General features: G+C 41.4%; 4 protein-coding genes, 1 long non-coding RNA gene and 1 pseudogene across 8 annotated transcripts; 2 read left to right on the forward strand and 4 right to left on the reverse strand.

Moving 5' to 3' along the window:
• Nucleotides 1-25,776: 25,776 nt before the first annotated feature.
• On the reverse strand, nt 25,777-27,715 carry LOC140912058 (uncharacterized; annotated as a pseudogene).
• A 14,855-nt stretch (nt 27,716-42,570) lies between these two features.
• Nucleotides 42,571-68,773, reverse strand: CETN3 (centrin 3). 2 transcript variants are annotated; one of them, XR_012158952.1, is made up of 6 exons: nt 68,604-68,773; nt 62,312-62,447; nt 60,466-60,580; nt 56,872-57,063; nt 46,080-46,230; nt 42,571-42,918 (listed from the first exon to the last, which is right to left on the reverse strand). XR_012158952.1 is itself a non-coding variant. In XM_073344455.1 (5 exons), exons 1-5 carry the CDS (start codon nt 68,618-68,620, stop codon nt 42,875-42,877), a joined length of 504 nt encoding a protein of 167 aa, XP_073200556.1. In that variant the 5' UTR covers nt 68,621-68,770; the 3' UTR covers nt 42,571-42,874. The 2 variants fall into 2 exon arrangements, 1 of the variants encoding a protein (XP_073200556.1); XM_073344455.1 differs by lacking the exon at nt 46,080-46,230 and having other exon boundaries at nt 68,604-68,770.
• Nucleotides 68,774-69,089: 316 nt separating this feature from the next.
• On the forward strand, nt 69,090-80,122 carry LOC140911436 (uncharacterized). Of its 2 annotated transcripts, none has more exons than XR_012158954.1 (4): nt 69,090-69,454; nt 71,189-71,282; nt 78,893-78,968; nt 79,341-80,122. It is a non-coding gene; the product is annotated as an uncharacterized lncRNA (long non-coding RNA). The 2 variants fall into 2 exon arrangements; XR_012158953.1 differs by having other exon boundaries at nt 69,091-69,454; nt 78,893-78,974.
• Nucleotides 80,123-81,291: 1,169 nt separating this feature from the next.
• Nucleotides 81,292-91,175, reverse strand: MBLAC2 (metallo-beta-lactamase domain containing 2). The gene is made up of 2 exons (XM_073344456.1): nt 90,640-91,175; nt 81,292-84,013 (listed from the first exon to the last, which is right to left on the reverse strand). The coding sequence occupies exons 1-2, from the start codon at nt 91,100-91,102 to the stop codon at nt 83,628-83,630; spliced, it is 849 nt and encodes a 282-aa protein (XP_073200557.1). The 5' UTR covers nt 91,103-91,175; the 3' UTR covers nt 81,292-83,627.
• On the forward strand, nt 90,833-109,015 carry POLR3G (RNA polymerase III subunit G). Of its 2 annotated transcripts, none has more exons than XM_073344457.1 (7): nt 90,833-91,572; nt 92,485-92,614; nt 97,118-97,180; nt 99,583-99,633; nt 103,862-103,932; nt 105,630-105,761; nt 106,562-109,015. In XM_073344457.1, exons 1-7 carry the CDS (start codon nt 91,453-91,455, stop codon nt 106,646-106,648), a joined length of 654 nt encoding a protein of 217 aa, XP_073200558.1. In that variant the 5' UTR covers nt 90,833-91,452; the 3' UTR covers nt 106,649-109,015. The 2 variants fall into 2 exon arrangements, with proteins under 2 accessions (XP_073200558.1, XP_073200559.1); XM_073344458.1 differs by having other exon boundaries at nt 103,865-103,932.
• Nucleotides 109,016-112,942: 3,927 nt separating this feature from the next.
• On the reverse strand, nt 112,943-120,279 carry LYSMD3 (LysM domain containing 3). The gene is made up of 3 exons (XM_073344459.1): nt 120,160-120,279; nt 119,603-119,873; nt 112,943-117,317 (listed from the first exon to the last, which is right to left on the reverse strand). The coding sequence occupies exons 1-3, from the start codon at nt 120,183-120,185 to the stop codon at nt 116,652-116,654; spliced, it is 963 nt and encodes a 320-aa protein (XP_073200560.1). The 5' UTR covers nt 120,186-120,279; the 3' UTR covers nt 112,943-116,651.
• Between the last annotated feature and the right edge of the window lie 20,738 nt (nt 120,280-141,017).

Here is a 141,017-nt window from a genome sequence, read left to right on the forward strand (position 1 = left end):
TAGTCACCTGCAGACATTCAGCGGGAGCTTTGTGCATTGCAATGGTCTCAAAACTGGGACTTAGCTACCTAACTCCTTTTATGCATCCAGGCCATGATGTCATCCATCCGTTCTCTCATTCAATTCCTTTTATTTGTTTATTTATTTGTTTGTTTTGTTTTACACCCAAAAGTTACGTGATAGCAAAATATTGTGAGAAGACACAAGTTCATACTATAATAGACCCTGCTTTTTAAACTTTCTTGAGACAATTCTTGATGAAGAGATGCAGAAAAAACTGAAGAAGTACACCTGAGTGTTAAATTTTAACTTAGAACTAAGATATTGAACATGATGGCCAAGATTTGTAAAAGAGTGGCTAGTGATTTTGGGTGCCCACTTACTGAAAATTGAACCCACTTTAGTGATGTTGGGTGCCCAGCTTGAAACACCATAAGTGGGGTCAATTTTCAGTAGGTGGGCACCCAAAGTCACTAGTCACTTTTAAAAAACTTTGGCTGATGTGTCTGCCTTCCGTGGGCTGAATATACAGCGGAGAAACTCTAAGCTTCTTGAGCTTCTTCTCCATTGTACATGGAATGCATAATGTTTGGAGGCACAATATATTCTGAGAGAGGCTTGATAACACTGCACCCATCAAATCATTTTAACTGTTTTCTTAAAAGCTTCAGAAATCATATTTGTGACTTAGTGTTAGCCACAAACTTAGAAATGATTGCCTTGTTTGAATATGTGTATGATACTTTCTATTTGTAATAATCACTAAAAATAAAAAAAGAGAATGGAAAAATCATGATAAAAAAGTTTAATCCATTCTACATTACTGGGCTGTTAGTTGTCTCATGAGACATAACCCAGTGACAACTGACATTTTGTCCTCTAACCCTACCTCAGTCTTCACACAGTTGTCAGTTTCCCTTGAGCCAGGCAGATCTAAGCTGTCAATTAATAGATAATGTAAGTTTACTTAGATGTCATGTAATGCTGTTATCCATGTGGAAACACATTAGATGTCCTAGTTCGCTCTCAAAGCTATGGTGCTTAGTAAAAATCTTCTCCCATGGGAAGCCTAGGCTTGACAAATGCCTGAGGATTAGTCAGAGTCAGCCAGCTCTTTGTGATGCAAAATGACACGATCATTGACTTTTTCAAAATAGAGAACGCAATCCCAGCTTTTTTAGATTATATAGACATGTTATAAATAATGATGTCTTGCTAAATCAGAAGCACTGTGCAAATCTGATATTTTACATAATATCTTAAATTTCATTACATTTAGGGGTGTTTATAAAAACAGTAGTCTTCCATTCAATATCATGCATTATACTTCTACTTTATATTGGATTTCTCACCATGTAATAAATGCTTTACACCATTCGCGCTTAAGAGATCCTGGTTATGGCATGGATGCAAGTTTACACAATACATGTTAATTATCATTTTACTGCATTGATTATTTGCATATTACTGGGGGTGTTAAAATTGTTTTTCAAGCAAAGTATGGCACCGTTAAATTAAAAAAATAAATTTTTAAATAGACCAAAACTCTATTAAAAATACTTATTTTTCCTCAATCCTAACATCTAAAACATAAGGGAAAAAATTGCCTCTAGGTATTGAAAGTTGTTGCCTTTATCACACTGTGCATCTGAATTCCCAAGGATGGTTGATTTAAGGAGGTTTGCACATTAAAAGTCTTTTCCATTGTTCCAATAAGAGGAAATCACAAGAAAGATTAATGCCCTCTGCATGGTGCCACCGAATTAAAATATCTTTCAAATGTCTTCACTCCAGGAACACTCCACTATCCAAGCCTGTACTTAGTAAAGCTTTTCTCAGTGTAAAGAGACCTGAGCTGGCTATTAATAACTTTGGCTTTCCTAAACAAATAATAAGTGCTATCATATCAATCCCTTGCACAAGAAATTAATTCAACTGTTCATTTAGCCAAAATGCATTGCTGTAGTTATAGTACAGATAGTGAAGCAATAGTCTACATGTAGGCATACCAGATAGGTTATCAAATATATAGTACACAGTCACATTCAAGTTACGCATAGCAAAAATATGGAGGTCCCCAAAGAAACATGAGAACGTAGCCAGGGATTCTGTGAATTATATGGTTCAGAAGATGGCCGATCCATTCATATGCAGGACATAGGATGCCAAGTGAAAATATACACCAAAGAGCACAAAACTATTGAAGAGAGAGATAATATAGGGTTTCATACTGTAGTGCTGTTGGGAAGTAAAAGACAATAAATCTCAGGAAACAAGCTTAGAAATGGAAGTGTCACCCCAGTGATAACTACAGCCTGGCTGGACCAATGTTATAACCTGGGTCCAATGTCCTAGTCACTATTGTTAGTAATTATTTGTATTATGGGCATACCTAGAGGCCCCAGCCAAGATCAGATTCCCTTTGTCCTAGGCATTCTCTGAGAACAGAGTAAGATACAGTCCCTAACCCAAGGAGCTCACACTCAAAATAGACAAGACAAAGGGCTGGAGAAAAGTAGTGTCATCTCCACTGTACCTATGAGGAGCTGAGGCATAGGGTCAAGGGTAAAGTTTTCAAAATTAAGTGACTTAGAAGTATAAGTTCTATTGACTTTCACTGTTGAAAATGTTACCTTACTTGCAGAAGGACTCACAAGACGTCTGTTGCAGAAGCAGGAATTTAATCCAGGTCTCCTGAGTCCCAGTCCAGGGTCTTAATCACGGGACCATTCACCAGTAGCTCCTCATTTAAAGTCGCCCTCGTTAACATTGTTTCGTTATTAGGTTGCTGATCTATTAGAGAACATACTCGTTTAAAGTCGTGCAGTGTTCTGTTATAAGGTTGTTTGGCTTGCCCCACTGCACTCACCCGCCCGCCCACCCAGCGCTCCTGCCGAGGAGCAGGGTGGGGGTGCAGGGATTTGCCCCATTCTGCCCACCCAGCATTCCAGCTGAGAGGCAGGCAAGCCCCCGACCCTGCTCCCCAGCAGGAACACTGGGTGGGCGGAACAGGGCAAGTCCCCACGTCCTGACCCCACTCCCGGGCTGGAACACTGGGCGGGCAGAGCGGAACAAACCGCCCCGCCTCAACAAGCTTCACAATCATCATTGTTGAGTACAGTATTAAATTGTTTGTTTAAAATTATTTAAAACTTATACTGCATATGTATATAATGTCTTTTGTCTGGCAAAAAAAATTTCCCCAGATCCCTAACCCTCCTATTTACATTAATTCTTATGGGGAAATTGGATTCGCTCTGCATCATTTTCCTTAAAGTAACATTTTTCAGGAACATAACTACAACGTTAAGTGAGGAGTTACTGTACCACAGAAGAAAACGAATGTTAATACATGCGCATATAATTATTGAAACAATATCCCTCTTTTATTCTTTGTCTTTTTTCTTTTGAATAATTAAATTGTTTTTAACAAAAAATACAGATGGGCCCCAATGTGATATGGTGAAATGTATAGATGGCTAAATACAGTCCTGCCTATTTTATTATTTCTCAAATGGAAAAGGAACCTTTAAGAAAATACTTATTATTTTTACAAGCTCCATTAAATGAGATATTAACCAATGCTATTTTAATTTAAAACATATTACAAGCATGCAGAGAAAACAATGGATAAATCAGCTAAAAGCATTACATGTGCAATTACATTCGGTGGATAAATGCTAATTACAAATGTTAAAAAAAAGTACAAACATGGCACTATTCCACAGCTATGGGCCATGTAAGTGAAGACCTTTGTCTTGCAATTATCTTCACTCTTTGACTAACAAGACAGAGGGGTGTGAAGGGCTGAAATCATGCAGCTATTCTATTCTATGCAGGTTCTGAGCACCTTCCATTAATGGTTTAAGTGATATGACTAATATCTATCATGTATCTTGCGTTCTCATTTCAACTAGCTCTCAGCAGTAAGAAAATATCTTAAATAATCTGACCACCCATTGGAGTATTTTGTTATGCATCAAACCTAAGAGGACTGAAAATCAGGCAGAACTAGATCTAGGGACTTTGCAGCATAAATTATTATTGTGTGAGGTAGAATTAAAACCTCAAATTCTATGCAGTGGATCTTAAACTATGGGCCATGGGCCAAGACTTATCCTTTCTAGTGATCCACAGAATGAAACATTTGAGAAGCAGCTACAGGAGAACTGGAGAGGTTGGTGGGAGAAATGGTCTGTATTTGGATCAAGAGGTTACCATAGTAACTGGTTCTTTGAGAATTACTCATATGGATGTCATAGTCAGGAGAGGTACACAGCTGGTGTGGGAGTCTAGGAGCTTACTGTAAACAAAGTATATTAGAGCCATTTGCCTCCCCACCCCCGGCCCCAATCATTAAAAAGGAAACTGGCTCTAAATATCCTTCAGCTCCTTCTACAAACTCTAGAATCCTTAACATACCACTCTGAAAACATGGGAAAAGTGGAACTATCTCCTACATGCCGCAGAAAGGGAAACATTTCCATTACCTAATGGATGATACCATAGCTTTCAGAGCTGCAGCTCTGTTAAGGGGAGGAAGGAGGTGGCACAGGAAGTGCAGGGTAGAGTGGCAGTTCACAATGTCATCATGCTTACAAAGGGCAGAGGCAAACGGAGCAGCTTGGAGTCTTGGGGAGCGAATCCTGGGTCAGCCCTCAGCACCAGCCTCCAACTGCTAGTGGCTCTACTCCCTGTGATGTCTAATGCTGCAGGCAGTGCTCACATTCTGCATTTACGCTCAGGGGCTACAAGCAGGACTCTAGCTGTGCAGGTGCACAAGGGTCCAATGCACCATCTACCTGCTTTGTGCATCTGTTCCTGAGCAGTCAGGATCCAAACCTTAAGCAATAATGATTGCCAGGGAGAACATCATACCTAACTGGCTAGAGGAGTTAAAGACTGGAGTTAACTACCAGAGAATGCCTGACCCAGAGGTCTTTATTGCTGTTACTGTACAAATAGCAAAAATATGAAATTGTAGAAAAAAATAAGTAATTGCCATTTTGATGTGTTGAAAAATAATTTGAACTGAGCCTTGACAGAGATACAATGTTTTGTTTACAATACTGATCATTGCCCATCTGTTAACAACCAGTGTAACGATCAATACAGAAACAGCACTTTTTTCTCAACATTCCAGTAGATTTAGAATTATTGTAGTATTTTATTCCAGCAAACTGTCAAACTGGAATTTAGAGAAAAATATTGCTTTTGTATGTCTTGCCTAAAAGCACTGACCACACAGCTTTGCAGGCTGTTTAATAATTCTATCTTTACGTAAGACATTGTTGTGCCTGGATTGAGTCCAAGTTACCTTTCATGATGACAGTGATATCTAACTGCCCGTTCTATGCATATTTGTCTTGCTCCTGCCTCAGTCCTCAATGTGAATTGAAATACGCTGCCCTTAGGAATTATAAAGGTGATTTGCCTGTTTCAGTACTCCTGCACATTAGTTGCTTCTCATGGGTGGTTTGTCTAATGGGAGAACAATGAAGCTGGCCCTCATGGCTCAACAACTGGAAAACTGCCATCCTCAGACTTAGACAATCTTGGTCCTACCTCCTACTTGCCTCAGACCACAAGACTGAATCTTTGCCTTCCTATTAGATTGAGTAAAACAAAACTTCTCATACCTGAAAATGTATTTTGGTGGATAACCATACTATATATTTGTCATCGACACCGTCATTCTGCACGCAACAAATACTCAGTGTTTTTCAAATTTTGACTATTCATTGAAATGTATCTTTTGCTTTTCTACTAAAACCCCAAACAATTTAATCAAATTTCAGCAAATTTGGAAAAAAGTCTTTTTTTTTTTACAAAAATTCCCTCTGTTTAACTATTTTTTAAACAGTTCTAATTCTCACCCCTAAAGGTGGTCACTCTAGAATATAGTTAATACATTTTGATGGAGAAGCTTATGCTGTTACTGACTGTGATGTATATGTTCTGGCACCTTTCCCTAAGATTTATTCTTTACAAAAACAGGAAAGTAGAAGGATGGGTGGGAATGTGACCTGGTGCCGGAAGGAAACATTTCACTGAAATCTGCACTTTGAACACCAGAATTCCCCGTGAAGATAAACAGTAGGTGCTACATGGTGGAAAAACTTTGCTACGATCTCTGCAAACTTCAGTAGAGATGACAATGATGGCTCTTCAGGAGAGGCAAAGTGTATTGCACATCTTTGAGACACAATCCTCTGCTATCATAGAATCATAGACTTTAAGGTCAGAAGGGACCATTATGATCGTCTAGTCTGACCTCCTGCACAACGCAGGCCACAGAATCTCACCCACCCACTCCTGTAACAAACCTCTAACCTATGTCTGAGCTATTGAGGTCCTCGAGGTGCAGAGGATCCTCCAGCAAGTGACCCATGCCCCACGCTGCAGAGGAAGGCAAAAAAACCCCAGGGCCTCTGCCAATCTGCCCTGGAGAAAAATTCCTTCCCGACCCCAAATATGGCGATCAGCTAAACCCTGAGCATGTGGGCAATATTTATACAATATTTCAGAGGATAATAGATGGAGAAACAACAGTTATAAAATGTACCTAAATTACTCTCTTTCAAAATGTTCTATGGCTATAGGAATTGTAAGATGATGACAGTGATTTATCTCAGGAGCAAATTCTTTAGTCCTAACCCCAAGCCAAATTTAATGCAAAATTGTAGATTCTCCACTGGACTAATGTTATATGAAAAAGTGTTGTTTTAAGATTCAGTGAAATATTCTGCTTCTCACCAAGTAGCTACATTCAGTTATTTAAAGACAGGAATCATTTCCAGGAGACTTGGGACTAAATCATCAAATGTTGTGAGATCAGTTGCACACACAACTGAGCGCACAAAAACTGTGTCTGCGTGTGCAAAGTCAGTAACTGAATACATAGATATCCATTTGCACAGGCAATTGCCTATTCATTCTTCATGTGCAAATTTGCATTTGTGAAAGCAGCGGATCCAAGCCAAACTTTTACAGGCATTAATTACAGCAACCTTTGAAAAATGTAGCCCTTAAAATGCACCTAGCTTTGTATTGTTTTTGTTACTTAATTGGGTCACACAAACAACCCACTGCTAACAACTAGGCAACGAATGCAAAGCTGTATTTTTTAATTAATAAAAACACTGAGGGAAGATCATTTATCTTTCAAACTGTATATTTATGAGATTCAGGAAATCAATCTAAATTATTCCTGCATGCACTAGAGCAACGCTTTGGATGATCAAATGCACAGTAAAAGCAAAATCCAATAGGCCACAGGAAATTGGATGTGGTAGGCAAAAGGTATAGTGGTGAACCAGCTAGCTCATTACTAGGCTTTGTTGCCACCCAGTTCAACATCCAGCTAGTAGAGGGCTCCATAAACTCAAAATAACAGGAAAAAGAGGTAATATCCAGAGGTGAGCATGCTCAGGAGGCAGCCAGAAACTGCATATGAGCAGGAACCTAGATGCAGGCACCTGCAAAGAGAGGACTGAATTGCAGGCAGCTGGGAGGTGGAACTGTAGGGCCAAAGAGATAGATTTGAACTGGAGAGCTTGGGAACTGGGACTTTATTCTTTTAAACCACTGTACTGGACTGCCCCGGGGCTGAGTTAGGAAATGTCATTTTAATCTCTGTCTTGTAACTTAAATCCACTGTGCTTAGGGTAATTGTGACTTTTATTTCTGGCAGCGCTAGTAAAATAATCCTCTTATTTGAAGTCTGTATTTTGGGAAATCCACCAAGGGCCTAAGTGCTTGGAGTGCCTACAGTGCTTGCCTATGAGCTTATGGTACACCCGGCATGCTACCAGACATCTAGGGGGATTGGTGTACCACAGCATTCACAGCAGTGCTCTGCAGTCAGTTACAGTATTTTGGTTCATATTAGTATCCAAATTTGGGTGCTCATCTAAACCTCTTACATCTGCAAATTGGAATGGACATTGTATGGGAATAGACACCGTCAATTAGACCTGGATTGAAAATCAAGCTGTACGGAGGGAATCAAACTTTTTTGTTAAAAATGTGTAACTGAAAATTTTCCAACCAGTTTGACTCTCATGAGATTTCTAGCAGTTCCTGCTTATGGTTGGAAACAACTTTTCTTGGGTTATTTTGTAATCTCCAGTTCCAAATGGAACCAGAAAATGTCAAATGATGGGATGGGTGGAGGGATTGTTTGTGTTTAAAGCTTTCCAGTCTTTCAAACCTCCAAGAGGTTTAGTTTGGGTTTTCGATGAAGATACAGGATAATGCTTCTTTTATTGTGGGCAGTATTGTTGTAGCCATATTGGTCCCAGACCTGAAGAAGAGCTCTGTGTAGCTTGAAAGCTTGTCTCTTTCACCAACAGACATTTGTCCAATAAAAGGTATTACCTCATCTACCTGGTCTCTCTAATGCTTCTTTTAGACAGTCCATCCTTAGTCCTGACAGAGGAAGAAGCCCAAAGCACCCATACATACAATTATTTCCTTACCAAAATGGTTATATTTTACATATGAAGAAAACCTAATAGTTTAAACCAGCTGGGGATTCTCCCAATGTGGGGGAGCTCTCATGGAGGCAATATGCCAGGCTATTGTGCCATCTGCTCACCCAGCTATAAGGTGGGCACCACCTCCTCCAACTGAGACAGGAGACTAACTCATTCTCACAAGAAACAACCTAGGTGCTGAAGCTGCCTGGCTCCAGGAGATGGATTCCCACACAGGATTCCCATCCAGGAGATGGATTCATCACAAGCACAGCTGGGCATCTCCCGGCAGCCTGCACTTAGGTGCCTATCTCTGTGAGAAGTGTGGGGCTTAGGACACACCTCTCTGGTCAGCATCTCCCATTGGCTAACTTAGGCAGCTCCCAGCCTATAGTGCTGGCTTTTGTGGAATGCACTGTAAGGCATCTCTCTCTCCTCATTTGTTGTATAGAGACCCTCAAGGCCCAACTCAGGCTTTGTGGATTGCAGTGTTTTTCCTGTGATTTTCTAGGCACCTAAAAGTTAGGTGTTGTGACACTCAGCATCATAGCACCTAAGTCCCTTTGTGATCTGTGCTTTAGCCTTGTTATGCCTCTGTTCTACATTTGTAGCATGCTGATAATAGTACTGCCCTACCTCAGAGGAATGTTGTGAGGATAAAAAATTCATAAATAGTGAGATGCTCAAACACAATGGTAATCACAGAAATGTAGGGCTGGAAGGGACCTTGAGAGGTCATCAAGTCCAGCCCCCTATGCTGAGGCAGGACAAAGGAAACCTAGACCATCCCTGACAGGTGTTTGTCTAACCTGTTCTTAAAAACTTCCAGTGATGGGGATTGCACAGCACCTTCCCGGAAGCCTACTCCAGAGCTTAATTACCCTTACAGTTAGAAAACTTTCCCTAATATCTAACCTAAATCTCCCTCGGCTGCAGATTAAGTCCACTACTTCTTGTCCTATCTTCAGGGACAAGGAGAACAACTGATAACCATCCTCTTTATAACAGCTCTTAATCTACTTGAAAATGGTTATCAAGTCTCCCCTTACTCACCTTTTCTCAAGACTAAACATGCCCATTTCTTTAAGCTTTCCTCATAGGTCAAATTTTCTAAACTTTTTAGCATTTTTGATGCTCTCCTCTGGACTATCTCCAATTTGTCCACATTTTCTTAAAGGGTGGTGCCCAGAATAGGGCACCATACTCCAGCTGAGGCCTCACCAGCACTGAGTAGAGTGAGACAATTAACTGCCTTGCCTTACATACCACATTCTTGTTAATATACCCCAGAATGATATTAGTGTTTTTTCACAACTGTATTACACTCTTGACTCATATTCAAGTTGTGATCCACTATAGCCCACAGATCCTTTTCAGGGGTACTACCACATAGCCAGTTATTCCCCATTTTGTAATTGTGCATTTGATTTTTCCTTCTAAGTGTAGTGTTTTATTTAATATCATCTTGTTGATTTCAGAACAGTTCTCGAATTTGCCACAGATGTTTTGAATTCTAATCCCACAATCCAAAGCACTTGCATCCCTTCCCAGTTTGGTGTCATCTGCAAATTTTATGAGCATACTCTCCACTCCATTAGCCAAGTCATTCATGAAAATATTAAATAGTAATAGACCCAGGACTGACCCCTACAGGACCCCACAGGATACATTCTCTCAGTTTGACATCAAATCATTGATAACTATGAGTACGGTCTTTCAACGAGCTGTACACCCACATTATAGTAATTTCAACTAGACCACATTTTCCTAGTTTGCTTATGACTATATCATGTGGGACTGTATCGAAAGCCTTACTGAAATCAATATATATCACTTCCACTTATTCCCATTAGCCACACGACCAGTAACCCCATCAAAGAAGGAAATTAGTTTGGTTTGGCATGATTAGTTTTTGACAAATCCATGCTGGCTATTCCTTGTAACCTTATTATCCTCTAAGTGGTTAGGAATTCATTGTTTAATCATTTGTTTCAATATCTTTCCAGATATCAAAGTTAGGCTAAATGGTCTATCATTTCCTATGTCCTCTTTGTTCCCCTTTTTAAACTTAGGTACTATGTTTGCCCTCCTTCAGTCCTATGGAACATGAGTTCTCAAAGATAATTGCTAACAGTTCAGCTAGGACTTAAGTACCTTAAGTATCCTAGGATGAATTTCATGAGACCCTGCTGACTTGAATACATCTAATTTATCTAAATGTTCTTTATCCCGTTCTGTCCCTATTTTAGCTTGTGTTCCTTCTCCCCTGGTGTTAATATTAATTGTGTTGAGTATGTGGTCACCATGAATCTTTTTAATGAAGACTGATGCAAAATGGACATTAAACACCTCACCCTTATTGATGTAATCAGTTATTAGCTCTCCTTCCCCACTCAGTAAAGGGCCTACACTTTTCTTCATTTTTCTCTTCCTCCTAATATATTTCAAGAACATCTTCTTATTCCCTTTTATATCCCTTGCTAGGTGTAACTCATTTTGACCCTTAGCCTTTCAGATTTTTCCCATACATGCTTGTGTTATTCTTTTATACTTTTCCTTAGCAATTGGTCCATATGACAACTTTTTGTAGGATTTGTTTTTGATTTTCAGGTATTAAAGAGCTCCTCATGGAGCCATAATGGTGTCTTACTATTCTTCTCTTTCCTTCCCATCAAAATAGTTTTCAGTTGTGTCTTTCATATTATCTCCTTGAGAAACTACCAGATCTCCTGATTTTCTTTTGTCCCTTAGTTTTTCTCCCCATGGGACCTTACCTACCAGTTCTGAGTCTGATAAAGTCTGTTATTTGTTCTGGAAATGCCTCATCCACCTCCTCTCATGATTTGGTGGTCCATATTAGACCCCCTAACATGACGTCAACTCTATTTTTACCCCTTTTATAGCCAGGGCCGGTCTACAACATTTTGGCACCTGAGGCAGGGAGCTCAAATGACGCCCCCATAACCCGCTCGCTTGAGCCAAAACTTTGAAACTCTGGGTCCTAGTGGCACCCTCCCACAGTCTGGCACCTGAGGTGGCCACCTCAGTTCACCTCATGGTATGGCCAGCCCTGTCCATAGTGCATTTTGATGTACTGCTGTTTGTATGTCAAAGCGCACTATGGAACTTCTTGTGCACTGTAGCAGGATCCACATGGACACTTAGTGTGTGGCAGACTAATGCACTATAGATTTACACCCCAGCTTGCCATCCACTAAGTCTCCACACAGACAAGCCCTATCTTAGTCTCTGCCTGAAACTGATTTTTTTAAAAGCATGAGTAAAAGTCCTTCAGCTGTTTTTGAGCTTCATGGAGGTAGGTGGGAAAAGTGTTCTAAAACCCAAACAAACCAAAAAAACAAACACTGAGAATTTGGTTTTAGACAAGGCTGCCGAGAACAAAAAATGCTTACGTCTGAGGCTTAGAATGGAGATAGCCCTGTTGTAAAGTGGTGTCTTTGATCAGATTACCGAAGATTTTTTTAAGTATATGCAAGATTTGTAGCAGAGACTACTAAAGCCACACCCCTTTTGTGACATCACTGCACAGTCTCTCTGAGGCTATGTCTACACTAGTCAAATTCAAACCTACAATTCACAACCTGCAATGCTCTGTTGATGGTGAAAATGGTGGAAGTGAAATTAGTGTAGAGAGGCCTCCAGAGCTTTTACCATTGTGTCACCCAGCCCTGCGCAGAGATGCTATTTTTGATTGACAAGAGAATTTTCATTTGATTTTCATTATGATGGCTGCATCTGCACAGTGGAATACATAGAAGAGTCTTTTTAGTAGAAGTTCCAGAAGTCAGTCAAAAGTGCAAAAATTCCAAAATCACAGGCTTAACTATTTCTACGTTCAAGATTCCTGTTCCAGAAATTAAGGCAGGTTGGTTGAGGGTTTTGCAGAATTCTGCTGAATGTGACTCATAGCAACTCCGTAGTAACCAGTCCTTCACTCTGCCTGAATACCCTGGTCAGGCCAGTTAGGATTAATCTACACTAGAAAAAAATGGATCAGCAATTGGCCATTGGTACTAGCAATGATAGAAATGCTAACATAAACGGGGCCCAGATACTTCTACTATTGGGTTGTCTAACCCTTCTCTGAAAATTTTCATTAAAAATGTTTTTTGTTAATTCTGTCGTGAAGATACATCCATCCCAATGAAATCTCCAGCCAAATACAAAAGTAGCAGCAAAGATTGGACATCCCCTTCTTTCACTCTATTCTCCTCAGTGCAGTATGGGAGAACATCAAAGCCTGGCTGCAGTCAATCAGCTGTTCATATCATTAACTACAGGCCACTTCTTTTTCTTCTGTTTTGTTTTTTTTTTAAAACCAAGGAAATTAAATTCCAAACATTCTGTTAATTCGCTACTAAAACTGCAACAACACCAAAGCTTTTTAACTCAGTGATGTTCCTCCACGCCTCATATTACAACAAATATAAGATAATGGCAATAGAGAAGTGTAGTTCTCCTTTCCTCCTTCCTCTTCTCACTACGGACCAGCAGGAATGAGGAGGGGGAGTCTAGCAATGGCAGCCCATGGCCTTGTACCAGCAAGGATCTTTCAGTCAGCAATGTAATTAACATGGATATAGTTGGGTTCAATAATCTATAACAATCTTTTTTTTTTCATATAAATCCTCCAAAAGCTGCCCTTGACTAGGAAGCAAAGAATCTTTGGCAAAACCACCACTCTTTTTTCCAGGGTGGATACCTCAGCCACAGTTCAAAGGATTTTTTTTTCAGTAGCTTTCTCCAATATGTAGTTTTGTAATGATGTAACTTGCATCACTGTAAATTACATAGCACGTGTCCGAATCAAATGCTCTTAAAATACTCTCAAAGAATGCTAAATATATTTTGTACATTCTTTTCTAACTCTATGTTACAAAGTAACTGATACACAACCCACAAAACATCTAAAAATACCTTTGCAGCCTAAGAGATGCCTACAATTTCATCTGCTCTGTGTAGTTGTGGACCACAAAAACCAATTTGAAAATCCAACTATGGTACCATTCAGGAAGTTCCAGATAGGAAACCACTTTCCACAGCTCAAACATTTGCCTTGTTTTCCACTAGCTACCAACATATCCAGGCTGCTAAGGGATAGAATCAGCCTAGAATAAATATTTATTTTTCTATGTGTCTTAATGCTATTTTTCTACCTTCATTAAATAAGATGTCATTCAAAAATGTGTATCCAGCTAAGTAAGAAATGAGGGGGTTGCTATTTGTTTGTTGCAGTATGTGGTTTAAACAAAGCTAATTCATCTCAACCTGTATACCATGTATCAAGAAATGTTAACATTTATTTTTAATTTGTGTTCTTCTATCACTTATTTGCTGCTTTTTTCTTCTCTGTGGTAGCAGAGACCATGTATTCATCTCTCTGAACTTGCCGAGTCTTGAATTTGTAGTGCAATATGGAGCAAAGACCCACAATGAAGGAGTGTCATAGGATGACTGGCCCCTATAAATGAAGCAGGTCCAGAGCATCTGTACTAGAACAGGTATTCTCAGTTGGCCAGTTAAGAGGACAGGGCAGCATATGGGAACTATAAAGGACATGAGAGACTCCTAAGAGAAGGAAAACTAGGTGGGATGTGGGAATCAGAAGATGGTCTCTGCAAGCTTTTCTTGAAAAAAGGTAGGCATTATTGAGCAGCCAGCAAAGAGACAAGCCTGGTGACCATCCTGAATCAAAACTAGTGGTGGGAGACTAAAAAGAGCTGAGGGCTTGGAAACCAGTAGAGAGGCTAGCCTACTGACCTGCTTGAGCCTGAGCTGGAGAGGGCTGAAGACTGAGAGAGGCAGAGGGATGTGCCTGCTGGCTCTCTGAACCACAGAGAGCTGGAAGTGTGGCATGGTGAGGATCACTAGGGCTCTACTTCATCTACTGTCTGGACTATGGTTCTGGTGTGGGACTTGTTTTATTATGGTTTGTGTATGGGACTTTCTTGGGTAATTAACCGTGTAAGGGATATATACATTCAGATATATACTATTTAGGTGACATCTAGGGACTCTAACAGTATGTCTCCACTAGAATAAAAGATCTACGGCCTAGCTGAGGCTGGCCCAGGTCACTGACCTGAGCTCATTGGGTCAGGCTATGGGGCTAAAAATAGCTGTATAGATGTTTGGGCCTAGGCTCCAGCCTGACCCTGAATGTCTACACAGCAATTTTACAGCCCCACAAGCCCAATCCTGAGTCAGCTGACCCTAGCCAGCCATGGCTGTCTAACTGCTCTGTTGATGTACCCTTAAGTGCAAACTAAAACAGGCACACCTATTTTGCTGCAGTCTGCCACAGGAAAACTCTCCAGGCAGAAGAGGGTACCTTATTACAGGGAAACCTAAAATATATTCCTGCAGACTTAAAATTATCTGGGGTTCATTCCTTTAACAGAAGTGGTTCTTTCTATGACCTCAGTTTCATGATCTTTTATTTCTGTTGTGAATGATCTTCTTTTAAAAAAAAAATAAGGTGATACAATCTGTGTGGAACATGGGTGACTTTGGGATTAAGATGAATGATGTCCCTCAAGACTAGGGACAGTTTACAAATGTGTATTGAGCCAAATTCAGAAAAACAAACTCAACTGGTACTCTACATCAGGGGCTCTTAAACTGGGGGTTGGGACCCCGTGGGGCGGGGGGGGACATGAGCTGTCAGCCTCCACCCCAGACCCTGCTTTTCCTCCAGCATTTATAATGGTGTTAAATATATTTAAAAGTGTTTTTAATTTATTAGGGGGGTCACTCTCAGAGGCTTGCTATGTGAAAGGGGCATAAGTACTGAAGTTTGAGAACCACTGCTCTACATGGAATATTGTTTAGGCAGGGTGAATGTAAGTTTCTATCATTTACATACTAAGAAGGCAGATGGATGAGGTTGTAGCAGGAAAAGTAACCAACATGAGAAGGTTGAAAGATAGTATTTCTTTATAGCATAATGCAACATTTGTGTAGAGCACCATAGTTAAGCCTGATACTTTATGTAGTAAGTAAAGATGTAGGCCCAGATCTTCACAGGTAACTACTGATTGATATCAATGAGAGTCAGGTGCCTAAATAGCTTGGAGGATCTGGGCCATAGTTCCTAGCCCAAAATGTTTACAAATAAAGCCTCCATCTTGCAATTACTTTTTGCAAATGATTCACTTAACACTCATGAATTGTCCTATTTATGATACCCCTGAATTTGATTTCCACTACTTAGCACTATTTCACTAGTGTGGCACCAGGGACAGTCTCACATTTTCTACATTAAGGTCACTAGTGACTGTAAATATGTTGGGAAAACAAATCCTTCTGTGTCACCAACATTTTGAACCTAGAAGTTTGCCCCCTTTTATTATATCTGGCAAATAGCAGAAGGGAAAAGTAGATGGTACAAACAAGCCTCAAATAGAAACTTCATTTTCAACAACTCTAATAAAACAAATTGGATGAGACCTTAACAACAGAAGTCGTCTTAGCTCTGTATGGCAATAAGGGGCAGATTTTTATTTTTTCAAGAGAAGCCTGAAGTCCATTCACAATGATGTGGGTGTATTTGCAGGCCTACACAATTTGTGCAATTGTGTGTGCAAATGGGACACTTGTAGATACAAATAGGTATATAGATACCTAACTATGCAAGAAAGCAATTGCATAACTGGTAGAGGTATAAAAATCCTATTGCACAACTATATAATTTTAGTACACTGTTGTAGGGGCTGGAGTTGCAAATACAGGACTGCAAAAGCACAAAACTTTATGTGCATAATTTGTACCCATTTTTCCCCAGATCTGGCTCTGGATATTCCATGACAGTAAATTTGCCCTACTGTGCTTGCCTGTCCCTGCATTGTTGTAAAGCATGCTTTGCAGCGGTTGGTTGGTTTTCCCCCTCCCCCAGCCATTGCATGTTTGTGGTCCAGTGTGAATACAGCTGTAAAGAGCTTTCAGATCTTTTGGTATGAAAAGAGCACTATAAATGTATTATTGTTAATAAACAGTCTAAGGTCTCAAATATGGTAGTAAATTACAAGCTACTAGTTGCTTTTACTCCTTTTTATACTGATCTGTATACCTAATGGTCTGAGACAGATTGTATTTATTTTTTACTCACTGTTTTAATTCCAAATTCTGCTAACTCTAACAAATAAATGCTACCCAGCATTTCTTCCTCTGCCTGTAGGGCATGAAAAGCTGCTTTCACAAGCTGCTGTCTTGCTGTTTGTGACAGATGTAGACTGCCTTGGCCTGGTAAATGAAAATTACAAGTCAACTTAATTTGCAACCCAGCCCATATGATTTAAACTTCCACTACCCTGATCTAGGGTGAAATCATAATTATACTACATAAACTTCTTGTTTACTTCTGAAGGGAGCTCATAACTGCTCATGCAAGTCCCTTGTTAAGAGAGCTGGCCTTTGTTCCTTTTAAAAGAGAATATCTGTTTTAATCTTTTTTGAAAAGTCTGTCTTGCCCTTTTCCTTGTGAACCTGTGCAAACTGATCACTAAGGTTGAGAGGAATATGCAGTTGGGTTCTTCAGACTAGGGAGGCTTAATGATCCTCTGTGGACCCTCCCCCAACACACACACACACATTTTTTATACAGATATATCAGTTACTTTTGAGGGTTGCACCCAGGAATGACACCCACACGAACTGATCCATGTCTGGGAGGAAGCGAATGTTATAATTTACTCTTTTTAAATATAAGTAAGGTAGAGGTACAGAAGTGAGAATGAAAAAATAATAAATGAATGGAGAACAAAATGCAAACATGATGGGGAAAGGAGTAAGAGTCCTATATTCTGAGCCCTGAAACCATATTTAAGGTCATATTGAATTATGGGTATGGAGGACGTCTCATGACAAGTGCCTCTAAACACTCTCTGTAAATCAACAGGTGTGACCACTTGTCCAGAAAGGTTTTGTTACATATCTTTTTCTCAACCTTGTTGCTGCCAGGTTCAAATGATGACACAAGCTCACTGTTTGTTTAACATAGCTAGGAAAAGGCTGTAACTTCATTAGATTATCTCTCAAGGAAATTTATCTAAGCTCACTATAGACACCACTAGCCATCAGCTCAACTATCCTCCTCTACCCCTTTATCTATCAACCAGCCATCCAGTCTGTTCTGGAGATTCAGGTTAAAAGATATCACGACTGATATCTGAACAATGGATGGCAGGGTCAGTCACACAAGATAACATTATGCGTAATGATCTGGCTACCAAACCTCTCAATTCTCAGTCGACCACTTTCCTGACCCTGTGCCCCATGGCAGGTGTGTCATCACCTCTCCAAATACACCTCAGCAGCAACTCCAACCATCTGGAAAATCTTTCGTGATTTCATTCCAGTTGTATTTCAAATGCTGGCTAAAGAGCAAAGCTGAATGATAATTGCATCTAGACTAATGCAGTGAACTCTCAGTTCACGTGTGAACAGGCCTTGAGTCTTGCTAGTATGCCTCCCCACACGTGTATTCTCAGACTTACAAACATTATTATCTAAATGTTAAAGTGCCAAGCAGTCATTTTCAAATGAGAGATGCATTTAAGGGCGATCAACACAATAATGCTGAGGCTTGAAAAATGTACAGGCCAAAATCTAAGTTCCTAGCCAGGCTGAACACTACTGCCCTGCTCTACAAAGATATTCTGACCACATTTTAAAGAAGTCAGACAGTTGTGTACTGACGTACACAGCATCTAGTGGTAATAAGAAACATTTCCTTGTCAATCAGATTCATGTTTATCACATTTTAAAACCTTTAGCTTACTCCACTTCTCTCACTTGTATTATACCACTTTTCCTCTTTCTAACTTCACTCCTCTTTTTCTCTTTTCTTCCTATCAGACATCACAGTGCATCTTTTTCCTTTGTTGCCTTCAGCCTCAATTTCCAATTATCCTTCTCTCCCACTGCTTCCAGGCTATCAGATCCGGGGACAAAGCTGATTCTGATAGCACCCCAAATGTGTTAGGCACTGTACAAAGTCATGGGCACTGCCCTGAAAAGCTTACACAGAGATTGCAACTACTGAGAGGATGATGCAACTACATGTGGTCTCATGACACCATATGCATTTAAAATAAAGAATTAAAATGTGATGTAACACAAATAACTGAAGAAATAAAGTAAACTTTTTGATTAAAATTACAATTCTTCCTGTTTTTCAATGTGATTTTAAATGATGTGGTGTAATAGTAACAATAAAAGCCCCGAAGAGCAGTTAGTTCCACAGCATGAGGTACTCTCTATGCAAAATTATAGAGTTAAAAGTATTCTGCTACTCCAGACACCTGATTGGTTGAATGTCCCTAAGTGCTTTATAATCATAAGAGTGCCTGTAAGTGCCCGTAAGTGCCCATATAAATATATAAGATAAAAATGTTCCAGGTAGACCTTGACACAATAAACCTTAACAGCTCTGTTATGGGATAATGTGTCAAGAATCCCTGTTTTAATAACTAATTGATTACATACTTACCCAATCTAGTGATCATTATGTGTTTGCTGGTAAGGACTATTGGGTAAATACATAATTAAAGGATTATTGAAATATTCACTCTAGGTAATTTTTTCAGCAACAACAAAGTACTAATTTAAGAATGCAAAGGCCATTCAGCTACAAAAGGCTACGCTTAAACAAAGCTTTAAGTCTCACTTAAAGAGACAAAGGCCAAAAATGTAAAGCTAAGGCTGAGATATCCAGGCTGACACGTTGGCTGTTCTGCAAAAAAAAAAGAAGAAGAAGAAGAAGAAACAAACCAACCACAGAGCGGGGGAAGGCACAACAGAGTGAATTAAGGCTAGAATGTCAGTCCAGATTTTTAACTTTAACTTTGAATTTCCTCACTTTTGTCAATTTAAGTGTGACCCTTATAGTTTATAAATGTATTAATTTGTACTTCATACAATAGGTAAACAAAACAGGTGAAAATTTATTCTATTAATCCACAATGGAGAAACAGACTAAATGTTTCAGTTATGCCACTTATAGTACACATAGAACAAGGCACCATAATCGGCCTCTATACATACTCTTCCATGGTGGGACTAATATAGTCACTTTACTTCAGCTTTGCACACTGATTCAGTGATAGAATAAAGTACTTCACAGATTAGCTTAGTCTGCAGCACTTAAAGGTCAGAATTTATTGTAATGTAAATCACAAAGCAATTTTATCTTGACAGAGATTACATACTGTTACAATATTTCTCACTGAATCTAGTGATGCGTTTGCTTTTTCTTTGCAACTGCTGTGCAAATTGGACTTTAGCCCAGAAAAGAAAAAGAGATGGCAGCCTGCTTGGTTTTTCAGCAACAGCTTAATTTCTCTTTGTTTTTTTCAGAACTCCAAAAAAAGTATTAAAAAATCCTTCCATAAATGCAAGCTAATCTGTCACAATATGAAAGTAGTTTATATAGGCATTAGACCGAACATTCACCAAGTTACTTTGTAGAATTACTGACACCTGACTCCTAGTGATCCAAGCCAAAAGATGCCATGTACACTATGCTGAGGTACCACGAGTTCATATTATTAAATACACATTTATTTTAAAAATGTGAATGTTTATATCCAGATCAAAATTGCCAATAGCAAGAAAATTTAGAGTTGAGGCTGCCACTTTATTCTTACTCGACCCCACATGACTTAAATATTGCCAGGATTTCAGAATAGTGTACCTCTTGCAAATTATTGTGCCATATTTTGCCCCAACATGTGTGGAGAACTCCTAGAGGTGCACATATTAACTTGCAACCACATTCTATTCAGGTTCTCATTTGGTACTCATCACTGTAGTATTTGAGCACTGTCTAGTAGTACATTAAGCAATGTGACTCATATCTGTCATGTTGTTTGTTCTCTTATCCTCTCTCCAAGGGGAGAAGTATGTGCAGAGGAGTGTCTTGTTTTAATAGGATCTTAGGTTTGGTTGGGGGTTCAGTACTCTGATGGGCAACAACCACATAAAAGTTAGTCATGGATGGAGGTGTCTGCACAAAGGCCATTATCAAGTATGAGAATGTACAGTCAGAGGGCTGACTCATAAACATGCCTTAAAGGATCCTGTTATGGAGAACCTGTAGGATAGTGTCCTTATGGCAGCCAGAATTAGAGTGAGCAATTTCAACCCCTGCATCCCTTCTTTGAAAGACTCTGCACAAACCATATAACAATGTAGTCTAATACATATAATGGGCACATAGGCATGACATCGTGGGCTATCAATAAAGCAGACATCTGACTATTCACCTGTTGAGAAGCAGACTTCATTGACTATACATTTCACAAAAAGTATTGCAAAATAAAAGGCCAGATTCTTTCCTGGAATAAATCTATTGAACTTATGCTAGCAGCGAATTGGCTCTGTGCTTCCAATTATACTATACCAATTTTTTCCCATGTTAATCTTTGGGACATGATTTTCGCATATATGTTACATAGGTGGTTAGATGTGTTCTGGTTTTACACCACCAAACCAGGGGTTCAATTTAATCATAACCCCACCAAAATGTTTTGCAAATGGAAGACAACTAGATTGGACAGCAGTTCCACATCCCTAATCAGAAGGCTATTTCCACAAAGATAAGTAAGGGTGTAGAGCAGAAGTACCCAGGGAAGATATTTGTTTACATAGTGGGGTACAGGACATATTAGAAGATGCAGTTGTGTAGCCCAACACTATATGTAGGATCATTATTTTTATAGGAGTTATAGTCTCAGTTTCTGGCAAATTACTGTGAAGACTATTACTCTTTCTCAATGTATCATCAGACATCTCTCTGAGATAGAAAAAAATGTGGGAAATTTTAAAGCTGTCACAGCTCCACTCTGAGATATTGATTTCTATCAAAATCCTTATTTTAAAAAAAATAAACAATTTTAATATTTGAGAAAGGTGTTAAACGAACAACCTGGTTCTTCAGAGACCAGATGCCATGCAAGCAGTGGAAAATGGGAATACTGAGTAACAATAGGGACATAATACTCTTTTTGTATACTGCATTGATTTAAATCACTGTTGGAATACTATGCCCAGTTTTGGGGACTATATTTTAAAAAAGATTATGGAAAATCTGGGGAGGGTTCAGAAAAGAGTTATAAGAATGTTTTTGGTCTGGAAAGCACAACTTATTATAATAAACTTAAGGAGCTCAACCTTATTTAGAATATTGAAGAGAAAGTTAAGAGGTGACTTGATCACTGTCTATACATACCTGCAGAGAGAGACGATATCTTATACTAGAGGGCTTTTTTATCTAGCAGGCAAAGGCAAAATAAGATCCAATGGCAGAAGGGAAATTTTAAACTGGAAATAAGATGCAAATGTTTAAGAGTTAGGGTAATTAACCATTGGAATGGATTACCAAGGGATATGGTACATTCTTCACAACTTGAAGTCTTTTGAAATCAGGGTTGGATGTCTTTCTTAAAGAGGTGGTCTGATTCAATGACAAGTTACTGGACTCAATTCAGGAATCACTGGATGAAATTCTATGGCCTGTATTATGCAGGTCAATCCTCCTCCTTCTTTTAAAATCTGAGTCTTCTGCACTCCATCCCATTTTTTGGCCTAAAACTAATCTCAAGAGACTATCTCTTGGCATGAAATTATAGTTCATTTTCAGTGCCAATTCATTCCTTCACATTTCTACAAAGAATACCAAATAAGGATGCCAATTCTTAAAGTATCAGTCTTCACTTCAGAGCTGGAGCAGAAAAATCATTATAGACCTACAATAGCTCATACAGTCTTCTCTTGTATTTTAATTAGGGATGGAATAACTAGTTTGGCTATGGGAAGAATCAGACTCTGTTCACCCAAATCTCCAACTATACCAAACCCTCACCTTTCTAGGGGCTAGACTGTGATATTCTTTATCATATTGAATTGTACTTTTCACATTGAGTCCTACTGGAGTGAGATACTACTCTTGAGGAGTAAAGTATTACTCACACTGAGTAAATATATCACAATCTGGCCTTCAGTTTGTAGAGAACTACTCTTCCTTTTCTTGACTCCTTTGTTATTTTCCACTCTGTCTTTTCAAGGCTAGCAGTGTGAGAGCAGGCCAGGAATTTCAATGAACTCCTCTTTGTGGGAGAAAACACAGAGTAAAGAAACAGAAGAGAGAAAAACTGGAAAACAAAATGGTGAGTTGAGAACCTTAGCAGAAGACAGTAGCATTTTCATGGATTTATGTACCACAAATATGGATTTACGTTGAGATTTGATAAGAAGTTATATTATGCGACCATTTGCATAGTTGTCTAATCACAGTAATTTCAGGACTCTGAACATAACTGGACTTTCCGAGCCCCATTTTCGTGTGTGGGGTTTGCACTTAGAATAAACAAATGTATCTACCAATCAGAAGTCAATGTGCTGGTGATATGTGTGTAAATCAGGCCTTTAATTTGGCAGTTAAGACAATGAACAAGATGCTGCATTCACAGATTCACTTTTCAAAATACAATCATACTTTACACTATTTTTTTAAAATTATGTTTCTGTTCAAGATGCAGTGCAACACATATGTATACCATTGGTACAACTGCCATACATTCTCCCCCCGGCTCCCAGCCAAGAGCGGGTCCAGCCATCCAGCTCTCTGGGGAGGCAGGGGGCAGCTGGGCTCTAGCTGTCCATCTTTCTTCTCAGTTTCACAGCTCCTGCCCTGAAATTGACAAGACAGCTAACAACAGCAGATATAAGCCTTAACTACACTGACATAAGCCTTACGCCTCTTGTGGAGGTGAAGTTATTATGTCAGTGTAGTAGAGCACTTGTGCATGTAGTTGGCGGAGTGTGTCCACAGTACCGAGGCAACTGTCGACTTCCGGAGCGTTGCACTGTGGGTGGCTATCCCACAGTTCCCGCAGTCTCCGCCACCCATTTGAATTCTGAGTAGAAATCCCAGAGCCTGATGGGGCTAAAACATTGTTATGGTTGGTTCTGGTTACATATCGTCAGGACCCCCTTCCCTTCCTCCCTCCGTGAAAGCAAGGGCAGACAATCATTTTGCACCTTTTTTCTTGAGTTACCTGTGCAGACGCCATACCACGGCAAGCATGGAGCCCGCTCATCTAACCGTCACTGTATGTCTCCTGGGTGCTGGCAGACGTGGTACTGCATTGCTACACAGCAACAGTTTATTGTCTTTTGGCAGCAGACAGTGCAGTATGACTGGTAGCCGTCATCGATGTAGTCCAGGGTGCTCTTTTAACCAATGTCGATGAGGTCAGGGGCGCCTGGGCAAACCTGGGAGTGACTCAGCCAGGTCATTTCCCTTTTAAGTTTCATCTCATGGCAGTTCAGTCCGACTGGCAGTGCACTGTCTTTTAATCTGCAGCCAGCAGAAGACGATGGCCAGCAGTCATACTGCACCGTCTTCTGCCAAGCACCCAGGAGATGACGATAGCTAGCGGTTGTACTGCACAGTCTGCTACCAGCAAGATGTATAAAGATATATGAAGTGAATCAAAACAAGAAATAGACCAGATTTGTTTTGTATTCATTTTCTCTTCCCTCCCTCCTTGAAATCAACGGGCCTGCTAAACCCAGTTTTGAGTTCTATCCTTGAGGGGGCCATTCTGTTTCTCACAAAGCCACCCCCTTAGTTGACTTTAATTCCCTGTAAGCCAACCCTGTAAGCCATGTTGTCGGTCGCCCCTCCCTCTGCCAGAGCAACAGCAAACAATCATTTCGCACCCTTTTCCCTGCATTGCCCAAGCAGGAGCAGACGCCATCGCACAGCAAGCATGGAGCCCGTTCAGCTCACCACAGTAGTTATGACCACTGTAAACACCTCATGCATTATCATGCAGTGTATGCAGAACCAGCACCTGAAAAACCAGGTGAGGAGGCGATGGCAGCGTGGTGATGAGGACATGAACACACTTTTCTCTAAAACCACATTCCCCCACAATTTGGAGATCATGGTGTTAATGGGGCAGGCTTGTGCCGTGGAATGCCAATTCTGGGCCCAGGAAACAAGCACAGAGTGGTGGGACCGCATAGTGTTGCAGGTCTGGGATGATTCCCAGTGGCTCCAAAACTTTTGCATGTGTAAGGGCCCTTTCATGGAACTTTGTGACTTGCTTTCCCCTGCCCCGAAGCACAAGAATACCAAGATGAGAGCAGCCCTCACAGTTCACAAGCAAGTGGCAATAGCCCTGTGGAAGCTTGCAACACCAGACAGCTACCGGTCAGTTGGTAATCAATTTGGAGTGGGCAAATCTACTGTGGGGGTTGCTGTGATGCAAGTAGCCAATGCAATCATTGAGCTGCTGCTATCAAAGGTAATGACTCTGGGAAATGTGCAGGTCATACTAAATGGCTTTGCTGCAATGGGATTCCCTAACTGTGGTGGGGCTATGGATGGAAAGCATATCCCTACCTTGGGACTGGACCACCAGGGCAGCCAGTACATAAACTGCAAGGGGTATTTTTCAATGGTGCTGCAAGCACTGGTGGATCACAAGGGACGTTTCACCAACATCAACGTGGGATGACCGGGAAAGGTTCATGACGCTTGCGTCTTCAGGAACTCTTGTCTGTTTAAATGGCTGCAGGAAGGGATTTACTTCCCAGACCAGAAAATAACTGTTGGGGATGTTGAAATGCCTATAGTTATCCTTGTGGACCCAGCCTACCCCTTAATGCCCTGGCTCATGAAGCCGTACACGGGCACCCTAGACGGTAGTCAGGAGCTGTTCAACTATAGGCTGAGCAAGTGCAGAATGGTGGTAGAGTGTGCATTTGGACGTTTAAAGGGTTGCTGGCGCAGTTTATTGACTCGCTCAGACTTCAGCAAAACCAATATTCCCATTGTTATTGCTACTTGTTGTGTGCTCCACAATCTCTGTGAGAGTAAGGGGGAGATGTTTATGGCGGGATGGGAGGTTGATGCAAATCGTCTGGCTGCTGAATACGCGCAGCCAGACACCAGGGCAGTTAGAAGAGCACAGCAGGAAGCAGTGCGCATCAGAGAAGCTTTGAAAACCAGTTTCATGACTGGCCAGGGTACTGTGTGATACTTCTGTTTGTTTCTCCTTGATGAAAACCCGTCCCCTTGTTTGACTTTAATTCCCTGTAAACCACCCGCCCTCCCGCCTTCGATCACAGCTTGCTTGCAAAGGAAATAAAGTCACTATCATTTAAAAAACATGTATTCTTTATTAATTGATTATAAAAATAGGGAGATAACTCACAAGGTAGCCCGTGTGGGATGTGGGAAGAGGGTAGGAGGGAAGAAAAGGCCACTTTAAAACCTGTTGAATGTCAGCCTTCTGTTGCTTGGGCTGTCCACTGGGGTGGAGTGGTTGGGTACCTGGAGCCTCCCACCCCGTGTTCTTGGGCGTCTGGGTGAGGAGGCTATGGAACTTGGGGAGGAGGGAGGGCGGTTAAACAGGGGCTGTAGCAGCAGTCTGTGATCCTGCTGCCATTCATAAACCTCCACCAGACACCGGAGCATGTCCGTTTGCTCCCGCAGTAGCCCCAACGTTTCTTCATGCCTCCTCTGATCTTCCTGCCACCACCTCTCCTCACGTTCATTGACCACCATCCTGTATTATGCTGTTGTGTCCCTCCACACAGCTCTGTCAGTGCCGGATGACTGCATGAGCTCAGAGAACATTTCATCGCGCGTGCGTTTTTTTCGCCGCCTTATCTGCGATAGCCTTTGGGACGGAGGAGGGAGGCTTGAAACATTTGCAGCTGCTGGAGGAAAAAAAGGGAGTGAAGTATTAAAAAGATACATTTTACAGAACAATGACTATACTCTTTCACGGTGAACAATACTATTCACATAGCTCATGTGATTTTGGTACAAGTTTGCATTTTGCATCTTATATTGAGTGCCTGCGGCTTTGGTGTTAGAGATCACACATGCAGGGCCGGGCAACAGAATTCAGCTTGCAGGCAGCCATGGTAAGCCATAGCCTTTCGTCTTCTGCAACCTTCATAACAGCAGTCCCCTCCTTTCCCATACCAAGCAAAGCCTGTTGAGTTGGCCATTTAGTGCTGCAGTTTTCCTGTTAACATGCAGCAGCAGAATCCAAACTAACCCCCTCCCCTCATCCAATTGCTTTTCCCCTCCCCCGCCCCCAGCCTGGCTGGTATCAGGGAAGATCCCTGCTAGCCAAACGCAAACATCTCAGCGCCAATGGCCACCCCTCCCACCACGTGGCTAATTGCGGGGAGGATTTCTTTTCAGCCACAGGCAAACAGCCCAGTAGGAACGGGCACCTCTGAAAGTCCCCTTAATCAAATTCCCCTATTTCAACCAGGTTACCATGAATGATATCACTCTCCTGAGGATGACACAGAGAGATAAAAAACGGATGTTGCTTGAATGCCAGCAAACACCGGGACCATACGCTGGCAGGCTTTGTCATGCAATGATACCAGATTGCTTGCTACTAGCATGGCATGGTAAAGTATCCTATCATGGAGGACGGAATAAGGCTGCTCTCCCCAGAAACCTTCTGCAAAGGCTTTTAGAGTACCTTCAGGAGAGCTTCATGGAGATGTCTCTGGAGGATTTCCGCTCCATCCCCAGACACGTTAACAGACTTTTCCAATACCTGTACTGGCCACAAATGCATCCCAAGTCCTCAGGGCTACTTAATCATTAAACACTTGCTTTTATAATGTGTATTATATTTAATAAAGGTACACTCACCAGAGGTCCCTTCTCTGGCTTCATTGGGTTGGGAGGGTATTTCAGTCAGGGTGATAAAAAGATACTGGCTGTCGGGGAGAACGGTGTGCTGGGTGCTCTCCCCAAGCTCGTCGTCGTTGTCCTCCTCATCTTCCCCGTCTGCAAAATCCTCAGCCATGGCAGAGAGTACCACATCATCAAAGTCCACGGACAGGGGTGGGGTAGTGGTGGCAGCCCACCCTAGAATTGCATGCAGCTCAGTGTAGAAGCAGCATGTCTGGGGCTCTGTCCTGGAGCATCCGTTTGATCTTTTGGTTTTCTGGTACGCTTGTCTGAGCTCCTTTAGTTTCACGCAACACTGTGTTGCGTCTCTGATGTAACCTCTGTCCCTCTTGGCCTCTGAGATTTTTTGAAACGTTTTGGCATTTCATCTTTTGGAACATAGTTCTGATAGCACAGATTCCTCTCCCCATACAGCGATCAGATTGAGTACCTCCCGTTCAGTCCATGCTGGAGCTCTTTTTCAATTCTGGGACTGCATGGTCACCTGTGCTGATGAGCTCGCCTGGCCAAACAGGAAATGAGATTCAAAAGTTCCCGGGGCTTTTCCTGTACACCTGGCCAGTGCATCTGCGTTCAGAGTGCTGTCCAGAGCGGTCACAATGGTGCACTGTGGGATAGCTCCCGGAGGCCAATACCTTAGAATTGCGTCCACACTAACCCTAATTCGAAACGGCGATGTTGATTTCAGTGCTAATCCCCTTGTTGGGGAGGAGTACAGAAATCGGTTTTAAGAGCCCTTTATGTTGAAAAAATGGCTTCATTGTGTGGATGGGTGCAGGGTTAATTTGGATTTAATGCTGCTAAAACCGACAAACTCGTAGTGTAGACCAGGCTTTAGAGCATTTGTGTGGAGACACACACAATCAACTGTATAAAAATGCTTTCTACAAAACCGACTTCTATAAATTCGACCTAATTTCGTAGTGTAGACAAGGCCTTACACTGGCGAGAGGAAGTCTGTAGTGTAGACACTGACATACTGCTTTATGTTGACCTAACTGTGTAGTGTAGATGAGCCCTGAAATTTCAATTTAGAGTCTAGTGGATTTTGTGGATTCCTTTACTGATTTTCCTCCTTTTAAATTAGTTTTTATTTTATGAGATAGGTAGACTTGGAAGGATTAGAGTTTTTTGGATAAATGTTGATAAATGTTGATTTTACTGTACACACACAAACAGGCAAAAAAAAATTCCATCGATGATAATCTAAATTTATAGACAGCGAAATTAAGAAAACTGCTGCTTGAGAATTTATTAGAATTTGATTTAAGGATATTTACTTTCTATGTTTTGACATGCAATGTTGACAAATTTGTGTTTTACGGGTGTAAAACTTTAATTTATTGAATCTCAATGTCGACTGTCATTAAATAATTATTGGCTGAACCTCCCATAATTTACCACAACATGAAAATTTAAATTAATAAAAATAAACATTTATACTATCTACTGAAATTGTTTTTAAAAAATGGAACTCTGCAAAGTGTAAAGAAAGGGTTTTAAAATGCAACTAAAGGAAAGAAGGATATATGTAGAATCCATCAAATACCACTGGACTGAGCCCCGGGTTCGAGAAAATCATATGTATTCACCACACTTACTTTTAATGAGCATGAAAAGGAAGTGCTAGTGAACAAGCAAAATCCAATATGTACAATTTCTGAAACTTTGTATTGTTTAAAAATGTGGAGGATATTACAATAATTCATAAAGGATTTTTGAACCCCATTAATATACTTTTCAGCAATGAAGTACTAGTGTAAAACACTGTCAAGCAGCAAAAATATTTTATATATAAAGAAGCAAGAGCGCACAATAATTATTTTCTTGTTCTCTCTAGTCTTGTCTTTACATAGTTGCTTGAGCAAACTTTAAAGCAGACCTGGCCATGCTTGAATTTAAGACATACTATTTATTTATGACTTTATGTATTTTAAAAAAGCAAAAACAAGCAAACAAAAAATACTTCTGCATGAGTTGCCACTACTCTCTTTGCATGCTCTCAGTTCTACCCAGAGATAATGTGTGTATTACAGTTGATTTAAATACGAGTATCCTGTGGTCCTTCTTGAGCAAAGATTCCTAATTTATTAGTTTTAACGTCATTGTCCTTGCATGTAAACTCCCACTTTCCAAAGAAAAATAGCACTAAATCAGTCATTTTTAAAAGCACGCATTAAAGACTGCAATCAAAGCAGGTTAACAGTACATTTAAGTAAATTCTATTTATAGATCAGCCAATGCAAATAATAAACTTTTCAATTATTACAGCAGAAATTTGATATAAATGTCAATCAAGATGTACATTTTTAGATGGTCATGTAGAAATCAGGCTTAAATAAGTGGCTGAAATCTTACTACTTTGTGATGAATTAAAATAAGATTGTGTACATTTTTGCAGTTACACATATATATTTAACTGTTATTGTTTATATTACCTTCACAGAAACTTAAATACGAACTATCCATGTTGTCATTTTCTCCTTTATCATATTTTTGATCCTTTTTTTGAATAGAGTTAGAAATATAACATTTTTGTTTGAATTTTCATGTGCATTCCAACGTCACTGATGATCTCAGTACAGCTGTATAAAGTTAATTATAAGACTGCCGCTGAAGAAGCAGCAGAGGGAACAGAAGACTACAATATTTATAAACAATGGCTATTTCATTTCCTGTTTTAGCGCCTGAGTAGCCTCTCTGCACTTGATCGGATGGATTTCTCTGTGGATACAGATGGAGATGCAATAGATTATAGAATTCTCCAAATCCCATAGAAGATTGTCATTTAAACTAAAACGGGTTTAAACCAACAGCACAAAGTTGTACCAGTGAGACTATATTGGTTAACATCACTCCTTTAGTTAAACCAGTGCAACTTTGTGTGTACAGCTGGGCTGTGTATCTGTACAGACCTGATCTTAGTTGAGGCCCTAGTTGAGGGAAAACTGTTACATTACGTATTCTAACTGTATATTGTGTTATGGTATCATTTTAAAAATTTGTTCGCAATCGCCATTTTGAATTCTGTAAAGTTGTTTGGGAGCCATGTTGGTCTCCCTTCTTGTTGGGCTTTTGGCACCCTTTTTCTGTAAAGTGGGAAAAGATCAGTCACATGATTCCACAATTCTGCCTGGAAACAAAAGAATATATAAGCTTCTCTCACAGGCTATTGGATGCTGTCCATCATGGTGGCAGCCTGTCTCCACATTGATCATCGTGAGCAGTCTCTGAGAGGCAACACATCAACTCACTCCTACTTACTTGAGATTGAGGGATTCTGGTCCAGCAGCTGATTTGATCCATGTTCCTCCTGTGTACATCACCATCACCAGGCACAGTAGAAGGTCCGGGTTGCCCATCGCACAACCTGAGCTGAGGCAATTGGGTCAGACACGACCCCCTCCATGACTGACGTCTCGTCCGTAAAGTACAGATTTCTTGACTGTTAATCCATAACATCTATAAGGGCTAGAGGGCCTGGGCTTCACGCCCTTGATTCCAAAACACCAAGTGTTCTTTACTTACCTGTACCTAATAAACTGTCTTTTCATTCACCTTTAATCTTGTCTTCCTGTTTCACTGAGACCATAGGTGACAGACCCTAAATCAGGGATAATCCGAACTTCCATCATTAGCAGGGATCCTTCAGTACCCCCCCCCCCCCTTTAATTCTGTTTTCTCCTAACATCAAGGGGCTACTGAAATGCAAAGAATAATTTAAAAAAAAAAACTTCCATTCTGTCTGCCAAATTTTACATATTTTTCTATTTTATTTAGAGCAGTCTTTTTTTAACACCAAACTACTTCGAAGTGAAAATTCTTATTATTTATTCCATGCAAAAAAAAAAAAAATCTGTTCAGGGAACATGTAGGTGGCATGGTTAAGGAATCAAAATGCCAAAAAGGATCAAAATGCCAAAGTTAAGATTGCATTTGCCTCATCGTATGGAGCCTTTGCCTCAGTTCATAGGCACCTACAGAGCATGCATATGGAGTGTAGCATTTCTAAACGAGTGCTTTGAGCTTACTAAAATAAAAACCAAAGAAACCTCCATACGAAATGTGGTGAATGGGTGCATGCAAAGGCACGCATGGGGCAAAAGGAGACAAGAGAAGAGACATAGATTTTGCAGAATTCTGAATACAAGGAATGAGATTTGGTGCTGTGCCTCTAAGGGCAAAGGCAGTTTTAATCAACCTTTGCACCTTCCCAGTCCTGGGCTGCATTCAGTGCTTAATTTGTGCCGGGGCTTGCCAGGACTGAGCCCCAGTACCTCCATGCTTGGCAGTTCGTAGCCCCAGAACCTCTGGGCTTGACACATCACTTATGAAAGTAAAAAAAAAAAAACTTGAGCCCCAGCACCTCTTTCATTACAAATTAACCCCATCTCAGACCTCAAGGACCTACTGTTCCCTTTCAGGAGGCCCAGCCAACTCCACCCCACTCCTTATCCTCCTTGCTGACAATCCTTAGGTCCATCCCACTTCCCAGTCCCTCGGTGCTGAGAACAGCCATAGTTTCAGCAGGTTGAGATCCCCGCCTCCAGAGCAGTACCTGAGAGCTGGCCACGCTCCCAGCCATGTGACGTGTGCGGTAGTTACTGGGCAGCCTCGCAAGTGCGCAGTTTACAGGGAACTTTGGTCCCAAGTGAAAAAAAACACAGCATATTAAATCTTTTCACTGGCAATGCAAACACCAGCTAAGTGGCAACCCTAGCTGCATTGCAGCCCCACCATAACTGAGACATCACTGTGGGATTTCTGCCCCCAATGCCTCCTCTATATCTGAGCTGGCAAGGGGGTCCTCAGAAATCAGCCGTATGGCTGGTGAGCCAGGGAGATTCTCCCACAGCCAGAATTTTGGCTTTTAGAGCCTCTCTGTGCTGCTCTGACCTCTTACCCAGTGTAAAAGGGCAGGAGCTGTGAGGACAATCTTGCCCAAGGATCTAAATTTGATGTGGAAGGTAGAGTACAAAGGGATCCCACAAATAATTCAGCCTCTAATTAATCCATCTTTTAACTGCTCAAGTTCACATGGCTTGACTTTATTAGATAGGTCTGTAACATAATGGTCAGTAAAAAGAAAAGGAGTACTTGTGGCACCTTAGAGACTAACAAATTTATTTGAGCATAAGCTTTCGTGAGCTACAGCTCACTTCAACGGCTGCATTCAGTGGAAAATACAGTGGGGAGATTTATATACGTAGAGAACATGAAACAATGGGTGTAACCATACACACTGTAACGAGAGTGATCACTTAAGGTGAGCTATTACCAGCAGGAGAGCAGGGGGACTGGGGGGGGGGATTTTGTAGTGATAATCAAGGTGGGCCATTTCCAGCAGTTCAGATCATAGAATATAAGGGTTGGAAGGGACCTCAGGAGGTCATCTAGTCCAACCCCCTGCTCAAAGCAGGACCAATCCCCAATTTTTGCCCCAGATCCCTAAATGGCCCCCTACAAGGATTGAACTCACAACCCTGGGTTTAGGAGGCCAATGCTCAAACCACTGAGCTATCTCTCCCCGAAAGAACATCTTGAGGAACAGTGGTGGGGAGGGGAATAAACATGGGGAAATAGTTTTACTTTGTGTAATGACCCATCCACTCCCAGTCACTACAAAAGGCCCCCCCCACACCCTTCTGCTGGTAATAGCTCACCTTAAGTGATCACTCTCATTACAGTGTGTATGGTAACACCCATTGTTTCATGTTCTCTGTGTATATAAATCTCCCCACTGTATTTTCCACTGAATGCATCGATGAAGTGAGCTGTAGCTCACGAAAGCTTATGCTCAAATAAATTTGTTAGTCTCTAAGGTGCCACAAGTACTCCTTTTCTTTTTGCGAATACAGACAAACACGGCTGCTACTCTGAAACCTGTCATAATAGTCAGTGATCTCACCATGCGGCTGATTTCTTGTAAAGAAAATGCACCTTTTCCTGGTGACATTCTTGCATGGGTTACAGTATTCTTGACATTTTGGAACGATTTTGTCTAGCAGTGTATAGTTTTCCTGGTGCTCCCACTGCAATGTATTGTAGATCTTCAGTGCTTCTGGGCCAGCTACGTGCAGCAGTGTGCAGAATTTCATCCTCTCAGATTTCTGTGCTGTACCACTTGCTTCCAGAGAAATGTGAAGTTTTCAAACCACCTCCTCCAGTTCTCTGGCAGGTTCCCTTCCATTATTTAATCAAGAATTTATTACTGTGTTTCATCATTTCATTTCACCAAATTATAAGAACAATCCTGTATTCCTTTCACACCCACAACTGAGATTAATGGGAGTTTGGGGCACACATGAAACACAGAATTGAGCCCTGCCACAAATTCATTCTTGATTGCTGTTTAATTTTGTCATAGTGGAAGTAGATAGAAAGGTTACCTCTTGGTCAAATCATGGCCTTGTAAAAATGACTTCAGTTCCATTTTTTCACCTGTTAAAATACATGTAAATAATAAATACATTTTAAAAAGTGCTTGGAAGGCTGCCATATGAAACATATCCACATTCCAAGCACTAGATGTTGGGATAAAATTTTCAAAAAAACCCCAAAGTGACTTAGAAGCCTAAGTCCCAGGGGTCACTTTTGAAAAGTGAGCATAGGCCCCTAATTTGTACCTCTAAATTTATACCTCTAATCTCTAAATACACAAGTACATTGGAAGAGATCCAGCTAAAAGGAGTTAATATTTGGTTCACTACAGCATTCATATTACATGGTCAGGTAATACAATAATTAATATTACATATTTTGGGAGAAAACTCTATTGACATACATGATTTAAACATGAATCTTTCAATTACCTTTTTAAATAATCTTAATTTTTACCCTGCCCAGGTTATCCACTGCAAATTTTAAACAGTCCAAGTACTTTATTTTAACATATTGAAATGTGTGAAATAAGAGGAATTGATCAAACCAATATTCTTTCTGAGGAAAGGCAAAATGTTCTCAGGGCTTACATATTTGTTGATAGCAATGGGAGCAACAGTGAAAAGGATCCGCTGTGAGCAAATAAGATTTAACTCATTATTTCTGAATGCTCAAAAGGGAATTAGGCATGTCACCAAAATAAGCAAAGACACAGCCTGTAAAGACTCTGCAAAGCATGCAATCTAAATGCAACACGACACAAGTGGGCAGTATAAAAAGACAAAAAGGCAGAAAGAAAGAATGGGAGAGGGAGCAGCAGTGTGACAATAACAGGATAACACGGATAACAGGATAACACAGAGGCATGTAAACATTTAATGTTTTTTGCTGTGCTTTTTGGCTAACTTTACCTCCCTCTAACTTTTCATAGTGGAAATAATTTTTTTGGATGGATTTGAATGAATGAGGGATGTACCATGGTAAAGAAGTTGGGGTGTGGGGTGGTATTCCACACATGAGGAACATTATGGAAGAAGGCACAGAGATATTTATGAGAGAAGGAGATGAAAGGTATATCGAGATTGGCATAACTGGCACAGCAGTCAGGTCATGACGATATATGAAAGGAGACTAGGTCAGAGAGATGAGCAAACGACTGAGTGATATAGGGCCTTAAAAGCAAGAAAAAGACATTTAAATTTGAGGCGCAGCACAATGGCAAGACAGTGAAATGACTTAAACAAGTGGGTGACATAGGCCATAAAGATGATTTTGGCAGCAGCATCTTGAATAGACTGGTCTCAGGAGGAGGAATTTGCTTACTTGAGACAGGAAATGATCAGGACAGGGGTAAGCCATTTGGCTGTCGAGACAAAGAAAAAGGGATAGTTGTTTCTCTTTTCTTCCCCCACATCTATGAATCAGTACATATTTTCTAAGGAATTATTATAAATCACAAACAATGAATCTTTGTTTTCCTTTTCTTTTTATTTCTATTTGACAGTAATGCTGCCAAGATGATTCAACATAGAAATGTGAGCTATCCGTGCATTTAGAATGTTTAGATTTTATTTGTGCAGTATAGAAGTCAGATCTTAGTTGGAAAATAACTATTCCATGGTTGGAACAGGCACATTAGGATTTAAGATGTGTGCAGACTTGGTTAGGGTTAAAAGATTCAGTTATAAAACTTCAGCCAGATATTTGATTTTGTTGTTATAACTTCAGATACCACTTTTTAAGTCATAACAATAGGTCCCCCTAGTGGATAAAGGAGATAGTAAATTTTGTTTTGCTTGAAAATTTCTTCTTGCCACTGTACCAGTCTTGATTATCAAGTCAAAGCCCTCTCTTTCCCACTTGCACAAATGAATGGAGGGAAATGTTTTATTAATACTTGCACAGCTCTTTGAAAGTGTAAAGCATTTTGTAAGTGATATGTACTTTTTATTGAACTGGCCTATTAAGCAATCATGTCATCACCCCAGTGCAGTATCTAAGACAGTGATGAAACTACCTAGTAAACACATAACATCAATTACCAAAAAATATTTATCAAAAGATAAAATAACTTTACTGGTGATTTGGTCCTGATTGGTGTGATAGATATGTAGGAAGGACAACATGTATTATGCTTCTGCAAAAATGAGTCAAGACTTCACAATTTAGTTTTGAATCGCACTTTTCAGAGTCATGATATTCAAGGCACTTCATGTAGTAATGAATTACACACTGGTAATGCAGTGACTGCATTTGGGAAATGTGGTGGCCACTATATATAGCTATAATTAGTTCACACACATTAGACATTAGAACCTGTTTTATTAGGTGAGGAAATCTTGACCAAGAGATTGGGAGTTATCTTCAGCTTTTCTAAAAGGGGCTATTTGACTTCCACCAGGATAGGTACCAAGAAAGTGATCTCAGTTTAGTGCCTCATCTCATGGACAGAATTTCTAATACTACTATTCCTCACCTTGTGCATGGACAGCATTCAATATGAATCCAAGCTCTGGAATAGAGCCTTATCCCACATCATTGTGGCCTACAGATGTGCCCTGTTTTCTCTGGTTTTTCAAACCTCCTGTAAACCAAATAAGGCTGAACTACATTAACTAGAAGTTTTTAACTAATTTGTGGGAATTTTCAAACCTAGCACCCACACATTTCTTCATTGCCTATATCCAACAGGTGTTTTGTTCCATACTTCTCCCATTCATTGATCTGGCAGCTTTTTATATGATTTCAACCTGTTTTGCTCCTTATATGCCTCAATAAACAGTAAAACAGTTTTAGCATTTTATCACCATGTTTCAAATAAAATTGTCACTACTTAGTCTATGATAACAAAGACACTTGGCACATCTACATTTTGGTTGTCATGGAGGGCCTCTTAAATAACCTTCTTTCTCAACTCTGTTTACCTTCCCTAACACAACCATAGAATATTAGGGTTGGAAGGGACCTCAGGAGGTCATCTAGTCCAACCCCCTGCTCAAAGCAGGACCAATCCCCAACTAAATCATCCCAGCCTGGGCTTTGTCAAGCCTGACCTTAAAAACTTCTAAGGAAGGAGATTCCACCACCTCCCTAGGTAATGCATTCAAGTGCTTCACTACCCTCCTAGTGAAAAAGTTTTTCCTAATATCCAACCTAAACCTCCCCCACTGCAACTTGAGACCATTAGTCCTTGTTCTGTCATCTGCTACCACTGAGAACAGTCTAGAACAATCAGAACATCCTTGAGCCTTGTGTTGCAGCAACCCTCCTTCCAGCAGAGGGCTAGAAATGACTTCTGTCAAGATCTGACAACACTACACCTAATCCAGAGAAAGCTGTGGAATGCAACATAAAGTGCTTGGAGTCCCTGCCTACCCAAGACTTACTCAAACTCAGATTGCTAAATGGTAATGCAGGCACTTTCTGCTCGTAGAACTCGTTTGGTCTTGTCACACAAACGTATAGAACTCAAGACCCTCTCAAAAACTAATTTTCTAAGTCCAATGCTGATATGACAACTGAACACTGAGATAATGACCTTTACCCATATGTCAGAACAAACACTTCTGGAAAACAGAACAGTCAATCTTATTTTGAACTGTTTTTCTAGCTACTAACAGGGAATTCATCACCCGTTAAGAGCAGTCCTTTCCCACTAAACCTATTCTCTAAATATTCCTATAAATAAAGCTTGTCTGTGAGGAATAAACAGTGGCAGAACTAACCTTCTGTCTACCAATAAGGCAGAGACTGCTGTACTGCTAGAATCACAGTAATTCTATGGCTTTCAGGATAATAGTTATGTTCTACCATCTTGGCTTTGAATTTCTTGCAAACAAGAACATGAGAGTAGAGATGTGTAAGTTAGGAAGTATCTATTTCTAGGCCATGGCCCTTGCACCCCTACAGCAAAAGTGGGGGAAGGAGAGAGAAGTAGAAACAGCACGTGGCATTCCAAATGGATGCATGTAAGATGGGTCTCCACTTACTGTTTGATATATGTTTGAGAATTATCACGTCCTTCAGCTGATTAATTGCCAATGTGATCAATTTGCTTTGCAACTGAGTTTCCCCACTGGTGACCTTTGGTGCTTTGGGTAAAAGAGTAAGACATTTTCTTATTCTTTAAGCATTTCTGAGGCTTCTAGTGCCTTCCTATTCATCTACACTAGTGTAGTGAAATTCCAATGGAATCTGTACAGATTTCCCCTTGGTATAACTTGGGGATGCTAGAAGAACTTGAAACATTGACCTTTTTTTTTTCTCTGGGGGATCATTTCTCTTTTGTTACTCAATGATGAAAACCTTCTCAACATCCCTGCAGACTTACTTCAATGGCAATTATCTCCCAGCAAGAGTGGTACAGAACACGACCTCTGGAAAAGTTTTGCTTGTGACAGCCACTAACTGATAGAACTCCTGCCCTAATGAACAAGTACAAAGGAAAAATGTAGCTCTTGCTTTAGATATGGCTGATTTTGGAGTAAGGGAAGTTGCATTTACCTATACAGCGGTCACCATTAAAAGTCTAATATATCAGGAGATACCGTGCTGTAGTACCGAATTACAAGGATTTCCCTATACTAAATAGAAATAAACACGGAGAATTATATAGGTTATATTCATACCAGAAGCTTCTGCACTTCACTCTTGCCAACTCTTGCGATTTTATCATGAGTCTCGTGATACTGGACATTTTTCTTGATGCCCCAGAAAACACAAGATGAGGGAAATGCCTGAAATCTGGAACTATGGGCTTTATGGCAGCCTTACCGTGCAGCAGATTCACCTTTTCCTCTTTGATTTCAGTACACAGAAACAACATAGGAAAATTTGGAGGCCTCTCTACAGTTACATGAAGGTAGGTGCTTTGACAAGCGTGTTGGGAAACTTTTGGGTCTTTCTTCTGTACCCCATATCTAGGGTCTCTTGTACCAAGGTCCTGGATGCTCTGGGGGAGCAGACATTTGGCAGAAGCTTTGACTTTGATAGTGCTAGACACGCGAGAGAGGCCCTGCTGGGCTCAACAGGGAGAACTTAGGTCTGTGCCAAAGTGGGCAATCCTGGCATTGATTCCCAGCACTGAAGCCCATTTCCACAAAGGGACTTAAGCACTAAGACACAGATTGTAAAAGATATTTAGGTGTTGTTGCACTCAGCATCATAACCCCTAACCGGTGTGGAGCCTCAATCTCGTTTTCAAAAGTGATTTAGGCACTTAGGAGTCTGGATTCTATCAACTGATGGGATTTAGACTGTGTCTACATTCCTTTTGAAAATGACATTGAGGCTCCTAAACCAGTTAGGTGGTGCAACACTGAGTGCAACAACACCTGTATACCTTTAAAAATCTGGGCCCTAAAGCCTGGATTTAGGTGTTACTGTGATCCACAAAATCCTCATTCAGTGGCCACCTAATCCTGTAGGTGCCTAAATTTACACTGTACAAGTTGCCTAGGTCCCTAAGATTCTGCCTCTAGGCATGCCCACTGCTGTCCCAGGCTGGTGCCTGGATGCTTATCACACCCCTAAACCCTGCCCCCAGGCATCATCCTCAAACCAGGTGAAACTGGGTAGGCCACTTTAGTAGGTGCATTCACAGCTAACTTAACTGCACATAAAACATCCTGGCGGGGAGGGAAGAAGTTTCCCAACTGTCACTGTGGTAAAGATTACTCAGCTGGGATGTGGGCAAATCCAGTTCAAGTTCCCGAGCCGATAAGGGATTTGATAAGCTCTCAGGTGTGTGCCCTAACCACTGGACTAACAGACCATGCTCCGTGGTCCAATACAAATTTAATAATTTATGCACAACTTCAAAAGGAGAGTTTGCAAGAGATCCACTTCAGAATCTCCCAAAGCCTAGAGGTTAGGGCTTATCCTCCACCCCTCAGGCCAGTTTTTGTGGAGTTAGGTGTGCACTGCCACTGTTCTTCCAAGAAATGGCTGGCTTAGGTGCCTAAGATGCCTCCCCTCCAGGAGAGGGTTCCAAGCTGTGGATTGCCCCCAGCCCCGAGAGGCAGGGTTTAGGACACACTTCTCTTTTTGGTACTGGCTAGGTGAGGTAGGTCTCCACCTAGCTTGCTGGCTTACGTGGATCCCATTCTCATATGCCTCTCTCTCCCCAGGCATTGCGTAGGGAACCTAGGTACCTAACTCAGGATTTACGAATGCCACTGAGTGGCTAGGTGCCTAAAAATCAGGCTTTAGAACTTCAAAGTCCCTTTGTGGATCCAGGCCTGCATGGTTTTTTTGACTTAAGCTTTTGCTTTGTAGGTTTATAATTTGAAACCTGATTAATGCCATGCTTACAAGAGTTTTTTAGGGTAACTGAAGAAGGGCTTAGAATTGCATCCTATTTCTTAGATGCTAGGTTTTACATTTGCAAGCATAACTGTGCAGAAATGCCAATGTGGTAGACTTTCAGGCAGATGTTACCATGATGCTGATCCATCTTTGATACTGTTCTGCCACGCTGACATGATTTGGACTTGCTAAGAGGTCTTTCTTCCTCTGTTGATATGAAGCAAAGGGGGGAAAAAAGAATGCTAGTGTATTGAAACACTAGGCCAACAGACAAGCAAGGACGAAGAGGTATCAGCCCCCCTAAAACAGAAACAATACAGCAAATGTGGAAGTGCTAAAAACCTTTGGCATTAGTGTCAGCTGAGAGCAATGGTAGTACTAGAGCACCAAGAAAAAACAGCAGAAAATGAACCAGCAACACCAAGGCACAGAGAAAAGTTTTAAAGTTGAGAAAGACCAGTAGGGAAGCATTTAAATGATGGCAGGTAACAAACACTTGTGGTGCTGGAATGAAAGCACCAAAACCAGGTCCTGAAATATTGAAACAAAACAGGTACCAAAGTGTCATGATATCACTGTATCATTTGTTCTTTTGCACTCCCCCATCTATCAGCATCAAGCTGTTATCTCTTCTCTTATTCTTAGATTGTAAACTCTTTGGAACAGGGAGCATCTTTTTGTACCGAGCACAATAGGGTCCAGGTCAATGACCAGAGCTCATAGGTGCAACAGTAATAAAAAACAACTACTAGGGGGTCGTACACTTTGTAGCTTCTGTATGCCATGCCCACTTCACACACTAGGGGCTCCTTGCCTCCCTCTAGTTGGCCCCATCACCGTAAGTCCCCTGTGTGTCACCCTCCCATCCTCCTCTATTTCAGGCACTCCACGCAACTTCCCTCACCCCATCCCTCATGCTTGGGATTCTGTGTATTCCCAATTTCCTCCTCTGCCACATGCCAGGGGCTCTATGTCCCCTTCCCCCATCCTCCGCCTCCATGCCAGTAGCTCCAGGTGGCTCCCCTTTCCCCCATATCAGGGTTCTGCGTGGGAGTACCCTGATTCTGATATCCCCATACCAGGGTCTCATTCTCTCTCCCAACCCAAAGCCTCTGTGTGCCCCCCATTCCAGCATCCACCAATCTTTCCCTCTGCCCCCAATTTGCCCTTCTCCCATATCAGGCTACCCTATTCTCTCCAAAGCCAGGAACTGTGTGTACTCCCATTCCCCCTTACCAGGGTTCTCTGTTCCCCCTCCCCCCCATACCAGGGGCTCTGTTCCCTCTCACTCCTTCCTCCCCTGCTTCCCATGCCAAGAACTGTCTCTCTCCCCTATTCCTCACTAATGCCCAGTACCTTTCTTCCTCCCTGCATGGAAGGGAAAGCAGGTGTCCAGGTGTCCAGCTTGAATGAACTACTAATAAAAATAAAGGGAAAGTAATTTCTTTTTTGACAAAGTAAGGGAAAGTGTTTCTGTGCTTGTTTCATTTTAATTAAGATGGTTAAAAGCAGCATTTTTCTTGTGCAGAGTAAAGTTTGAAAGCAAAGTCAATGATCAGTTGTAAACTTTAAAAAAACTATTAGTGTTTTGTTTGGTGTTACAAACATGTCAGAGTTATGAACAACCTCCATTGCTGAGGTATTCATAACTGAGGTTCTACTGTAAATCATTCAGGAGTGTCAGCATGTTAAACTCTATTGGGAGGATGGGCAGGGATGAGGGGTGTGATTATGCTGAAAGGTGTTCATTGGTGCCATCAACCAGGTGTTTGATCTATAGAAAATTGAAGAGGTGCTTCAAGTCCTGGCTCTGCTAAACATACCAGGGGCACCATGTGTCCCCCATTTTTCCCCTTTTGGTTTTCTGATTTTTCCCAAAATCCATAGGGTTCTGCCTAGATCCTAGAATGTTGCCTGAAATTTTGGAATCAACAGCAAAACACTGGCCTCTTACTAATTGTATCACCTTACAGTCAGAAGGAATAGAACTGATCATTCAGAATGCCTGAGCAAGTGAGCACAGGTCTTTTTTGGTAAGATAGCTGAAACTTTTTCCTCATCTATTGCTGAAAAAGCACTGCACTATGCTGAGGCACTGGAGAACACTTCAATCTACCTAAAATTGGTATCTATACAGAACAAAAAATGAACCAGTTTCCAGAGGCTAAGAATTCCAAAGATTAAACAAGCTTAAAATTCCAGTGGCTATTTTAGCAGGCACTTTGTAGGAAAAAATTTGTGCCTCCTTAAGAGCACTTTAGTTCCTTTTAAACAAAAACAGAAGAAAAAAAAAAAGACTTCAGAATTACTCACATTTTCTGATACGGTTTACCATCACACAGAAAACCAGGGTATGTGGGTGATGCAAAACTAGTAGAATTCATCTATGTAACTGTGAAGAATGCTTGCTCATTTAATAAGTCATGACACACAATGGAGGTGCAACTATAAATACCCAACAAAAGAATCCACTGTTACTTTTGAAAAATAAAGCATATTTAAGACTAACAATTTAAGTTACAGTACAATTCAGTTTTGGATTCAACAAAAAAAAAAACAACAACAAGACTTTCAAATACCAATAATAAAAGAACATTTTATTAAAAATGGAAGTTTGTTAAAACTTTATATATCAAAACTAAGGCCACAGCTACTGTTAAAGTAAACTTCAAAAGATTTTTAGAATATGATTTAATTTAGAAATCTCATACAAAGCTATTTTACAAATGAATACTCAAACATTTTAGAAACTTAACACTGCTTACTCTAAAAATTAATGTTACAAATTACTGAAGTATCAGTACATAAAACATGTTTATTTTGGTCCTTTGAGGAAAATAATTTTTTTGCATGGGTCCAGCTACAGAAATAAACAGAACCATAAGATGGCAATTAAAATGTTAACAGCCAATAATCCTCCTTTTGTTGTTGAGTTCATTTTCTTGTAACTTTAAACATCTCCGGTCATAATAGCAATGAACTCCTCCTGGTTGACTGTGGTAAGAGAGACAGAAGGTAATTAGACAAACACAGTAGAGGTCTATAATAATGACAGGAGAATATTTTATGTACATGTTGAACATTTTATTTTAAAGCTTCCCCTTTTGTATTCTTAGACACTGATCCAATGCACATTGAAGTTAATAAACGCAGGTCTGGATTTTTTGCTTCCAATTTATAACAAGCTAAGACTCTTCATTAAACAAAATGTATTCACAACACTGTTTTCACAATTTTTAAAAACATAAGCCAAAAGTTCAGTATTTAGGCATTACTAAAGAAGTCACTGAAGCCAGAAGCTCAGTGCACACCAATATTATCTTGCCATAGCAATAGTTCTATTTACCTATTATAAAAAGTAATTTTAAAAGAAACTATTAAAGAGAGACTGTAAAAGTCCAGTTTGGAATATTGTGCACAGTTCTGATCACTCTTATACAGAAACAGAGAAGTTATAAGGAAATGTTAAATGTATTCAACATTTCATCACCGGAAAAAATCTTTCATTGTGGGTGTGTTAGTGTCTCTCCATGGTTATGGCTGAATTTCAGTTTGCATTTAAAACAGGGATTCAACTGCTTTGTTAGCGTATTTTTCATATATATCTTCCCCAAAATTATAGTACTTACAATGAATTTACAAGTAAATTTGTTAATTAGTTTGAGTTAAAATTAAACTGGAGCCTTAAGAAATTTAGCTTCTGTTACAGTGTTTCCTTTGCCCCGAATCATTTTAATAATGGAACAACAACAACAACAAGTGACGGGTTGCCCCCCTTAGGACATCACCTGATGTGCTGAGATACTGCTGAGCCTGCCTGCTATGCCAGCCTGAGCACCCTTTTTACCTGTCTTGCTGAGCCAAGCTATTAAGCCTCCTCCAGCACACACACAGGCAGGGCCACACACAATTGCAGTACGAAACAGACACTGAGATCAGTTCTGGGAAGGCTCAGCTTAAGGGACTTGCCCTAGCACTGAGGTATCCACCTCCCTTGGAGTGCAGATGCAAAGTTATATTATGAAATCTGCCTCTAGCTGCCTCATTTCCAGGGCTCTCTGATGTGCAGTTCTTTGCTCATCAATTTCCATCTCTTATGCATTTTTTTTTGCTTTCTTCTACTTCCAATCCGTAGAGCGCCAACATTTGGTAACTTCACTTTAGTCATTTTGCTGCTTTTCTGCCTCTACTTCCCTTCCTGAAAATAACAAACCAGTAACCACTTTGTCTGTTCTCTAGTCACCCCACTTAAAATCACCACCAGTATTTCAGGGCAATAAGCTGTGCACACTATCCTGCCTACTAAGCACCACCTGATGTGCTGAGATACCACTGAGCCTGCCTGTTATGCTAGCCTGGGCACCCTTTTTACCTGTCTTGCTAAGCCAAGCTATTAAGCCTCCTCCAACACACACAGAGGCAGGGCCACACCCAACTGCAGAATGAAACAGACATGAATATCAGTTCTGGGAAGGATCAGCTGAAGGGATTTGACCCCAGAACTCAGGTGTCCACCTTCCTTGGAGTTCAGACCCAAAGGTATATTATGAAATCTGCCTCCTCCCTTAAATGTGGAGGAAGGTATGCACAGCCTCTTACCACCAACCACCCCCACGCCCATTGTGAATTGTACAAATGGGTTTATATTATAGACAAGAAATAATTTCATTAACTATAAAAAGTTAATTTTAAGTGAATATAAAAGAACAAAGCAGATTACTGAGCAAATAATACAAAAGCTAAGTTCAATATACTTAAGAAGCAGGTTAAAAACACAATTTCTTACCCTAAATATTATTTTAGGCAAGTTACAAAGTTTTTGTGATTTAGAGTTCCAGTTATATTTCTTTTCAGACTGGACTCCTGTCTCAGTCTGGACTCCCCTCCCTCCCCTGCAATCTCCTTGCCTTCCCTTCAGGTGTCTTTAGCAGTCTTTCTTCTTGGGCAGACAGGACACGGAGAGGAGGAGTCCTGTTTGCCTCCCTCTCCACCCTTAAATAAGACATAAGGTGGGAATCCTTTGTTTCCCAAACTTGACTCCCCTTCCCTTTCAGTGGAAAGTTACAAGAAGTGCCAGATAACATTTAGTATCAGGTGACAAGACCACCTGACCTAGTAGTGTCACAGTTACATCCGGGATTCCTCCCAGGAGGGAGAGAGTTTAGTATCTTCATGGTCTTGTTGTTCCTTCCTGATGGCCCATCAAATCTGATGGCCCGTCATCTGGTGGGTGTCTTCCCAATACACCCCCAGTTGTAATTGTTATAGTCCATATTCCTAATTTTAGATACAGAAATGATACATGCATACAAATTGGATAATCACATTTAGTAAATAATAACCTTTCAATGATATCTTACAAGACCCATCTTGCATAAAGTATATCTGTTATGCCATATCCACATTAGAAGCATACTTTCATAAAGAACATGGAGTGAAACGTCAAAACAACCATGTTTCAAACTTTCCATATGGTTAAAATTAATTGAAATCTTATACACAAGCTAAATTTGAAGAAATTAGGCTGTAACAAAGTGAAGTTATTACTGATTGTTGTATCCAATCATTATGGTTCTATAGGCTACATCAGTTCTCAAACTTCATTGCACCGTGACCCCCTCTGACAACAAAAATTACTACACGACCCCAGGAGTGGGGGACCGAAGACTGAGCCGCATTGCCCTGGGTAGGTAGGGAGGGAGGGGCCAAAGCTGAAGTCCAAGGGCTTCTGCCCTGGGCAGGGGGCATGTAACCTTAGCCCTGGGCGGTGGGGCTTGGGCTTGAGACTTGCTGGGGCCCAGGGCCAATACCAACCGTGGAGACCCCATTAAAATGGGGTCGTGACCCACAGTTTGAGAATCCCTGTGCTACATAAAGGTTCAGGCCTAGAGCTGAAGTAATTCTTGAAGAGCCATTTTGACATCAGAGGTAACTCCACCAATCACTATACTTCCACTGAAGCTAATCTGCACACAAATTGTTAAAGGCTGATATTACATATATTCAAATCTAATAAATATTGCATGGAAGCATTCTTTCTGGGTTTCTTGCTTAGTTTTTATGCAAAACTTGTTCTATTTGGAAGTTTTCAAAACCAAGAAAATTCCAAGACCAAAAAGGAAAAAACAATTTAAGTTAAGAGTTCATGTCATTACCTTAAGAGTGAAAGTTACAGAGATGTTGTACTTAATATCCCCAACTAAGCACTGCAAACTCCAGAGTTAAATTTACATGTAAATGAAAGCCAAACGTGTTAAGCAGTGGATATTCATATAGTTAAAGCACCCAAAAGATCTTCGTTCTAACCTGTCATGACAAGATAAAGGGAAAAATATCAATAAGTCTTTAACAATCACTTTAATATAATCTGTGAGCAAAACATTGAAATGTCTTACTCATAATCACATGCTACAGGACAGAGTTAAGGTTGAATGGATGACCTAACTGTGCATTTCCACAGATCAAAGTGTTTGGATTTCTTTTAAACCCTGTTATTCCCTCCCACCCTTAACTTACTGATATTTACTCTCCACATTAAATCCATTTTAATGTAGTTTTGTCTTAGAATGTAGTAGTAAATGATGACTGAACAGAGACTGGTCAAAATTATAACTAGGATTAAGGTTACAAAAAAATTTATATGCTGATTAAGTGTTCAAGTACTAAAGGATAATCCCACCAATTAGAAACTAGGAATAAATAGGCAACACAGACCAGAACATTTAATATTAAAAGATAAAGACATATGGAATACATTACTGGAGTAGATGTATACAATATATAGGGTATAAATGAGTACAAGATAAAGTTTGTTGGTTTCTAGAAAAGGTGGAGGCTGAAGGACATAGTGAAAAGCAAAAAGACAGGTTTAAGAAACCAAAAGAGAGGATGCATGCCAATCCACTTGGTCTCGATAACATCAACATATAGTCAGTTACAGTTCAATACTTGATGTATATCATGTAAAAATCAGCTGCTGTGTAATGCATGCAAGCACAGAAGCTTATTTTCCAAGCTATGTAGTAATGTATTAAATTTTTAGTAGTAAAACATGGATACATGTTTTTAAAATATGGATATGCTTCACTTTTACTAGTAGACATATGATAAACAAGTATCAATGTGCATCATGGCACACAGTATTTTGTCCTGCTGAAATTACAAACTGACTAAGAAATTTATAAGTTACATTTTTAATATTGGGGGGAGGGGAGAGAGAGAAGGGAGATGCTGCCACAAATTAAAGTAAGTAAACTGCACGAAAAAATTACTTAGAAACTGTATTAATGCCTTTTTCACTTCTCTAGGTAAGCATTGGGATAAGAGAGACATATCGTACCTGCATACATGTTATTGCTTTACATTGGGGTGGACAAACTTTTTGGCCTGAGGGCCACAATGGGGAATAGAAATTGTATGGTGGGCCATGAACGCTCACAAAATTGGGGTTGGGGTGCACGAGGAGTTTGGGGTGTACAAGGATGCTCTGGGTTGGGACCGAAGGGTTCGGCGGACAGGAGGGGGATCAGGGCTGTGGAAAGGGGTGCAGGCTCTGGGGTGGGGTTGGGGATGAGAGGTTGGGGGTGCCGGAGGGTGCTCCGGGCTGGGAGCGAGGGGTTTGGAGAGCAGGAGGGGAATCAGGGCTGGGGCAGGCGGTTGGGGTGTGTGGAGAGGCTCAGGGAATGCAGGCTCCAAGTGGTGCTTACCTCAAGCGGCTCCTGGAAGCAATGGCATGTCCCTTACCCAGCTCCTAGGCAGAGGCGCAGCCAGGCAGCTCTGAACACTGCCCATTCTGCAGGCACCCCCCTGCAGCTCCCACTGGAGTGTGTAGGAGCCGGAGCGGGGGCATGCTGCGGATTCCGGGAGCCGCGTGGTGTGGCCCCCGACCCAGTGCTCCGGCCGGCGTGGGGCAGCCCCCAACCCAGAGCCCTGGCCGCACCATGTGGCTCGGTCCCGCTCCGGCACACAGCGTCCTAGCTGGAGGAGGGCCGAGCCGTGTGGTGCGGCCCCCGACCCAGTGCCCCAGCTGGAGCGGGGCCAAACCGCATGGTGCGGCTCGCGGGCCAGATTTGGCTTGTGGGCTGTAGTTTGCACACCCCTTCTTTACATAGTTAGTTTTCGGATCCACAGTGGCTTTTTACCAAGTCACATGGAATGTACATTCAGGGATCAGAATTTGACTTTAATCGATCAATTTTGTTCTCAGAAAAAGACATTGGGTGTAGCCCTACACACCTAGCAAGTTACCAAAGTGGCCTGCAAATTCTGCCCACATTCCTAATATATAACAGAATAATCTGCATGTACTTCAGATGTCTAGCATAAACATTAAGAATTAGAAGATGAAAGGTGGTAATGTCAGAGACAGTAGTATTACTTATTTGTTTTCTGTCAGACCATATTGGTTCCAATCAGGATTAGACCCCACTGTGCTAAGCATTGTACAAAAACATAGGGACAGCATCAGTAACTATGTTCAGAAAGCTTTATTCACCATCTGTCATAGAAATTTAATTGCATCTTCCATCCACTATTGTGAAGGAGAAAGTCTACTTGTATGCCTTTAATAGTGCCCATCATTTGGAACCAGGTTGAAGGAGCTACAGGCAAGTATACACTACAAAATTAAGTTAACTTAAGTTACAACAATGTACAGCCACCTCAGTAATTAAATCACATTTGCGTGTCCACACTATGCTCCTTTTGTCAGTGGTGCATGTCCTCACTACCAGCGCCTGCATCGACGCAGAGAGCTGTGCACCATAGCTAGCTATCCCATTGTAAAACTTGCTATCTCCGAACACAGGGTGTTTTGGTAAGGGTGAGCAATGTCTCAGAGGTAAATGAGTTGCACAGGGGTAATGGGGAACATGGTTTCAATGTCTCATGATGCCCTTTTCTCCATCCCATAATTTTATCTGCATCCCATAATGTTCCATGCCTCTTTTCAAAAAGTCCCACAAACCCGCACATCCACTCTGTGTGAAAAGCATGGATCCTGCACAGCTCTGCACTATTGTGATGAGAGTAGTGAGCACAGGGCACCTGATCCTGCAGTAGTTGCAGAGCCAGAGGACCTGCAGGGACCATGATGATTCTTTAGAGGTTAGCTTGCTATGGGACATAAAAAGAAACAATTCAAGGTTGTTGTTGGCATTCACAGAGCAGCTGCAGATGGTGGGATGCCAGTTCTGGGCCTGAGATACAAGCACTGATTGGTGAGATTGCAGTGTTCTGCAGGTATAGGATGATGCACAAGGCCACATTCCTACATTTGTGTGCAGAGCTTGCCCCACCTCTCCAGCAAAGTGACACCAAAATAAGAGCTGCACTGACAGTGGAGAAGTGAGTGGCAATCACTGCATGGAAACTTGCAATGCCAGATTCCTGAATGATCAGTAGCAATCAATTTGGAGTTGGGAACTCCACAGTAGGGATTGCTGTGATGCAAGCATGCAGGGCCATTAACTGCGTCCTACTGTGAAGGACTGTGACTCTGAGCAATGTGCAGGACATAATGGATGGTTCTGCAGCAATGGGGTTCCAGAACTGCAGTGGGGCAATAGATGGCATGCATATCCCTATTTTGTGGCAATGTGGTCTGGTGCCAGAGTACATCAACATAAAGGGCTACTTTTCCATGGTACTGCAAGCGGTGGTAGATCACTGGTGACGTTTTACTGACATCCGTGTGGGATGGTCAGGGAAGGCACATGACACTTGCATCTTTAAGAATACGGGCCTGTTCAGAAAGCTGCAAGCAGGGACTTTTCTTTCCAGACCAGAGGATTACCATGCTGATCCTTAGAAACCCAGTCTACCCCTTTCTCCCGTGGCCCATGAAGCCATAAACCGACCACCTCGACAGTAGCAAGGAGCACTTCAATTACAGGCTCAGCTGAATGTGCCTTTGGCCATTTGAAAGGCTACTGGCACAGTCTACTCACGAGATTAGACCTCAGTGAAAAAAATATCCCAATGGTTATAGCTGCCTGCTGTGTGCTTCAAAATATCTGTGAAGCAAAGAAGGAAAAGTTTCCAGTGGGGTGAAGGTAGAAAGGCTGTCAGCTATAAGAAGAGCTCAACAGGGAGCTATATCACTCAGGGAGGCTTTGAAAGACCATTTCAATAGTGGGCCACAGTAATGCGTGTTGCTGTAGCGTGATCTGCCATTGTTTTCTGTACCCCAATATGAACCTTGTAATGAGTGCTGTGTGTGTGTAGTAATATCCTTGTCCACTCTGTCCGCCAAGGCGATCCTTCAAGACCTGTGCCGAGTATCTGAAACACCAGAGGTTTGCAGGCACTTTTGGAACATGCCATCCTACGTCCTCTTCCTTCTCCTTATCCGGCTGAGTTACTCTGCTGGCATGCATGGAGAGACTCTCAAGGCCACATTTCCAGCAGCAACGTGCAGAGGTTCTATTGTGAATATATTCACAAAATAAATGGAAACTTCATATAATGAACTCACTACCTTCAATCCACACAAGTTGCAAGCACTACATTCTCACTGCTTCTGGGGATTCACAAAGCACGGCAGGAGTCCCAGCCCTGGTGACTACAGACTGGGGATGGGATGCGTGTGGAGTTTGGACAATAAGGGGGAGGTAGCTCACAGCCATGCAAATAGGGCAGTTGAACAGAATACAGGCACCATTTTCCACAGGCAGTGTTGATTTCAGCAGAGATCTCTCACTCTGGAGGGTAACAGAGGCTGAAAGGGAACAGTTCTTGCACACTTCCAGCCACAGACTGGGGCCATATGTTGTTACCGTGTGTGTTGCAACAGTGCCTGCTGAAGTAACTGCTGAGTGGCATGGGAGAGTGTCCTACCGTGGCAGAAGAAATAAGGCAGCCCTCCCCAGAAACCTGCAGCAGAGGATTGCAGACGACTTTCAGGAAAGTTTCCTCTAGATCTCTATGGAAGATTCACCGGACATCCCGGTGCACATAAACTGTTCTGCAGGGCTCCCTCTGCCTAACTGTACATGGGAATGAGAAGCCAATAGCAACTCTACCTCTATTGGATATTTAACTCTCTTCTAGCATGATTTAAAAAAGTAAATGGATATATCACTGCAATATCAAAGCAAACTGCATACTTATCAGTGGTTCCTTCCCCTGCATCAGGCTTGCCTATGCTGGACTGCAGGGACTCGCTCGACTGCTTTAGAGTAAAAAAAAAAAAACAAAACAAAAAAAAAAAACCAGATCCTGGCTCGCTGAACCACTGGATCCCCAGATCCTGGCTCGCTGAACCACTGGATCCCCAGATCCTGGCTCGCTGAACCACTGGATCCCCAGATCCTGGCTCGCTGAACCACTGGATCCCCAGATCCTGGCTCGCTGAACCACTGGATCCCCAGATCGCTTGTCTCCCATATTCCTCCTCCTCACTGTTCACTCCAGGGACCTGTAACTCCAGCTCCTCCAAAGTATCCATGGGGCTCTTGGAGATGGTTGTGGGGTCTGGGGATTGCAGCTCTTTGTAAAAGCGGCATGTCTGCAGCTCTGCACCAAAGTGACTGTTAAGACTCCTTTGCCTTCTGGTATGCCTGCCGCAGCTTCTTGTGTTTCACACTGCACTGCTGCGAGCCCCTCTTGTAGCCCTAGCCCCCACAATCCCTGAGCAATCTGTTTGTAGATATCAATGTTTCTACAGCTGGATCAGAGCTGTGCCTGCACAGCCTCTTCTCCCCACAGATCCAGGAGATCCACCACTCCTGTGTATTCCAGGCAGGATCATGTCTCCAGCATGGTCAGCTAGGCAGTCGCTAAGTGAGCTCTCCACCCCGAGCAAACAGGAAATGGTATTTCAAAAATTCACAGGACTTTAGAGGGGACAGGTGTACACCTGTATACCTGGCCACCAGGCAGCAGAGTTCAAAATGACGACCAGAGTGGTCACCATAGAGCATTGTGGCACATCTCCTGGATGCCACTAAAGTCAACATAAATAACACAGTATCTACACTGACACTGTGTCGACCCAACTACGTCGACCAAAGTGTTATGCCTCTTGCGGTGGTGGAGTTAGGTTGGCATAGCGGGTGAGTTACACTGGCAGGAGCAACATTTTAGTGTAGGCGCTTATTAAGTTAGGTCAACGTAAGCTGTCTTGCACTGACCCAACTCTGTAGAGTAGATCAGGCCTTCATCTTCATTAAAACAGATTCAAACAGAAAAGGGGCTTATTTAGCTGATTTCTGCTTAGCTTTCTCTCTAATTTTTCAGTACATACAGATATACAATACGCCCACTTGCACGCCAGTCCCTATAACTTAATCAAGCTATTCCTCTTACAGGAAGCAAGAAAGATCCATTGTTATTTTTAATTTTAAATAATTGTAGTTGGTGCTCTGATATTATGGCAATGGAAGTCATAAATAAAGCAGAGAAATATAGGCTTTAGGCTACTATTGCGACATAACGCTTGCTACGTAAGCCACCTGAAATTAGTAGCACAGAACTAGAACATAAAAATGCCAATACATTGATATGTCCCAAAGGAGACAAGATGTCAGAGTACCTAGAACAGGTGTTTGCTTGGGTAAGACAATATTCCTTTATACTGCAAAAACCCTGTTTTTCTATTACTTGATTTTGGATTTTCCGCATCTTTACTAAAAATTAGGTTCTATCTAGCATTAATTGTGACTTTGCAATGAATACTGATAAGACTATGTTTTGAACATAAACATGGAAAATATAGCCATTTAATACTATATTTAGAGAATGAGTTTCTTTTAATTTACTAACTAAATCTCTTTGAATGTGTCAAAAGCACTTCGCACTGAGTCACCATAGCAAATGTTAAGTTTGTTTTTTAAACATTTTGTGTTATCCAACCCTAAAAGGTTCTATAAAGAAATTAAGACACATTTTCCCCTACATGTTCACAAAACTCCAAAAGAACTCACGTGATTGAGTTAAACCTTTTCTGAAACAATCATCAGGCTGAGGCTGCCAATCAAGGAGGTCTAGTCTCCCTTCACAGCCCAGCAACGTTTATCCTGAATTTGACCAAAAGGTCACTGCAGAATAATGTAAAGTTCTCCCACATGGGAAGTACACTGCCTCTTCAGGAGCTCTCAACATCTGAAAGCCCAGGTCAAAGACCAACTGAGTCTCAAATTGTGCTACTAGTGTACTGCTGTTCTAGTGCATTTTTATTATTTTGTAAATACGATACCCAGAATATATCTACAGAATCCTTCAGACAACAAGAATTAGCCCATACTGGTACAGCATTATATTTTTTGTGCCATATGCTTACCCCTCAAGCTACAACTCTGCCAACATAGGACATAAGCCACTGAAATGTGTGAAAAGTTACTGAAAAAACATGACCTGTGTTTTGCCGTATGTCACCACGTAATAGCTAGATTACAATTTTAAGTGCATAATCTGTTTTTCAAGAGGTGTTCACACAGTGGGACTCAAATAAGCCAGTTTTCCAGTACTTCACTCTTGACCCCCAGCAGAGTCCCAGCCTGGCACCCTCTGGCCTAGACAGGTTGTACATCAGTCATGATTTTTGGTGGCAGACCCTTAGATCAGGGTTGGGGAACTGCATCCAGCCCATTACTTAATTTCATCTGGCCTACGGCAAGTCTCCATGCCATGGGCTGGAAGCCCCGAGCCTTGGTGCCCCCATATGGGGCTGGAGCCATGAGCGCTGGCTCGCCCTGCTGTGGTGGGAGCTAGGGTTGCCAGGCCGTTAAAAGTGTGGTTGGCTTTGCGCAGCTTCCCAGAAGTGGCCAGCATGCCCAGCCCCTAGGTGCAGGGGTGATCAGGAAAGCTCTGCATGCTGTTCCAGCCCCCGACTCCACAGCTCACATTGGCCGGGGGAGGGGGAGAGAAGAGGGAGGCAGTGCAACGCTCAGAGCCGCCTGGCCACGTCTCCACCAAGGGGGCCAGACGTGGCGGCTGCTTCCAGGAGCAGTGCAGAGCCAGGGAACCCGCCTTAGCACCCCAAACTCCCTGCCCCAGGTTGGAACCCCCTCCTGCACCCAAATACCCTCCCAGACTCTGCACCCCAAACCCTGTGCCCCAGGTTGGAACTCCCTGCCAGAGCCCACACGCCCTCACGCACCCCAACACCCTACCCCAGCCCAGAGCCCCCTCCTGTACCTTAAACCCCTCATCCCACCCCAGAGCCCACACCCCTAGCCGGAACCCACACCAGCCCTTAGCCCACTCCTGCACTCCAAACCCCTTGGCCCCAGCCTGAACCTCAAGTGCTTCATCCCCGGCCCCACCCCACACCTCCAGCGGAGCCTGCACCCCCTCTGATACCCCAACCCCCTGCCCTATCCTGCACCCTGAACCCCTCATTTCTGGCCCCACCCTGGAGCCTGCATCCCCAGGTGGAGCCCTCACTCCTTCCCGCACTCCAACCCCCTGCCCTAGCCCAGTGAAAATGAGTGAGGGTGGGGGAGAGCGAGCAACTGAGGGAGGGAGTGGGGCTGGAGTAAGTGCGGGGCGGGGCCTCAGAGAAGGGACCTAACCTAACCTCATGGAAGGGGCAGGGCAGTGGACGGGGTAAGGATGTTCGGTTTTGTGCAATTAGAAAGTTGGCAACCCTAGGGGAAGCCCCAGACCTCCGCGCCACTCCGCGGGGCTGGAGCCGCAAGTGCTGGCTTGCCCCACTGCAGGGGGAAGCCCTGAGCCTCTGCACTCCACTTTCACCCCCTGGGGGCTGTGTGTGGCCCACGATTGATTTTTTTCTCTAAGTCAATGGCCCCTGATAGAAAAAAGGTTCCCCACCCCTGCAGTAGATCATCAAATAGCTAGGACTTAGCCTTCTTTTCAGTCTTACCAGCTTCTACCTCATTGCCCGATATCAAAGTGTGTCTGTGCAGCTCAGTCACTAGGGTAGCGGTTCTCAAACTGTGGGTTGAGACCCCAAAGGGGGGGTCGCAACCCCATTTTAATGGTGTCACCACAGCTGGCTTAGACTTGCTGGGGCCCAGGGCCAAAGCCCAAGCCCAAGGGCTTCAGCCCTGAGCAATGGGGCTAAAGTTACACACCCCTTTCCTGGGGCTGAAGCGGATGCAGAGGCAAACGTATGGAGAATTTTCTCCTTTACTTCTCTGCTGGAGCTTATGCTCAGCACATTACTATTAAACGTGTTTGTGCACTAGAAGCCACTGAGAGGCTACAGGAGACTGAATGCTGCTTGAAGCAGTATTAAGTTGTGATTTAGTGTAGTTAGAAGTCGTGGGTTTCATATGCTGTTCCACTCATGGTCCCAAAATACCACAGAAACCTGATCTCATGAAGCTCCAGCACAGAAGCTGTTAGAGAGGAGAGAATGATGCCCTGGAGCTGCACTTCAACTGCCATTTCTGCTCTCCAAGGACAGAACCAGTAGATTTGGGTAGCCTCTGCTAATGGACGGGAAAGGGGACAAACTAGCACTTGCCGTAAGTGGACCTTTGTTCTAGCACAAAACAATACCTTTTTTTTTTTTTTTTTTTTTTTTTTTTGAGAGTTGCAGTAAAGAAGACAAAGATTTTGTTATACAGCCCAGATGTTTGGAGCTAAACAGAACAATGATTCATAAAGATTAATTCTTAAAAAATAAAAATTTAAGTGCAAGAAACAGCATCAGTTTGCTTTAGAGAACTGGAAGAAACATAAAACCTTAGAGATAAACAATGTCATAGATAAATATTATGCTGTCAATCTCCCACATACATTCCTGTACTTGAATATCTAATGAGAAGAATGTATGGTTCTGTGGATAATAGGAAATGGAGACTTTCACTGCTTGGTCATTGTTTTGAATTCAGAAAGGTCAGCAGTGACCCAAAGTAGTTGCAACTCAGTAATCTTTGTGAAATAAATTGGTGGTCTCTATTCAATTCCTACTTACAAGGTGTCCACATAACAAAAGTTACCATCACAACTGACACCCTTGTTGGCAATGTCAGCAAAGAGGTCAAGGACTTAATATGCTTGCAGACTGAACTACTCTCTCAACCTTAGAAATCCTCTTTTCAAAAGAACATTGAGGTCAACTGTGAAGATGCAGGGGGAGGGAGGGGGAGAGGAAGAAAGAAGGAGGCTTGCACTTACAGCTGTGTGTGCTGTACCTATTCTGAGGATAATTTGAGGATTTCAGCCTACAGCCCTATTAACGTAGCAATTTTTGAATACCAAATTCACTTAAACTTGAAGGACCTCAAAGGATTTTTTTTTATTAGTCACCCTGTTTAAAGATGAAGATATTCCCAAAAGAAAGTATCTGATTAGAATACCAAGCATTCTAACTGATGATGAAAACTACCTACCATCATCATCATCACTTGTTTCCTAGCAGTGGTAGCCATGTGATATGTTCACATATGGCCTGTTTAGGCCTGAGATAGTTAACTAACAGTCCTTCACTAACTCCTTAGTTGCTAATAGATATAGCAATTAATACTATGAATGGTCTCTTCAGGGACATCCTTTGTGGTTTTCCTTTGGGATTTATCAATTTCACCATATTCAATAATTCAATTAAGTATTTCTTGATTTGTGTGGAAATGACTGCAGTGTAGTTCAATTCTAGAAATGGCATAATGAAGTGCCATGTTTGACTCAATTACTTTCAGCTTCAACTGTACCTTAACTAGACTCTAATATACCTTAGTTGTATTGGAGTTACCAGTAATCATATCCAAACAAGAAAGAACCCAAATTAACTTTCAGGTCCCAAGATGTGTTTGCCGAGTTAGAAATGATTAAATAAATAATACTAATCAATCTCTTATTTTGTCAATTGAGCAAATTTGTTCTGAAAGTCATTAAAAGGCAAACAAAGAATTTAACACTGACCATTTTACAGTCACTTCTCAGACCAGAACCACATTTTAAGTTAAGATTGGGACAAAAACAACAAGACAAATTAAAACAAGGCAAGATGAGTTTTGTTTTCTTCAGTTCAATACTTACTTTCTCCATCTCCATCTTTATCAAATTCTTCAATCATAGCCCGTAGTTCTTCATCAGACATGTTTTCACCTAGTTCTCTAGCAACACGGCGCAGGTTTCTCAAGCTTATTTTACCTGAGTCATCATCATCAAATAATTTGAATGCTTTGAGTATCTCTTCTTGTGGATCTCGGTCCAATATCCAGTCTGTCACTAATATAGGGAAAATAAGATGCCATTTATTTCAAATATGGCAATTTCACAGTGTCCCAGCTCTACTTTCTAAGTTCAGTTAGTCCTTTTTTCCTAAGCTTCTGGTTTCTAAAGTTATTTCACCTGTTCAGATTCCTCTTAGCTTTCAATCAGGCACTTTTAATTGACTATTAAAGTCTTAAACATTGGTATTTCTAGTTAGTTATAACAGGAACTGTGCAACAGCACAAAAACTAAGTTAAGATCTGTTGAATACCCCAGACTCATCTTTGTTTCATGTCTTCCATTCAGTTTTAGCATCAACACTAAATTTTAGGATTGGGCCAGAAAGGAAGGCAGTCTTCAAACACCATCTCCTGTGAAGACAAGATGTCTGATTTGGATGTTAAATGTTTGCTGTATTACAATCAAAGGCACCAGTTGGGGCACTGCATGGCTAGTGCAGCATTATTTCAAAGCAAAAAAAAAAAAAAAAAAAAAAAAAAGGATCAGTTTGGAAGAGGAAACTTAGCCAATAGTTTCAGAGGACAGCTAAGCCAAGTCTCTTCAGCATTGTGCACTTCAGATTTGACAACAACTGACATGGTACATTCTTAGAAAGGATGCTTCAGGGAACCACTCTGAATATGCCTCTCTTTCTACTTTTTCTAGCAAAAGTGGCTAATCATTGTCACTTCCCAATACCTACATTTTCAGGACATATTTTATAGACTAGAGCAGGGCTTTTCAAACGTCACTGCACCGTGACCCCCTTCCGACAATAAAAATTACTACATGACCCCAGAAGCGGGGACTGATGCTGGAGCCGCCCAAGCCCCACTGCCCCAGGTGGTGCTGGTGGGGCAAATCCCGAGCCCCACTGCTCCAGGTGGGGTGGCCTGTGACTGGAGCCCCACGGCCAAGGGCTTCAGCCCTGTGCCCCAGCATGTCTAAGTCAGCCTTGCTGAACCCATGAGAATGGGGTTGGGACCCACTTTGGGGTCCCGACCCACAGTTTGAGAACTTCTGGACTAGAGGAAGCCCCTGACCTAGAAGTATCAACAGTTCAGGAAAAATCCAGATATTAAGAAGATGCTCAGACACCAACACGAGGAGCATGGTATAAATACCTAGCTTAGATAGACAAGAATGATCCACAGTGATTTTCTTATTTATATGCTTATAAATATTCAGGGAGTGAAGAAGAGTTGTAAACTCAGGAAGACAATATAAATAGAAATATAAAAGTTGAAGGTGGAGAGTCATTGGACATATACTTTTTAATAGCATTTTACACTTTCACTCCTGCATTTTTCTAGTTCAGTTCAATTCAATATGCTTATGCCTCATTTATTTGTTTATCTTATTTCCTTCTATTTCCCTTGTATATCTGTTTGTGGCATGTCCAACTACAAGAGAGATTGAAAAGCAGTTTACCTCATTTGTGCTTTGATACGTAGACCTTTCCCACAGCACCAGTCTGTAGGAGGCTAAGTGTACACAGCCATAGTCTCTTTCAAACTGGTGCTCTGGGAAAAGCTCTACTATATAGGATGTATAGATGTGACTCTGTTGCTTCTAAATTTTGTGGAATCCTCTTGATACTGAGAGAGAAGCAGTTGGGCACTAAAAAGCATGGGTATTTAAAAGAGAGGTATGATACAAACTGCAACAAGAATAAAACAGTGAGGGTAATTAACCATTTGAACAAGTTACCACAGGTTAGGGCACTTCCATCACTGGAAATTTTTAAATGAAGATTTGATGTTTTTCTAAAAGATATGCTCTAGTTCAAACAGGAATAAAGTCAGGGAAGTCCTGTGTTATATACAAGGTCAGACCAGATGATCACAATGGTCCCTTATGGCTTTGTAATCTACGAAAAAAGCCCCAACCTCCCAGGGCATTGAAGAGGCTTTTACTATATAAAGCAAGACACTAATACAGGAAGGCTTAATCAATCTTGATTATTCTTTTTATCACATCCATTTGTCAGTCCTATAGCAGAGGAAAGCAAGACAAAATAATCTGTTGCATCAAAATATTTTGCTAGTAATTGCTTCACCCATTTCTGGAACCAAGAGAGAAAATATCTTCATGCTCTTTGTACCTGCTAAGTCTTGTATTACAGGACTTGCTATTTATAACTTTCAACAAGCCATTATAAAAATACTTCCCCGCTGCTAGGGCTTACAGAACCATTTAGAACTTGCTATTGTTTGTAGGTGGAATGAACTGTCTGGTTTTGTGAACTTGACAGGAAAAAGTTAGATCTAAGCTCACAAATTTATTGTGGCTCTGCTGCAAAATTTGAGATTATTGATTTAGCTTTAAAATAATTATGTATGTATAGAGGCATTACATTATTTGAATCATCTTAGTTGTCCTTTGACCATACCAAATTTAGATTTACTTATCCAAAGAGCACTCCAAAAAGCTAATTGAAACATATCCTAAAAGACGGAAGATTCAAAATACATGTAAATTTCAAAGAGGGTTCTTGACTTTATAAACCAAAACAAAATATATAATAGTTTATTCATTTTGTTTTTATGTGGTTCATTCCTATGTTTAAGCTAATAAACAACTTGTGGTATAGTAGTGAAGATTATTAAAGTGTATTTCTTCCCTTCTGATTTAGATCAAAGAAAACAAAATGTGGCTCAAGTAATTTTACTGTACTGTATATTCCTGTATCTCACATTCCTCCAGTCATTCCAGTTCGTTCAGCTGGATGAAGTATCCCATACCAGTAAAGGAGAAAGAGCCAAGTCATTTTCACCAGAGCTGAAACTGACTCAAAGTTTGGAGAGGAGTTCAGACAAGAGTATCACCTTCCTACTTTGTATGTGTTTCTGTCCAGCTGAGCTGCCTCATGGCCACTCAAAGCAGGAATAGGGACAGAAGAATAGAAATTGGTTGAACATAAGGGATAAGAGGGGAAAAACAGAAAGCATATACATAAGAAAAGAGAAATTCCATCTCACCAGAAGCAGCACCTGTCAATCAGACAAAAAGTACTTCCTCCAGAAAAATCACTTCTCATAGGTAGATACAGTATAAAGAGTAGGGAGGCCTGAATCAATTTAGCTAAGTTAAGAAAAATGCAAAAAGCCCCAAAACCATAGCAGAGAGAGGAGGGAGGGAGAGAGAAAGTATGCACCCGCACAATAAAGTGTTTTTTTAACATTTCCTTTTGGTAGATGGGGGAACCTAGGGTCAAAGTCTATTAAACTGAACATCTTCTGTTAAGATCTCTTTCCACCCGTCTCGAATCAACTGCAATGATAGCACTGAACACAAGAGTTACAAACTGACTGGTCAACTACACACCTCATTTGGAACTAAAAGTATGCAATCAAGCAGCAGCAGACAAAAAAAACCCCACAACCTTTCAATATGTACTTAAAATCATATACATACCAACTTCATTAAAATCTTCAAAGGTGATTTTGCCTGTTGCATCTCTATCATAATCTTTAAGTATTTTTAGCACATCAGCTTTTTTTACATCAAAACCCAAGGCTCTCATTGCCACCTTTTGGAATAAAACAGAAGTACAACAATATACCACCTTCAAAATATAAATCAGATAGCTTCTCTTTTTACCTAAGTTAGTACCTTATTATCCAAGATAAAATGTTGGTAACTGGAGAAAGGAACACTTTAATACATACAATCATGAATAAACCATCTTTGGTTACAAAGAGTTGTCTCAAAAGTAGAACAGCATTTATAAAAAGGCCACAAAGTGAAGTCAAGACATGTAAAATTTCATGCTTTCCAAGATTTTATAAGATGTGCCAAATACTTCTAGTGGGCAAGCAGATTTTTTCCTTAATTTACAAAAAACAACTCTTAATCCTTTTAAGAGGGAAATGTTACATAAAGCTATAAATTTTACAGAAGAACTGTGTTCTTTATTTCAACTGTGAACATTTGTAGTTACCCTTCTACAGCTAAATTAAGAACCTTGGCATTCACTCTAAATCACACTTGTCAAATCCATTCCCACTATATACATCCAAATTCCACTGCAGATAAGGTTATACAGGAAAGGGAGTTACTCTGTCTTATATGCCTCTATTCTCCAACTGTCTCATCCTCAGAACCACAGTGTAGGAGTCACATACTTAATCATACAGCTACTGAACCTTTTATACAATAATAATGACAGATGGGGATGCAACTATACTGGCCAAAGGTATAAAAACGTCCTCCCCGCCCCCCTCCCCCAAAAGTCCCCAGTTCTCCTCCACCTTCAGAAGACCTAAAGTAGCTGAGTTTTGAAACAAATGGTTGGAGGGAGTTAGCATGGCTCTACAGAGGTAAGACATTTATAGAACAGGAGTCACAAAATAAATAACCCTCTTTTCTTCCTTCTAGCATTGCCTTCACAAAGCCACTGTATGAGGCTAGCTATTTCCTCCCAGAGAAGCCTTACTAGTTACATAATGAGAGAAGCACTGCCCTCCAGAAAACATGATGCAGTATCAAGAGAATACTGATTCATACAGATGTGCACCAAGCTCCATGTATCAGCCCTATATATCTCCAGCAAGGGGGACTGGCTGGGAGGCTGCAACTCCAAGCCTCTCCTGGTTGAAGTGATGACCATCAGGATGGAGGCCTGCAGCAAAACGGGGAATAGAGAGAGATTCCAAAGACCCTTACATAAGTTTGAAACACCAAATTTGAGTCCCATGGGTCAACAGGTTCCCTGTTAAGAGGTACCAGTTAGTAAATCCTAGTTCCCTAGTCCACAGTTTAATAAATTTAATTTTCATCTTTTATGTAAAAAAGTTCCTCAAAATCAATGGATTTCCACAACACAGCCAAAGCTCTCAATGTATTGTGTGATTATGGAAATCAGGGTGCTTTTCAATAGCCTCTCCCACTTCCTGTTCTACTCAAACTGGAGAGCCCAGATCTGCAACTGTACTGCAACAGTCCCTGCTGAGGGGGAAATCTCAACTCTGCCACCCTTAGTGCTTCAGTTGTCAGTGAAAAGGTTGGAGCTCAGACCCCTGGTACCCAGAATGCAGATGTTACTATACCACTCATACGGGTGGGTTTTGTGCATGAATATTTGGGACTCCAATTCAAAACCCTGCCACTTTTGAAATATAACCACTCCTTCACCAATGCAGGAGTTCTTGGATGCTGAACACTCCTGAAAATAAGGCCAATTTATTTACGTGTCTAAATGTGGGCTGAGCTCTTTTAGAAATATAGCCGATCAAAAGTTAAGTGAAAAAACAAAAGTTACCTTTAATTCATGATAATCTATTGCTTTATCTTTGTCTGTGTCAAACAACTCAAAAGCATCTTTAATTTCTTGCTTCTGTTCTTCAGTCAATTCTCTTCTTTTCTTCCTTTTGGTTTTGTCTACTGCAAGATCATTCCTACAAGTTAAAAGAAAATAAGCTCATAATAATAATGATAATAGGATTTATCATCTTCAAAGCACTTTACAAATGTAAACAATACAACAACATATCTGGGAGGTAGGTAGATATTCTACCCATTTTGCACAAGAAGAAAAATGAGGAAGAAAGGTTCAGGTGACTTGCCCAAATCCAAAGAGGGACTCCGTGGCACAGCCAGGATTATTTATTTATACAGAGTTGTAATATAGTATATAAGACATACCTCTAGGCACGCTAACTTTAATTAAATACACACAGTATCAAAATCCACATATCTAATGATTTGCCTATACAGTTCCATATAAAACTTTTCCCACCAACACAATAATAATCATAATCACTCCACATCTGACCACCCCAAATCCCTCATTTCAACTCCTCCCCAAATGCCCAAGAGAAATAAACCAGGAAGGTTTCACTAAGTGTCTGGAGTACTGATAAATCTGGCAAACCAAGTGGGACGGTGAACTCCAGATCGGAATACCCCTCGTGGAAAATGCCCTGTCAGTAGCCCCTCCCATTTAAACCAGGAGTGCCTCACGTGATCATAAATGTGTTTTCACACAGCTGGAGGGGCAGTTTCTCAGGTAACAAGATCTCAAACCAATTCTTTTATTTATTTAGATTTATAAAAGATACCTACTCTACACTCTGGGTGCCCTTACAGCTATTAAAATTACAATATCATTAGTAAACAAAGTGCCATAAAACTTCACTTGTACAATGCTCCACAACAGCAAATAATGCTCCACAGAAATGCATAAATTTAGCAATTTACAGGTTAAAACTTTAAAATCCTAAAGTCTGCTGGAAAGGCAACAAGCAGATAGTGAAAATGGAGCATGTTTCATAAGCGCAAGCTGAAAAACTATATGCAGATCAAACCCATTCTGCATTAGCTTCAGCTTTGTAATGGTTTCAATAGCTAGTAGAGTGTATTACAGTAGTATAGTCTTGTGGTGACAAAAGCAGCCAACGTGGAAAAAAAAAAAAAAAAAAAAAAAAAAAAAAACTACGAGCCACAGTTACTTCCTAAATATCTGGGAGAAGGCCAGGAACTAAGATGCCTGAACTACAAATACATTACCAAAGGCAGCCCATTCGCTCAAATAAGGATGCAGACCAAAAAACCCCACAAAAAACGCTCTTTAAACTCTTCAGGTTGTAACCCCCAACTTTCCAATGTTACTTCAAACTTTCCTGTTTTCAGCCAGTTAGGTCTTGTTAAAGCTTCACCTCAAGAAGAAAATGGGTTATTTGTTCCACTATACTGGCATAAGGAAAGGGCATAAGGATACACAGAGGTGGATCTCATCAGCATAGCCCATCGCTACTCACCAATCCTTGTAGTCTCAAAGCCACGTGAAAAAAGGGATGACATTCTTATGTGCCCCTACAATACAAGCAATTTCTCAAAACTATCAGCTGAGATGTCTCACAAGAAAAGACTGGAGCCTATCCAGAGAGACTCCATCCCCACTCCCTCCAGCTAGGGTTCACAAACTGGTCAATATCTCATGGTCAATGGCATCAAAAGCAGCTGACAGCGTCTATATGATACAGTACCACTCGGACACCTCAAAACAGAAAGCCCAAATGGCGTTAAGCAATAGCTGAAAACAAGACAATGCACCTAACTGCTGCACCTAAAAGCTGCTAACAGAGTACTAAGGGACCTCAAGTAAAGTTGCTGAAGGATCATAACACTTTTAAGGTACCTTATGTAAAATCAAAGCATAGAGGCAGCATTTGGTCTAGGTGATAGGGCAGTGGCCTGACTATCAGAAAACCCAGATTCAAATCCTGCCTCTAACAAATCACTCTACCTTTGTGTGCATTTTTTCCTCCCACCTTTTGTCTGTCATTTCCCTCCAAAGCAGGGATGAGTGCTCTCTCTCTATGTACACGGTTGAACAGTGCCCAGCACAACGGGACCCCTATCTTAGCTGGAGCATCTAAGATCCCACTGCACTATAAATAATAATGCCAAAAAGATATCTTTAGACACAGTGCTGAGGACATCCTAGGAAAAAAAAAAATCAAGGCGGCCAAAGTCTCAAAGTAAATTAAGGTAGCTTCTAAGCATGACCAAAAACTCCAAAAACTTGCAAAAAAAAAAAAGCACCCCTTTTTCTGAACATACAAACACTCCTACAAACATCAGGAGACAGCCACTATATGATGAAAATCACAGAAAAGAAAAAACAGAAATAAAAGGATTCCTGAAACACACAAATGAACTGAAGTGGAGAGATGGAGTGGCAACTGAAATGATGCAGCCCATGAGGAAAGCTTATTTGCTAACTGTGGTCAAAAATGAAGTGATTGGAACATTTTGATGGGCTGCAAATGTAGGCTCAAAGAGCATACAACCTCTGGCCACTAGAGCTATCCTTAATGGCCAAAAACCTTCAAGCCCTGCTTATGCTAGAAAATTGTTCCTAAATATTTTCCACTGTTGCTACCTTCTGTTCAGTTCCCTAAGAGGTAGCAATGATGGGAGCACAAGTTTAGACAGCAGTGCAGACAGCTATCAGCGCTTTGCCTACATGACTTCTCCCCAAATCACTACCACATACAGAGCCGAGATGATGGTGCCAGTAACAATGGTTGGAAATTTTAGGAAATATATTTTATTGTAAACAAGGCCTTGCACTAGCAAGCTGAGGTCCAGGGGTGAGAATGCTAGTAGTTAGTATCTATAAATTCAAATTTCTAATAGAGTACTCTTTAGATAAACAACATGTACAAAAGATTTATTTAAAAAAAAAAACTTTAAAACTCACACATTAAGGCTTTTTCTGCTCCCCTGCACATTTTTAAAGAAAATATTTGCAAATATTGTGCAAGTACATCTCTCTTTCTCTTGGCATGTGAGACAAGATGAAGTTCTTGAGAAATATGAATACAATACATTGTATGGCATGCATGTAGGGAGTGAGAGCTGCGTGGATGTTGTGAACATGACAGTGGCTGGTGGCTATTGCTGAAGCATCAGTAGCATGGAACGAGAAGCATGTGCACACAAGATGTGCATAAAGGGTCAGATGGTGCATGTGCAAGGAGTGGTTGTTGTATGCTGGGGATGTGTGTGCTAGAGTAGTAAGGCTATTTGGATGATAAAGGATTATGGGAGTGTGTAGATAGATCCCTAGTGATTATCGTATAGTGCATTCACAAGAATATTTGTTAAAGGGAAGAGGTGTTGATTCAGGATAAGGGGTGCAGGTGTTTAGATATAGAGGATTGTTTGCTAAGGGGAACTGAGTGCAGTTCGAAGATATTGATGAATGACCCCAGGGAAATTTGCTTGGAGAGTATCTGTTTAGAGTGGGAATGTCAGGTTGTGCACGGGGATGTTTGCTTTGGCAGTCTTCAAGCTATAAGATATTGTTATTCTCTGTATATACACAAACTCACTGGGGTGTTATTGGAGACATGGATGTGCATTGAAGGTGTTTGTTCAGGATAAAGGTGTTAGCTTGCAGTAAGAGTGCTGGATTGCAGATGAGAGTATTCACTCAGGTTGTTGCTGCATGTGAGGTGTTTCTTTGCAGGGGGAGTTGGCTGTGAGGACTGGCTGGTGTTGGGATGCATGCGTGTGCATGCACTGGTGGTTGCTCAAGGAGGGCTACCGACATGATGCTAGAGCAGTGGTTCTCAAACTTTTGTACTACTGCCCCTTTCACATAGCAAGCCTCTGAGTGTGACCCCCCCCACGTTTAAAAATTAAGAACACTTATTAATATTTTTAACACCATTATAAATGCTGGATGCAAAGTGGGGTTTGGGTGGAGGCTGACAGCTCGTGACTCCCCATGTAATAACCTCACGGCCCCCTAAGGGGTCCTGACCCCCAGTTTGAGAACCCTTGTGCTAGAGGACTGTTACTGAATGAGTAGGTGGACAGTTGTCTGTGATGGGTGTTTACTGGGTATTTGTTTACTGCATACTCTTACATAAATTGCTTCTCTTCATCCCCTGGAAAAAGGGCAGAAAATTCTGATGGATGACAGAGTACCCTATCAGAAATTGCTTGCCTTCATCTTTCCTCACCCCATTTACTTCGTCAGTAACACCAGCCTAGACAACTCTTTGCTTCTCACACAAACATCTCCATGCTTTCTTCCATGGTGACCTTATACTCTCACCGAAACGCTAGACCTCTTCTATTATAATTATATATATATTACATGTATTGCAGTAATATCTAGGAGCCCATTACGCACCAGAATCCCATTGGGTTTGTGCTGTTGTATAATGCCAAGAAGTCCCTAACTCAAAGCATTTATACTTGGGACTCAGTCATCAGCAACCAGCCAGTGGCGTAGCTGTACCAGTGCAAACAAAGTGTATAAAAGAAAAACTAAGGCTTGCACCAGCTGAACCCACCTTGCACTCGTTATCACTAGCTGGTGAAGAGTTTATGTAGGGGACCACTCCAGCCATTGAAATTATGTGTATTCTAGCCTCTGTAATTTATGAAAGGGCTAAAACAACCCTTAGTTAGCTACAGAATGGGGACTTGGAAAAGTAGTTTAGATCCACCCTTCATAGATTCTACTCTTAGACCAAAAGGGACCACTGTGATCATTTAGTCTGACATCTTGTATTATCACAAGCCATAGAACTTTCACAAAGTAATTCTTAGATCCACACTTGATTTAAAGTTTGTCAGTGATGAAATATCCACCATGAATCTTGAGAAATTGTTCCAACTTCACCCACTTCTTCAGCTGTAGGGATGAAGTTCACATTTTAAAAAAATCTTAAATTAATTAGATACCTTTTAAGCTCTTTGGAGACAGTACTGTGTCTACCCAAGTGTTTGTTTAATGCTTAGCACAATGGAAATTTGATCCTGAAAAGGGCCTTAGTACAATACTGAAATGCAAATAATAAATTACTAGAGCCACCTTCCCCTCCCATTCTGGAGGTGCACCAAGTACATACTCAGTATATCTGACAAAAAGAAAAGGAGTACTTGTGGCATCTTAGAGACGAACCAATTTATTTGAGCATAAGCTTTCGATGAAGTGAGCTGTAGCTCACGAAAGCTTATGCACAGATAAGTTGGTTAGTCTCTAAGTTGCGACAAGTACTCCTTTTCTTTTTGCGGGTACAGACTAACACAGCTGCTACTCTGAAACTTGTCAGTATATCTGAAGATTGATGCACCTGGTTTTCAATGTATTAGTTTATACAGACAGAAAGCAGGATTTGGCCAGATATGTGCTTTACAAAGCTCTGGTCACATGTATACCATTATTTACTGTACTGATAGTATGCAGCAGGAAAGATGATACCTTAACACTAGATTCTGAAATCTTATTTATTTTTGATGCTCTAGCTGCTCTCACAAGCAAAACAAACTTATTGAAAGCTATTGCAAAGTTATGATTATTTAAAACTAAAGGTCTGTTTTAACAATGACATTTCTGAAATAAAACTGATCCAAAAAAACCCCTGAACTTTATGGGTCTCGCACATACACATGGCAACAGCCCTTACTAAAGAACAGTCAGTACAGATTAACCAAAGCGTTAAAGCCCCATCTGTCCAAGGGGTCCGCACTGAGCCTGTGGAAGGATCACCCAGAGCGGCTAAATACTTTAGCTAATCCTAATGACTATTGCTCGGTGAGGGCTCCCGTCACATGTAGACCGCGGGGACGGACACAGTCAGCGTGCAGGAGGGCTGTAGGTCACCGAGGGGCTGCTGCGATGCTCTGTGCCAGACGCTCCCCAGGGCCTCGCGCCTCCGCTCGGCATCCAGCAGGACACCGGGCCTTTTTGCTTCCTCGAAACGGGCAGGAGTCGTGCTAAGGGGAAGGGCCCTGACACAAGGGTAGGTTGCGGCAGGCAGCTACTGGCGGCAAAGCGAAGAGCTGGGATACATGGGCCCCAAGCTGCCTCCAAAGCCCCAGCGCTGGGCGGGGGCCCCGAGCCGCCCCAGCCACTGAGCAACGCCGGAGCTTCCTCCCCGCCCCCACCCTCTCTGCCCCGGCCCCAAGCCCGGGCCCGCCCTCTGGGGTAGTGGCCCTTGAAGGGAGCGGCCTCGGCAAGCACGCTCGGTCCCCGCGGGGTCACAGCCTAGGTTCAGACCCCGGCGCCTCGCTCCATCCATACCGACCTCAAGGCCAAACTCATGGTCGCGTCCCCAACCCCCGGACGGACCGGGCTGAGCCGCACTGGACTTCCCCTGCTGTCCCCGGCGCCGCCGCCGCCGCCGCCGCTCCAGCTTCCCCTTGGAAACGCGATACAATCCAGGCACCAATCGCCAGGCTTCTCGCTACCGCTAATTTAAGTGGTTGAGCAACAACTTCCTCCCATCCACCTCCCTGAATTACTCTCTTATTGGTTGAAATGCTTGCCAACCACAGGGGAGTCCCCGCCTTCTACGTAGTTTGGTTGACGTGTGCGGCCGCCGATTTTACCCAGAATACCTCATGGCTCAGGCTTTGCATTGGGGAAGCGGCGGTTAAATTTCAAAAGCGGCGGGAAGGTGGGTGAGAATGCTGGACGCGGCTTTGAGGCTCCTCCCTCCCGTTGGCGTCGGGCCACCCCTGCCCGGGGTTTGGGGCGGGCCAGCCTGTGACGCTCAGCAGCCTGCCGGGAGAGGCGGAGTCTTCTCAGTCAGGAGGGGGAACACTGAGGTGGGCAGGTCCTTGTGGAGCCCGGAAGGGAGCTGGGGCACGGCGCTCAGGACCGTGACTGGATGGGAGCCGGTTAGGCACCGTTTGAACTCCCCCCACCCCGTTGCCCCATCAGGGCTCGCACCGTCCCCGAGAGAAAGGCCCGGTGGCCGCGGGCAGAGATGGGCGCAGAACACTGCCCCAGCCACCGGAATCCGCTGCCGCTACTAGGAAAGAGTTGCATAGCCCATGGGCTCTCCCTGTCCTTTACTGGCTGGGGCCCGTGGAAGACAACTGCTAGTAAAAGTCCTGGGTTCAAACCCTGCTGAAGATCGATGTGGGTGAGCAGGTAATTAAAAATAGTATCGTAATGCTTATGTTTCATACAAGGGTTCGGAATTAAGGCTGCACAGCTAGCGTTAGTTATGCCATTTGCCAACTTTTGAGCACTTTCCAATTTATTTTTTGTAACAAGTATATATTTAAAATTACTAAATTTTTTTTTTGATGCACCTACCTTTGGAGATTCATGCCCCGTATGGGCCCTCCTCTTTCTAAGAAAGAGTACTTTTGCACAGAACAAGAAAATTTTTGTTCTTTGTCAACATGATGTATTGCTTATGACAAAAAGCAACATACATAGCACAGTAGTAGAGTAGTACCACTCTACTACTGAATGAAATTGAACATAAAGAACACATATTGACTCACCTTTGTCTACGGGAGTAGGGTGAGCCTATTTGCTAGCACACAATTTCTGGTTCCTTGGTTTGATCTCGGAGATTTTCAACTGCAGATCAGTGTATAGTAATCAAGTAAAAAAACAAAACAAAACCCATAAACCACACAGATTAGAGATGTAAGAGTTTAAGTGGTTAATGATTAAACTCCACCCAGGGTCCTGGCTGCCAGCCCTGCACCACCCTCCCTGCTGCCACCCAGCATCCTGGTGTGGCCTGGGATCTGTCCCGGCTTCCGACCTGCTGCCACCCGGTGTCCATCCTGGCTGCCTGCCCCAGCGGGGCTCTGCTGCTGCTGCACCTGGGCCTCTAGTGCTGCCTGGCATACCAGTGCACCAAGCATCCTGGCTACTGGCCTCGCTCCCAGTTTCCTCGCAACTGCCAGCCCCGTTGCCACCCGGGCCCCACGCTCTGCTGCCTGCCCTACCGGATCCATTATATGTCATATATTTTGTCAATTCAGATATATTACTTATTGGTGAAGATTATGGGATCCTAACTTGCGGGGATTTTAGAGAAACCAAGAAGCACAAGTGACCAGAGTCTTCATCTTGTAATGGCAGGAAATTGATCTTGTGATCTCTGGTTACTCTTCTTTTAGATGGTGAAAATACTCCAAAGGTCCTACCAATATATCTTTGTTTTCCTGCTCCAAATACAGTAAGCAGTCAATACTACGGATATAAGAATCACTGCAATTAGACATCTAACCCTGCGCTCCTGGCCCCTGTCCATGTCCCCCCTCCCGGAAATGGGTGGGGGTGGGCAGGGGTAAGGAGGGGGCTGGCTTTCAGCACCACCACTGTTAAAAAAATGTTCCTGTGTCACTGGTTCACAGTGAATCTACCACACATATATATTATCTTTGTCAAGTGCTTTTATTAACAACAAATACAGCCAGTCTTATGTGTAAAACTAAAACCCACTTTTTGGTTTAACTTTTTACATAATATCCATGAGACATCCAAAAACACAAAAAAACAGATTAGAATTTCAACTCTACTGCTGATTTTTTGTTAAGAAAAATTATCATGTTTACATGCTCTGGTTTCAGTCTTGTGCACAGCAGATTAACAGTAAGGCCAGCATTGAAAAACACACATTCTGCAGGCACAGATGTTCCTGGAATGCACAGGTAACTGTTTGCCAGTTTTCCAAGCCTTGGAAAACACTGTGCATTAGCCTTTCACCACTCCAATGGACTGCATTCCAATGAAGGACAAGGCTCCCCGAAGTAATTTTCCAGTTCATTTTCTATTGCATTCTCCTTTTTGGTGTAACCTTCACCTAAAAGCATCACTACAGCACTCTTGAGTTTCATGCATTTTTTTCGGCCCTGGCAGGATCATTGGCTTTCATCTGATGCTCCAGAGAGTGACGAACAGCAGCCTTGAAATCAGCAACTTTTCCATTTTCGACAGGAGCTTTGCTTCTGAGGTGAGTTTGGAGAAGACTGTTGCAAATTGGATACATATTTGAAATTGACACTGACTGTTCAGCAGACATGACAGGTGTAGTGCATTTTAAAGTGGAAAGTACTGGTAAGATATCCTCTATGAATTGCCAGTGCTCATCTTGCAGCTGAAGCGTTCAGGCATCAGATTGTTTTGTTGCCGAGCTATCTGAAAGCACAGCTGTTATAGTCCACCTTTGCTCACCGAGTCTTGAAAACATGTCATATACCGAATTTCAGTGAGTTTTACACAATTGGATCAGACAGTGTTGCTTAACCTGAAGCTGTGTTTGTTTTCTTTCGAGTGCTTTTGCAGTCACAGTGCTGTGGTGGAAACGTGCAACTAGTCTACTTGCAGCTTCAATAGCCGATCCACACTACTTGAAGAAAACCCATCATTAATGGCTAGCTGCAAAGTATGGGCAAAACAATTGACAGATTCCCATGCAACATATCTCGGAATAGTAACTTGTAGCGCATTTTGGCTTTGTATTGCCACCAGGAGTTGCCTCTGCATTTTCCTGTCTTTTCTCATACTGTCTTTGGCCATGACAGTGCTCTCTCTGGCAACTGTCACGCTGTCCTTTTCCACTGCAATGATTTCCCGGGAAAGCTCTTTGTCAGATTGCCTCTCTGTCCTCAGATACTGCCTCCACCTCTGCATTTTTTTTTATTTGTTTTGAGTGGGCACTGTGTAATGATGCCTGTGAACATTTCATCATGACTTTTCTGTTTTCTCTCCAGCTACTCCGTCACTGACAAAGTCCCTGACCTCAATGGTCTGGCCAGTACAGGTGCCGCAGTGACGGGGTATTAACAGAAAGACAGTTGTTGTTCATATTTTGGGGGTGGCTTTGACAGCATATTTTTAAATGCATTTCTGGTTTTACGTCCCTGAGATTCTTCTCAGCCTGGGGGGGGATCCTCAGAGATGGTAAGTGGTATGTGAATTGGGATTTTTATCCATTCGGTATGTGCTGTTTGGCTTTGTAGCTGTACCTTGGAGATTTGGGGGGAGGGGATATATGTTCCTGGTCTGCCTTCACAGTTTTCCTGTGCCTTGGAGGTGCTTATATAGCAGGGATGGGCAAACTTTTTGGCCCGAGGGCCACATCGAGATTGTGAAACTGTATGGAGGGCTGAATAGGGAAGTCTGTGCCTCTCCGAACAGCCTGGGCCCTGCCCCTATCTACCCCTTCCCACTTCCTGCCCCCCTCAGAACCCCAAACCCATCCAACCCCCCCTGCTCCTTGTCCCCTGACTGCCCCCTCCCAGTACCTCCTGCCCCTAACCGCAACCCAGGACCCCACCCCCATCCAACCCCCCTGCCCCCCATCCCCTGACTTCCCAGCCCCAAAACTCCGCCCCATCCAGCCCCCCCCCCCCCCGAGACCTCCTGCCCCTTACCCAACTGCTCCCTGCTCTCCCCGCCCCCTTACCATGCGGCTCAGAGCAGCAGGACTAGCTTATTGGAAAGCCTGGGAGGTGGGCGGGTGCAAGCTGTGCTGCCCATGCAGTGGCATGGCTGTGGGAGAGGGGGTGTCAAGGTTCCTCCCCCACTCTGAACTCTAGGGTACAGATGTGGGGACCTGCATGAAAAACCTCCTAAGCTTATCTTTACCAGCTTAGGTCAAAACTTCCCCAAGGTACAAAATATTCCACCCTTTGTCCTTGGATTGGCCGCTACCACCACCAAACTAATACTGGTTACTGGGGAAGAGCTGTTTTAACGCGTCTTTCCCCCCAAAATATTTCCCAAAACCTTGCACCCCACTTCCTGGACAAGGTTTGGTAAAAAGCCTCACCAATTTGCCTAGGTGACTACAGACCCAGACCCTTGGATTTTAAGAACAATGAACAATCCTCCGAACACTTGCACCCCCCCCTTTCCTGGGAAATGTTGGATAAAAAGCCTCACCAATTTGCATAGGTGACCACAGACCCAAACCCTTGGATCTGAGAACAATGAAAAAGCATTCAGTTTTCTTACCAGAAGACTTTTAATAAAAATAGTAGTAAATAGAAATAAAGAAATCCCCCCTGTAAAATCAGGATGGTAGATATCTTACAGGGTAATTAGATTCAAAAACATAGATAACCCCTCTAGGCGAAACCTTAAGTTACAAAAAAGATAGACAGAAATAGTTATTCTATTCAGCACAATTCTTTTCTCAGCCATTTAAAGAAATCATAATCTAACACATACCTAGCTAGATTACTTATTAAAAGTTCTAAGACTCCATTCCTGGTCTATCCCCGGCAGAAACCAGCATATAGACAGACACACAGACCCTTTGTTTCTCTCCCTCCTCCCAGCTTTTGAAAGTATCTTGTCTCCTCATTGGTCGTTTTGGTCAGGTGCCAGCGAGGTTACCTTTAGCTTCTTAACCCTTTACAGGTGAGAGGAGCTTTCCCCTGGCCAGGAGGGATTTCAAAGGGGTTTACCCTTCCCTTTATATTTATGACAGGGGGTACAGTGGGGGGAGGGGCCAGGGGCTAGACTCCCTGGCCGGGAGCTCAAGGGCCAGGCAGGACAGTCCCGTGGGCCGGATGTGGCCTGTGGGTCCTAGTTTGCCCAACTCTGATGTATAATATCAGAAGAGCGAGTGGGGTGAATCTAGGGGTGAGTTCTATAGTACTCCCTCCAGCATTTAGGCTGTCATTACCCTGAGGCGGGTGAGTAGGAGGCAAAGTGTGACCTTTTTTAAAAAGGCAAAGGACAGACCAGTGAGAGATGCTGTGAAGTTATTCACCATGATGATTCCTCCAGAAGTGCTCGAGGAGTGGAAGGAGGAGCTTCTGACTGCAAGCTTTCCCTGGAGAGGGGGGTGGGTGGCCATGCAGCTCTTCCTCATAATCTCTGAACAATTTTTCAGCCTTACCTTTTGCTTTATCTCCCCTACAGACATGTTGAATGTGCAGAGAAAAATGGATAGGGTTCTGCAATGATTGCCTGAAGCATTCACTGTTACCAGTCTGTTAGAATGAGCATTACAGGGCATTTGTAAGGGATCAGTACTCTGTCGCTTTTACAGGCATGCAATGTCTACCTCATGTAAAGTGAGAACACTAACCAAACTCTTTTTCTGTAACCACTGCCTCAGTAAACATTACACTTGTCACAAAAGAATGTTTTTCTTATTTGAATCCCCTTGGGGAGGGAGGGCATAAAAACTGCAACTGTTTGCTGCCAGCCACCATTTTGAGGTGGCAAATGGGGGAGGGGAAGATATCATTTACCAAGCAAAGGGAAGGGGAAGTAAAAATAGATACATAGGCATGTGCCTTCTAGAGTGTGGTCCTGAAAATGGTCACTAACTGGGCTTCATCATGAGATAGAGGCCAATTACTTGGCCAGAGTATCCACCATTTTGAAAAGGTGTGTGGAAGACCAAGGGACAAATAGATAGCATAGGCTGATAGAGGGAGCAAGGCAGGGAACCTGGGACTCAGAAAATCTTCTAGCTCACAACGCTCTAGAGTGGCTGCAGCCATAGGGCACCTCGAACGGAAGCTAGTACAACCCTATAACATAATACATTAAAATATAAATGTTAAATTATAAAAAAGACTTACATGCCAAGATTCCCTTCATAGGATCTGCCTACTCAGTCTTGGTCAGGGTCTCAACACAGTTCCAAGAAGCTGCTCAAGGCATATTGTGAGCTTTTGGGATATTTCCATAGCTATTGTGATAAAATGGAATCCAGGAGCCAATAGACAAAATCTGGCTGTGCTCCAGCTTATAAACAGGGGAAGGAACATCTGGTCAACTTGACCCCAGAACAGTGGAGGGCATGTAGGTAAACAGAGAGGCCAATAATGATCACTTGAAAAGTAGGGTAGGATAAGAATAGGAAGACTGTCAAAGCAGTTTTCAGCAGCATTGCCTACACATGAACAATAGACTGAATTAACTTGATTTGTAGCAAAGTTAATAACTTCAAAAGAGGACTCCAGAATTTGTGATAAATGCAGGGTCAGTGCACTATAATGAATTGCAGCTGTGTACACAAGTGTTTTCAAATCAGATTAACTCAATTTAGTCCTGTTTAAACTCCCCATGTAAACCAAGCCTCTCTTATTATGTGGCTGAAGAGTGCCTAGCATATGGGGCCTTGATTTTAGTTGGGTCCTCTAGCAAAAGCTCTGACAGTGGGGACTAAAATGGTCTTTGTCACTATAAAATTGTGAGACTTAGCAACACTAATCACCGTTGCTGACCTCAAAAGTTTAAAAATCATGAACCAGACTCCAAAAATCATGAATATAAAAAATGATTCTGGTCTATCGTCTGATTTCTGAACTCCTAAAATTGTTGCACATGCATTGAGGATGGGCAGGAGTCCAGAAATCAGACGACAGACCAGAATCATTTTTTATTAATCATTTTGCCTCCCTTTGGTAGGTAAATCCTGCTCCTATCCCATTTCTATTTTGTGGTCTGTCATATTGTTCCCCACTTTGCTTTTTTGACCTCAACTGCAGGCTTCCCTCCCTGCAGAGTATGGCCTTTTCTGTGCCCTCTCCTATTTTTTTTCCTCCTTTTCCTTACTCTCTACTACCTTGTTTAATATTTTCCCCCTTACTCATGCAATCTTACACACAGTATGGAAGCTAACCTCTAAACTACTGGAATAGCCCCGGCATGTTGTTGGCAGCCAATGAATAAGAGCAGCTTGAGGAACCATATATTCATTTTTCAGAACAAATCACTGAAAATGCTCTTGGATACCAGAGTGATAAGATGGTTTGAAAATAAAGAGATGCATTCTGTAGCTATTTAGCCAAATCTCAACATTTCTAACTTCATGTGTAGTTTCATTTTCATGTTATTTTGATGCATTCTTCAGAGGGATCTGCTTGCTCACTTTCAGCATGTTTTTAAATGTTACTATTCTGCTAGTTATCAAAGCGACAACACTGGGAAAAGATTTCCTAAAATAAAGGAGCATGATGGTAGAACTCTAAACTGTACATATGCAGGTAAACCACCAGATGGCATGCATCTGTCACTTATTTTTGAAATGACTGGTCAATCTTAATGAGTGAACAAATAGGCTTATAGCTAATGAACACTAAATGACTGTTTATATAGGAAGATAGGCAAGGAATAGCAGTGACAAGATACTATAATTTGGTTGTATTTTCTTTAAGGCTGTATTAACTGATTTACATAAAATATGAACTGACCAAACCATCACCATAACTTGAACCAAACATCAGTTGAAGTTCAAATAAGGTGTAGTTACTGTTTTCTAATTATTTTTCAGTTCTCCATGCTTCTGCACTTCCTGGTTCCATTTGGAAGTGAAATGCTGAAATACCACACAGGTTACTTGTTTTTGTATGATATTCAGTACAATTTTTCAGACATGAGAGATATTACTAAAATCACTGTAGTACTTAGGCATTAAGTACAATAATTAAAAAACATACAAAACTAGTCCTTAATTTAACTTGGGAAAATTGTTTTATTTTCCTTCACCCATAATTCCCTGCCTATACCCTTTCCTTCTCTCCTACATCTTGATTTTTCATTTCCTTTGATTGCAGCTATTTTTCAGTTCAAAGAGCAGTTGGACTAAGGTTTATTCTGATCTCTAGTAGTACATGTTCAGGACCCAGCACTGCCGATGCTTTATTTCATCCTTAGCAGTGATATTTCCTATTTTTCCAGCACAATTCTTTTGCAGAGGAAGAGATGTTCCCTGATGACAGCAGTGTTCGAGATAAAGAGAAGCTAAGATACCAGAAGTAACTGAAAAGATTACATTTTATTTGCCAATTAAAAAAATTAGAGAGACTCCATGGTCATTGACTGAGGACTGCTGCAACATAATACAGTTTCTGCTGTGAAGTTACAGAACACAAGATTTAGTTTGATATAACAAAACAATACAATTTGAATGTAGAACACTGCTCATACAAGCATCTAAAATTTCTGTACATAAAAATGTACAAACCCAGAAAGCAAATGAAAAAATTGATTTTGAAAAATATGGGGAAAAAATTGTGTTCCTGTTTTTAAGAGGTACTGTGCACCTGAAGCTCCTGACATTGGACCAAACCACTGACCACTGCTGTGAAGAGCTTTCCTCCTGCTTCACAAAAGAGATGAGATGAATGCACATAGGAAGGAAACTATATAGCAGATCAGATGACATTACCAACCCTGCCACTTGTGTGGGTTTGGTACACAATGAAGCTGAAGAAATGCTGAGAAATATTTGACACATCACCTGCGAAACAGGTGAAACTCTCTGGGATGAGGAATGGCAATAAAGAAAACTGTTCCTACTCCTAACGGTAATTGTCAATGAAAATCCTACTGAAAATTGTGACAATGTTCATGATTCTCAGAAAGCCAGCATTTGACTGAGGAAAATCTCCAATGCTTATGCAAAACCATTCAGAAAGTACTGGTAGCCATGTTTCAACTAGGTATGACTTTTGCTGACATCTTGGATGTCCTGCAATTCAACTTCAGACCAGGGCATGGCATGGACACAGCCCCAGTAATACTAAGGGATGAAGAGAGGCCAATCTCATAATACCTGACCTCTCCACAACTTTTGACTGTCAACTGCAAGGTATTGCTGACCACTTACAAGACATCGCTGAACCAGACATCACAGCAATAGCGCTCCAACCGTTCTTTTCCAACAGGCTTAGAGGAATGATGGGAAACTGTTCCTCTTCCAGAAAAGTCTTCACTTGTGGGCTCCCACAAGGAACTATCCTGTTCCCCCTCCTCTTCAGAATCCAGGAGACCACTTGGAGAGGTGCTGCGACACATTGGTTTCATTGCCAAAAATACACAAGACACCCAGCTTTATTTCTGATTGTTTAGAGATTCAACTGCTATCCCCACTAACATGACACACTGGCTCCATGACAAAGACAGCTTGCTCAAACTTGTCTACATGGGGAATTATTCCAGACTAGCTTCATGGGTGGACACACTTATTCCAAAATAAGCATTTCTTATTCCAAATTAGGTTAATTTACTGGATTTATGTAATTTGGAATAAGGCTCTCTTATTCTGGGATAAAAACCTCCACACATAGAATTAATCAGGAATAGTTAATCTGCTTTACATTCACACCCTCCTGCATTCTGGATTAATTTTCACATGTAGAGAAGCCCAAAGACTGAAATGTTGGTAGTTGAAAGAGGAAAATGTTTTCAAGACATTATAGGAGATGGAATGAGTTGAATTTTACCTCTAGAAATAAGAAACATAATGTGGAAATATGCCACTGAGGCTGAAAAAAACCCTTAATTCTTGGTGGAAGATGGTAAACTTCACATACAATGCTCAGTTGAACCAAGCAACTGCATATATGATGTCTGATGCCCAAACTGAATGGATATCTCCTATTGTATCACTTGGGTTAAATGTCAACACCAGTGTGATGCAACCAATAGACCATAAAACAAAATCAGACATGGAAAATCCTTGAACTTGAGGCTTGTATGGAAGAACAGGGAATTGGATATATTTGTAATAACAGTGCAATTCAGCCTTATGATATACATTTAAATAAAGACAGAGGAAAATGTCATTATCAGCTAGATCCTTTCTTCCAGGTGCAGACATCTTCATCTTTTATACTGACAGAGCAGAAGGACCTAAGATGAGTCAGAGGGATTTTGGTGTGAAAGCGTAACAGTAATTTTATAAATTATTTTCTTTGAGTGTCTGGGTGGGTGTGTTAATAAAGTTTGATGCCTGTTTCTGAATGAGCAGCTCTCCCCTGCCCACTGACCGCTTGGCCAGTGCTCACAGGATTTATGTTTAAATATTAAGTGTTAGTGTTAAGTAAATGTTTTCTTTTTAAATCTGTGAATGACGACTTTTTCATATGTGTATATAGAGGCCATGTATATTACACTGTATTAGGTACAGAATTAGACTAACACTAAGACTAAAAGCCTTTGAATGTGGGATCTTTATATGCATGTTACATTGAAACTACTGTATTCTCTATATTAGTGGTTCTCAAAGTTTTTTTTTTTTTTTTTTTTTTTTTTGCAGACAACCTGAAAATTGCTGAGGGTGTCAACAGCCCACTTACTCATCTTTCCAAATGTTGTTTGTACCGTTAGCTAACTATTGCAAACCGCTTTGGATAAAAGTGCTATATAAAAAAACCCTTTATTTTTGTTCTACAAATAAAAGCACATAACTTATTTTAATATCAGTAGTCTTACCTTTCTAATGTGATGGATGTGCCCTCTCTTCCCTGCCGTGGCAGCCCCCAAGCTGGGGCTGGGAAGGAGGGGAGGGGTCTCCCCTGCCACAGCAGTCACTAGGCTGGGAAGCCACTGTGCTGCCGCAGTAGCCCCTGAGCTGGGGCTGGGAAGGAGGGCCGTCTCTCCCTGGCAGCTGCAGTCCTGAAGATGGGGAAAGTCACCTCTTTCTCTGGCCACTGCAGCCCTGCACGTCCCAAATTCCCCCCACCCCCTCTTCTCACCCCAGTCCCCTCCCACCTATCCCCTATTCCCCACAAGGCCACCACCTCATCTTATATGTGAGTCTTCTCCAGGATACAGGCACCTAATTGGTGGAACCTCACCTGCGCGGCTCCACTAATTAGGTGGGTGGCCCTTCATTCTCTTGTGTGCGCCCAGGCACGCACCTTAGAGGGAATTAGCCGTGGACCACCTGAATGGAGCTCACGGACCACAGTTTGAGAACCTCTGCTCTATAGGTGTTAGGTATTTTATGCAGTCTGTCTTTTATTTTGCTGTACTGCTTTATTGTGTAATTGTTAAATATAACTCTATTGTGTTTTATTAAATCCTATGTATCTTTTCTTGCTTTATTAAACTTTTTTTTAAAAAAAATTTCTGTTAAAAGAATTTCTGCTTGCATCAATCCTTGAGCGGAAGGCTGTATCCGTGTCCTTTCAGGGGTTAGCAAGACTAGTTTGCTCTGGGGAGTCCTCTGCAGGTTGGACACAAGCCCCCTGGTAACACACTGGCAATTCCTTTCAGGCGGGCCACAACCTTGTTACCCTTTTGTTAAATTAGAAGCGCTATTGTAGGCTAATTTAATTGGCACCTAAAATTTAGAGTAACACATCCTCCACATCCTTTTGTTTGTGCAAAATTGTACTTCCTATTTTTTGGGGATGCTTCCTGCCAGCAGTCTTTCTAATAAAAGAAGGGAATTATATAATACAATGTTTATCTGTGTGGATTTTGCTGAAAGAAATGTAAGGTTTTTTTTTTGGTACAAACACATTACTAAAGAAAGGACCAAAATCAGGTCTTGCAGCATCTGTCCATCATGAGTAAGTTTACAGTGCAGTTTACATTATTAGGATAGAAATGTGATTACAAAATTTACATTTCTAATATCCTCTTCCATTTAAACAAAGATCTTAATTTTTCTGTTATTAAATAAAAATATTCCATTTAAAACATATAGAAAAAATATATTAAGGCACAGGAGCTAGTTATTCTATTCTACTCTGCACAGGTAAGGCCTCAGCTGGAGTACTGTGTTCTGTTTTAGGTGACACTTTACAAAAGATGTGGATAAATTGGAGAGAGTCCAGAGAAGAGCAACAAAAATGATAGTCAGTTTAGAAAACATGACTTATGAGAAAAGGTTAAAAATACTGGGCATGTTTAGTCTTGAGAAAACAGTACGTGTGTGACTTGATAACAGTCTTCAAACCGATTAAGGGCGGTTGTAAAGACAATGGGCCTGTCCATTGAAGGTAGGACAAAAAGTAATTGGCTTAATCTACAGCAAGGGAGACTTAGACAAACACCTTAGATATATACTTGGTCCTGCCACAGTGTGGTGGGCTGGACTGGGTGACTTCTTGCGATCCCTTCCAGCCCTATATTTCTATGATTCTAAGACATATGAAAATTATAACTGGACACTATTATAACACTTTTTTTATCAGTATCCATTGCAAAATAAGATGCAATACAGTTTCCTAGAAAACAGACAGCCAACATCAATAAAATTTTGATTGAAGACAGACCAAGTTTAATTTTTCCATAAAACCTCCACTATACTGAAAACAGCAAACTTAATTAACACAGACAGTGCTTCAGACTTTTTACAAACAATTCTAAACACCCCAAATTTTGCAATACTTAAACTTAACCGATTTTAAATATATTTAATCAAATAATGTGAAAGGGACAGTGTTAAACTCTTAAGATCAAAATCTGACAAAAAAAATATAGTCTGAGGGGGAAGGCCTCCAAATATTTTACAGAGAGGATATTACTTGCCTAACAAGTTATTTCTTATAATATAAAAATAGTTGCTATTTTAAGACCCACAACACTAGGATTTTCTGTGTATCTGGAGCAAGCAGTATACTATTAAACACCATTCCAAGACTGTGTTTATACTGGGTCAACTACTGATTTAGGCAAAACTTAGTGGAGGAAGAAATCTGACAATTACTGATATTATTGATAATTACTGCTCTTTGATGCTGGCAAAACACCCAGTGAAGTCAGAATTTAAGGACTCTGTAGTATGACATAGTTGATGCTGGAACACAAATTCTGTGTTTAAAACCGTACAAAACATCCTTTCTTGGCAGTTACTGAATCAAGGGGTCCACAACAGCTGCTGCAAGTCACCCAGACAATTCAATGTAAACCCAAGCTTCTTTGGTAGCTACAATATGCTTCTTCAGGCATTCTGAATTTTCTACTTCCCACAACAGTTCTCAAACTGCCAACCTGCCTGCTTTTCAGAATAATATTTAGACTGGAATGAGCATATGCAGATAAGAGCAAATGTCAGTCAACTGAAAAGAAGAGAGGCCATGATCTGAAGTTTGTTTTGTGGCCCTTCACTGAGTAACTTTCTTTTCAGGCCCATTTTTTTGCCTTTCATCTCTGGTATTAAAGAAAGTAGCAACTGGGTTAAATAGTTCTTCCTGAACTAACCTCAGAAATGAAGCTATCATTCCTTCACATAATCATATAAAGGAATTTAGATTTCTTACACAAACAAAAACCAGAACATATAATTGCTAACTTGTCCTGACTAGCCACGGTCTGGTGGATCTGTTCTGCCCACTTACAGTTTTGCTCCAGCATACATTAATTAGGCACTGTTAAAATCTAAATAAATGTGTCATGCCTTTATTAAACTCTATATGCAGTGCTGGTTTTGGTGAAGAATATATGAAGTAAATAGCCATGAGAGGAGAGATGATTTACATAAGATTTTCACTTCCATAACTTATGGGCAAGAGTGCTTATTAATTTGTGATTAGTTTCCATGGCAGACCATTCTTTCTCCCAAAATTTATGTTAGGTCAGAAAGGCCATAGATATTTTCTTCTGAATAGAGCCCAAAATATAGTTTGGTATGATCACATAAAACCATCTCTTCGCATAAAGTCAATTGCAAACAAAGAAGTAGGTTAATTTTTAAACTCCTCTTAAACATAGTGGATAAAAGAAATTTGCTAAACTGGAAAAACAAAATTTGAAAACTAAACACTGTCAAACTTCTTAGGAAGATAAAATATATATAAAAATAATCAGACAGTGTCCATTTAAAATAGTATCTATATTCTATTTAAATTGTTAAATAATTATGCACATATAAACTAACTTGTTTAACATCATTTAAAACAACAAACATGTCAATTTTAATGAAGAAATGATATATCTTAGCAATTTTCATGGATGCATTTAATCTATTTTAGGAACAGAGACTCAAATGCAATGCACTTCTTCAAAAAGCAACAATATGTACTGAAACACTTTATAAACAAATAGTAAACAGTTCAAGTTACATTCACTTTAAAAGTAATAAACTAAGTGTACTGGATGTTGAATTCAGTACTATAGGACAATGGAATGTTACAGCTATCTTTTCAAATATAGCACTAACCGCTAAATTACATTTCAGCCATTTTTAAAGTACACTTTAAACACAAATTGAGCCTTTAACCTAACACCACATAAAAAAAAAAAGTTAAGTTTCAGGCACGAATGTCAAACTTTTCATTTTGGCATATCATATGTATTCATTAGAATAATATCAAAAATAAAACAATATATTTCCAACCACAGTCTAACGGCATTCATAATCCAGGTGCAAACATGCCTTGAAAAACAGAAAGAAAAGATAATTCACATAGGTATAGCTTGTGTTAATTTTATAAAATAAAAATAAAATAAGCAAAAATAAAAATCTTTATGGATCATTCATTATCAGTCTGCCTTTTCTTTAATAACGCACTGCTTTTGTTTGCTTTTTATCAACACTAGCTCAGAAGCCATTTGGTTTTACAACAGCTGATATTAACAAAATGAACTGACACTAAGAAGTGACTCTAGAATTTGTCACACGAAGAGCTAAACTTGCAATGGACCTCATGGCACAGGTAGAAATTTTGTGACAAACTCCAGCTTTTGAAATGTAGTTGGAAGCTAAACGATACAGCCTTTCAGCTCCAAAGGTGTTAAAATGCCCTGGAAGTACCTTCTCCACAAGACCTCTGTCCACTAATTCTATAAGACGCTCACAAGTTGTGACATAATCACTTATCTTGCTGTAGGGAAGCCAGTCAATCATTGATCCATCATAAACAACATCTCCACTGAACAATATCTTCCGATCTCTGTCGTGTAAGCAAATACTTCCTCTTGAATGACCAGGCATATGCATGACAGTCAGTTGTCGGTCACCAAGGTTGATCACGTCCCCTACAGATTTAAATATATTAAAGGGATAATATATAAATATGCATTTATTATGCATTGTAAGCCAAAACCAAAGCGTATACAGCGGTCTATGCAATAAGCAAATTATATATCCTCTAAAAAGACCAAACATTGTAAAGTAAACGTGGAATGGGACTTAATTTTTAATCAGGTGATCTGAACTATAAAGAAATTTGGGCAGAAAGAAATACACATTCTAAAAATCTACTGATTTCCCAACTTCGGTTTTTCCTACATTTTTAATACCGAGCTTTTTATGGTCTATAAAAATTTATTGTTATTTAGCTCTCTCTCTGGACTCCAACACAGTTATTTTGAGATCTGCAGTGACAGAACAATGTAAATGATTAAAATGGAAGCAAGATTGGCTCCCAAATATACTACTTTTCAGAATACCAGTATTGACTAAGATATACGAAATTAAAGGAAAGTTGTAGTCATATTTTAGTTCATATTCAGAACAGATTTTTAAGAACTGTTTCACTATCACCACAGCTATGAATGTTTTTTTAGTGAAATAGCCATTGCATTGATAGTTTCAGCAGAAGCTCAGGTTGATGATGTAGAACTGGCTAGACAGTATAGCTAATTCAGCATTTGAAAGTTTATATTCTATTCATTTTTTAAAAAAATCTCTAACTTAAAAGAAGTGGTTAAAAGTAAGATTTACAACTTCAAAGCCTAGACTATGAGAGGAGGGACAGATAAGACTTATTTCACCAAGTACCTCCATACAAACTGCTGATTAAAGAGTGATATTAACTAATTCTAAAGGAAATTCCATCATCTTCCACAACCTAAAGGATGGCAATCATGATACAGGACCTTCGTAATGACTGTGGTGAAGTTAATTTAAAATAAGAAGGATTTTTAACACGCCATCATGCACTTGGTCAGAGGTTCTCAACTCTGGTCCACTGCTTGTTCAGGGAAAGCCCCTGGCGTGCCAGGCCAGTTTGTTTACCTGCCACGTCTGCAGGTTTGGCCGATCGCGGCTCCCACTGGCCGCGATTTGCCGCTCTAGGCCAATGGGGGCTGCAGGAAGGGCAGCCATCACATCCCTCAGCCCGCACCGCTTTCTGCAGCCCCCACTGGCCTGGAGCCGCGATCGGCTGAACCTGCGGACGCAGCAGGTAAACAAACTGGCCCGGCCTGCCAGGGGCTCTCTGTGAAGAAGCGGTGGACCAGAGTTGAGAACCTCTGCACTAGGTAGTCCAAAAACTAAGGAGAAATTACAAAACATCTAGTCCTAGTCAGAGAAGTGAATGGAAACCGAAGAACCAGTTCATACCAGTATTTTTACTTAAACTAGAAACAAATCTGAACCATAAATTTGTCCTACCTACTGAACCTGAACTTTAAAATAAATTATTTGGGTTTCTAGTTAAAATAAATGTTTCACTTTTTTTTAGGCTTACTATTTTAAAAACTATTGTGATCTTACTTTATAAAACAAGACAACAAAATAGTAAATAGGCATACTTCCACCGAGACTAAAATTTGATTTGTACTGGCTCAATCCAGTAATTGAACTGTTATTTTTGTTTGGTGGCTTGAACTGGAACCAAACCCAGACACACCGAATGCAAATGAACCCAAACATGAATCCAAACCAAAATAAATACTGGTTCAACTCTGGCTCTGATAACCAGCTAGCACAAGAGAAATCTAGTCAGCACTACAGAAGTTATAGGCTTGATTAGAGGCACATAACACCTCTGAAAGTCAGGCCCTAAAATGACAGCATTTTGCATCTGTGTTGTAGCTGTTTGGGTTACACTTATTACTAAGGCCCTACCAAATTCATGGTCCACTTTGGTAAATTTCAGTCATTACATTTTAAAAAGCATGAATTTCACTGTTTCAGATATTTAAATCTTAAAGTTTATGGTGTAATTATACTTTTAAATACATATTCATGATTTGTAAACATGTAAAGCCCTTAAATCAGCGTTTCTCAAACCGGGGGTCCTGACCCTAAAGGTGTCACAAAGCTCTTGTGTTTGTGTGGGGAGCATGGGCATTACCACCCTTTCTTCTTCACAGCTGGGCAAACAGAGAGCTGGCCAGGTACCCAGCTCTGATGGCAGCAAAGAAGTGAGGGTGGCATGGTGTTGCCACCCTTACTTCTGCGCTGTTGCTGGCAGTGGTGCTGCCTTCAGAGCCGGGCTCCTGGCCTGTAGTCGCCACGCTCTGGCAATTCATCTCTGAAGGCAGCACAAAAGTAAGGGTGGCAATACCGTGACACCTTTACAATAACCAGATTTTCTGGGGGAGACTAGATTTTCATGGCCGTGAATTTGGTAGGGCCCTACTTATCAGTGCTGCTATGCCAGGCCAAAGGTTTGATATCTCACCATTATCACAACATTAAAACTTGAAGCAGATTTGACTACCCTGTGCATAGCATAGGGAAACAGTATTGTCTCTACCTGAAAATTTGCTGCCAAGTTAGTTAGTTTCAAGTTATTTGGGGGGCTATTGGTGTTATCCTCAAAAGGGAGTTTGACTATGCATGGAAGGCCTAGATAATAGTTTAATAGCATGAACGCTGATGATTTTATATAAAAGATACAGAATGTCCAAAGTGGTGAACCAGATGGTAGTGGTGATGAGGAAGTTGGAGCTGTGAAGTGCTCCAATGGGCTTCCCAGACCCAAAGTAACATCATACTAGGAAAAAAAAAAATGAAAGAAGAGGGTAGAGAAATGGACAGCATGTAACAGCCCAAATTCAAAGAGGGGGAAAGCACTTGCAGAATTAAGGCACAATCATCAGAATGGCGTGAAGAAAATGAAGTACACCAGGAGTGTAGGAACAAAAAATGCAAGGATAAAACAAAGACAATTTAGGCTAAAAATTCAGTGAGATTTTAGACAGGATAAATAAATTAAAGTGGCATTAGTAGTCTGAGAGATTAGATATGACTAATGTAAATGGAGAAACTAAACTCAATTAATTGTTAGGGCTGATAAATTACATCGGTCACAAAATTCAGAGCTAAAGTTTCTAACAGAACGTTAACTCTGGCTTGTTGCATACCTTGTATATTATGGTATACAATTTGTTATCCAACATTGCTATTTTACACATACAAACATCAATAAAAAAATACCACAAATACATGGAAAATGGCTAAATTGATGCCGTTTCAGAAAAATCAGAGTTAAGGTTTCCAACTGCTGCAATGTTTTAAGTGCCCTGAGACTCTGTCAACATTTTCAGAGCTGATAAGACTCTTAATTTGCCTTACTCTACTCTCGTATCTGTATGAAGTGTAATAAACTTTGCAGAGTGCTTCTGATGTTTTTAGTTTTTTGTTTGTTTTTTTTTAAATCTGCAATTCAGCTCTTGCAAACAAACAAAAACAACTCTTCATAAGGTACAATATCAGCATGGAGGTTATCACAAACGGTTCTAGGGCCAAGAAGTTCAAATAATCCAAATACCGTGATACTGGTTTCTTAAAAAGAGAATGGTGCCTATTAAAACTAAAATGATTCAAATAGAGGGAGAAGAGAAGCGTTCACACTTTAACAACAAATTCAGACAAGATAAGGAAAAACAGTTGAAACTGAATAACATATATACTAAGTGGGATTTTAAATAGGTATAGAATAAGAAAAGGCTAGACAGTGTAGTCAACAGGTGATTACACAGCTAAAAGTTGACTTCCCCAACTTGTACCACTCACCACTTTCAAGAAATAAAGGTTTTGTATTGCTAGAGTGGAGGGGGCAGCACAACAATCCAACTAAACATAATTTATTACAATTTTGACTCTTCAAAAATTTTAAACTATTACTTCCAATATGGAGAAATCAATCCCCAGTTTTAATTATTTTCATATACACACTTGTTTTATAACAAGTTCTCTTATCAAACTATGCAGAGACATTACTCACGCAACATCTCTCCCTCTCTGCTATAAAGTTTTCAAAAGGAGGAAAACTAGTAATGTTCTCTAAGGTCAATAGGGATATTTTAACTCTACAAACAAATACATCATTTGCACCTAAATACATTGTGGGAAGGGGGGTATTTTTGTTTTATTAAATGAAACATACTGCCCTACTTCACCCAGTGGAAGAATCAAATATGTTTTATTGCTACAACTATTCCAGATTGGTCTATATAATCTTCTTTAACATTTTACCACAAATATGTTTTTAATACAGTATTAAAAAGGGGACAGATTACAGTCACCTGAGGAGAAGGCTGGATATTATTTTTTCCTTTACAGAAATCTTCATAGTTAAAATACAACAACATTGCATATCACAGTTCCTTTTATTATGTTCAAGAACAGTCTGGGAATTAAATCCAATTAGATCTCCAATCTGCTTAAATTTTTACAAAACTAGGCAATCTATTTCATTAGACATTTGCTATTAGCATTTTGAAAGAACTATCATATCACAGTAACTAAATACTACTTGCAGAAATGAAAAATAGTTATACTCAGTAGGCTGAAGTATGCAACTCAAAATCCCGCTCCCCCCCCCCGGTTTCAGATATTTACCAGCTCCTTGTTTTTATCTGGTGAGATTCCATTTTCTTTCAAAATGAAGGTTGCAGCCCAAACAAGCCTATCAGGAGTACAGTCCTAACTGACAATCATCTGTGATATAGTTTATAACATATTTGAAACCTTATTTTTCACTGCACATTCTCTACCAGTTTTATTTGCTGTTGGGGAAGGAAAAAAACTAAATTTGCTTCCTCTGAAATCAATGGGGGCAAAATATAGGTATACCTCTTATTCATTTTGTGAATACGACAGAGGGAGATTTCTCAGTATAAAATAATTAAGGAGGGGAAGTGGAGGCTTTGGAATCTCAACTCTTCCCCACTCTTATCTGTAAGACAGTTCCTTCCAATGCCCATCCAATGAAAAAAAACACAACTCCAAACATAAAAGCCAACACAGGTCAAAAGAGATTCTGAAAGAAAATTCACCATGAAATATTCATATTAACAACACATAATGTTGAATTATTACTTCCATCATGAAACTGTACATCAGAGTTAATCAATTATTTCTTGTCAAGGTCCAAATTTCTTGGTCAAGGTATAGTCAAGGTCCAGAGAAAATAATACAAAACCAGCAATGAAAATAAAAAGATTTTGCAATTTGTTCAAAAGCATCTGACAGTCCAGTTTTGTCCCCTGGGCTGTCTTTTGACTACCCCTGCTCTACATGATGGGAGAATGCATCATCACATCTCCAAATTATTGGTGACGGAGACAATTCTCGCCTTAGATCCAGATTCTGTTCACCCTCAGTGAAAAGTCTTCCTGTAACAGAAGAGACAAAAGGGAGGGGCGACACCATTCCTGGCAGTGTTGTCTGCTCCTGATTTGCCTGCTTCCCATTGGAGAGGAAAATACTTAGTCTGTTTTTATCTAGCTAGATCAAAGAGGAGCATTATAATTTTTTTCCTCTGTTCCCCAGAGGTCTTGCAGGAAAGTCAGAATTATAACAGACGTGGAAGAATAATTTTTGCCTTATTTAGTTGATAAAAATTATTTCCATTAGTAAACCAAAGACCTAATTCTCCACTACCCTGCACCCTGTGCAGTCATTCACATTAGTGAAAAGTGGGTATAAAACAATACCAAAAATCAGAATTCTCTCATACTTATATTGCTAGTAGCATTTTACACCTTCTTTGCAGAGGTATAGAAGACTGACAAAGCCAAGGCTGCAGATAATCAAGCCCTTTAGCTGAAACCTGAGGTACACTGATGCATAGGCACTATACAGACATGCACCATAAACATACATCCTGATGCATTATGTATGATTCACTTCATATAAATTGACTGATTACTACATGTAGTACAAACATATATGAATACACCACAGATACAGCATATCATATCCACTGATGCCCTTTATATAAAAAAATGTTTTATATTTGAGTGTCATACAATATACTAACACTATAAACGTGAGGTATATATTTAGATACATATAAACAGGATGCACTGTATATAAGCTGATATTTAATCTAGAAGCACTAAACACAGATGAACTGATGCAAGTATACAACAGATGTGAACACATGGATGTAAATAAAAGACACAAACGCAGCATATGCACACCTCCCACAAACAGTAGTGCATAGTCTTACACAGATGTACTTTCTTATCCCCCAAAAACATACAGAGTAAGGCACGCACATGCAGATGAACCTCCCCCCAACTCTCCAGGCATACAGATGCTGGGTATCCGTGTAGATGTACTATACAGATAGTGCATCACTGTGTGTTGTATCTAAACCCCGTTGCCTTACAGAGATGCACAACTCACCATCTTAGCCCCATTTCACTTACACACAGACACACACACACACGTAGGCGCTCCTGACCTACAGAAGTGCCCAGCCCAACCTCTACGTGTGTGCCAGCAAACGCACGCATACATGCCCAACAGAACACACACACACAACACACCCGCCTTACACAAACCCCTGTAAAGACCCCAGCGCAAGTGCCCCAAGGAGCTGTCTCGGCTTCCCTCGCTCCCACTCCTCGCACACACGCACATCCCGCCCCGCGGCTGAGCCGGCCGGGCGGCGCGGGGCGGCCCGCCTGTCCCTTACCCTCCTGCAGGACGTGGGTGGGCTGCACGGGCTGCACTCGGAACTGCCGGGCGCTCCAGCCCGGGCTGGGCGGCCGCACCACCTCGCTGTCCGACAGCCAGGTGACGGTCTCGTAGTTGTCCCCGCGGAGCAGCGCGCCCGCCTCGGCGCTGTGCACCGCCACCTCGTCGAACTGGTGCAGCCCGCCCGCGTGATCGAAGTGTACGTGGGTGGCCACGGCCAGCAGGGGCCTCCTGTCCCCGCCCTCCGCCTCCCCGGGCCCGCCGCCCGGCCGCAGCAGCCCGGCCGAGTGGAGGTAGTCGGGCAGGCTACGCAGCCCCAGGCCGGTGTCGATCACCACGTCGCGCTGCGAGCCCCGCACCAGCCAGATGTTGGCTCGGTTGCCGGACTCGTAGAACCGCTCCTGGATCCAGTAGATGCCGCCGCCCAGGGGCTTGTGGGCGAACCACTCCAGCGCCGACATGCCGGGCCGCACACAGCCCCGCACTGAGACTGAGGCCGCCGCTACCCACTGCGGGCTGCGGCAGCAGAGCCGGGGCGGGGCTGGCTGACACGTGTTCCCATCTTTTTTAAGTTCTCAGTTTTAAACCAGACTCAGTTTTGATTAGAAACGAAAAATGGAGTCTTGAGTCCAGTTTGATTTCCACACAGAAGTAACTTTTTTTCCAAGCTGGAGATCATAATTGATCTGAGTCATGCAATTGAAAAATACCTTTTTTTTAGTCTTTGACTTTTTTCCATCTTAATTTTGGCTTTATTTTTTGTGATACAACTAGAATCTAACAAAGGGTGTAATATTTCCAGTAACTCCAAATGGCTGGGTCAGGGAAAGGAAGAGGACGTGCTGCATTTACTTTCAACATCGAGGCAATTGGCTTTGCCAAAGGTGAAACGCTACCTGAAGTAGCATTCAAGCCCCGTCCACTGTTTCCTGTAAGTACAGAAGCATAATTTTAAGAGCATGTTGCATGTCTGTGTACTGTGTTTCATATTCATATTCAGGTAATGAGGTGAACTGTTAAACATGTGGAAAAATCCTAAACACTATCAGTCAGTTTTGAAAGTAACTAGTCCATGTAACCATGTGCTCCCAGTGAGGATTCAGGTGTTTTACACTGTTGTCTGATGATAGTATAAACAGTCTGAGTCTTGTTTATGCTACAACCTCACTGTTGCTATCATCAATGGAGCTGCACTGTGAGAGGCTTACAGATCCCATGTCTCTAATGTAGACAAGGCCACAGTGGGAAGAGACTTTTTTGTTCTTGACAGCAGATTTGTTAAATTGTATTAGACTGTCCATGAGGTAACTAGCATGATTTAAAAAAAAAAAAATCAGAACCCATTGTTTAGATTAATCATGTTTAGCACAGATCCAACTGTATTTTGGGAAGAGGTATTGCTGAAGTTGTTCTTTGACTTAAGATAGCAGCAAGAGGTTCAGAGCACGTTAAGTCAGCCTGAGGCACTGCATTTGGAGGGCTAGTGGGGTGGATGATGATTTTCACCTTGCTGCACTGATCTAAAGTCAGTTGAATTAGAATTTTATGTTTTTTAATAGTCAAGAAAATGTTTTAGATACTTGTTTTCTTTCTTTCTTTCCTGATAGAGATTTTCATGGATGGATACATTAAAAAGAAATAAATCCTTTTTACAATTTAACTGAAAAATATGCTTTATAAAGTTCTGAACATATTGTCAAAATACAATACAATACAATACATTTGCAAACTAGCATAATACAGAATCGCACCCCTCTATAACTAGCACATTTTTTCTGCAGCTTTTTGTGTTGCTGAATGTGTTGGATATTAGCATAATAATGCACCTTAATAATTTACACAGCCAACAGATTTTAAGCCAGTGCCTCTGAAAATGGGAGAGGAAGAGGATTATATGTTGGCCTTAAAGCAAGAATTTAGAGGAAGTATGAAAAAAATGCCTTATTTTATGCGAAATGAAGATGAAAATCAAGGTTTGTTCTGCATAAATGTAATTTTTAGAACAGCAAAATGTATTTGTGTGTGAAAAATGTAATAATTAGCACTTTATATGTTCAAGCTGTAGTACTGACACTGAATAGTGAAACTTTTGCACCTAGGAGAATTACAAGTAATGCCTACATTTGCTGTAACTAAAAAGTAGTATATGGGTTTGGGAGAAGTCTGTTCTTCTCAATTTGTTTTGTTTGTGTATTTGACAACTCTGTTTAGTCAGTCAGTTTCTTCCTTGCTGAAAATGCCTTTATAATCATTAATAGTGGAGCACAGAATTCTCTATATAAATATATTTTTAAAAAGCCCAGGTTCCAATAAGGACCCTTTAAACTGTAGCCAGATTATTTTAAAATATTATATACCAATTAAAAATAATCAGTTGAAGGTTACTCTATCACGGCCCAAATTAGTCAGTGCTCCATTGTAAACTTCACAACATCCCTGAAAGACAGGTAGGTATGATAAGTAGTTTTACTGATGGCAAAGCTGAGAAGGACAGAGGTGAAGAGATTTACCAATGCTTGAATCAGTGGTGGAGGTGGAATTAGAAATCAGGAATTCCTGACTGCCAGCCTTTTGCGTGTTTCACCTAGACCATAGTATCTGTCCCCCTTTTTTTAAACCTTTATAAAACTGCAATTTAATTTTGAAAATATTTGTTGTCTTTCTCAGTGTTGGCTGACATATTGTATTTGACAGCCAATACATATGTTTTACCTTTTCATTAGTTTGTTGATAAGCGTTGTTTAAATCAAAGCTTCCAAGTCTTTGAAAATTGCATTGGGGAAAACAAAGGACCCAAGTACCTCCCAGCTTCACTGCAGGAGTATCAAAAATCTAGCAATCACAGAAGGCTGTCATTATTCAGAGTGGATTTTTTCCCTATTCAACCTTTTTTGTCAATTCCACCATCTTCCTGTGAGCCTAGCCTGACTGCCAGGTATGGTAAATGATGTTGGTTGGGGACTGTAAGGAACACAGAAATTACCATACTCAATCAGATCGAAGGTCCATTTAGTTTAGTATCCTGTGTCTGATGGTGGCCAGCACCAGATAGACAAAGCTATAAGAATCCTGCAGTAGCAGATGATCTAATCTCTGTTTCTCCTTCCAGAAGTTAGACCCATCAGCACACCTGACCCTGATTATCAAATACACAGTCATTAAGTAGTCAACTGGTGAAAGAAGTATTTCACTCCTTTTTTGTTTTCTTGGATTAAAATGACCAAATGCTCTTATGAAATGCTTTAAAATGGCAAAGGTGGCAAAAGAAAGATGTGGGAGAGAATATTGCATCTTGGCAATATCACTCGTGGATAATATTTTGTAGTATGATTTTTATTTTTTATAATGTTAATATACATTTTAGGCTGTGGAATACATGATTTGATCTGTTGGATTCAGGAGCTTAATTTTAATTCTTGTTTATTTGGGATATGGTGGGAAATTATGTGTGGGTACTGGGGTAACATCCATCAACTGAACTGAGAAGATATTATTTAAACACAAGTGTATTCTGTTGCCTGCTACTTATCGTTACTATCAGTCATGCTGAAAAATATTGTCCATCCTGCTTTCTCCTGAATGAAAATGAATGATAACTTTTGAAACATTTTAATTAACTTGAAGATAGGTGCCTTTACAAACTATGAAGGCCTGGTCTACAGCTAAAACTTAGGTCAACCTAACTAGGTTGCTCAGAGATATGAAAAACAGTAGTTAAGCCAACCCAAACCCCATTGACCTACCTACTGCCTCTTGTGGGGGTGGATTACTACAATAATGGAAAATCCCCTTTCATCACTGTAGTAAGTGTCTATGCTACAGTGGCATAAGAGAAGCTGTGCTGCTGGGTTTGGATTTGCTGGGTACCTATGGTTGATTAAGATCAGTTACTGTTGCACACAGATTTTACTACATATGTTAGCCAGGGTGGATAAAAATCAATGATTTAAAAAAATAAAATTGGACTTTTTTGATAAAATGCTTTTTGAGGAAAAAACCTATACAAAGATACATTATAGCTCAAAGATATCTTATCATGGAATAGGGATTATAAATTCTAATTCTGTAGTATGAGACAATATATTCATGTAATGTTTAAGCAAAGTTTTGTAAATGAGCTCCAATAGTTCATGGATTAAGGACCCAATCTTATGGGTTCCACAGGCTTCTGTGTAGATTATTTAGGTTAATCTTTCTATCTACCCAATGGGACTCAGTGCTCAGTCTAGAAGATACCATCAGATATGCTTAGTTTTGCAGTTCTCAAACTGTGGATTTGTGTCTCCAGAGGTAACATGCTTGTTAACGGCAAAAATGTTTTAAAATAAATAAATAATATATAGAGGTGAGAAATAACAGACCTCAACTCTGTTGTCCCTCTGCAAATTTGTGTACACAGAGTCAATCCCTTACCTCTCTCTAAAAGTGCAAAGTTTCAAAAAGTTCAATGAACAGAAGATTGTTGGGGGCGGAATAGATCTGGACAAGGAGAAGAAGTCTGGAGATAAATGTGAGAAGCAAGGAACATATGCTTGTTTTGTTAAAATATTATATGTTTGCAGTTGAAGAAAAAAATCCAGAATACTTAACGTTGTTGTTTTAGTTAAATAAAACAATTTAAATGTCTGTCTGGTGATGTTCTCCTCCTAATACAGCATGGCAAGAAAATCCTCCAAATATTAATGATTAACCTGTTAAATTGGAGATAGTTCACCTCCCAATGACTTCATATATCTGCTTCAGTTACCTTTAGTAAATGAAAAAAACAAACAATCATTCATTTTCTGATATAGCTGTAAAAGTAATCTGAAAAGTTTTCAAAATAAATCACTGTTTAAAAATGTATAGTGTGTACCTTCTAAAAATGAAACCTACATCTATCTCTGAGTTGTAAAAAATATGTATTAAGGTTATAACAACCAACAAGAATGCACTTTTATGTAGAAAACCATGATTAAATCAAGTCTTCCTGACTAGTGTTTTAAATCAAATCTACCCTGATGTTAGCAGTTGCAATAACGTTCCTCCATAATGGGCTTCATCCTGAAATCAAAGCCACTGGTTTTTCCTCTCCTGACATTGACAGTTCATACAAAAAACACCCAACACCAGTTACTTTAGGTGCCCCTTGAGGCACCATCGTTTTAAACATAAGCTTTTGTTCCACTATATTCTTGGCTCTTGTGCTTACATTTGCCCTGGTAACAGACTGGAAGCCCAAGTGATGGGGAGTCATATATGTAATTGATTTAGAGTTGAATGTACTGTTACCTTTCCACCTCCCATCATCCTAATTTGTCTCATTATTTTACTCTGTGTCTTGTGTAAATCTTAGACTCTGAGCTCTCTGGGGTGGTTTGTTAGTACAGTGCCTAGTATACAGGGGCCTTCTTTTTTTTTTGGGAATCATTAGGCATTACTGCAGTAGAAATTAATTTTGTAATTTTATTTATTTTTTTTGTTTTGAGGCATTATGGTTTATAGTAATAAAGAAGGACTAACACTCAAGAATGCCTAAGTTCCAGTCTCAGTGTTTTTCTTTACTGAGGGATGACTTGTCTACATGGGAAGGTTTTTCATTATAATCTAAGGTGTGGATTTAAAATGATATAACTCTTCATGTAGACACTCTTTTTTTTTCCAATATGAGTGCATTTTTTCAGTTAAGTTTATGTTGCTTGGGAAAGGGATTAAGCCATACTGAAAAAAGCCACATACCAGATAAGACTTTGTCTACACTAGACAGGGGTCATAGTATAAATATACCAGCAAACCTTCTTAATGGAGGCACAATGTAGATATAGCTTATACTGGTTCCCTAAATAAAATAAGCTATACTGGCAAAAGGACTTTTTTTGCTCGTATAACTGTGTCGACAGTAGAGCTTTTGCCAACCTGTATACTAGATCAGTATAAACGGTAAAACTTTCCCATGTAGGCAAGGTCTAACTGACTAAATCCTCATCTACGCTGGGGCCTGGTCTATACAAGGAAAGTAGGTAAGTATTCAGTGAAAAATCCCCACACTTGAGTGATGCTGTTAAACTGACCTAACCCCCAGTGTAGACTGCGCTAGGTTGACGGGAGAATTCTCTCCTCGACTTAGCTACTGTCTCTCGGGAAGGTGGATTACCTACGCCAATGGGAGAACCTTCCCATCGGTGTAGGTAGTGTCTTCATGGATGTGCTACCAGGGTGCAGTTGTGCTGCTGTAGCGGTTTAAGTGTAGACAAGTCTTTATGCATGTTAGTAGTCCCATTGATTTCAAGGGAACTGCTCACAGTAGTACAGTTAAACATGTTCATCATCAGCACAATGGAAAGTGCATCTGTATAAAAGGAAGGTGTGTGTGTGTGTGTGTGTGTGTATGTATATTTGGGTCAAGGGAAGCATATAATACAGTGTTTGGATTGCCTTGGTTAATAGCATGTAAATGAAATAGAATTCAATAACTGCAGGTTTTTCTTGTTCTCTAGGAATTGAAAAATATAGTAAAAAGTACCTGCAGATGAAAAAAGAATCCATGGAATGGACCCCAGGTAATAATGTAAATTACAACAGTGAAATTCTGCATGGATCTTGAGTAATCTGCCAGTTTTCTTAAATGCCCAGTGTGACCAGAGTCCAAGGGAAGTCTACTGAGGTCATTCAATTAGGGTGAACTGCAAAGAATGGGGCAGGCAATCCCCAAAGGTGATGGATATTCCACTACTTAGATTTAACAAGCCAGCACAAAACAGCTTCTATAATACCTCACTGGTTACCCAGAAGCCAACAACACAGTTCCCTTGAAGTAATCCAGCCTTAGGCCTCCACCCAGACACGCAAGTCAAATATGACAAGGATTACTGAAAATCTTATTCATCATATAAAAAAGTTCTACCAATCCCAAAGGATCGGACACATTACCTCCCAGGTTAATGAATATTCCAGATCTTACCCAAATACATGCTTACAGCCAATTCTTATTAACTAACCTACAATTTATTTAAAAAGAAAAGAGAGAGGATTGGTTAAGAGATCAGTATACATAAAGACATGAGTCAATCTTAAGATTCAGATTCATAGCAGAGATGGTGAGCTTTGTAGATGCAAAGAGTTCTTTCAGAAATAGTTCATAGGTTATAGTCTAATGTTTATATTCAGGGTGGTCCAGTCAGGACTGGGATCTCAGTTCTTATGGCTCAGGCTTCCCCTGCATGAAGCCTCAGGCAGATCTGAGATAAAAAGGATTGGGACCCAAACATCTTTATACAGTTTCAGGCCTTCTTGTGACAGCTTGTAGTTCTTTGGCAAACAATAGACACTCATGTGGACTTTGAAGTGGACCCATTTCCTAAGCATTACCGGTAATTATTCACACAGATTAACGTAAGGCAATTGCCTGTTTTTCCACCATTCACAGATGATTTGCTATACGTTTCAAAGAGAGATGAATACAGTGATATCCTATGTTTACAGTTCATTTAAATGTTAAGATGGTCTTTTGATCTCTGAATTAACAGAATACAGCATAGACAGGGACTCTGATTATATTGTTGATCTCTACCAATATATATGTAAAAACACAAACATTATCCACCTATATGTTTTTAAAGGTTGAATTTGAGTCATTTATCTTGTAGGATTCTTAACGCTTTCTGGTCATGCCCCAACGCGAGATTGATGTCGAAGAGAGCTAATTAGAGCTCCTGCATAAACCTCAAGCATCTCCCAACCTTGACAAGGCATCAGCCACAAGATTCTGTTTCCTTTGATATGAATTATGTCCATATCAAACTCCTGCAACGGAGTAACCTAGAATTGGTTTCTTTTGCTTTGTGTAACCACACCAAGGGAGCATGATCACTGAACATGGTAAACATCTTGTTATACAAATAGGGTTTGAGTTGCTTTACTGCTCACACAGTTGCACAGCATAGCATAGTGTTGTTCAGTGGGTGTCAATTTTTCTCTTAGATATGCAATGGGATGCCTTTTACCCACTTCCCCATCCTGAATCAGCACAGCTCCCAGCCCCCTCTGTAAGCACAATTCTTCAAGGGTTTTTCTGTCAAGATCTTCATATGATCATGGCTCACTCTTTGTAACTGATTTTTAATTCTTAAACTCTCCAATATCAAAATTAATTTTTGACAAGCGTGTGGTTCTGATCCAGAAACCCAATTAACCTGTGGCAATGTGTATCCAAGACAGACTACGCCACAGTGACCAGAGTCCCAGGAGAGCCAACTGAGGTCACTCAATTAGGGTGAACTGCAAAGAATGGTCACGCGTCACACCCAGTTTCTCCATTTTAAAACAATGCCAGTCAAATGGCATTTGCAACCTTTCTAAATTGTGTATTCCTTGTGGAGGTGCAGACACATGTTTTACCACTGCAAACTTGACAAACCTGTATTTGAGCTGCCTGAAAAAATAAATCTGATTTTTTCCACCTTTGCTTGCAACTTAGTTTCTCAGACTTGCATCACATTTTCCCCAAAAAATTCAAGCTTGAGCTGAGGATTAACATGAGAAATTTAATCAATGAAAATTTGTGGTGTCAGTGATCTGAAGATTTGGGGTTTGGAATGGAAAGGCCACCTCAGCTTTATCTATATAGCTTCACTACTGCTAATTATTACATGTAAATTAAAGGTTATTAGGTTCACTTATGTCTGAACTTCGGTTGCTTCTTTGGGGAAGAAACTCTTTTTTGTTCTATGGGCCTGATTCTGTAAATCTTTATACTAGGGCTAAACTTCAAGTACACTTCAGGTACTGTGTTTACTTTAGTGGGACTAGTTGGATACCAAAAATTTGAGCCTGTTTCAGTATCAGGGTCTGTATTTGTACTGCACCAAGAACATTAGGACCCCAACCCTCCTTGGGTCCTTTGGGCACTAATGTAATACAAATAAATAATAGTTCCTATATATTAAAATTATTTCTTTTGCAGATTGGAGAAGGCTCCCAAGAGAGATGAAGCCAAGGAAAAAGACCAAAAAAGGTAGCTGTTGTAGTTTTAAGGAGCATTCAGTGCCTAGCAATTATATGTGAGAGAGACAATTGTTAGAGCTGGTTGAAAATAAAACAGTGGTAATAATTTTTGAAACATTTTGACTAGGATTTTTTTTTTAAACATTATTTGACTGGTCTGTTTATTGTTTTATAGGATGTTTTCAGAACTACCAAAAACTAAATTTTGATATTTTAAAGAAAATAATAGTGAACTTATTGGAGCTTATTGTTGCATCGGATGAAGTGAGCTGTAGCTCACGAAAGCTTATGCTCAAATAAATTGGTTAGTCTCTAAGGTGCCACAAGTACTCCTTTTCTTTTTGCGAATACAGACTAACACGGCTGTTACTCTGAAACCTGTTATTGGAGCTGGTGTATCTGCATTTCCTGCTTTGCATACCAATATGTCTTTGAATGCTGATGGGGTAGCACTGAGTTATTTAAAAAATACTTGTATTCTTTTGCTGTTGCATTCAGAAGTTTGCAAACATCTTTCACCGCTGTTTTCCCATACTCCATGATTTGTGTTCCTGCTTGTGATTTGGTTGGCTCTTCTGTTTGTTTTAGTTTTTGTGTGTGAATAAATGTAACTTCTGCTTTTCCCTATTTTTCCTTTTTCTATTTATTTTCAGCTCTCTTTGACAGAATTGTGAACCAGATCCTTCAACAGCAGTTAGAGCTGGTATTGGTTACTCTGAAAGAGAAAGCAGTTTAATTTTCACTACAAAATGTCATAAAATGTATTTATTTTTCAGTGTTCCCCGGCATGCATGACCATTATTCCAATTTTCTCTGGAGAACTATTGTTTTGTTGATGTGAAGCAACCCTTTGACTGATACCTAGATGTCTGTTACGTATAATTATTTACTTTCATTACCCCTTGTCCAAGTCTGTAGTGAGTCATCTTTCAGTTCAAGGATAAAATAGAACACAGAAAAGTGACTGTGCAGTAGTCATGGAGACTGGCTCATCTGGAAGCTTTGTTCCTTTTAAGAGCCTCACTGAGAAGCATGGTACTAAAAGTAGAGTGCAAGCATTCTCCTGGAAATTAAATTCTTATTGTCAGGATCGCCAAAGAAGAATAACCAGTATATAGCTGTTGTTCAAAAGTGTAATTAGTGCTGTATTTACACAGACTTTGAGCCAGTAATTGGCTCTCCCAGATCCTAAGAAAATCAGCTGCTGATTTGTCCCTTTGCTCGAGTGACATTAAATGATGACCATAAACATAGGCTCAAAGTCACTGCCTTTAAGATACATTTTTATTAATTTGATCTCACACCAAAAGTGACCATTTTTCTCTTTAATATCAACAACAAAAATCAACTGAACAGTTTAACTTCTGTGAACATAAGAAAGATACAGATTCCTTTACAAAATATATGTATATAAGCCTTTCAGAAAACATAGTCTGCAGAGGTTTGTAGAAAGGTGGCCATTACATCATTCTGGCATACTCTGAGAACAATAATCTGGATCAGTGGTTCTCAGACTTCAGCAGGACCCCCATTTTGATTTAAAAAGTTTTGTGGACCCACAAGCCAGCTTCTAACTTTCCATAGGGGTGCTCAGCCCCTGCTCTGCCCCAGGCCCTTCCCCCACTCCACTGCTTTCCCAAGGCCCCACCTCTTCCTGCCATTCCTCTACCCCGCCTCTTTCCTTCCCTGAGCGCACCCTGTCCCTGCTCCGCCTCCCAGCCCCTCCTGTACGCCACTGAACGGCTGTTCTGTGATGTGCAAGAGGCACTAGGAGGGAAGGGGAGGAGTTGATCAGCGAGGGTGGAGGCCCCCCCGGACATGACTCATGGATCTGCTGGAGTAAGGACACCTGTTTGAGCCTCACTGATCTAGATAACACATTATAATCAAGTCAAATGTGTGTGTTTTTAGAAGAGGGTGAGTTTTGGGTTTTCCCCTCTTAGCGCAAGTCAGTTTTTCTATCTTGGAATCCAACCCAACTTGCTTTGCCCATTCTAACTATATATGTTGCTGAGAGTGACTTTTACTTCTGGATAATGACATTGCCATGGTTAAAGGGCTAGTTGCACCTCTGTCCGTTTTCTGGTCTCTGAGTGCACCCCGTCATGTTTTAGGATTCATGCCTTTACCTCCCAGGGGTGGAATTCTGCAGTTCTGCCTCTCTGAGACCATGCCCTTCGCTACATCATGATGTATTTCAACCATGCGTACCCAGCAGGTGCAACTGTGTTTGGCGTCTTTGGTTCTGCCCTTTGAGAAACTGACCAGGTGTATGTAGTGACCAGTCGCCTTAGAACCAACATATTATTTATTTTAACAGAAAGAACAAAGCGTTTAGAGAAAAAGGATTGTAAGATAATAGTTTTACATGCCTAAAACCCTGCCGTCCTGTGATGGTGACCTAGGAAGGCCTAACTGCTTCAGACCACCCGTCCGCCCCCCGTCCTCCTCCCCGCCCAGCAAGTGTCTGTATATCGACCTGGTTCTCCTGAACAACTCTTCTCCCCCACCCACCTCCAAAAAAACAAAAAAAAAACCCCAACCCTCTCCTGAGAGTTTCTTTTTAAACTGCTATATATCTTCCGCTTCCCAGGCCTTTTCCTTAGTGGCATTGTTTTTTAACAACCCTCAAATGTTTTTGGAGAAGTGGCTTATCTTAAGCCATTCTGTTTCCTTCCTGTTTGCTTTCCTTATAGCTCTCTATAAAACTAAACCAGTATATTCAGAAACAAGCATCCTCACAATCAGGTCAACATACAGTTAATAAATTATTACATAGTAGCTCCACTTGCATCAAAGATGTACTGTGTTGGATTGTTAGACGTATGCTAAAAATATTTCCTCGTTGCCACAGCATCCCTATCTAGATAAAATATTCAAGTGAACATCAGCACTGTCAATGACAAATGCTTCCTGCATAGTAGAATCTATATCTTTCTGTCAGTCTTTAGTCTTTTCTCAAAAGCTAGTCCAGATAAAACACAATCAGGTTGTGTTCTAGTGTACCTGCACACAGCTTCCAACACTTTCTATAAGTTCCTATCCTCATTGTTCAATAAGTGAAGAGTAAGTCTTGTAATTCTAGAGAGGTTATGTTGCATTCTTCTTACAAGACAAAGAAGTTGAATCCCAACTACAAGTGCAAATCTCAGCTCCTTTTCTACTATGGCATTATGACTGCCATCTCTATAATTTTGCAGTTTATAGGTTATCACATAAAGAGGAATTAATGCTATAGCCCCATTTGAGAAATCCTTGTCTAGTGGGTAAAGTAGAGGACTTGGGATCTAAAGATCTGAGTTCTATTCTTGGCTTTTCCATTGACAACTTAGTACTTTTTGATAGTCAGATGGGACTTGACATTTTTGAAAATTAGGGCCTAAAGTGCTCGGTGTCTACTTTGTCATTCCAAAAATGGAGCTGCCTCTTGGGAGTCATTATTTTACAGTTATACTGTAGGCAAGACCCTTAAATAGCTTGGTTTTAAACAAAGTGCACGTACCTATGTAAAATTAAAAGTTCACTCCTTTGTGGGGTTTGGTTTTATTAACAAAGAATGAAAGAAAGTAAAGGTCATCTCAAGCCTTTTCTACAGGATTGCTTTTCTACAGGATTCTACAGGATGTCAAGGTTGCTTAGCCAACACCCTAGGTTATTTCTCCCTGAAGAGATAGATCTACTTCACTTACATCCATGTAATAAGCAACCTGGAGTCAGCAGAAGCAACCTAGCCCTTTCTCAGCTGGATCAACAGCTGTTAAGATGGCAGGATGTTTGAAAGTGAGGACTGCCAGCCTACTACAAACACCTACTATGATCTTGAAGCTACATATGCTGAACAAGAATTAAAATGATATTCCAGGGGTTTCTAATATATTTAAGAAGATGGAAAATGACAATAATACGTATTTTCTTCTGTACGTTCTTAACCAGCTTTGAATATATGTTTGAAAATTATTTGACTGAAGCTTAATATCACAATTTGGACAAATGCCTATTCAAAGTTGAGTTTCAGATCTGCCCGAATTAGGGAAAAGTGCAGCATTTACATAAATTGGGCTATTGCAATTCAGTGCAGGGTAAAGGATTTGCAACTGTAAAGCAAGGATATAGCACAGACATTACATTAATTTGCCATGACAGATGTTAACAGTGCTGTAATCTCTAACAGTGAGTAATGTGTATTTTCCATGTAGGAATTAAGAAGGTAAATTAAGTAACTTATTATTTTACTTCAGCAGGTGAAAAAACGAAAAAGGCAAAAGTTGCCACACCCACAAGTCATGTGGATGTGTTGAAAAAAATTGAGGTAAGACCTACTTGATGCAAAAGATGCAGTTTCTCTGTATAGCCTCCGTTGTGCAATACATGCTTACTCCCGGGGGAATTCTGCACCAAAAAATAAAAAATGCTGTGCACAGTATTTTAAAATTCTGCATGTTTTATTTGTCAAAATAATGCAATATAAACACTCTGGTTTCAATTATTTAGGCAATTTATTTAAACTACAATACCATGGATGGAGATTTGGCGTGGGGAGCATTGAAGAAAATCCCCAACCCCCCTTGCCTAATAGTAATGTAGCTAGGTTTGATCCTTTATTTCTAGTTATTAGTCAACAAATATATGCAGTCATATGCTCAGTGTTACATCATAGGCAACTAAAGAGCAAGTGAAGCTGGGGAATCAAACTCCAGAAAGGTCAGTAATAAACAGTTCATGGAGCACATTTTAATAGGAAATTTTTTCAGTCCATTTAGACCAGTTCTAATCACTAAAGCACCATAAGCATTTATAAGCCATATTGTCCTTTACACCAGTCTGGCAATGTAAAGGAGCCTTACAACTTTTACACTTCTTTTATACTCCTGGGGGAATTCACAGGACAATGGCAACAATTCACTAAGCAGGCAGGCTGCTACATTCTGCTCTGCCTGAGTAGAGAGAGTCTGTCCCATGCCTACCTCCTCAGAAACACCCCAAAGCCCTGCCCCTCCACACTGAGCATGGCGCAATAGCAAGCAAGAGGGACAGTGTGCCACTCTCACACTCATGACTGGCCAGATCCCGCCCTGCTCCCAGAGGTGATTTATGTCTCTAGTGGCTGCTCCAGGTGCCTGAACTGACCTGCCTGCACTGCTCTGGAGAGGTGTGGCTTCCCTTTGCTTCCCCATCGGAAGTCATTTTTCTGCAGGGAAGCAAAGAAATCTGCGAGGGACATGAATTGTGTGCATGTGCAGTGACACAGAATTCCCCCAGGAATAAAGCTGCAGAAAGAGAATTCAATAGCTGTTACATCTCAATCATCCTACATTGGGTGGGACTTCTCACATTTTAGCCATTTCTCTGGTCAGGTCTGGTCTTGTTTTGCCGTGCCTTGGTGACACATGACTGTATGGTGTCTGAAGACATGGGAAGGAGAGATCTATCAGTGATCCCAAAGGGAAGGAGAGATCTATCAGTGCCCTCTCAACCTACCAGTGTTGCAAATAAACCCATGTAGTGAGTTGAGAAGAGAGGGCGTGAGAAGGGGACATTTGGAGGCAATGGCTAGGCAAATTGGGAGGAAATTTTGATCATAATTTTAGACGTATGTGTTGCACACAATGGTATTAAGAGGTTGAGAGGCAGAGTTGCCCTGTGTGTCTTTGTCTGATTTAGTACGTACGCATATTGGAGCAGATGTTATGTGGTGTTCTTTGTCTTATAAAGCACCATGTGTGCCTGCACAAATAACTACCACTTTATCCTAAGATAACGGGGAAGAGAATTCAGCACTGTAGTACTACACCAAATGTGCTAAAAACATAATGGCTAGTATTCGATCTAATAAGTCCTAGGAAAATCCTGGCATTTTGGTAAGCAACATAATTGCCTGTTATTTTTACACCATTGTTTGGTTAGTTGCATTATTATTATTATTAGTTGCAAAACTAAACTCTGCATTTTGATAGCGTGGAGGATATGTTGTTGATAGACTCCTTAACATGTTCTAACTTGTGACAGGAGTTGGAAAAGAAAGGTGACGAAGAAAAATCTGATGAGGAAAAGGAGAAAGAAAAAGACAAAGAGGATGAAGAGGAAGAAGCAGCAGCAGCAAATGAACAAGAAGAATATGATGAAGAGGAACATGAAGAGGTACTGGTTCCTTTTCTAGCTCTAACAAAACAGACCCTATTTGTTAGAGGTAAATATGGTGACAGGAATGATGACTGAAACCACGTGTACCAACAAAGTTGTTAGCTGTTCTGCATTAGAGGAAAAGTTGGTATGAGAAAGGCACTATTACGTGGACTAGCTGCACATTATGCTGCTTAGTGCGGTGATTGATTTTAAGAGGTTCTGTTAGATATGTTAGTATCACCAAAATCTTGCAAAATCTTGTTTCAGCAGTTAGAAGTGAGTCCTGGCACTAAGAGTGGATGTCATTATTTATTTGTATCACTGATAAAGCGCAGCAAGTTTATAGTGATACTTTTACAAAGATCTAAGACAGTTTTTCATAACATGCTTTCAAACTATTTGTCTTAGTTCCCCAATGTTATGGTGGCTGTTGGCATCTGAAAACAACAGAAGATTTAAAAAAAAAGAAAAAAAAAAAAGATCCAGATTATATCTCAGGCTGCATTGGAGTGTGATCCAAATGGCTCATGACCTTAGGTAACTGTAGCTCCTCCAGCAAAGAAAGCGTTCAAGGCACCATGAGTGTGTCCATGTATAGACAATCAAACTTTAAACATCCCAAAATGTAGGTCTTTTCCTCTCTCATCAAACTAGGAAAGGAGGATGTATCCCTGTATATTCTTCTTTCAAAATCATACTGTATTCTCCTGATTAGGATTATGAGGCAATGTGCCTCTTTTAATAACAGTGCATTTAATTGTTTCATCTACATCAGTAACTTAAAGTATTTTGATCTATAATGTATTTTCATTTAGGAAAACGACTATATTGCTTCATATTTTGAAGATGGCGATGACTTTGGTGCTGGCAGTGATGACAATATGGATGAAGCAACCTATTAGTAATTTATATTAGATTGTGTCCTATCCTGGCCTTCTAAGACATCCACTAAACTATTTGGACCCAGTTGTAGGTGGGCTGAGCAACCGCAACTCTTGATGCAGCTACTTGAAGTTGGAGCGCTGAGTTCACCCTCAGATGAAAGGGCATTTTTTTCTGGTTTATTTAACTGAGTTGAAAAATGGGAGACCTAGCTGCCATATTACTGTTCTTCCCAAATGCTTTGAAGACAGATATTTATCACTGCAAGGTTCTCTAGAACTCTGTATCTGGGAGTTCTAGAGAACCTTGCAGTGATAAATATCTGTCTTCAAAGCATTTGGGAAGAACATATATGCCTTTGTATTGCTTCTGCTGCACTGGAAAAGAATATACATTTTGACTGAATTGTGCCTAAGCATTTGCACTTCTCTATGCATGGGAGGGATCAAATCCTGTTCCGGATGTGAAGTCATATTTCAGAGGATACTGAAGTAAGTAGCAAAACTTGTATTGACTTAAGCGAACCAGGATTTGGTCCTTTCTGAACACAAGCTGTTCTTACTTAGCTGCTGACATTTTAAAGGAATTTATATAATTTCTGTAATCAGGGGATTGAAATCTAACTGAACACTGAGCACTTTCTTGAACAAAGTAGCCTAAAAGTACTTTGGTACTGTGGACTAAAAAGTAAGGAGATAATTTTGAAGGCTCTTGCATTCTAATCAACAGACTTTCATAATTCAGCACTTTGACGAATAGGGAGCATCTTTCAAACCAGTGCTTGTTGGGTGTAAGGAGACTTAATAAATGAGATTAGATTGTGTTTTATGAATTCCTGTTTACTGGAAGTGAGGTCTGGGGCTAATTAGTAGTTTCATTTAGAGAGGGGTTGTGGCTGAGGTTTGAGCAAGGGAGTGGGAAACCAGGAAATCCTGATTTCTCGGTTTGGCTCTTCTCTGTGGCCTTGGACAAGTCCCTCAACATCTCTGCATCAGTTTCTCCAGCTGTTAAATGGGGAAAATACTACTTCCTACCTCATAGTACTGTTGTGAGAGTTGATGTTTATAAAAAAATACTAACTATATAAATGTGAAATATTGTTTTTATGTAATTTACTTCCCAGCACAGCCAAAAAATCAGACTGTAAAATAAAGGTACATATACTAAAAGAGTAATATGCTATGGTAAACTGTGAGGGTGGTGAAAACAATAACGTAAATGCTATAAATATTCTATATTTGTGGCTGAATATGTTGTGACTCTAATCTTTCTATTACAGTAATCCTAGGAGTTATTTATAACAATAGTTGGTAGGTACAACATTCAAATGTATCTCTAATATTTTTGTGTTTCTAAGCAATTTAAAATAGGTCTTATTTTTTTAAAAACTGTTTGTTTTGCTTAAATTCACTCAAAATGAATAGAAAGCACTGGATCCTAAAATCTCAGCATCATCTGAAATGTCACTGTTTCAATTATGGCCTTTGATGTCTTTTTGAAGTAGCCACAGGAGCTGTCTTCATAAAAGGAGAAGCATGTGGTTTTATAGAATAGGCTTTAAATTTCCTTTCTGCCAATCTTCAAGGAAACTTAAAGCTTATTCTTCTTATTGTTTTTTGTTTCCTTTATGCTGCTGTTTTTCTCTGAAGTATTCCCAGCTGGACTCATAACTACTCTCAAAGACAGAGATGCTGAGGATAAATTTAAAGCAAAATCAATAGAAACCATTTTAGCTGACTTGAGGATTGTGGGGGGCTTCAGATTTTTAAATTTAATTTAAAATTTAATAAAAATGAATGAAAAATTGAAAATAAACTTTTTCCTCTAGAATTATTAAGCTCAGAAATGTCACTAAAAGGCTCTAACCTATGCTTTTGTTGTTCCTCTGCACAAATTGGAACCTGTGTTAGTTGATCAGATTGGTCCTCTTTCTTTTCGCTCTTTAGCTGTTGAGAACTAAAAAATGTGTTCTCATCTAGTGAGAAACTGGTTATTTGGTTTTTTTTTAAATCTTATAAGCTTTTAAAGTTTGTTTCTTGATGGTTGGGGAACATGTTTGCCAAACAATACTTTACCTCAGTGCTAACTCTGAAACAATAGAGAGATAAAATCAACAAAAAACTATTTACATATACTAATGATTGTATAACTTGGGGCCTGGCTGTATTTTTTTTCCCTGTGTTAATTAAAATGCTCTGATAAACAAAATGTGAAGCAATTCCAAAGGATGAGAAAACTAAATGCAATACAGGGCACACTTTAAATGTATATTTTAACTTGATTATTTTTAAATGTTAAATTGCTATGTAGGAAGATACAGCAAAACAATGTAAAACAACTTATTTCTGTATTATTAAATACTATGCTATATTGCAACAGAAATTTACTCTGGTCACTAATTAGGACTTTGTGTTGAAGTTAATTTTTTTATAACTAATAATGAAGAGTTTAGGACTAAAGTTTGTGGGTTTTAAATTTTTTTATAGTATGGTGTGCACCCAAACTGCATTTATGCAAATAGGCTGCCTCTACATGGCCATGGCATGTCCAGTTATTTCTCTGCCCATCCTTGCATGTGGGCTCCTGCTCCAACTCAGGAAGAGAGAAGCTGAGCGGATGACATAATAAAGTCACCATTTTTTGAACACTCCAGAGGTTCTGCTTGCATCAGGCAGAGCAACGGGTAGCTGCAGCTGATCCTAATAAACTAGAGAAATACAACGTACATGGAGCTACTATAAGGTGGTGCATAACTAGTTGGAAAACTTCCTAGAGTATAATCATCAGTGGTTCACAGTCAAGCTGGAAGGGCATATTGAGTGGGGTCCCACAGGGATCATTTCTGGGATTGGTTCTGTTCAATATCTTCATCAGTGATTTAGGTAATGGCATAGAGAGTACACTTAAAGTTTGCAAATGATACCAAGCTGGGAGGGGTTGCAAGTGCAAGAATAGGATTAAAATTCAAAATGATCTTGAGAAATGGTCTGAAGTAAAGAGGATGAAATTCAATAAAGACAAATGCAAAATGCTCCTATTACCAAGGAACAATCAGTTACACACATACAAAATGGGAAATGACTGCCTGGGAAGGAGTTCTACACAAAGGGATCTCAGGGTCATAGTGGATCACAACCTGAATGAGAGTGAACAGTGTAACACTTGTAAAAAACGCAAACATCATTCTGGAACGTATTAACAGGAGTGTTGTAAGCAAGACACAAGAAGTAATTCTTCTGCTTTACTCTGCTGATTAGGCCTCAACTGGAGTAGTGTGTCCAGTTCTGGGTGCCACATTTCAGAAAAGTTGTGGACAACCTGGATAAAGTCCAGAGAAGAGGAACAAAAATGACCTATGAGGGAAGACTGAAAAAATTGGGTTTGTTTAGTCTGGAGAAGAGAAGACTGAGAGGGGACATAACAGTTTTCAAATATATAAAAGGTTGTTACAAAGAGGAAGGAGAAAAATTGTTCTCCTTAACCTTTGAGGATAGGACAAGAAGCAATGGTCTTAAATTGCAGCAAAGGTGGTTAAGGTTGGACATTAGGAAAAATTTCCTGTCAGGGTGGGTAAGTACTGGAACAAATTTCCCAGGGAGGTTGTGGAATCTCCACCATTGGAGTTTTTTTTAAGAGCAGGTGAGACAAACACCTGTCAGGGATGGTCTAGATCAGCAACCTTTGGCACACAACCTGCCAGGGAAATGTGCTGGCAGGCCAGGACAGTTTGTTTACCTGCAGAGTCTGCAGGTTTGGCTGATCGCAGCTCCCACTGGTCGCGGTTTGCCGTTCCAGGCCAGTGGGGGATGCGGGAATTAGCATGGGCCGAGGGATGTGCTCGTTTCTGCTTCCTGCAGCCCCCATTGGCCTGGAACGGCGAACCACGACCAGTGGGAGCTGCGATCGGCCGAACCTGCAGACGCTGCAGGTAAACAAACCGTCCTGGTCCGTCAGCAGATTTCCCTGATGCACCATATGCCAAAGGTTGCCAATCTCTGGTCTAGATAATACTCAGTCCTGCCATGAGTGCAGGGGTCTGGACTAGATGACCTCTTAAGATCCCTTCCAGTTCTATGATTCTATAAAGTAGACTTATAGAACCATTGTGCCAACAACTGCTTCCTTAGGTGAAATGTGAAAAAGGAAGGCAGGATTTTATCAAATGCAGTCAAAGATCACAGAATAAGGAAATAGTGAGATACAATGCAATCAGAAGAAAGAGTATACAAATATAAAGGGAGAGACAAACCACCTTATTTCATTGTCCAACGCGAGGCAGTAAGATTTAACGTGTTCAGAAATGACTTTCCACCAAAAAAATTATGGTTAGTCAAGACAAAGAGCAGGGCATGGTTTCAAGAGGCAGCAGCTGAGTTTCTTCAGCTGTCTTTTTTGATGTTTGGGACATCAATTCATATTTATCCAGATAGGTTCCCCCATCTCCATGGACAATTAAGACCAGAAGGGACCATTATGATTTAGTCTGATCTCCTCCATAGGCTATAGAACCTAATCCACTAATTACTAGATCAAGCCCGTAGACTTTAGCTGAACCCAGCTCAGGGTAAGTTGTCTTGTGCTTGGAGTTTACTGTACCAGGAGCAGAATAGGAGAAGAGTATTTGAGGGCCTGAATGTACAGGAATGGGGTCATCAGTAGAGGTCGCTGAGGTACTCTTCAACACCATTGTCTCTCTCACATCACCATGAACACTGAAGCTATTTCCTAACAATTCCAGACTCTGCCAGAAGCCAGGAATCATTCTAGTGTCAATCAACATGAAGACACACAGGAAATAGAACTTAAACTGCATTTATAAGTATGTCTCTAGAATGTGGAGAAAGATGAGGTGTAATGTTACAGACAAATATCTCCCATACACACACACACACACGGCCCAGATCTCAGTGACTTGGAGAATTTGCTTATGTAGTTTACTGAAAACAATATGGTTGTGTGGATCAAGGGTGTTGTGTTAGCCAATTTAAGTTTGAGGATACCCTCGTTACCATTTTTTGTCTGTAGTCAAGCCTTGAACCCAAGGCTGCCTTTCAGTGACAAGGCACCAATAACTTAGTGGTAGCTTTACCATCTGTACATTGTACCACATGTACTCAGGTGATTCTGGAGCTATTTATGGCTTTCCCTTTAGACAGACCTCCTTCCATTCCATCCCTGAACAACTGGTGGGGGGAGATGTTGCATTACCCCTCCATAGAGAAATGTGGCTGTTATGGCTATAGCAGCTACCATGGCTGGTAGTGAATACGGATAACCATGCAGCTAACCACTGCAGGCATGACCATACCTTAGCACAGCCCTTTAAGAATAAAGCTTGGTAAAGTTATATTGTTCTCTCTATTGAACAGGGTCTGCTACAAGAATTGAACTGAGCAGCATGCCTGTGAAAGTCTACCTCTTATAGGGAAAGATGAAGATGATAGAGTTGAACTATACTGTTCAGGGTCTGAATGAAACATGGAACTACTTTTAAGATAGCATTCCAAATTGGCACTGTCCCTTTAACTATATATAGTTAATATTCCCCCATGTTAGCACAGTGAACAAAACATTGTTTACTTGGGTTTGAGAAAACTTCTGACTCTGGAGAACAATTTTACAAAGTAAAATGGGATTTCAGCTGCAAATTCCTAGGACAGTGGCAGGCGAACCTAGTATGGTATACCATTGGAAACGTAGTTTTGCCAGCCTGTGAAAATGTTGGCATCTGAAAAATAGCTTCACTAATAACTGGGTTACTTTTCTTGGGCTTATTTTTTATAACTGCTTCACTCACCTCATGAAGCTAATGGTTTTTAGAACATCCAAACTAGGTCAAGGGTAGTCATTTATCTGAAATTGAGAGTCTACTCATAGGGCAGTGATTCTTAAACTTTTGTACTGGTGACCCCTTTCCAGTAGCAAGCCTCTGAGTGCAACCCCCCTTATATTTAAAAAGGGTTTTTAATTTATATTTAACACCATTATAAATGCTGGATGAAAAGCTGGGTTTGGGGTGGAGGCTGACACCTCGCAACCCACTATGTAATAACCTTGAGACACTCAGAGGGGTCTCGACCCCCAATTTGAGAAACCCTGCAATAGGAGGTGAATAACCATACTGTAATGTCATAATACATATTAGATGTAAATATTCTACTGAGCTCTACACAATATATAAACAGAGATATTCACCAGCCTAAGGAATTTAGTTTGAGGTTGTACATAGGTTAACCAATATCAGCCTGAGAGACAAGTGTGCAACTTCCTCAGGAAAGTAGATGCAGGGACAAGAACATACTGTCAAGTTCACATTTCGCTGCAGACAAAAATATTTTATTAGAATGCTCAGAGCTCTCCCAAAACTATGAAGCAAGTGAAAGGAACAAAAGGTTTAATAAGAGGCTTACATCTTCAGCACCGCATTATTTCACATCTAATTACATTTTGTCCTGTATAAAATACTTTGTTATACAAAGACCATTTGTGGTAGTGTACTCCAAAATATATCAGATTTAAATAAAGCATTTACATATGTGCCAAAGTGCAATATGCACTTAGATTAAAAATTGACTTCCTGAGCAAACAATGTTTTGTATTTAATCTAAAGCATGATTTTTCACTTGAATTCACTGTGTAATAAATTTTTTCCCCCAATTCCAACTTCCCTGTTAAAACAGCTTTGACAGGAGTCTGGCTTTACCACTTCACTTCTAACTATTAAGTGTGAATCTATATCACAAAGAGCAACCAGATAGTTATTCACTGCTACAGTTGATACTGCAGTATCTGCCATAGTAGTTTGGAAAACATAGTACAATTGCAACAGAACACCACCACCCACAGAGAAGCAAACTGAAATTAATGCAGGCAACTCCCTTTAATACTAACAGAAGTCCCATATTCAAGGGAAACCTGTGTCAAACTCTGATAAAATTAACTTTCTGGTCTTAAAAATGTTGTTATATAAGCCAACTGAATGTTGCTCAAAACAAGAAGTTTTTTCTTAAGTATTTTTTCAAAACCAACTTTAAAAGGTAAGGTTTATACCTCTGCTGCAGCACACTTTTTTTTTTTTTTTTTTTTTATAAAAGGAAGAACTCATTGACAATAAGCCACAAGTCTTCTCAGACCTTAACTCAAACTTGTGGGTTGTTTTATTTTATGTGAGATGTAAATAAACAAAGGCTCTCAGTATACAATGCCACAGAGCAACATAAGTAGCAACGTCTCTTTACTTGTATTTTAACAGTATAGAACCCTTTCAGATTCTAATTCAAGGTATGACCAAGTCTGACCCTTATAATTTATTACCAAAATTTTAATAATTTAGTATTTTCTTTTGGCTGCTCATGTGTGTATGCAATGAGTCACACTTACAGAAAATAACTAGTATGCAATGTATCTTTTGAAAATCCCAAACAAGCTGGTTTCATGTTGTTAATAATTCTTCTGGGCCTTTTATTGTGATGAAAGGACCAATCTCTGACACTATAAAGAATTAACATTTTGTAGTTCCAAAACTAATCATTGACACAGTAGACAAGAGGCTAGTTAAGGCAAGCAAAAAGAGCAAGCCTAAGTTTGTTCAGAGCACAGAATTGTATTCTATGCTTAAAGAGTTCCAGATCCTACATAGATATGATTTCTATTAAGGTACCTTAAAAGTAATGTTGAAATCCTAGATTAAAGCGATCTCAACTGTTTCTAAACTACAACTAGCTGTTTAATGTTTTGACCATAGAAGCAAAGCTGCTATTATGTTTGTAACAAGAGTTTTTGTAACTATTTCTAAAACAAATATTAAATAATTTCTACTTGTATAGCTAGTTTGGTCCTCTCTGGAAGAAATTTTGCATGATCAAATTCTTCTGAGAGCTGCCACTTTAACAATTCAAAATAGCCCCAAGTGTACTTCCACCTACCATCAAATTTTAGACCACTTGAGCCTTAAAATGCAATTTTTGTTTTCTCAAGTTTTATAATTTCTAAATAAAAATAGTCAGTGAACCACGTTTGCCTCATTTAACAAGAGGCTCTATTTGCCCTCCTTAAAATCTGTAAGACATCAGATTCCTCAAACATGAGAAAAAGTGTTTATAAGTACTGCATCTCTTAAAAATATGTCCATTTCTCAGAATCACTTATTTATACTGTACACTTGGTCAAGATGCTGTTTAAATACAAAACATTGAAGGGAAGTATTTTTCACTCAAGTCTCTTTTGCTCCCAAAGTCTATCCATTTATTCATATGGTGAAATAATTATGAGTGGAGGGTAACAGTGAGAACCTTGCTTCAGGGAGGAAATATGATGGGATTTAGTGTAAGTTTAAGCACTATCTTAATTCAATTTTTAATAAATCTCCATAAAGGAATACCTCTCCTTTCCTCTTTAAAGAAAAATTAGTAAGTTCAAAACTCATTTCCCTCTTCTCTACTGTAACTTTCTTAGGAAAAATTTAGGTGACTGCTAAATGCAGGGACCAGCCCTCTTCAGGGGAAGAAATTTAAGAGCACAAGAATGGCTGACAAGGATCATGGGTGCAGTAAGGCACTGCCAGTAGCTGCACCCTCACTGCAGGCCAAATTTCTCTGCTAGATGCCACAGGGTTTCCCTCTGAAGTGTTGTGGGAGTGAGTCAGAAAAGATTGGTGTGTCTGAAGCCCTCCTACAGACTACCATATTCGTCCACTCAAGACACCTGAAACCACCAGCTGTTTCAACTGAGGAAAACCAGCTTTTTGCACTGTAAGATGTAACTAGGAGAGTGACATTTCCTTAATAATACAAAAAAGGTAAGGAGTCATTGAAGGAAATGCTAAACCTCTTGGATTGTTTTGCCATACAAGTAGTTGAACAGAAAACGACATGTTATTTAGCCAATTTCTAGTTTCTTCAAATTTAAGCAGCTAATTATTACACAGGACAAAGACTTCTGTCTCAACAACTGGATTGTGTTTAGGCATCAGAGCATAGCCTACTTATACACAAAGTGACCTCAAGCAAGCTTCTGAAGTACATTTAAAAAGAGTGCTTATGAGTCTACTGACTGGAGCGCAGGCAGAAAACGAGACCCAGCCTGAACACTGGGCCTTACTTCAGTAAATTTGCTTATACTCAAAAAGGAGGAATTTAATGAACTGTTTGGTTGTGCACTGATGGTGAAAAGCTCACCACCTTCTATGAAATGTCTTTGCAATCTCACCACTTGATGTCTGTTACGTAAGGCAGTAGTCATAGTGCAAAAAAAAGGTTCAACATAAGCAGTGCTCTATCAGCCTACGAAACTGAATGTAGTATATCTTTCTAGTTAGTCCACAGTAGCTCTCAGCCCAACATATTCATTTTCCCTTCAGGAAGTCTCACACTGATCTAAGGAAAAAAGTGGTTTGAACTTTATATATGGAAAAGGTTTTATACACAGAATTTACACCAGCCATACACTAAATATGTATTGTGGTATATATTATGAAGCGGGAAGTAGATCTCTTCAGTTGATAGCAATACACTGGGATATTAAGATAGCCTCTCTAGCATGTGCCATTAAATATATTATAAATAAAGCATGAAACTATATTTATTTTAAATTAAACATGCTGAAGCAGATGCTTTCAGATAGCAAATTATAGTCAATTGTACTCATTTATCTCATGTTTGTCAGAACTGCACCTTAACAGCAATTGTTAATTAAAAACAAACCAAACCAAAACCAGGTTATATTTAAATAGAAAAAAGTGCAAAGCCTTTCAAAAAACACCTGTTTACATACATATTTATACCATGACAATCTCACATTAAACCTGGTAATGTCACCTGTTAACGTGCTTGACAGTTTAAATGACCCACAGAAGGATTATCTCCTATGTAAATGTGGCAGGTTCTCACAACTATTTAAATAAAGGAAGCAAAGCATCCTTGTACTTTAATACTGCCCCAAAAGAAGGAATGTATACATCAGTCATATCTATTCTTTGCACTCCAAATGCATTTTGCATTCTCTGTTTCTCTCTTCGTCTGAAAGTTATGTCATATGTCTATGAACAACAGTCTCCTGGGACTTTCCATTATAATGCTGAAGCTCTTCCTCACTCTCAACATTCATGATGTTGGCTGGATTTATTCCATTTTCAATTTGTTTTTGTTGCGATGGTGCTGTGACTAGTGAGTGGGCAGATTCCATTGTAGAATGGTGACTAACATCCACTTTCACTAAAACCTCATAATATAAGAGATAAAAAACTGGAGTTATTATACCAATCACCAACATTATCACCACTGCTGTCCACCATCCTATGCCCCAGTCTGCTCCATAATAGGGATCTTTCCGCTTTTTGGTTTTAGCATCAGGTTCAAAGCATATCTGCTGTGCAGATAAGGCAGAAACAACTTCATTAAGATTCTCTCTCTTTGTATCGTTACACTTTACTATTTGTTCTATATCGCGATCCACTTCTTTCAAGAAGTTGCCAACAGTCTCATTACAGGAAAATGAATCAGAAGTTGGTGATGTTTCTTGGAATTCTGGGGAAAACTGAGTAGAAGATAAGGATCTTGAAACTTGCTTGACTTTTGGAGAGCAATGAGTTTCAGTCAATAAACTGAACTTCTTCACTGGAATTTTGATAGATCTGAGTGCAAAAAAATCCTGGTCAGTGATAAGATTATTAATCCTCTTGATGTCTGCAACCTGAAGAACAATAAATAAATAAAGCAATGTAGTTTAAACATGAACAGGTTTAATAAACCTGAAGAAGAGTTCTAGCCACCCTCAGTGACAGTGTACACCCCCTAAAAGGGGAAATTCCACATTATAAATGGAACCCAATCAAAAATATTTTGATGCAAGACAGAGAATCAAAGTTCCAAATACAAACAAAATTTTTGAAACAGACAAGAACTGAAGTATAGACTGGAAGGCGGGAACTGTATTCTAATGCAAATAATCACTTTGACTCCCTCTGAACTTGGGGAAAAAAAGTCACTCAGCCTTATCTCATTAACTATTTATAAAAATGGAAATAATACTCCTCCCTTTCAAAGAAATGACGACCATTAGTTTATGAAGTGTTTTGCAAACAGACATACTATTACTGTAAAATGTGGTTTGGTTATTCTAGAACATCTAGGTAGATAGAAGTTCTCCTACTTTACAAAATCACCCTAATTCACCTAGTATAGTTCTTTCTTCTCTGCCTCTGTATTGCCAAGTGCAGCAATAGGCATAATTCAGGGCATTGTCTTCCTATGCCCCCTCTCTCTTTGAGAAAGGGCAGGGTTTCCTACAGATTTAAGAGCTCCGCTTATTAACTCTCACAAAAAATAGTCCAAGACAGCTACAAAAAAGTAAGCTTGTGAAGGGAGGGAGAGGAAATAAAATGGTTAAAGGGGTAGTTAAAAAAAATAGATTTCAGTTAAAACAAGTGTTCAGATACTTAACTTTTTTAAACTTTTCATCTTACAAGATGAAAGTTCCTCAGATTTGGTCTCTGCAGACAAGCTCTCTTCCCTCCCCACCAATCCCACACCCCCGAGAACAGGAGCAAAACATTTGAGAACAAATAAATAAGGCTTCTGTTTCACTCACTGAGTTTTTTTATAATTGCTTTACAGTCAAAATGGCTAGAGAGTTGAATGTTTACATTTTGCATGAAAAAAACACCCCTGAGCATTCTCTAGAAAATTGTTTTTTATTGACCAAGTTACGAGCTTTTGAAAGCTGCATGAGCAAATGTAGCTCAGATTTTGTGCAAGTTTCTCACTACTCTGGTCAAGAAGGCTATACTACCACACATGTACAGCTAGTTTAACTACAAAGTGGGAAATGTACTGAAGGTTCACCTTAGCTGAGGCAAGAGCTCTGCAGAAGCCCTTGGCTCAATACTAGTAGATTACGCAAGACTGCCAAGAAGCTAAACACTACTCATGCAAGTTAAAATCCTAAAACTGGAAATGTTGCAAAGTTGGCAGCACCCTAAGGCGCATGTAAGAAGAGTGTTCTCTTGGCCCTCCTAAGGTGCATAGGGAGGGAGGTTAGCGATGTCTGGCCAAATAGCACATGTAAATAACCTCACTAGGAGCTAATACCCATTATGGCTAGTCTTCAGAATTTCAGAGTCCTGGAGAGCAAGTTACTTATTTTCTCTTTTTCTTTCTAAAAAATTAAAGTACCATACGAAAACTTTTAGTGAGCACTGCTGTTATACTGTCAGGCATCCAAATCAAGAAACATCTCCATGCAGGCTGTTCTATTACAAGTCTGCCCACTTGTGGCTATGCACTGTCCTACAGACTTAAGATGCAGCTGCACATTGTCTCTCAGACACACCACACTTTTCCCCAAAATGCATAACATCCGGGAAATGCTTTCAAGAATAAAATCTGTAAAATGTGGTATGAAGATTTGGAATGAAAATGTGACGACAATACACGCCTTACAACATTAAGTCCTTTTGTTGTAGTCTTATGTGCTGTTGAAGAGTTATCATATATTAACCCAGAGGGAGCTACAGTTCAGAGATGTGCAGTGTCAGCATATTTTACACACAGTAAAGTTTTTAATCATTCTAGGTTCTATTTGGATGAAAAGTGCTACTCTACATACATTCAAGATTATAGCCAAGCCAATAGTTTAAAACATTAAAGCCTTTTTTCGTAAGGCATATACTAATATTTTGTAGCATTTCTTTAGTCATTCACTCCGAGTACCTTTTCCAGGTCCAAAGAGGAGCTCTGTATGGCTCAAAAGCTTGTCTCTCTCACCAACAGAAGTTGTCCGATCAAGATATTACCTCGCCCACCTTGTCAGCCTTCGCTTGGGTATTTCTTGCTTTCGGGGGGCTTAAATACTCATGCATCTTAGCATTCCTGTTGTGTAGTTTCTGTAGGGAACACTCTACACGTCCCGCTGGGCCTGAGCGGCTCGTGGGCAAAATGACGAACCGCGCTGGGAACCGCTCTGTACACCAGACTTACCGAGCAACAATACTGCAGCGCTATCGCGTTTAACGTCTCGCCTTCCTGGATGTCCTTCGTTAGTAGCACAATATCATCCAGACGGTCTCGCGAGGTGCTTCGTCGCACCTTCTCCCTCCCTCTTGGGCGCAGCTCGGACACCTCCCCGTCCTCCTCCTGCGCCTCGCCGTCCGCCTGGAGGCCGTTTCCAAACGGGTAGGCGCGGCTGCCGCCCGCGGCGGGCAGGGCTCCGGCCGGGGGCTGGCTCCTCCCGGCCATTCTCTCGGGACGCCTCTAACGACAACAGAGAAACACCTGCCACCCGGGGCAAAGCCTTCAACCGCGCCCAGCGCCCCTCGCCACCCGCTGCGCTGGTTCCCGGCGCCCAATCAGCAGCAGAGGCCTGCGCACGGCGCTGCACATGTGGCGTTACACTGGGGACGGGCGGAGGCTCTGCCGAGGCGAGCTGGTACCCGGTCCCCCCACCGCCGCCGATGCCAGGGGTCGCGGGGGCTCAGGGCGGCCGTGCCGGTCCCTCTCCGCGGGGAGAAGCAGGGCCAGGGCGAGGCAGCACCTACCTGCCGCTCCCCCAGGAACTCTTCATGGCAATGGCGGCGGGCGACCGCCGCTCACCGGTTCCTTCCGCGCGGGGCGGCCTGTGGCAGCCGCCACGTCCGCAAAGCGACCCCGCCCCCGGCCCCGCCCCCGCGCGCGCGTAAAGAAGCCTTCCGCGCATGCGCATTGAGTAAGGGACGCTGTAGAACTGGGGTGGACTGGGCCCTGGGCCGCGGGAGCTGTTCGCTGCGGCCCGCCCCCTATAGACACGGTGCGAGGGCCGTACACCGAGCGCAGCCGCCACCGGGGCCAGGGCTGTGGAACAGGCGTGTCCCCGGGGGCCGACCCGGCCGAGGGGGTGGGGTGCCTGGGTTCCCCGAGCCAAGCGCTGGGGCAGGGCGCCTGGCAGCGGTGCCCGCTCCGAGCGTCTAAAGATCACGAGACTGGCCCCAGGATCCCGGGGGTTTGCAAGGGACACCAGTCGGGGTGGGTGATTTTGGCCCCAAAGCAGACACGCTGCTTGGACCCGAGATCAAACTGCAGAGTTGTGCCCACGCTATAAAATGCTGCTGGGTGGGGCGGAGTCCCCAGCCTGAACCCGGCCCTGAACAATTCGAATGAGTTAACCTGGTGCCCCAGGTCTGCCCAGCTGGGAATTGTACAACGCCGGCCAGTGACGCTTTGGCCCTCACTGCTCTCCGACTCCTTCTGCAGTTCTAGTGCTTCTCCACATCCCCTTCCGGGTCTGAAATGGGAGGCAGATCCTGGGGCTCTTCTCCCCTTTCCCAGACCTGGATTGCAGGGGTGAAGATAGAGGGCATCGAGCCGACCAACCAGTTTATTACAGGTGAGAAAAGGGGAATAAAACCTCCCTGAGCTGTTGGATATATTTCAGGTTTCAGAGTAGCAGCCATGTTAGTCATAGAATCATAGAATATCAGGGTTGGAAGGGACCCCAGAAGGTCATCTAGTCCAACCCCCTGCTCAAAGCAGGACCAATTCCCAGTTAAATCATCCCAGCCAGGGCTTTGTCAAGCCTGACCTTAAAAACCTCTAAGGAAGGAGATTCTACCACCTCTCTAGGTAACGCATTCCAGTGTTTCACCACCCTCTTAGTGAAAAAGTTTTTCCTAATATCCAATCTAAACCTCCCCCACTGCAACTTGAGACCATTACTCCTCGTTCTGTCATCTGCTACCATTGAGAACAGTCTAGAGCCATCCTCTTTGGAACCCCCTTTCAGGTAGTTGAAAGCAGCTATCAAATCCCCCCTCATTCTTCTCTTCTGCAGGCTAAACAATCCCAGCTCCCTCAGCCTCTCCTCATAACTCATGTGTTCCAGTCCCCTAATCATTTTTGTTGCCCTTCGCTGGACTCTCTCCAATTTATCCACATCCTTCTTGAAGTGTGGGGCCCAAAACTGGACACAGTACTCCAGATGAGGCCTCACCAATGTCGAATAGAGGGGAACGATCACGTCCCTCGATCTGCTCGCTATGCCCCTACTTATACATCCCAAAATGCCATTGGCCTTCTTGGCAACAAGGGCACACTGCTGACTCATATCCAGCTTCTCGTCCACTGTCACCCCTAGGTCCTTTTCTGCAGAACTGCTGCCTAGCCATTCGGTCCCTAGTCTGTAGCTGTGCATTGGGTTCTTCCGTCCTAAGTGCAGGACCCTGCACTTATCCTTATTGAACCTCATCAGATTCCTTTTGGCCCAATCTTCCAATTGGTCTAGGTCCTTCTGTATCCTATCCCTCCCCTCCAGCGTATCTACCACTCCTCCCAGTTTAGTATCATCCGCAAATTTGCTGAGAGTGCAATCCACACCATCCTCCAGATCATTTATGAAGATATTGAATAAAACCGGCCCCAGGACCGACCCTTGGGGCACTCCACTTGATACTGGCTGCCAACTAGACATGGAGCCATTGATCACTAGTCTGTATCTGCAAAAAGAACAGGTGCACTTGTAGCACCTTAGAGACTAACAAATTTATTTGAGCATAAACGTCTGTGAGCTACAGCCCACTTCATTGGATGCATGCACTGGAAAATACAGTGGAGAGATTTATATACACAGAGAACATGAAACAATGGGTGTTACCATACACACTGTAACAAGAGTGATCAGGTAAGGTGAGCTATTACCAGCAGGAGAGCAGGGGGAGGACCTTGTGTAGTGATAATCAAGGTGGGTAATTTCCAGCAGTTGACAAGAACGTGCAAGGCACATGATGGCATATATCATATGTGTAGATGTGAACGAGCCTCTGATAGTGTGGCTGATGTGATTAGGCCCTATGATGGTGTCCTCTGAATAGATATATGTACACAGTTGGCAACGGACTTTGTTGCAAGGATAGGTTCCTGGGTTAGTGGTTCTGTTGTGTGGTGTGTGGTTGCTGGTGAGTATTTGCTTCAGGTTGGGGGGCTGTCTGTAAGCAAGGATTGGCCTGTCTCCCAAGATCTGTGAGAGTGATGGATTGTCCTTCAGGATAGGTTGTAGAGGTTTTAGTTGGGGGCTGAAGGTGATGGCTAGTGGAGTTCTGTTATTTTCTTTGTTGGGCCTGTCCTGTAGTAGGTAACTTCTGGAGCTACACTATCAGAGGCTCGTTCACCTGCACATCTACCAATGTGATATATGCCATCATGTGCCAGCAATGCCCCTCTGCCATGTACATTGGTCAAACTGGACAGTCTCTATGTAAAAGAATAAATGGACACAAATCAGACATCAAGAATTATAACATTCAAAAACCAGTTGGAGAACACATCAATGTCTTTGGTCACTTGATTACAGACCAATCTGTACCAATCTGTACCAATCAAATCTGGCAATTCTTCAAGAAAAAAACTTCAAAAACAGACTCCAATGAGAGACTGCTGAATTGGAATTAATTTGCAAACTGGATACAATTAACTTAGGCTTGAATAGAGACTGCGAGTGGATGGATCATTACACAAAGTAAGACTATTTCCCCGCGTTTCTTTCCTTCCCACCCCTACTGTTCCTCACACATTCTTGTCAACTGCTGGAAATGGCCCACCTTGATTATCACTACAAAAGGCTCCCCCACCCCCCGCTCTCCTGCTGGTAATAGCTCACCTTTCCTGATCACTCTCGTTACAGTGTGTATGGTAACACCCATTGTTTCATGTTCTCTGTGTATATAAATCTCCCCACTGTATTTTCCACTGTATGCATCTGATGAAGTGAGCCGTAGCTCATGAAAGCTTATGCTCAAATAAATTAGTTAGGAAATATTTCAGCTCCCTCTTCCTCTCTTGTAAAAATGGTGTCCGCTGCTCCCTTTGCCCTCTCGCTTACCCAAAAACTCATCTGCAGTATAAATCTTTCTGCTTTTAGTAAAAAATTCCATCGAGAGAAACAGTTACGAGTTTCTACCCAATTTTTTTTGGAGAGAGACAGCTCTGCCCAGGTCTTGCATTAGCTCTGGTTGGCTGCTTTTTCTAGGAAGCAGAAAAGTGGGGAAGGCTAGACTGACCACGTTCCTAAATGACACCAAGGTAGGAGCTTCTGGTCTAGATCACTGAAGTGCCGTCAGCAGGGGCCAAAATTGTGGTGTACAAATCACAACAGTTGGCAAGATTGGGGTTGGGCCAGACAGTGGAGGTACACGTTAAACCAATTGAATGTTGCCAACCACAAGTGTTCAAAAATTCTGAAGAAAGAATCATGAGATTTTAAAAAATAACACATTTTGGATAACAACAAAATAACTTTTGATTTGTCTTCTCATTTTGAGCCTTTAAGCCTAAGGTTCACATTTTCAAGCTTTTCTTTGTGACAAAGTCAGGAGGGCTAGAAATTTCCAAAGAAAGGTGAAATTCTTAAGTAGTCACATGACTTCAGGTGCAGGTTTTTAAGAAAAACATTTGAGTCTCATGATACAATTGCAAGAGTTGGCAACATGTGATCAGTGTTTTGAGTTTCAGAGTAACAGCCACGTTAGTCTGTATGCGCAAAAAGAAAAGGAGTACTTGTGGCACCTTAGAGACTAATAAACGAATAAATTGGTTAGTCTCTAAGGTGCCACAAGTACTCCTTTTCTTTTAGTGTTTTGAGTGTAACATAGGAGGTTAGACCCAGCTCAACAAGTGGCTTTGTCAGCGTTAGTCTGATGATACACAAAACAAAAATAATGTATTGCCTGTTACTATTCTTTCCTTGAACATGTCCACAAATTAGAGTTGCTGGCTTTTTGGAATTTGCCTTGCAGAATAAACTTCAATGCATAATACCATTGTGACACAACGTCATGACTGTTTGCTAGAGTTTTTAGAGAAAGCTGACGGTCCCAGTTATGGGTGGGAAAGGAGGTTTTGTAGGTGTCTGTTAGCAGAGTTCCTGTTAAAATGGTCATTCTGATTATTTTATTAGAACACTAATGATGTATTAGGTCATCTAGAACCTGGTATAGTGTCTTAATTTAAATATAAATAAAATACATTGCAATGTGGTAACATTGTAAAATAAGGTTGTGATGCAGTGTGAAATTTAAATCACAACAATGTAATGATGTTTTGACAATAGATTTTTCCTGGAAGCATTGCTTGAAGGATGTGAAATTGCCTCAGGAAAGTGGGGATGGCTCACACAAAATTCTGGATACTCTATAGTAATCATAATCCATTTAGAAACTCTTAAGGGAAATGATGCCAATGAGAAAATCAGAAGTTGCAAGCATCAAAGGAGATTTTCTATCCAGAGCAATTAAGGTGCAGTACCAAGGAAGAGAGATATCGTGTAAAAGAACATAAACATAATGGGCTGTATTCTCAGGTGCACTGAAGAAGTATATGATAGGAGTTAAATATGTGTTGGGCCCAAGGAAGGACACAGGCCGTGCAGGAGTGATTCTGCACCATTTTAAAGGAAGCATAGTGGCACGCTACAGAGCTCATCTACTAGCAGTGTTAATGGAAAATTGTGCATGTCCAGTACAAAATTGGGAGTGATCAAAATAAGCTAATTTATGGGCATCTTCATCTCAGCATTAGGTGTAACATAGCTCTAGCTACCCAGAGCCATCTTTAAACTACTATAAGCCCTTGTGCAACCAGGGGAATTTCTTAAATGAACTTAGGGAGCCTAACAATGTTATGTTTCCCCATAGTCCTTTTTCTTCCTTGCAAAGTGTATTTGGTAGCATCTTCCCAATACTTAGCCAAATCATTAGATTAGTTGTTTTAAGAGCTATTTCTTGTTATGGACCAGATCTCTAACTGGTGTAAGCTATCATAGCTCCGTTGAAGTCCTTCTGTGTATAAGCAGCTTTCATGCACCAGTTTCAATTGCTAGTCAGTTACCTAAAGGAACTTGTATCTGCCCCAATATGCTTTTCTGTAATACAAGCAACAGCAAATGGTGGGAAGATTAAATCTTCCTCCAACTACATTAATAGAGCATGTAGGAAGTTTTATGCAAGCTGACAATATTGGGTTAATTATCTACAAACCAAGATTTTCTTATGGTATCTCCAGATGACAGAAAATAGTAGTAACAAAGGAGTGGGAATTTCAGCTATTAAGAAGTGTCACTGGACTCTTGGCAAGGAATGTCTGAAACACCGACTCGTCTTTAAAAAGGAAGCTTTGAGCAATAGAAATGAAACAACTGTCATTGTCGGTAGCTGGGAAACTGGCAATTCAGACTCCATTCATGTTGCTGAAAGATTGTTTTATAAGATTGGTCAGAGTAGTGGGTGGACCTTGAGAGGACACACTTCATACTCAGTAACCCTACAGCTGAGTTTGATGATTATTCCAACATAAACTACTGATGGCATATTTTGTGTTGAAAATGGCACATTTTTCTTTAGTCTTTGGGTAGTGGGGCACAAGGAAGGTCAGGGCAGGGAATTCCACCATTTCTTTTATCTAGCAGTGCACCATCAGGGCGAAAAAGAACTGCCGAAGCAGCACTTTCCCTCAGAAAAAAAAAAGTATTGGAGTTTGCTTTGACCCCACTACACCCCTGTCTGTAACCATTTGTAACTAGTGACATTTTCCCATCAATATACAAAAGGATATATTCCCAACTTGATGAGCAGCTTGATGTGGTAGCTGCACAGCTACTATGAATGCTAATGGGAAAACCGCCTTTCTCCATCCCTCTGTAAGTTACTTTGCATATCCTAATAGCGCATACTCAACGAGCAAGAAGGTCAGTGTTAATCACTACATGGCATTCCAAGTGCAACTGCAACAGGCTCTCCACCCTTTCCTTTGGACATGTTGTGTCCAACGTTGCTTGAACGGAGAAGAAGCAAGGAAATATAGTCCCACTGGGAACAATAGAAGTATTTTAAGAAAGGATTCAAGAAGGAAAGGAGGTAAGGAATTGAGGTGGGGGAAAGCTGATACCTTTTCTGAGTCATCCTCAGTAAATAGAAAAGGAGTACTTGTGGCACCTTAGAGACTAACCAATTTATTTGAGCATAAGCTTTCGTGAGCTACAGCTCACTTCATCCAATGAAGCTCACGAAAGCTTACAATGAAGCTCACTGTAGCTCACGAAAGCTTATGCTCAAATAAATTGGTTAGTTTCTAAGGTGCCACAAGTACTCCTTTTCTTTCTGCGAATACTAACATGGCTGTTACTCTGAAACCTCAGTAAATAATCACGTTTTGTCTTTCTGACAATACATGCATGTTACTTTCCCCTACTATATTGTAAATTACTAGCATTTTATAGTTAAAGACATAGGCCAAGATTTCAAATTTGGTGCTTAAAGTTAGGCATCTAAATACATATTATAATCCCCTGAATGAAAGGGCATGTTAGAATACGGGTAATTAAGAGATTCACTCAGATATGTACACCCAGAGGCAATCTTACAGTGGTGCATCTCCCTCTGCTCCACACTTGGGATTACCATTTAAGGGAAAAAAGAAAAGGAGGTAATAGCTGGTAATAGCTCATCTTAAGTGATCACTCTCCTTACAGCATGTATGATAACACCCATTTTTTCATGTTCTGTGTGTATATAAATCTCCTCACTGTATTTTCCACTGAATGCATCCAATGAAGTGAGCTGTGTAGCTCACGAAAGCTTATGCTCAAATAAATTGGTTAGTCTCTAAGGTGCCACAAGTACTCCTTTTCTTTCTGCAAATACAAACTAACATGGCTGCTACTCTGAAACCTGTCATTTAAGGGAGCTGGAGGAAGCAGATGCAACTATGTGAAGTCCCTGGTAGGAGAGCTCCAGTGGAACCAAGCTGTCCAGCCAATGTCTTCTTACAGGACTTAAAGGGAGGAAGGCTGCAAAAACATAATACAGCTTGGGTCTGTAATACATTTCTGGGGGAGTCAGTGTGGCATAAGACAAGTCTTTCCTTTATTTTCCATTTCTTCCTGGGCTTGCTCAGCACATGCTCTCCCACCAGATCCCCAGACCTAAAGAGAGCTTTTGGCAGGATCTCAGGGAAGTGGAAAACACTGCCATACAGCTAGCTACCTCACCACCTCCCCCTTTTCTACATGGGAAGTGAAGATTTTTATACAGAAGGGAATTATTGGGTCCTAAAATGTTCCAGGGCTCCCCCTGCTGGCAGATTGCTGTGAGGGGACTCAACATCCCTGTGGTAGCATCTATAACAGGACAGCCTGCACAAGCCCACCTGCATCTGAAGGTCCTTCCCCCAGTCTTGTGGGAGGGACCACTGGACCTGGGAACCAACTGAATACGTGGGACAACTAATAAATAACAGGATTAGGAATCAGGTTCAAGACTGGGGATACCGAGCAGAGAACCCTGGAGAGTGCCCACTGCTCCTCAAAGCTGTCTAAGGAGCCAGCAGATGCCACCCAGAGGAACTCTGCCTGGATGCGTGAGACCAGGGAGGAGAGGAAATAGGCCCCACTGTTGCAGAGCACCTGCCTTATTGGAAATCCAGCCTTGTGGGTGGGACCACTGGACCCAGGAACAACTAAGGAATAACAGAGTCAGTAGTGAAGGTCACAGGTTCAAAACTAGGGATGCAGAGGGGGACACCGAGTAGAGAACCCCGGAGAGCGCCCACTGCTCCTCAAAGTTGTCTAAGGAGCCAGCGGACGCTGCCCAGAGGAACTCTGCCCATATGCGTGAGACCAGGGAGGAACGGAAATAGGCCCCACAGTCACAGAGTACCTGCCCTGTTACAGGACCGGGAGATCTTGGGCTAGTCTGCCCTATTTAATTAGCACCACCTTTGTGATAATTAGCTGCTTCCCAGCCTGAGGGGTGGATGGAATGAATGGGGTCAAGTGTTAGCCTGATGAACATCTGGGCTGTATTAAAAGGACTGAGTCTGAGAGAAGGGAAGAGGAACAACAGTAAGCTGGTTAGGTGCTATGGGAGGCGCCAGAGATAGTATTTGCAAGAAACAGGGAGGTCTCTGAAGGAATCATAGAATCATAGAATATCAGGGTTGGAAGGGACCCCAGAAGGTCATCTAGTCCAACCCCCTGCTCAAAGCAGGACCAATCCCATTTAAATCATCCCAGCCAGGGCTTTGTCAAGCCTGACCTTAAAAACCTCTAAGGAAGGAGATCCCACCACCTCTCTAGGTAACGCATTCCAGTGTTTCACCACCCTCTTAGTGAAAAAGTTTTTCCTAATATCCAATCTAAACCTCCCCCACTGCAACTTGAGACCATTACTCCTCGTTCTGTCATCTGCTACCATTGAGAACAGTCTAGAGCCATCCTCTTTGGAACCCCCTTTCAGGTAGTTGAAAGCAGCTATCAAATCCCCCCTCATTCTTCTCTTCTGCAGGCTAAACAATCCCAGCTCCCTCAGCCTCTCCTCATAACTCATGTGTTCCAGTCCCCTAATCATTTTTGTTGCCCTTCGCTGGACTCTCTCCAATTTATCCACATCCTTCTTGAAGTGTGGGGCCCAAAACTGGACACAGTACTCCAGATGAGGCCTCACCAATGTCGAATAGAGGGGAACGATCACGTCCCTCGATCTGCTCGCTATGCCCCTACTTATACATCCCAAAATGCCATTGGCCTTCCTGGCAACAAGGGCACACTGCTGACTCATATCCAGCTTCTCGTCCACTGTCACCCCTAGGTCCTTTTCCGCAGAACTGCTGCCTAGCCATTCGGTCCCTAGTCTGTAGCTGTGCATTGGGTTCTTCCGTCCTAAGTGCAGGACCCTGCACTTATCCTTATTGAACCTCATCAGATTCCTTTTGGCCCAATCCTCCAATTTGTCTAGGTCTTTCTGTATCCTATCCCTGCCCTCCAGCGTATCTACCACTCCTCCCAGTTTAGTATCATCCGCAAATTTGCTGAGAGTGCAAACCACACCATCCTCCAGATCATTTATGAAGATATTGAACAAAACCGGCCCCAGGACCGACCCTTGGGGTACTCCACTTGATACTGGCTGCCAACTAGATATGGAGCCATTGATCACTACCCGTTGAGCCCGACAATCTAGCCAGCTTTCTACCCACCTTGTAGTGCAGGAAGCTTCTGTAGTGTAGGAAGCTTCTGGAGTCTCCTGGGAAGGAAGGCAGTCAGACCTTGCTAATAAAGGGTTGTCAGGGAGAAAGCCCTAGGAGGCAGTGCTCAGCTAGAAGAGCAAAGAAGAACTATGAAGAGAACAGGAGTAGGGGCAAAGAGCAGGGAACTTCAGTGAGTCGTAGACTGTGAGAGGGGCTCTTGGGAAAGCAGCCTGGAAGTCAATGCTCTGTAACAGAGCAGGGAAGGAATTAAAGATAGCCCAGAAGGGGCTGAGAACCAATCCCAGAGGACAAGCTGATGTAGCTCACAAGGGGCAGAATAACTGTTTAGATGTTCTCTTTGGACTTTTGTTACACTGAAAGGGGACTAAATTTGGAAGGTGACCTGACTGGGACCTGGAAGCTGCGGTAAAATCAGCTTGACATATAGCAGTCCTGATTATAAGAACTCCTGCAACACCATGTCCTGGCTTGAGGGGTTCTGTGATGGTGAGTTCTGCCGTATTCCAGGATGATGCTCTGTATCTCGGGGGAACCCCCTGAACCCCCATATTCATCCTTATAATATGATTGTGTGGTATGCAATGCAAAGTTTGTCATGTTGGGTATCTTCGGAAGGTTCATGATGCACTGAGCATTGTTGTTATAGTAATGTTATAAGTTGTAATTTCATGTATATAGTTATGAGGCTGAAAATGTGTCCTCATGGCTTAAAACAAGCCCAAGCAAAACTCTCCAGGAGCGGAGGGGCAGTGCACACTTCATCAGGGCATGTATGGGCATGAGGCAACCAGCCAGCCTGGGGTGAGAAGCATCTAAGTTTGTAATGGCACGGAAAGTGTTAAGATCAGCTTAGAATGCGCTTTGCTTTTATTTCATTTGACCAAATCTGACTTCTTGTGCTTTGGCGTATAATCACTTAAAATCTGTCTTTTGTAGTTGTTAAATTTGTTTGTTTTATCCTACCTGAAGCAGTGCGTTTGTTCTGAAGCGTGTCAGAGACTCCTCTTGGGATAACAAGCCTGGTACGTATCAATTTCTTTGTTAAATTGATGAACTCAAATAAGCTTGCAGCGTCCAGCGGGTATAACTGGACACTGCAAGATGGAGGTTCCTAGGGTTGTGTCTGGGACCAGAGATATTGACTAGTGTCATTCGGTTGCACAATCCAACAGCGGCTGGCCAAAAGTGCTCACTCACGTAGCTGGGAGCAGCTTACATGCTAGAGGCTGTGCGTGAACAGCCTAGGAGTGTGGGTTCTCACAGCAGAGCAGGATAAAACTGGCTCCCAGAGTCAAGTATTGGAGTGACCTAGGAGATCACCGGTCCAGATAACACCAGGGGAACGTCACACAGGGCCCCTAGGCACACTGTTGGGGGTGCAGATTCTCTAGCATCCCATTGTGAGGGCTTAGACCAGGGATGGGTAATAATTTTAGCAGGGGGGCCACTCCACAAATTTTGGTAAATCATCATGGGCCGCACATTTCTACTGTATTAATGGAGCAGGTGCAGGGTCTGGGAGGGAGTTTGGGAGCAGGAGGGAGCACCAGACTGGTGCAGAGTGTTGGGGTGCAGGGGAGGGTGAACAGTGTGGGCGCAGGAAGGGAGTTTGGTGCAGGAGGGGGCTCTGGGCTGTGGCAGGGGATTGGGGTGGAGGGTCTGGGAGGGAGCTTGAGGGGGTTCTGACCTGGGGAGGAGGTTGAGGTGCGGGAGAGGGTGCGAGGTGCAGGCTCTGGCCAGGAGGCGCTTACCACAGGCATCTACCAGCCGGGGGCGCAGCAAGGCTCGGACAGGCTGCCTGCATGCCATGGCCCCACACCGCTCTTGGAAGCGGCTGTGGCCAGCTGCTGCTGGCATGTCTCTATGCTCCCCTTGTGGGGAGAGGGGCAGTGGGTCTCCGTGCCTGCAAGCACTACCCCTGCTTTTCCCATTGGCTGGTTTCCAGTCAATGGGAGCTGTGAGGACGGTGCTGGGGGCGGGGGCAGCCCACGGAGCTGCCTCCCTGCCCCCCCGGTCAGGGGTGTGCAGAGATGTGCCAGCAGCAGCTGGCTACAGCTGCTTCCAGGAGTGGCAAGGGGCCACGGCAGGCAAGCAGCCTGCCTAAGCACCCCCCTGCACCGTGGGACTCTTAGCGGCCCAGACTCAGAAATCGTGAGGGGGCAAAAGAGGCCAGACAGAAATGTTAGACGGGCCAGATGCAGCCCGTGGGCTGTATTTTGCCCACCCCTGGTATGGTTTCCACTGCTACTGTGGTGGCTGGAAGCTGTGGGGTCCCTGCCCCCCCATGTGAGGCTGTTGCCCATTGTTGGAACCCTGCATGGGGACCCTGAGGAGGCTGTTGCCCGTCGCTGGAATCCTACCGGTGTCCTGCTGGCTGCCAGCTCCGGTCCCGTGGCCCCAGGGGCTGAAGCAAAAAATGTCACGGAGGTCTCTAGAAGTCATGACTTCCGTGACATAAACGTAGTCTTAATTAAACACGCTGATGCTGTACACTGGTGTGCTCAAACTGGGGGTTGGGACCCCTCTGGGTCACGAGGTTATTACATGGTGGGGATTGCAAGCTGTCACTCTCCACCCCAAACCCCGCTTTGCATCCAGCATTTATAATGGTGTTAAATATATTTAAAAGGTTTTTTAATTTATAAGGGGGGGTCACACTCAGGGGCTAGCTATGAGAAAGGAGTCACCAGTAGAAAATTCTGAGAACCACTGTGCACACTGAAGACTAACACATTACTCTTAATCACATAAGAAGTACAGATTTATACAAAAATAAATTCTACATACATTTATACAAGAATAATTTTTACTCTAGAGCATTCTTTGGGCTTGGGTCAGTGACCTTTGGGCCTATCCCAAGTCCTCCTTTAGCGCTTGGCTTGTGTTCTCCTTAGATCAGTTTGCTTCCTTTGCCTTGGCCTATCTGACTCCTTCCTACCTCCTGTCTGAACTTTCTGTGTCTCACCCTGAGCTCCCTTGCATGGTTCTGTGAGTGAGTTTATATATCCTCCGCTTGGCTTCTTTGTTCTGTGTTTGGTAATTTTCCACTTTCCAAACTCCAGCACCCTGCAAACTGGGTTTTCTGGGCAGGAGCCAATTTTTATTCCAAACTGTTTCCACCTTATGGGTGGTTGCTGAGTTCTAACAACCCACCATTGTTCCCACACTGCCAGAGACATGATGCAGTCTTGCAATCTCATGGTAGATATCCACAAACAGATGGGAGCCTTCATGATGCAACAGTTTTCATAGTAATGTCCTCATATCAGCCTGAATTCATAAACTTCACAGACAGATACTTTGTGATGATTTGGGGATCTGTTATGCTTAGATAATCCTTGTGTAGCATCTCTCGGGTGTGTTGTGTGGAATTACAGAGAGGTTGGACTATAAAGTCACTTTCTCTTTCTGTCTCACTCTCTCACAGTTGAGCAATTATTGAGCCAGAGAGAACGAGGATGACTCTATAATCCAGTAGTTAGAGCATACACAAGGGAGGCAGGAGTCCCCGATTCTATCACTTTCATTATTTATCCATAGCAAAACAGCTTCAGGAAACACTGAGGCAGCTCACATCAAAATATCCCATATTAAAGTGGTTAGAGCATCTCTCCTGAGAGGTGGGAGGCCCTGGTTCAAACCCTTTCCTGATAGGAAGAAAGCGTAATTGAACCTGGGTCTTCTATATCCCAGGTGAGTGCTCTGGCTACTGGGCTAACCATTATTAGGTGCTGCTGGTGGCCGGATGTTAAATAGGACCAGACCTGGGAGGCAGTGAAGGAACTTTTATGCTGTAAGCTTACTCACTGACTGAGTTTAATGGCTGGCCACCAATATCTGCAACTGGAACAAACTGGCAATGAAGAAAAGGCCTTTGATTGCATTCCAGGGTGGGTAGAACTGCACCAATACAGGACCTGATCTTCTTGTGCAGTGCAACTAATTAGAGCCAACAGGAGGGCTCTTCTGCCACTCAATCATCTTGCTACTAGCATAGGAGGGAAAAGAGGGCATAGGCAAAGGAAGAGTGACATGCCTAGGATGCCCTTGCATTACATTCATGCCTGACTGCATTTTAAGCCCCTTGTGGTTGGTATCGCATAGGGTAAATTAGAGCAGCTATTTCATTGTTCTGTAAGAAAGGGGAGGGGAACTAGTCAGCACAGTTCAGCAGCAGGATCAGGGAAGAGCAGAGGTGAATTTTAAGCCACCTATTCACACACCCTGATTTGCATCCTGTGCAGTTTTGGCTCACTCCAGGATTTGGTCCAGTCTCCTGATAAATCCAAACATCTTAAATGTTACTGCCTTCACAGCCTGCTGCGTTGATGGTACCTTTGGACAAGGCAATGAGGGCACATTTACAATTTCTGTTAATTGCAAAAAGCAATAGACTTTTACATTAGCATTTTTCTGTCATGATGTTAGTAGTAATCATTTTATTAAATCTCTTGCTTATTCAATTTAATTTGCTTCACTGGTTTTTTTTGGAGGGTGGGGGAAGCAAAATTTACAAAAGAAAAATTCTGTGCTTCAGCCAATTAGAAACTGGAATATTTGCACCAGGTCAGATCTTTTAGGTGTTGGTTACATTTTCTTGCAGAACAAGCTAATTTTATATTTGCATTTATCTTTTGTATCAGTGGCTCTCCATAAATTAATAACAATTTCATTTAGCATAATTGTACTTTAACAAATATATAGCTATACACTCCAAAATCATTGCTCCATTAAAAATGTTTTAAGCATTTTTTAACAAGTTATAAAGTTTCCACTTTATATTTTATATCTAAATAACAGACATGGGATTCCAGTAAACATAATAGCTCCTTTTCATGAATTTTAAAGCAGATTCCTTCTTCCCCCATTCTTATACAACTTTTGTCTTTCTATTCTACTTGGCTTTTATACGGACATCAGAATGCTTCAGAAATCTTTACGTTCTCTTTCACGGAGTATTAGGCATGTTAATGCAAATATATTATGAATAATCACTTCATAAGGAGAAATAGTAATGCATCCCAACTCACATTAGTAAAGTGTCTACAAAGTACTAATATGCCTAGCATGACAAGATGAATCTAATGGGAAGAAACAAGGAATTTATTTTATTAGTTTCCCTCTAACCCTCAAGTAATAAATCTTAGAAGCTTTCAATATTGATTCAATGAAATGAATGGCTGAATCATTCTGGAGGGGCTCTGCCAAGTGGACAAATGCTTCCATGGTTACAGTGTGATATGCAGTGTGGTTACTGAGCTTTGTTGGTTTCCTCCCTCTGCCATTGAAGTAAAATAACAAACCGCAGGGAAGCACCACACATGGTGGGCATAAACTGGAGGCAGCTCTGAAAGATCAAGCTAGCTGGTCTTACACAGATTTTAAACAGTATATTTTCTCCTGATTTATGCAGTAACTATTCTAAATATGTAAAGGAAAGAATATGGAGGCATATGTCACTTTTTGTTGAAGAGAATATTTTGGTCATTTGTGCGAACAATCCCACACCCTGTTTTGATATTCCACAAATATAAAAGGCTGTAAGGGAACACTTTTTGTAATAGAGAAAACTACAAGATTCATCATGTTTTTTCTAGGGAATATTCTTAAGTTTATTTTTATATCAGGCAGTTTTCTTGCATCAGGATTGCCTGCAACTCCTCACCAAAAACGCCATTAATATATATTTCATTAATAACAAAAGACGTTTATAGAGTATCTTTTTACAGAGGTGTTGTAGGCTGTTTTACAGTAAAAGATGACTAAAGGGTTTGCCTTGGCACCCTGTGTAGTCAGTATTGTTCTTACCCTCATTTCACACTTGCGTGAGTTTCAAGAGCTGCATCAGCTGGTGAAGAATCCAGCCCACAGATCTTACACATTTTAAAAACAAGCTGACAAACAAATGTTTCCTTAGTTTATAAAGCTGCACTAGGGCCAGCATTACAAATAGAGGATGGAATCCTGAACTGCTTAGATGGATTTTAGTCAGGCCAGAACTATAACTGGAACCAAAGTGGACAGTGAGGAGGTGAGCGTATCCACATCCTCTTTTCATGCCATCCAGTCCAGGAGAGAACATACACCTTACTTCCTTAAGAGGTGGAGCAGCAGGAATGTGCCTTCTACAACCTTGAAAGCTCCAGAAAGTGTTATGCTTCCCTGAAGTACAATGCCTTGTAGATCTCTCACTGGGGATGTGTGTCCTCCGCCCCCGTCCCACATGACCATAACATTGGCTGCTTCCTTAAGGACCCATTTTAACACCAAATACCATGATTTGGCTCATGAATAGGATTTCAGTTTCACGATGTATAGTTACATTTGGAAGATGACATCCTGACCCCAATGGCAAAACTCCCATTGACTTCAAGGGAGGAAAAATAAACAAGAAATGAGTAGTAGCTCAGATTTTGGCCTGTAAACTTTAAGGGGAGAAATGAAGAGACTTAAAATATATAATTAACTTGTGTAGAAGATTAGAAACTGTTTAAAACTATATTTTAGTGCCGCTGAGTACCTTTTTCCCCCTGAAGGGCAAACAAAATACTTACGGATGACTGAAGGCAAACTACATAAAAGTTTGTATGGGGCTGATAGAGCTACTTAACACTTTTCTTAATTTGTCTGAAATATCTTCTGAGAAAACAGAAAGTAAAAGTGATGTATGTGGGAGAGAGTATACAAGACTTACACTTACATTATGTAAAGTAAAAAATTATATTGAAAATAAGATGCTTGGACACAGATTTGAACTGTATAAGAGTTTGCCTTCAGAAGAATACAATTCAGATATAAGTTTTCTGGAAAGCATTCATACTGGATTTGCTACCTAATGTCTGAAGTGCTTTGAGTGTCCCATGTCTGTTACCAAGGCTTACATGAGTTTTTTTCAGTAATTTAGTGGGCGTTTTATAAGAAAGCATTCTGAGTTGCCATCTAGTATCTACATTGTCAATGACATACTGCAAATTAAGAAATGGACACATTTGACTGGAAAAAACAAGGCTGCAAGTTTATTTAACAATAACCACACATGAGGGGAAGACAGGGAGTTCTTGCCAAGTTCTCATCTTGCTATTTCTCTGTGTGATCAGGAAAGCCAGTAGGCTCCCACTGTGGTTTGAACAGAGGCCATTAGGCCTCATTATAAGACCAAACCACCTCTGCAGAGATGGTAATCTTATTATGTGCCAATATAATGATACACTATGCCTCCAACAGCTTCAGCCTGGTAGATGGAACAACTGAATCCAAGTTTTAAACCGAGCTAGTAAAAAAAATGGAAACTAAATTTTGCAAAGAAATAAATATGTAGTTGTTTTTATTTCAAAGTATTAGAAACTGACATTTTTTTCAAGTCTTTTTGTGATTTTTTGTGTGTGTGAAATTTTTGTCAAGTGCATTGTGAGAATTTTTCATTTACCAATCAGCAGAAAATTGTTGATAACCATTTTCATAACATTTCAGTCGTGGTTTTGATAAACTATTATGAAGAGACAACATTTCCCCCAAACAAACAAAACATTTTGACAATGTCAACAACTTTCCATAAGAAATGCCATTTTTGATAAAAGGACATTTCTCTGTTTAACATGTCACATGAAAAGTTTCAACCAGTTCTAGCTATAGACCATGCTACTGCTAGAATGTGACAATCAATAGTAATGCTCATCCTGTAGTCTGAGCTGAGAGGCTAGTATGAGCAGACAAGTGAGGGCTTATGCAGAGAACTAGAGAATGACCACCTATGTTGAAGTTCTCACTTTATTAAGTTCCTCCTACAAGGTGTCCTCGTCCTCTCTGGGAACCAGAGGATTCCATGAGTTTAACTTATTGCCACAGCAACCAGGTAGATATAAAGCTGTACTCTGTAGATATTACTGTTCTCCCTGTGTGTGCACTGAAATCCTCTCATTTTGGAATGACTACAAAGACAATTAACTCTTTCCTTTGTACTCCTTCACACATATGTTTCTCCATCAGGAAAGCATCCAGCAAGTAAGACTGTTGAGATGAAAGAGATGCTAACCATTCCCTGGTACAAGATTTGGTCATTTTTGCCCTTTCCCATAGCATGACCTTAACTCAGTTCCATGAAGAATTCAGCAGTCTTGCCATTCTCTATGTATTTTTCTTACTAGTTCACCACTATTTCATTTGCAAAGAGTGAAGCTGAATGCAAGTTAAGTTGAACAAGTGGAACTTTATTAAACCCTGTGGGCTACTCTGTCTATGTGGCTGAGTTGCTTCCAGCCTAACTCTACCTGTTTCCTGTTCCCCTGGTGACTTGTCCCCTCAATAACAGCCCCTCCTGGGGCCATGGGCCTTCTGATTCCAGTTTCAATGATACATCTTCCCTATTTTACAAACATTTTAATATAAACATTAAAAACAAATAATTGATACCTAAATCCCTTTGGCCAGAGGTTGCTAGCAAATAGCTGAGTTGGAATCTCACCTTTACAACAGACTCAGTGGTTACATAGTCTTTGAGATAGTTTGGCCTCCTCAACAGGCAACCACACTGGGAGTGACTTATCTCTGTCTCCGTATAACCTGTCTCTGTGGAGTTTCCTTCCTCCCTGTGTGGTTGGCTTCTGGATGGTTATTTGTCTCTCTGTTCTGTGATGAGTTTTGTATAACTACAGGCTCTCTATCTTTGTGTCTGTTGGCTCATACATGCCTCTGGTTCCTTTGGATCACATGTCCCTCTTGCATAGTCACCCCATATGACCTGGATGCCACTGAACCCTTCATGGCTCTTTTAGTTCACTCCTTTTGGCATCTCTCTAATGACTGGATCTCCACAGGAGTGTGTGTCTCAAGGGCTGGTAGGTCCTTGGCTGACCTGTTGTACTCTATTGCCTTTTTTCTCTGGTTGTTGGCTGTCTTCTCTTGGCAGCGTCCCCATCCTTCTGGCTGTAGCAAGTCCCCTATCCCTGGTAACAGGATTTTTGTCCTTCATCCTACACTGGAGTGTTTCGGCATCCCTGTGATGGGGTATTCCTGTGTGCCAAAAAGGCAAATAAGGATCTCAACCTTAAAAAAGGCTTATAAGGGCCTTCTATAATAGTCTCTTAGCTGTTTTCACAGCTGATTGCACCTTACCATTACTCCGGGGTATGCTGGGGAGGAGATGTGATGGTCAAACACCAACTTGCATGCAATTTCTTTGAATTCTTCTGAGGCAAATTGGAGTCTGTTGTCAGTGAATACGGTGTTTGGAATACTGTGTTTCATAAAATGGCACTTCAGTTTGCCGCTCACCGTCTTGCTTCTTGTATCAGGCATGGCATTGATGTTCCAAAAATTTGAATAGTAGTCCACTCTAGTCAAGAACTGCTTTTCATTGAAGGTCAATATGTCCGCTCTCCCCTTTCCCCATGGTCAGGTGGGCAGCTCATGTGGTAAGAAAGTCTCTTTCTGCTGGTGGTAGTTGTATGCTGGGCAAGTGTAATACCCTTCTATCAAGGAGCAGAGTTGTGTATTCGTTCTCAGCCAGTAAACACACTCTCAAGCCTAAGACACTGTCGATGCCCACGTGTGAGCCATGTATTTTTTGCACGACATCCTTACATAATAAAGTGGGGACAACAGTCCTCAAAATATGCTGTCCTGAGCATTTGGCTCATCTTTACTGTGAAAATATGGTCCTGCTCCTACTAGTAATTGGCTTTTGTCTTATGGCCTCCCTCTTATTGCTCTCTTGACTGCCTGTTGTTGGATGTCCTTTTCTGTTACACTCTGAATCTATTAACATGCTGCACTCTCTCTGAGTTTCAACAGTGAAACTGATCAAAATCAGTTCTCTTCCCCCAACTCCTTGAGGCTGGGTAGATATCCCCTGTTCAGGGTGTCAGCTAACACTAGCAGTCATTCTGGACAGTATCTGATCTGTGTCTAGTAGGGCTTGAGGTGCATCAACATGAGCAGTAATATCTCTGGAGCATTAAAAAGTGGCTTTGCCATGATTGTCCCCAGGGCTCCAGGGACCGTTGTGAGGCTTGAGCTAGTGGTGAGTTTCAGAGAGATGCAGGCTTTTTGCCGTGTTCCCCAATAAGGTAAAATAACAGTTTTACTTTCCTGTTGTTTTTATCCTCCTGTATGGCCAGATCTGTGTACAGCTTGAACTCCTTATACCTCAGTATTAGATACTGAAATAAAAGCACATGATATAAAGAGGTGCAGAACACCTGTGGTTCCTATCGACTTTAATGGACTTAGTTGAAGCTCAGCACTTCTGAAAGTCAGGACACTTTATTTTGGCACCTAAATGGATGCCTAACTTTAAAGTATGCAACAGTGAAAAAACCCCAGCCTTATTGTTTATATAACTCAGAGACCTGCTTATAAGTAAAACGAAGAGTACAAAAGAGAAAATGTTCTCTTCTGACCCTTTTCTTAGACTTTCTGCATGGTCTTATATCACCTCTAGTCACTTTGTCCCATTGCCTTTCTGCTCTATCTCCCAACTCCGTCTTGTCCTCCCCCTCTTTTAAATGATGCCAGTAAAGGGAAAAGGCAAGATTTCAAAACAAACAAACTAGAGGCCATTGATGCAGTGGTGGCTGTTGCTTTCAGTACTGGTTGATCTGCAGCTGAGCCATTTTTAAACCTGCACAGTTTAGTACAATCAAAACAAAGAAAATCCAATCAAAGAATTGGGGGATCTACTTAATGTACCTTATTTAGTGCTTTTAATGAACAGAGAAAGTTAAGGCTGATCTGGAGGCATAGTTCTGTGCAATGCCAGATCTGTTGTAGATCCAGTTCCAGACCTGATTGTTTGTTCCTAAAGCTTGTAAGGGTTTGGAGTACTGTGCAGGCAGCATGCTGAGCCCTTAGGAGGGGCACCAAGTCCTTCATGTCACACAACAATAACCCTTCTGACTGCTTGAGGAGCAAGCTGACAGGCTCCAACAGGAGCTCTGGCCAGTCGTCTGCAACAAAGGACAGTGTTATGTTGACAGTATTATGGCTAAAGTGGAAAAATAACAGAAATTCTCAGAGCTCTGAAAAAAGATATAGAGGACTGCAGACCTTAGGAGTGGGGGGGAAAAAGTACAACCATTGTGGATCTGGATGTAGTTTTATTGGCCCTAAGGGTGGTGGGAGCAGTTGCAGCTCAGCGGCCTCTGGCAGCGGTCCCAGGGGTGGCTGGAGCAGCGACAGGGGGCAGTCCCAGGGGTGGCCTGAGCAGCTGCTGCTCGGCGGCCCCCGGCAGTTGGTGCCAATGGCCCCTCCCCCCTACTAGCCCTCCCAGGCACCCCCAAGCAGTGGCTCCCGCCCCCACCCCAGTAGTAGCACTCTCAGCAGTGGCTCCCCTGGGACCCACACAGAGCAGCGCCTTCCCCCCCGCCCCCCAGCTAAGATTTAGTCAGGGGTA

The sequence above is a fragment of the Lepidochelys kempii genome, chromosome 5 (assembly GCF_965140265.1).
Source record: "Lepidochelys kempii isolate rLepKem1 chromosome 5, rLepKem1.hap2, whole genome shotgun sequence".
Classification (NCBI taxonomy): domain Eukaryota; kingdom Metazoa; phylum Chordata; order Testudines; family Cheloniidae; genus Lepidochelys; species Lepidochelys kempii.

Excerpts from the sequence above, each read along its gene's own strand:
- LYSMD3 (XM_073344459.1), bottom strand. The coding sequence starts at position 120,185 with ATGAAGAGTTCCTGGGGGAGCGGCAG. Across the intron at positions 119,874-120,159 it reads AGTTCCTGGGGGAGCGGCAG|GCGTCCCGAGAGAATGGCCG; the intron begins GTAGGTGCTGCC and ends TTGTCGTTAGAG. Across the intron at positions 117,318-119,602 it reads CGCTGCAGTATTGTTGCTCG|GTTGCAGACATCAAGAGGAT; the intron begins GTAAGTCTGGTG and ends ATTGTTCTTCAG.
- CETN3 (XM_073344455.1), bottom strand. Across the intron at positions 60,581-62,311 it reads TAGATTATCATGAATTAAAG|GTGGCAATGAGAGCCTTGGG; the intron begins GTAACTTTTGTT and ends TTATTCCAAAAG. Across the intron at positions 42,919-56,871 it reads TAAAGATGGAGATGGAGAAA|TCAACCAGGAGGAGTTCATT; the intron begins GTAAGTATTGAA and ends CTCTTACCACAG.
- POLR3G (XM_073344457.1), top strand. The coding sequence starts at position 91,453 with ATGGCTGGGTCAGGGAAAGGAAGAGGACGTGCTGCATTTACTTTCAAC. Across the intron at positions 92,615-97,117 it reads AAATGAAGATGAAAATCAAG|GAATTGAAAAATATAGTAAA; the intron begins GTTTGTTCTGCA and ends CTTGTTCTCTAG. Across the intron at positions 97,181-99,582 it reads ATCCATGGAATGGACCCCAG|ATTGGAGAAGGCTCCCAAGA; the intron begins GTAATAATGTAA and ends TTTCTTTTGCAG.
- MBLAC2 (XM_073344456.1), bottom strand. The coding sequence starts at position 91,102 with ATGTCGGCGCTGGAGTGGTTCGCCCACAAGCCCCTGGGCGGCGGCATC. Across the intron at positions 84,014-90,639 it reads CACCCACGTCCTGCAGGAGG|GGGACGTGATCAACCTTGGT; the intron begins GTAAGGGACAGG and ends TTAAATCTGTAG.